This window comes from Cyanistes caeruleus, chromosome 9 (genome assembly GCF_971803275.1).
Source record: "Cyanistes caeruleus chromosome 9, bCyaCae1.hap1.1, whole genome shotgun sequence".
In the NCBI taxonomy this organism is placed as follows: domain Eukaryota; kingdom Metazoa; phylum Chordata; class Aves; order Passeriformes; family Paridae; genus Cyanistes; species Cyanistes caeruleus.
Genome location: NC_141709.1, coordinates 34,587,880 through 34,728,111, shown reverse-complemented (window position 1 = coordinate 34,728,111; position 140,232 = coordinate 34,587,880). Strand labels below are relative to the sequence as shown.

The following is a 140,232-nucleotide window of genomic DNA, read 5'->3' as shown; positions in this document are numbered from 1 at the left end:
TGTTATCTGTCCATTAATTGCCATTTAATCTCTGAACTTGTTGTGCCTTCTACAGCGCATTGTGTATTAATGGAATACAACACAGTTTCATTATACAGAATACAGACCTAATTCTGAATGGGTGTGTGGCTGTTTTCATGTGCTATGTATATGTTTAAACTTTATTTTCTGCTTTCAATACCAGCAAGTGGGCTAAAAGTAAAATAAAAATTAAAAAAAAAAAAAAAATTCATGAATAGTTTTGAGCAGCTCACAGATCATAAATAATCCCTCCAAGAAACTATTGAAGAACGATGACATTTCAGTCCAAAATTGTATTCTGCTAATTTGAAGAAATAGCAACTCATGGTGGTGAATTAGTTTTGCCAGGATGCATCTTTTCTTAAACAGTGCATAACAGAATATACCTCAGTGAAAACAAGTTAACCTTGTTGAGTTAACCCCAGTTTTAACTGGAGCTTGACTATGCAGTGGTACTATATAATGGCTTCGAAGGCATAGCCCTATTCAGCAATTGGTGGGAGTCATGTGCTGGTGGGAGAGCAGAGGATATATGTCCCAAACTTGGGGATACAATGAGATGTAGAAGCAGGACTAGTGTTGAAGCAGGACACATAGAGGAGGGACAGCCTTGTTAGCCCAAGCACCCTTGATTGTTAATACTGCCATGCTGCTCACAAGACAGAGCTCCCATTGTGCTGCATTGCCATGTGGAAGGTCAGTGGGGGTTCAGACACTTCTTTGTGGGGTCTCTTGCACATCACAGAAGCATAGAATAGCCTGACTTGGAAGGGACCTTAAAGCTCATCTCATTCCAACCCTTGTTCCATGGCCAGGGACACATTCCATTAGACCAGGTTGCCCTGTTCAACCTGGCCTTGAGCACTTCCAGGGATGGGGCAGCCACAGCTGCTCTGGACAACCTGTGCCAGGGCCTCACCACCCTCACAACCATTTCCAATATCCGATCTAAACCTACTCTCTATTAGTGGGAAGCCATTCCCCATTGTCCTATCATTCCAGGCCCTTGTAAATGGCCTCTCCATATTTTTTGTAGGCTCCCTTCAGGTACTGGAAAGCTACAGTTAGGACACCCCTGAAGCTTTCTCTTCTCCAGGCTGAACAATCCCACTTCTCTCAGCCATTCCTCGTGGGAGAGGTGCTCCATCTCTCTGATTAACTTGGTGGACTTTCATAGTCCATAGAGGGGCATATGCACCATTTCTTCCAGGAGTAATGCATAACCCTGGCTAGCTGGCTTTGAAGTCTTGTTTCAAAAGGGCAGGTCTATTGCCATATTATCTTCACTAGAGCTATCTGATAATTTTCGGACATAGTGAAGACTAACAGCACATTTTGCTGTCTTCAAAACCCAAGTCTTTAAATCAAGAGATCTTGGGATCTTCAGTTTCCAGTAAATTCAGACTTAAGTAATGGCTACCACAAGGCTCCAAGTTCTGGTAGATGTGGGACTGACAGACTGATCCTTATTTATATCAAGGGGGATCTTGTCAGTGTCATTAGTAGATGATATTATATTCTGCTTTCTGGACAACTGCTTCTGGTTTCAAACCATAAAAAGCTTCTGATTGATTTTGGTGCCACCTTCTGATCAACAACAATTAGGCAGCTTTTACAGTGAAGCATTTGCTGATAGTGAGTTTGCATGCAGTGCATACACAGGATGTAGGTGGCACAGAGACTATGGTGTTTTTTGCAGGGTTATTTTACAAACCTCACCCTCTCGAGGCAGGACTACAGATACATGGATTGTTTCAGCTTAAAATCTTGCTGCGGAGAATAGCTTGTCAAAATTAGCATTATTTAGAACGAATACTTGTGGTTTCATAGATGTGAAACATTCAAGGTCTACTTGGATTTTTTTTTTTGTCTTGAGTTTGCAATATGGATGTTCACAGTAACTGAATTTAAATATCAGTCTATGCTACAAATTTTGAAATGGTAGGATGTATAAGCACCTACATTTATGATGATGATTATCTTATATCCATTTCCATAGGAACAAGACCATTTTGTTTTACTTCAATATTCTGAAATGTGCCAGCCCCGTAGTGTTAATAAACCTACAGTGCCCTACAACACAGGTGAGTGTAAATGTGGAGGTAAAATATTTTCCCTGCATCTTAGTCAAGGTGCTTAAAAATGAGATGTGTATTTGTTTAGATTTAAAAATTGTTGTTCATGTCCTTCAAAATACAGCACGACTGTTTTATAAATGACATGTAGCACACACTCTCTGTAGCATGTGGTGGTCAGAAAAATGAAATGGAAATGCACAAGATCATGTATTTTGTGTAAGAGTAGACAAAAAAACGTCTGCTGACTTGAATACAGCAATTTGTTACTTATGAATTCATCACAGGCAACTATCCAGTAATATTCAGTGCATGCAGAAAATATTGATTTATATCTAAGGTTTTCAAAGCTAGACATGTTCAAGGTACTTCATATCGCCAGTGACAGGAGTATCTGGGTGTGCTTAGACCCTATGGCTCTTTCAAAAGTGAAGATTGTGAAAGCTTGTTCTTGCCTTATGCCACAATTTGTACTCTGTTTGTTGTGCTGTGACTCCTCATGAAGTTGTGAAATAAACCAAATCACTGCATTTGTGTGGGTTAAGATTAATCTCCTGATCTTTCTTACAGGACCATTTTCCTGACCATAAAACTTGAAAATCTCTAACAAGAAAGAGCAAGAACCCTCTTAACACTGGCTAGTTGCTGTCAGAAATAAAACATGCTCCATCAGCTGCAAATCTGCTTCAGGAATCCACATCTGTCCACATGCAGACACTGACACTGTTACCCTGCTGACTTTAGACTCTTTTACTAGAACAGTTCAGTCTGTCAGAAATACGAGGTCATTGTGTGGGATTTGACTGGTGCTGTGGTCAAGTTGGCAATGGCCATGAATCAAATAGGGTGAAGTACTTGTTGAAGGAGAGTTTTTGGAAGCAGAGCAGTTACTTTGTTCATTTTCAAATAATGCAACAACTCCAAAACTAAGAATGCTGTTTTTGATGCTGTTTGTTACTGCAGATGGGTAAATTACTGGTCTTTTTGGAAATTGCTGAAGAAATTTTTTTTTGATCATTCCTCTTTTGAACAGCAAACAGTGTCTTCATTCCTGACCTATACATCTAAATGTCCATACATACAAATATACATAGCAGGCGAAAAAAACCCCAAGAACTAACATGAGAAGATCTTCAGTTCTTGAATAAGACTGGATTGGAAAGCTGTTATTACAGCCCATGGGATCCATAGACAGCACATTTCACTGCCAGTTTCATAGATGGCAAACAGTTTATAGCAAAGTATGTACTTGTTAGTCACCTGTTGCCCCAGCAAGGACAGAACTCTTCTTTCTTTGTTCCTTGGCCTGTTGGTAGTCTGTAGGACTAAAATGCTCATCTAGAAGGACACTCTTGCAGCATCTGCCCGGTTCTAAGGATTACTACAAGACCTCTTCCCAAAATTCTTTTAATTTAATTACTTACAACGGAATGCCTTTTACATGAAAGACGTTTTTTTGTGGATGATGTCTGTCTCATACTTGGACAGCAGAGTTTTGCAAAGGGTGTTTGGATAGCACAGCTTTGGAAACAAACTGCCTTCTAGAAAAGGTTGAAACTTGCTGTTAAGATGGAATTCAAACCACCTCACAGTCTTAACACTGAGGACTCAGAATGTCTGTCCACTTGTGTGATTCCAGGAACAAGCAGAACCTTCAGAATCTGTTTATCAGGGCAACCACTTATCTAAATCACAGCTTCTCAGTGGATGCATTTAATAAACCCCAGTCCTCACCTGTTTTCTCCCATTAATCCAGTTTATAATGGCTGTACTTTGAGTCATGTGAACTTCATTCTTGACATGAGCATCCCCATTCTTTGGAACTAGGGGAGATCCATTCTTAGTCCATACTCAAAACTCACTTTTGAGTGATTTACGCCTAACTTGGCAATATTTGTACAGATGTAATTGGCTGAAGAGGTTGTGTAGAAGGGTGGAACAGCATTCCCTGAGACTTTTGATTTTAGTGAGGCTTTCTTTAAATAAAGTTCTCCTTCTACACATAATAGAAAGAAATTGCATGTGTCCTGTGAAAGTAGCTGTCACACCACCTTGCTCATATATACTGCTGCTGATAGATGTAGATGAGGAGCACCTGACAGGTTTTTTGCTTGCTGTCCAAAAAAATAAATAATACCCTTTTCAACAGACTGGAAGCTCTTCTTACCTATCAGAATGTGTAGAACCTAAGAAGATACAGAGAGGGGCTTGATATACCAGATACGAGGAGAACACACTTTGAAAGTGTTTTCTATCAAAGAATTCTCTATTCATTTAGGGAATCTGAAGGACAACGTGTCCTTTCTAAAACCTGCAGTAAACATTACTGAAGGCAGTGGCATTTTTCTTGCTTTTTCATTGCACCCACTTTCCTTACCCTTCTCTACCCAGAGTGTATCTTTACTTACGTTTTTCTTTTCTTTCAGCTTTGTGTCTCAAAGTGCCCAGACAGGTTTGCAACCTACATTGATGTTCAGGCTTCCTACAGATATAGACCAGATCAGTGGAATTACTTCAGGCAGTTCTGCAAACCTGGTTTTAACAATCCTCGCAAGGTGTGTATGTATCTATAGATGATAAAGTACGTTTGTTCTTCAAGCAGTATGTAATATGCATCAAAGATTTTGAGCTGCATCAAAGATTTGATTTACTCTGATTTCAGCATATAAGATGTCCCATTTATGTGATTTGACAGTTGTTTAATCCAGGCTGAAGGTCTTGAATGCACACTAAATCCCCCACTCTTGAAATGATTGCTGTTTGCTTAAAGGACTACCTGCAGCTACCCATGTAGGTGCAATACTGTGGCAAGCAGTATCCTTTAGTACTTAGGTACCCCACAGCAGTAGAGTGGAGTGTCTCAAACCAGTTCTTAAGGGTCCTAAGTCATCTATAGCTGCTTGAAAAGTTAGCTAAGAAAATTAATCTATCCTTCATGTAACTGAATTTGTACTCAAATGTACTGCATTACTTCTCCCATCTTTAAAACATCTTGCAATTTAGCTATATTAATTGGAATAAATTCTTACTTTTCTTTAAGAGGAAGGGGAGGCAAGGAACAATTGCCTAGTCAGTTCTGGTTTAGATACTGATCCAAAGGTCTTTTCTTTTATGTCACTAGAAAAGAAAAGAGTAGTCTTTTCCCAAGTCATGATGTCAGCTTGGATTCTCACTTAGATATGTATCTTGCAGCTCCACTAATGAAATTTGGGAAGGAGGCTACAAAGCCCAGTTTGGGGCATTCCCTCAGAATGGGTGAGAAACAAACAACACTAGTTACACTGCTATGTATTCAGCGTTCCTATTTTTCCCCTTTTTAGTCCGTTGCTCAAGTCCTACGTGATGAAGATTGTCCTTCGATGATCATTCCAAGCAGGCCTTGTGAGTGGTTCTACTTCTTATACACATCTTAGCAGATTTGTGAGTGTTCATATTAAAGAACAACTACAGCCTGAAATGTGTTTTGAGGCAATATCACTAGGAGCTTTCTGTTACGTGACATTGACATCCATTCAGTTTTAAAGTATAAATCAATTAAATTTGAAAATATAAATATTTATTAATATTTTTTCTAACAGTCATCTGGGAACATTTAGCATGTGATCAAGTCATGCTGAATTCTTTCTTGCTCTAGAATCATCAGTGATAGCAAAAGCTCTTTAACTCAAGTCGTGCCTTCCAAAACAAGAGCAAGCAACACCATTGGCATAAAGAAAATGCTGTGAATGTTGGAAGGATCATATGGCCAGCTGTTGAAGTTCAAATGATACTTCAGCCCAGTTACAATGCAGCTTTCTTTTCAGTGCAATGATGGCTACACAGGGCATACAGAGGAATTAAGGGGCAAAAAATGTCACTATGGTCAACAAGTGTTTCTGAGTAGATAACCACTGATTTCAGAGCTTGTCTCAGCTGCATAAATGTCGAACTGACCAAGAATCTTATGGAAATAAGAAATTGCTGTTTATTTTTGCCATACTTTAAAGTAAGGATCATGTAAACCAGGAACATGTCATTAAAATATAGATTAAATTTTCAAAACATAGTATGAATTTGTATTAAAACTGAAGTACTGACTCAAAAGACATGAAATAATTTACAAAGAAGCTCTTATATTCTTTTAGACTACATCAAGGGGCAAAGATTGCACAGGGAGGAAAAGATACATTAAGATTTGTTCCTTAATCATTTAGTCAGAATGATTGCTGGGGGAGATGCACCAGACTGAATACTGAGCCCTGGCATTGGTATTTGTTGGAATCTGGTAAGGAAAGAACTGAATGGTTATATGAAGTACAGCTCTGAAGGAGGACTTAGCTGCTCTTCTCCTTGGAATGAAACCAAGGATGGTTTGCAGTGAAGAACAGGGCAGTGTAAATGAGTATGCAAACATCTTTTCTCTCTTCTTTGTAATCTCATCTTCCCTCTCTCTAGCCAGTTGTTTCCGTCTTTTTTTCCATTGCTTCATCTCCAAGAATATCTAGTGGTAGTGGCTGATACTGGAACTCATCTGGCATATAAGGAAACTGACACTTGCTGTTATATATTGTTTTGGGGGCTAATATGATTCATGACCAGTCAAGTTGAATCTGTTCCTGGGGGCTGGTCTGATTATTACCTTCAAATGGCGTATTTGAGAAGCTGCAGTTTTTTTAATCTGCCCAGATACTGACAGAGAGTAAGTTCCACATTTATTACAAATTCTTAAACTCCTATGTATAGTACTGTTTTTACTTGGTAGGACCTAGAATCTCCAGTTGAAATCTATGATCCCACCCTGCCTGAGCATAGATAAAAAGCCCCAGAGCATAGAAATCATAATCTTGAATGTAATGGCTCTTCCAAGATTTGTCAAAGTCAACATATTATTAGATAATCAGTTGAAAAACAATTGACTGTGAATCTGAAATTATTTAAATATATTACAAAACACACATGATAAAAGCGGAGCTTGACATGAAATGTAATATGCAGGCTTTGTTTTGATATTTTGAATAGTTCTGAAGAGATGCTTCCCAGATTTCTCCACGAAGAATGGTGTGTTGACCGTGGCAAATCAGACTACATTCAAAGATGGAAGAGGGAAAACAAGAAATGTAACTGATCTCAGGGAAGCTGCAAAGTAGGTTTTACATTTCTTCAGTGTTTGTTGGATTCTGAGATTGTGCAATAATTTAGTAATGGAAAAAAAAATCAGACTCCGTCATAGCAAATGACTGAGGGTACCCAAGCAAGACTTGGTATTAAATAGTCTCTCTGTGCCTGAGAATTTCCAAAGTTACATTAAGGAAATCCAGCACTGTTCTGTGCAGAAAGGAGCAAAAAGTACTAAAACGAAAAGTTTTAGTCCAATGGTATCAGTCATTTTTTGAAATCATTCTTGTTTTTCCTAGCAAAAATAAGTTTTGTGAGGAAAGTTAAATGAGGTTCAAAATGCAGTCCTCATGCTGCAGGACTCAGGCCAGCCAGTAATGGCCTTGGCTATCCTGTTCTGTGATGACCTTTCTGCTACCATGGACTGGCCTAGTACTTTGGGTATGTCACCTCATCAGAGTGCTCCTGCTTCTGGTAAAAAGTAATGCATTGGGCTGTTCTTCAGAAAACAGTTATATGGGCAAGCATTCTGCAGGATAGAAAAACAGTTCCATGAAGTTGTTCCATTGACTAGTTTCTTGGTTCTGTGCTATTTGCAGTTCTAGAGTCACAGCTGTTTGTGTCCTGGTACATTGCAAATATTGATGCTATACACTTGTCTTGTGACATAATAAGCAATTCTGACAATAAAGCCTTTTTAATAAATTATTTTTCAGGACTTGTAGAGACATTCTTACACAGTTTTTTTCTTTGCTGTGATTGATGTTTGCTTGGTGACAGAACTGGGGCTGAAAAATTGTAATATACTCTTATCACTGCCAAAGATATTTCAAATTCTTTCACTGATCCTGCTTGTTGTTTAAATAAATTCTCACTTTCTACCTAAGGCAATCTTTTCTTTGATTTTTGTTTTCTCAGTGGCATCAATAATGTCCTGGATGCAAGATCAGTTGGAATGAAAATTTTTGAAGACTATGCCATTTCTTGGTATTGGATTTTAATGTAAGGGTTTTTGTTGGTATTTTAGCATTTCCAAACTCATTCTGGAGTGTGCAGGGTATAGAAAAATAGATCATGTATGCATTTAGTCCAAATCCTACTTTAAAACTCAAGGAGCAACTGTAATTTCCATTCATCACACGTGATAATAAGATTGTTATGGTTCTGTGTGTGAAGTAAGGATAGTACAGCATACATACATGGAGTGTCAGTTGATCTGGAATAGCTTTTTAATGTTCTGCCAGACAGAAAATCAAGAGGTGCAGTGTTCTGTTGCAGCACCCATGCGTGTGGCAACTCCAAAACTGAAAAATCTTAATTAAGTGACTTTCAAGCCAGTTGCAGTTGCCAAGTGTCGCTAGCATATATATAAAACAGATAGTTTCAAAATTCATGCAAGCAATATACAGTTACATCCATTATAATATTCAATTTCAACATAAATGCATAAATCCAATGCAGCAGGCAAAGCAACATCAAGAATAAAAATTATTGAGGAGTATTAACTTTATCTTGCAATTAATATTAGTTAATCACCAATTAATTAAAATGCAGCACTGAAACAAGAGAAGAAGCTACTTTGCTAAAGCAAATATGTCAGTATTTGTGAATTCCTAGCCCATTGATATTGGTTCTGATGGACCAGTGTGTTGATCTATTTAATCAAGAACAGAACTTGTCACCAGGTGAGAACCTATAACATGCACATGTTAAGCATACATTAGTCAATCCTGAATGCAAATCCATAACAATTAATACATACTTTAGATAATAATATGGTGATTTAGTCAGTTCAGAAACATGAGTTGTCAACTTTTAAAGGTCAGTCACTGGTGGAAAGACAGCTTTCTCATAGTTTGATTCTCAGCTCACAATATTTGGTAGCAGGAAACTAACATATATTCAGCAAGCTTGGGTTTCTCTATCTCTTAATGAAATCAGGCTAATGGTACAGATTCTTTCAAAGGAGATATGACTCAACACACTGGACAGAGACAGACCATTTTTTTGAACAGAAATTCTAAATCTTGAAACAGGTTTCCACATTTTGAATGTGGTATTTTTACTTTTTTTTTGTAAGGAAGTGTTGCCACTTTAAGGTAGTTTGATAGGTAATTTTCTTTACACTTTTCACCCAGTGCTAGCATAGATCAAATGCATACATCAAATGTTGGGTGATGACAGTGCAAGGGAGGCTGGATTAAAATTTAAATACAGAACCGCTGTAATCTTTTTAGCATACCCCAAAAGAACACTGCTTCAAGGCTCAATTTAAGGGAACTACTCCGTTGAAAACAGTTGCTACTATGTACTCAGTTTTGGTGTTACTAGGACTCATATATACTAAAGATAACTTTAGATAAGGGTAATTTACTGCTTTCATGATTGAACTCCAAAACGACAACTTTTCTTGAGGAATACATTCTGAATTTCAGTAAATCATTCAGAAAGCGAAAGTATATCAAGCTTGGAAGCCTTTAAAGGGGTAGGACTTAAGGCAAGCTTAGAAAGGTTTAACTAAATAAGCTGATGTGCTATTTTATGATCAGGCTACCCCATTTTTTAGCTTTGCTTATTGGCTAAATAAGCTGGGAACATTCAGAAGAAAAATTACTGAACACAGGTAAGAAGGGGGTTTAAATTTTTTTGAGTCTGTACTAATAAAAAATTCAGATGTAACACTTAATAAAAATGAGACATTAAATGTTCTTTGAAGCACCTGAGCTGGATATTTGTTTTATGGGATTAATATTCATATTGCTTTCTTCATAATTGTTTAGAAAGCTTTGTGGAGGAAAAAAGCCTTTTGCAATAACTTTCTCCTTTTGGACTTGCTTTCTAGGAGTGAAATGAAAATATTCTATGTAGCAGCAGCAGCAGGAGTAGTAGTATATTATTATTATTATTATTATTATTATTATTATTATTATTATTATTATTATTATTATTATTATTATCTTGATGAAGAGAAGGCACTGTAGACATCTTTCCTAGGCCCTGCATAGTAAGGCTTTTAACAGTTTCTTTCTATGCATCATAGTGCCGTGATCATTTCCTCTTCTGATTAGTAGAAGTGGTGATGAGTAGAAATTATGTCCTCCTAACCTCCTGATGTCTTTCCTCCTAAAATTAATTATTTTTTTTTCCTAGGAAGCTCCTAAAATGTTGTTTACTAACATTGTTTCTTTGCAAGCAGGGGTTTTCTGTGGAGGACATAAACCAGCAACTTCCCCACATATAGGTATTCCTCCAATTTAACTTTCTGTAGTGTAGATTCGACTGTGGCCTGAAAAAGGCAGTGAGTTTTTCAGCTGGTGTAAGTGACAAAAAAGGCATTATATTAATCCCATTCAACCAGCCTGAGAACACAGTGCACATAAACATTTCAGGCTCTGCCCTGTGAGATCATCATATATAAGCTCTTTGTAATCGCAGATAATGGCCATGAGAATGTATTTCATAAAAAAGATTTTGAAATACATTTTCACAAATCATGCTATTATGAGAGATGAAGTGACCGTCATTTGGAGTAGCAGGAATGCAAGTGAATAGATTCTCACACTCATTTTTCCTGTGTTTCTGTTTCTTGACTTTCTAGTGGGCTGTTCATTGCAATGATGCTGAGTCTGCTCTTCCTTGTGTTGTTGAGGTTCACAGCTGGGGTTCTCTTCTGGATTTTCATCTTTGGTGTGATTGGTATTATAGGTTATGGTAGGTGTAATTTTCTAGCCTCTGAGACTATTTTTTCTTACTGCTTAAATCTGGGGAAAGAAAATCAGTAGTTACTTCAATTAAATGGTACAGTTGGGTGAATTAGTGCTTAGTTTTTGACACAATTAAGTGAGAAGGACATAAATGCAGAAAAATGTAGTAAGAATTCAGCTGTGCTGATACTTAGCAGCTGATGTAGCAACCTGCATTACTTGTGCACAGTATGCTTAGTCTGTAATCACTTGTACTGGTATTTCTTTCCCATATATGTGATATCATAATTGGCTAGTCTCATAGTGATGCATTCTTGGGATTTGCTTACCTGACAGGCTTATACAAAAGCAAAACATTTGGCTTGTAAGATTTTTTTGAAATTTGTCTTTGCCCTCTTCAGACATGTTCCTGTTATATTGATTGTTTTTTAAAAGGCATCTGGCATTGTTACTGGGAGTATGATCATCTTAAAGGAATACCTGGATCTGACCTCACTGTTTATGATATTGGATTCCAGACAGACTTCAAAGTGTACCTGCAACTGAGGCAAACATGGTTAGCCTTTAGTAAGTGCCCTTTAAATTTGGTATCTGTTAATAGATATTCAGGAAAATCAGTCAATGTCTTGATACACTTTCTGCCTTGTTAAATCTCCTCCTCTACACATTGCTCAGAGAAGCAAGCAGAATTGCTTTTCTCTGTATTGTGTAAAAATGTGCTTTTTTCAAGGACACTAGTATATTTGTAAGGGGAGATAATGCAATCACACTAGTGATAAGAGTGAAAAAATCTTTTGTTATTAGCATTCTGCTTCCTGTGTGTTCAGTCTTCATCATGGGGAAAGCAGAAGGTGATAATTAAGTTCATCATGATGAAGTTGCATATGGAAGGGTACTTTTCTCTATCAGATATTTTTTTCTCCCTCTTTGAGAGCCCCAGAAATTAGATTAATAAGTCACATTAATAACTATACTTTTTTGTGTCTTAGAATCATAAAATATTCTGAGTTGGAAGGGGCTCATCAGGATTGTAAAGTCCAGCTCCTGGCCCTGCACAGGACACTCTAGCAATCCCACCCTGTGCCTGAGAGTATTGTCCAAATGTTCCTTGAGCTCTGACAGCCTTGGGCCCATGACCACAGTCCTGGGGGAGCTGTTCAGTGCCCGACTCTGGGGGGAAGAACTTTTTCCTGGTCTCCCACCTAAATCCCCCTGACCCAGCTCTAGCTGTTCCCTTGAGTCCTGTCATTGGACATGAGAATGAAGAGATCACTACCTGCCCTTCTACTTGCCCTTGTGAGGATATTGAAGACCACAATGAGGTCTCCTTCAGTTTACACTTATGCCACTGAATTTTCTTGGAGTCTGATCTAAGGCTCTGGAACAAACCATATTAAATAAAATCCTCCTGGAACCTGCAGCATACACGTTCCTCCCCAAGAAAGCGGGGGCAGAAGAGAGAAGAAGTAACTGTGAAACACTACTTGCACTCCTGTTCCTGCTCTATTAGAAGACACACAGACTCTAACTGATGATGGATGGGTCATAGCCAAAAGCACTGCCTCTCCCTATTGGTAGCTAAATTAATAGAGCAATACCTTACTGCTTAAATCTCCTTTTTCTTCTTTGTGTCTTAATTTACTTCCATGTTGGATCACTGAGTTTATGAAGCATCTTCTACATATATTTTTGAGGCAGAACTTTTTAGTATGCTCTCCCTAGAGAATATTAGGACTTTATTATGCTTTATTATCAACTCTTCAAGCTTTTCTCCTGCCTGATTCTTAGCAGCCCATGTATAGTTTATCTAGAGTTTAGTGTCCCTTCCACAAGAATAAATTGAGGTACTCAGGAGTTAAATTGCTTTCCCAAAATCACCCAGCAATGTAGATAGTTACATGTCCTTGAAGAAAATAGTCAGAGTCCTAGTCGAGGACTTACCATGTACTGATATTACTTGCCTTTTTCACAATATTTCAGACAAATCTATTAATCTAACAGAGCCAAATTGGAATTAGACCAACTTTAAAGAAACCTGTTTATATATTCCTTCATGGGAAAATGGCATTGAAATGTATTTAACAAAAACTTCGTTCTGAACAAGTTCCATGGGTCTGAGCACCACAGCAGTCACTTGCCACCTGCAGTTCTGCTGCCGGGGGTAATACTTGGGATTGTAGTTCAACATCATCTGTGACTATTTGGTCTGATATGTCTTAACTGAGGGACCTAAAGTCAAATCTCATCTTCCTCTGCAAACCTTTGTATAAGTTTTGGGATACTTAAGGGTACTGTCCCTACTGTCTTCCTCTCCCTCCACAGAACTTCTTGGTTTCAGCTGGAGGGCACAGGTCCTGCTGCATACAGCAACCTGCCCCTGCTGGGCTGGTTGAAGTATTGTCTAACAATCTGAAGCACCAAAAATAAGTGGGTATGTCTCAGAGTCAGAGGATGTGTGCTTCAGGCATTAAAGGCTCAGTCCGCTCTAGGTGAAGTTCACAGAATTTTCTTATTTTCTACTGTAGAAGTAGGTTTTGAACCAACATAAATAGAAATCAGACAGAAGCAGACTCTACTGAAATCAGAGTTATGATTCAAATGTGGCTTATAACTAAGAGTTCTCAGCTCTCTAATATTAGAGCATGATTCCAGCAACACAACTGGAAGGTGAAAGTAATTTGTCCAGAATGGTCCTATCTTAGTCTCTTATTTTTATTTTTTTTAAACTCAAATTTGGTGAAAGGAGCTCATGCCAGGTTAATGTTCAAACAAACTTATTGATTTTAGTACATCTACATCTTAGAACAATGTAGATCAGAAAAATGCACTCTCCATGAAAAACTTGACTCCTATTATTAAACTCCTGTTTATTATTATCTAAACACTACAAATGAGCAACAGTATAGTATGAACAAATGCTTCTATTACGAGAAAAATTCTGTTTGTGGAAAGTAGAATTTGTAAAGGATGAACTGTATCTAAGGCTGGATACTGCACTCACATTGAAGTAAATTTTTATCTTTCTCTGAGAATTATGTGTTCCGTTTTTCTGTTAAAAGTACAAATATCAGGGTCATACACATTCTGACTAACTCTCTGCATACATAATTTTTTTTACAGTGGGACTTAGAAACCTGTGAAATGGGATTGAAATTTGGCAGGTGCAGTTGGAGAAAGAACTGCTCAAGCAGAGAATTTACAGGGTTCAGGAACAATATTCAAACTACGAGGAAAAAATTACAGAGGCAGCATATTGGTTTGGTTCTTGATAAATTTAACTTCTTTATCTTTATTTGCTTTTTTACAGTGATAATACTTTGTGGTGTTGAGGTCATTATCATACTGATGCTGATCTTCCTAAGAAATAGGATCCGGATTGCTATTGCACTGTTGAAGGAAGGTAGTAGGTATGTTTGTTTGATTTTAATGTATGTTATACATAATATATGTTTTATATAGATAGAGATATGGATATGTTGAATGGTATTAAATGATCTCTAGAGTACACTCTTCCTGAACTCTATCTTGCGCTAGCAAGGGCAGCAAATTGGGGTTTAAAATGCAACACTGCATTTGTTGAGCCAAACAGATTCAACAAGGAGTTCAGGGGAGGCATTCAAGGAATGCCAGTTACCTTTTAATGAGATTGTGCTTAATAGAGCTTTCTCTTTTAAAGTAAGGTATTTCTTATCTCTCCACCTTTTGCCTTAAGAATACATGCACTATTGATGTTACCACATATCCTTAGAGCAAAGAAGGTGTCTCAGCAGAAAAGCTAAGTATGGTATGCTGTTCGTAGGAGTCTGGGACCTAGAAGTGCCAGCTTTGCTCTGTCATTGGATTGTCCCTGGAGTTGTATACTAGTGGTAGAGGATTGGTGTTGTTTTGGCTGTGGCTTCTATTTAGGAAAGACTAGGAGTTTCCTCTGGCTCCAATCAAACTTCTGTGTGGACAGGCATAAATAAAAAAGGAGACTTCTGTGACCAGACATTTTAAGAGGGTGCAGTCTAAGATATTTCTTTTTAGCTCTGAGTAAAGAAGAAAGCAGAGCAGGATATGAGGGTTTAGGGCCTAAGAGACCCCTTCACTGTGTGTTTCCTGAAATCTGCATAGGCTTTGTTAACAGTGGTTCCTAGTTTACGCAGTGCAAACACTTAGTGTTTTTGTTGGTGGCTTATTTTTTTCTTTGGGGTGGGGGGGTAGGGGGTGTTGTTTGTTTGTTTGTTTTTGTTTTATTGTGGTTTTTTTATGGGAATATTACAAAGAATAAATGGACTTTAAACTGACTGACTTAAAACATCTGGCTTCATTTCAAAATAGGTTTCATTCCAAATAGGTTTCATTCCAAATAGGCTATGGTCTCATAGGCCCTGAATGCAAGGCTGTGTTCTCAGAGCACATAGAGTTAGCTCTGAGTTCATCTATATGCACTTGCTTGTGGTTTTCTGCTATCTCTGTTGCCACTGTGGTTCCTGGGAATTGGGATTTGGGATTTCATGGGATTAAGAAATGTCATGGGATTAAGAAATATAGAAGTTCTGCATTTAGCCAGGTATCTGTTTCCTGTCTTATGCTACTGTACAATTAGAGCATAGCAATTAATTTAGGCACCACTAAATTATACTCTTAAATTCTTGTTCATTAAAATCCAGGAACACTTTTAACATTCTTCAGAACCTTTGTTCACAACCTTGACAGGTAGAAGGTTTTTAGAAAGTTCATAAACTTCTTGCTGATGAGTAATAACATTCTATAGTTTTCCAGCAGCATGGAAGGGTCACTTGAAGGTGAAATTTTTTCTCTCCTGCATAATGGATGAGATGAAACAGTGTATGTAATTACTGTAAACTTAACAGGCCATGTCCTGTATTTAGAAAGATAAAAAGTAAGACGCTGATGATTGGAAATCACATTATGTTTTTCAATAGCTTTTAGCTACATTTTGAAAAATATTACAGTTGTAATGCCAATAATTTACTTGAAATCCATAGTTAGAAACAACAGTTGTTAATCAGTGTTTTGGAATAACAGCCAATGGTCTTAATGGTAACTAAGAGGCCATTAGCTGTACACAGCTAATTTGTTGTGATTGTTTCTCAGACAGCATAAGGCTCTGTCCTCCTGTGTGACTTGTAATGGACTCTTTTGTCTCTAGACTCAGACAATTGATGTTTTGCTTATAACTTCTGGATTGCACATAACAGTTTCCTTGCATTCGCCCCAGCATTTACTACTTTACCTTTAAAAATGGAGTAAAGTTTTCTCCTTTTGCATTTTGGAAACTACATCCTATTACACAAATAGCATCAGAAGTGCCCTATGTCACAGGAGAAATACTATCGGAAATAGTACTAGACAAAAAGGCATGTGATAAGGAGAGCCAACCCATAACAGCCTGCAGTGAACAAAGCACATGCTTTCTGAATTCACATCCAGTGAGATACCCAGCTGGCAGTGTTCACTTCTGGGACAGCAGCAGGTCTACCAAGAGGGCTGGTATCAACTCCCATTTACAGAGAACAAGCCCCTGGCAGGGTAGGAACTAGGATGCTCGAGTTCCTACTCACTAGTCACATTCTAGCCACAGGAATTAGCAGTAGAATATCAGTCTACGTATGCCTTGATATTAAAAGAACCTCTCTAAGCTGTCAGCAGGAAAAGGTAATTATTCGTTTTGCCTTCCAGTAGTAATAGGTGAGCGCCACTTAGTTACAGCATGTGCAAGGAAGGTCACATAGTCGCAGGAAGGTGTCAGTCTGTCCTGGCATTGCAAAGACAAGTTGATTGTCTCTGCCTCTGAATAGCTAGCACTTAATGCAGGAAAGTTGCTGAGAAGAGAGTTGTCAAATACAAAATAGAACAAGATAGTTTCAGATCTGTAAGAGTGAAGGAAGAACTCAGGATGAGCAGAGTGAGATAAGGACATAAAGGGTAATAATGCCTGCAAAGTTAGCAAGAAAATGTCATGGAAATCAGGTAATGGCTTAGAAAGAGATGGATCTCTGAAGCAGTCATGAAGAAGGAGAAAGTAGAAGACAGGCTGGAACATGGCAATTTGATAAAGTTCACTGTAGTACCATTGATAAAAGTGGAATGGTAGAAATGACAAAGTCAAGGTTTGAAGAAATAAGAAAAAAATTCCTGCAGTATTCTGATATCCTAGTACTAGATTATGCTATGAGTGTCAACAAGGTTCTCAAGGTAAAATTGCTTAGAAGAGAACTGATAAAAAGCTTGTTTCTGGAATTGTATCTTATTGATTTTTTTTTTTTTTATAGGGCAATTGGCTATATAATGTCTACACTGTTCTACCCAATCGTCACCTTCTTACTCATTGCAATTTGTATTTCCTACTGGGCTGTGACGGCTGTGTATCCTTCTGTCTGTGTACCTATCTGAAGCAAGTCTTCTGGTCTGCAAGACTAGATGATTTTCTGCTATTTCACATTAATTAAAACAATATTAATAGGGTTGTTTGGTCACTTAGCACTTACACCTCTGATGCAGTCTTCCATACTGCACATCGACATGTGATCTACAGACTGATTTTATTTGAATTAAAAAAAACTGAACTAAAATTCAGGCCAAGGCAGGGGGATCATACAAAGCCTGTGTGCTGCATAAGGTTGACTCTAGGGGGTGAAAAGGGCTCTCAGAGAAGAGTGAATTTGGTCTTTGATGTGCTATGCGCTCCATAGGCCTGCTGTTAATGGTTTCTTAGTTAACTGGAGGTAGAGTGGGTTGTGTGTGTTTTGTTCAGAAAAACATGAGAAAAAAGTGAGAGAATATACAGTGCACGATCTTCTCTGAATTGCCTGACAGCAACCACTGTTTGTTCCTGAACAGCAAGCATTTGGTAAGGACTAAAAAAAAGGGAAAACTGCTATTTAAAATCCAGCTGTTTTTTCATAGGCAAAGAGGGTCAGTTGCTGCTTTTCAGGGCAGTGTTAATTCATCCTTATGCTCTGTATTTAATTTTGCAAAGTACAAGAACTACTGCATAGTCTGCCTTGTCAAAGATAGATGTGGAGGAGAGATGGGGACAATTTTCAAGGTTATGCCCCCTGCCTGTTCTGCTCAGGGGCTATTACAGCTCCAGGTATGAGTCTGCCTTATTTCTCTAGGTAATGAGAGTACTTGGTCTTGTCTGTCAGATCTTCAGATATGTCTCTTCAGATCAAAAGCAGGTTTTCTGTTATCTACGCAAGTTTTTTAGGGCTAGTAGTTACCCACTGCAGAATCCTAAGTTGCACAAAAACCACAGTTTTGTGATTCCTTCTTAAAATATTTCATTCAGTTTTCTGGCCACATCAGGAGAACCTGTGTACAAAGTAATGGCTAATCAAACACTGTGCAAGTATGCAAACCTGACCTGTGACCCGGAGGTAAGTGTGAAAAATATTTACCTATAGTGAGAGCTATACTAATTGCATTTTTTAATCACTGTTAAATGCACTTCTGGTAAAAATGTGCATGTTTTAAGTAATGAGACCTCATGTTAAACCTGATAATATTACCTAATATTCAGGTAACACTTTCTTATTTTTCAGACATAAACTAGTTTTTCTGCTAAACTGTTCTGTAAATGTGAACATTCTAATTTACAGGGTGAGAAAGGAAGAGAAAAAAAAAATATTGGGAAGATGTTCTTGAATTTGTGAGGAGTCTTTTTTTTGGTTTTCCAAAGGCAGTGGTAAATTTTGAAAGCTGCACCTCAGACTTGCTCAGGGACTAGCCATGATTTGAAGCTGAAGCTTAGCCACTTCTGCCACAATAATTATATTTATAAAGCTCCAGAAATATTTGTATTTTTTTTTAAATTTTGTCCTCAGACAAATTTTTTTTACTTGGCTATGGGTTTGAATTTAAGGATTCTTTAAAAAATAGAAATATTTATCAAATGTTATGCACCAGGGGAAAAGTAACCCTATGCACCAGCACAGACTGCAGGTGACCTGCTGGAGGGCAGCTCTTTGGAGAAGGACCTGGGAATCCTGGTGGGGATGACAAGCTGTCCCTGAGCCAGCAGTTTGTTCTGGCAGTCAAGAGGTGCTTCAGGAAGAGCATCTCTGCTCTTCTGAAGTGTGTGTCCAGCTCTGGATCCTCAGCACAGCAGGGACAGGAGCTCCTGAGCTGAGGAAGGGCCTGGAGCATCTCTGTGCCCAGGAGAGGCTGAGGGAGCTGGGGCTGCTCAGCCTGGAGAGGCGCCCCAGCTGAGAGGGGCTTCAGCCCTGGCTGTGCCTGGCTGTCCCTGGCTGTCCCTGGCTGTCCCTGGATGTCCCTCAGCCCTGGCTGTCCCTCTGTCCCTGGCTGTCCCTGGCTGTCCCTGGCTGTCCCTGTCTGCAGGGAGAGAGCAGAGCATGAACCAGGCTCTGCTCTGGGGGCCAGCAATGGGACAAGAGGCAATGAGCAGAAACCGATGCATTAAGTTTCATTGTATTGCAGTGGTGATGCACAAGCTGCTGATGTCTGAACACTACAAAAGAAAGGAATTAGAATTCATCTGGTTTCATTTCATGTCCAAACCAAGCAAATACGTGAAATAAACACTAGAAATAGGGAAAAGTAATTCAGTATAAAGATGACTCCTTTTTATAATAGTCTGATATACATAAGCTGTGACCACATCCACAGTTTGTATTACATTGTATAGCTCAGTTTTTCATTTAAACCATGGTGATTTTACCTGAACATCCAATTTGGCCTCTAGTTTTCAAGTATTTTTTTTTTCCTTAATTGAGCAGATTTTCTTTAATGAAGCATTTATATATCTTAAAAGTAGATTCCTGAAATTTAAATTCCATTTATTCGAGTTTCAGGGATGTGGTTAACAACCCTGTTTGCCAATACCTAGTTTAAACTTAAGTCTTTGCATGAGACTGAATAAGTCCTTGATATGAATCCTTAAATATGTAAACAGGTTGCGTAGTGTTGCAGTTTTGAATGAGCTAATGAAATATCAGGCAGAGTTACATTGTTTGTATTAACCTGCTAAATATCAGGGGCTATGTATATAGAATTCATTGCTTATGATTGTGTTATTTTTTCTTTCTGTTTAGACTTTTAACACAACCAATGTGACTAAATTGTGCCCAGGTGCTCAGTGTACTTTCGCTTTTTATGGAGGAGAAGGCCTGTACCATAAGTACATCTTCATCTTCCAGTTAGCCAATGCCTTTGTCTTTCTCTGGCTGGTGAACTTTGCAATTGCACTGGGTCAGTGTACCCTTGCTGGTGCCTTTGCCTCTTATTACTGGGCCTATCGAAAGCCAGCTGATATTCCACTGTGGCCACTCTTCTCTTCATTTGGACGAGCAATACGGTAAGTCTGGAAGGGAGCCTTGTCATGCGTCTGACAAGTGCTCTTTTTACAACTAAAGAAGCCAGTCTTAGAATATATAAGAAAATTATTAGTCAGCATTATAGTTTAATATTGGTGGCAGCTAAGTCCCCCTCAGCTGCCTGCTTGCTCCCCCATAGTGGGATGGAGGAGAGAATCTGAAGGGTAAAAATATGAAAACACATGGGCTGAGATGAAGGCAGTTTAATAGGTAAAAGAAAGCTGCATGCACAAGCAAAACAAGGAATTCATTCCCCATTTTCCACAGGCAGGCATGTGTTCAGCCATCCCCAGTACAGCACAGAATTTTCATGAATAGCAGTGTCTTGGAAAGACAAGCTCCAAAATTCCAAATGCTCCCCTCTTACCCCTCCTTCCACCAGCTGATACTGCTGAGCACGACACAGTATGGCATGAGGTATCCCTGGGATCATTTGACGTCAGCTATCCTGGCCATGTCCCCTCCCAGCTCTTCAGGTACCCCCAACCTGCTTACCAGTGCAGCGGGGTGAGGAGCGGAGCAGTCCATGGTGCTGTGCAAATGTTGCTCAACAGTGGCTAAAGCATGGGTGCATTATCATTACTATCCTGGACAAAAACCCAAAACATAGCACAGCACAAGCTACTATAAAAAAAACCACAGTCCATCCAGCCAGCACAATTGGGAAGATGTAGTTATTGGGGGAAGGCTGGATCCTGTAGCCTTACAGTACCAAGGCTGCTGCAGCTCCCTGCCCCTAGGTCCAACCAATTGTAATGCTGAGCAGGTACTCTTAGTAGACACACACATGAAATACATGTGTACAACAGATGTGTACACAGATTGAGAGACAGACACAGGACTCACAAACAGCACCAGCACCAATGGCTTCATCCTGTTCCTCTGGTGGATCAGGATGAAGGTCCATTAGTTTTGTGTAATTCCCACTAATGGACCTTCCTTCACTTCTGATTTTATTTGTATATACATACACATATGCATACTTATATCCATGTACATGGGCACACATGTGATGTAACAGTCGAATATTTTGTTTTTAGATACCATACAGGTTCACTGGCATTTGGAGCCTTAATTCTTGCGATTGTCCAACTTATTAGAGTAATACTGGAGTACCTGGATCACAAACTGAAAGGTGAGATTTATGAATCTGCCATAAGTTGTTAAGACCTTCCTTGCTAAATTACTTCTTTACTCTCCCAAGCTTCTTTTTTAGCAAGGAAAAGAGACTAATTCAACATTATCCATTGTAGTTTATTTTGAAGCCAGTAAATTTGTGTTCATTTACTCAAACTGAGTCTATGATCTTGGGAACCTAATGCAAAGTTTAGATGGGATATGAGTCTGGTCTGATTGAAAGCTAGTGAGTTAAATTTGGTTGAGAGAGAGAGTCCATACCTAGAAATAAAGAAATGTCACAATTTAAGATCTTCTGAAGACTGCTCATGAGTTCTCTGTATGATGTATTCTCTCCTGCTCTTTTCAGGTACTCAGAACTCCTTCACTAGATTCCTACTCTGCTGCCTCAAGTGCTGTTTCTGGTGTTTGGAAAAATTCTTAAAATTTATAAACAGAAATGCCTACATCATGGTATGTGCTGTATCTGCATATGGTCTTCCCTATCTAGGACACTGAAATATCCTAGATGCTAGTAGTTGATCAGAAGGCAGCAATACTTGAATCTGCTGAATAAATAATGTGATTTATGGGAGTTTTCAGTACATGCATGTGGTTCTACCATGAAAAAATAAGATTTTTTTTTTTTCTTCTCATTTGAGCCTCCTTTTTTTCTTGCCTTTTTCCATCACTCTAACTCCCAAAATAATTGGGAAGGGATGGAATAACTGGTTAACTGCCCCTGTAATTCAGTCATTGATATCCTGGTTTCAACAGAAAAATTAACTTATTTCATATTGAATGTTGATGACATTTCTCTTTGGAGGCAGTATTTGAATAAGGAGGTCAGAAGGGATGTGATAATTGTATTTCCACCTGGAAGTTAAAAGCACAAATTCTACTAGCAGCAGCATCAGCCATATTGCTCTCAAATAAGCCTTCTTAGCTTCCAGATACAAGAAGTTTGAAATCTTCACATAAATTAATATACACAGATTTCAGCCTAGGATGTTCTGGCTTGAAGCAGTTTCAGTGATTGAGTGGTACATTCACAGACTTCTTGTCTCAAAGGAGGTGGCTGTAGTGGTCCATTACAACCTGTGTTGATGTTTCAAATTATTGCCATCTTGAAGAAGAAGCATTTTGACAATCTTTTTTACATTTCATAAAATGTCTGAGCTGAGAGCTGTTCTAGTATATCTTACCGTGCTGGACACTATTCCAGGAAGATGTGGATTTGTCCCTGAATAACTTTAGCTACCTTACTTTATGCCAATTTCTTCTTCAGGGAATGCAACATCAGGTCCAAGGAGATAGATAACTGCAGGGGTCAGCTCACTTCAGCTCTACAAGTGCCTGTTCTTTTCCACTGACTATAAATCTAGTGTAGGTAACTAGCAAAGGGAGAATCCCTCAACAAGTACCTTTTTTGCTCTGCTTCGCAAACCAAGTACTGGGTCTACTGCCTGTGAGATCACAAGAGGTGGCATGCTCATTGCTAGGTGATTTGAAGGGGAAGGATGGATAATATTCTGTCGCAGCCTGATGGGAGGTGTTGAGAAATAGCAGGTGACAGAGGGAACTGATTTCTTTCCATCTGAGTTTCAAGGCCACATATTAGGGAGAGCTATGCATTACATGCAGATAGATCCTGGCATACGAGACGCTATCCTAATTATTTAAAATACTTAACAGCTACTATTATTTTGCAGATTGCCATATATGGTAAAAACTTCTGCACCTCAGCAAAGGAAGCATTCTTTTTGCTCATGCGGAATGTGGTGAGGTAAGGGACTATCTCCCTGTCCTTGGAAATGTTTGGAGTTCTGCTGTTGTACTCTGGGCACACTTCTTTCCTCTCCCATATCTCTTCCATATACTGAGTGCTGCTTCTGTCCTCAGACATGGCCCTCACTTCTTGCACTCAGTGTGTAACAGCAGGCTGGCCAGTACAGTAACCTATGCAGAGTTGATGTAATCTTATGGTTTTGTTGTGATTGGTTCTTTAAATTCCAAAATATCCAGTATATTGTAATAATGCCTCCAAGAAACAAGTGGAGGCCCTGAGAGGAGATCTGCAGATACATGGGAATGGGATGCTCATCATCTGCCATATATTTGTTTTTTGAACTTGGTGTGAGAATGGAAAAGCAGAAAAACTTAAGTCTTCAGATTCATTCAGAAATCTTATGAGGTGTCAGAGAGTGGAAGAAGACAGAATAATTTAATTTCAAAAAGATTGTCTTTAACATAACCTGATCTCCTCTGATGCCTGGAAATTTCCTGGCCCTTTTTTTCACTACCAAGTGTGTTGCCAAACTCCCCATTCTCATCAGTACTTCCCTCCATTGCTCCTGGCTCCTCCTTTGCTATTGTAAGATCAAAAAATCATGGGAGAATAACTTAGGAGCAAGCCATATTGATGTAATATCACACAATCTAATTACCAAGCAAGAGACACAGTAAAGCTGGTTAGGTGGTTTAAAGCATTAAGTGAAGGATTGGGAGGAGGAGAGAAATGGACGGGAAGGCTGAAAGAGGAAAGTGGAAATTATGCTTCTGAAAGAAGAGGAAAGAACTGGAGTTGGGAGATGAAATATCTTCACTGTGTTACCCTGCACTGATATCAGGACAGTGATGTCCATAGTGAGTAAAGGCTGTGCAACAGAGAGGAGAAGCTACCTTTATTTCCTTACAGAATATCATCTCTCTGCTCTTTATGATTTTGCTCTAAATCAGTAAGAACAGTTAAAAGCTAGACATATAATTCTGTTGTTTCAAATAAAGGTATTTTTATCTTGTGTATTTTGCTAAATCTGAATTCTGACAGGTTAATGATGATTTGTCTCTTTAGTAGTTCTTAACATTTATTTTTCACAGTAGTTAGGACTATATATACTATATCCATAATGGTAATATGGCCCTCAATGCTGTCAAGAGGTTGTCGATACAAAGTTCATTTTTCAGCCCATTATTTATCTGCAGTTTCTGATTCTACAGGCTGGCAGGACATTGAGCAGAAACTCCCTTCTGTGCTTCAATGAGAGCTGCAGATTTACTGTCAGCTTTTCTGTCTGTCGTCTTTCATCTGTGATTATCTTCCTGCTTTGAAGTCTCCTGCCTTCCATGTTGTACCATGATATCTTAAAATAGTAGATTTGGCATGTTATGGGATCATGAAAGATGGCCAGATAAGACCAAGTTGAAAGGAGGCCTACCAGCAATCTACATAAATGTTGCTTTTTGTTTTGATGTGTACTTCCCCTATTCTGGCTTGGCTTATCTGTTCCCCTAGAAGTAAGCCTGAAATAAAAATATTTTGAAGTTTTGGGTTGGCTGATTTTTTTTTTATACCAACTTGAGGAATAAACAGTCTTCATGTCAATCCTGTAGCAGCATTGCCACATTAAGGCCTTATTCAGCAAAGGCTCAGTGTTTTTTTGCCTCCTGAGATTAGGCTGTAGCAGCACCCATCTCAGCACTGCCTGTCTGTGGTGTTGTGTTGTCAGGTTGTAAAACCAGGAGAAGACAGCTTCTGGTCATATTTTGCAGTTATCCATAGATTTAAGGAGAAAGAATACAAATGTCTGGTTTGTGATGATTATGTATCATTTGTCCTTGGCTAAACAGGGTTGCAGTTCTGGACAAAGTTACAGACTTCCTTCTATTTCTGGGGAAAATCCTTGTTGCTGGTGGTGTGGGTAAGCCAGTTGTTTGTTTGTTTCTTTTTCTAAATTGTGTGCTCTATTTTCTGGTGCCCACAAGCACGCCTGCCATGTTCATATATGCTTAGTTAGCAGCTGGAGGTTCTCATTGGTCTGAGTATTCGGAAATCTCTTTCTGTGTTTCTAGGGTTTGCTAGATTGAACTAAAACCTTTTTTCTTTATTTTCTCCCTTTCTCCCACTTGCCCAGCACCTAGTTTGCCTTGGCAGCATCTTTTCTATAATTGCTTTTACAGCTTTTGCATGTGTGGCTTGTGCAAGGACTCCTGCAGCCATGCATCATAGTTGAATCAAACAAAATTCACATCCAATAAGTCAGCCACAGTCAGTTCTCCTTTTGTAAGAACTGAACAAAATTGAAAATGAGATTCACCTGTTAACAGACAACTGCCTACAAGCTGTGAAGGTACAGGTCTGCAGGAATGGACCTGAAGCTCTGCTGTGTTCAAGCTCATTACAGCTATAAGCTATAGTAAAATAAATAGAATATTTCTAGCATCCTTATAGGGTTTTCTTTGTTATCAGTAAATATCAAGGAGATTATTCATGGTTTGCTGTGACAAAAAAGTGTTTTTCTATTTTTTAAAGGAAGCACTTTCAGAAATACAAGTTGTCAGTATTTTGTCATCACTGTAGAATTACATTATTTATTTATTTTGCTGCTAAATTCAGTAGTCTTTCTGGGCCCATTAATATCTTTATGGTAATTTATTCATTTACATGTCTCTTCTGTTTGATGATTAGTATTGAAGAATGTATTGTTTACAGACTTTTATTGAAACCAGCCTTGGATCTGTTGTCTGTCTTATCCATTCTTTAGATCATGGGAAATCAGAGCTAGCATGGGAATCACTAATTGCCTGTGCTTCTTGCAGGTGTTCTTGCATTCTTTTTCTTCACACAGAGAATACCAGTCTTTGCACAGGAAGTGCCAATGCTAAATTACTACTGGGTACCATTGTTGGTAAGGCAACCATTTAATCTCCTGAATGCTTGGGGCATTGAGGAACTCGGAGTACTCAGAGCATGGTCTAGGAACAGCTTCTTTGGTCAGCATCCCAGCGTATCCCATCATAGTATCCACTCAAGTGAGGACTGAGCTGCTGTACTCCAGTCCTCGGGATCCTTCAGGCAGAAGTGGCACTGCAGTGACTCTGAGCCTTCAGAAAAATTAGGTTTTACATCTCAGACTTCCCAGACAGCAAGACACTGATGACACAGTATGTCTTCTAATGGAAAGGACTTGTAATGCATCTCTTTCTCCTTTTGTTGCCCCCTCCCCTTAAGCTTCAGAACATCTCTAGGCTGAGTGGTTCTTGAAGGATTTCAAAATACTCTTGACATATATTCTCCTCAGAAGTTGAAATAGTTCCAGTTTGGAACTATTTCAAGCTGGGAAACTAGAAGCTACTACTATGTTAGAATGCAGTATCTTGAACCTGTGATCCCTGTCCACAGCAGTAGTAAATACTGGTAGAAATACAGAGGTGACATTAAATTCTTCTAAATTTGATTAGCAGACTAGCCTTCTGACTTACATTAATACTACCACAGTGGTGCCAAAAGAAATTTGGGGGTTTATTGTGGTTTGTTTTTTGTAGACAGTCATCATTGGCTCCTACCTAGTTGCACACGGGTTCTTCAGCGTCTATGCAATGTGTGTCGACACACTTTTCCTCTGCTTTTGTAAGTACTACGTTTTCTTTCAGTAATACCTGCAAGTCATGGAAAGAGGAGTTGAAAATCACCTTATCCATTCTTACAGAATCTGGTGACATACTAGCAAACTGTATGAAAAATTAGCAGCTTCTTCTTTTCATATTGTCTCTGTGGTATAGTCTTCCGTGCTTTAGTATTCAAATTTAATTACTTTAAGAAGTGTAAGGTAGCTTTATGTTTTATGGAAATATCTGGCTTTTGTTTTTCAGCTGTTCTTAATTTCTTAATGTTCTTAATTTTCAACTGTCCTTAAATTTCATTAAGTTTGCTTCTTGGTGCTTTGTGAAGAGCTCTGTACAGTATTGATTTGCTTAAGTATTTTGACAACGGCAAATATATTATTTGGTATATAGATGGTACTTGCTTTTCAGTTTCATAATCCTGAACAAAGTATTATGCTGAATTACCTCAAAGATTCTATAAAATACCACTTGAAACTATCCCTTGGACTCCAAATGGCAAAAAATCATGGGCCTTGTCGAAGGGACTACTGTTCAGGCTGTACAGTCAGAGAATACTAAAATCACAAAAGAAATCTGTTGTTCTTAATTTAGAATGTGATTATAAGAAGCAGGCATCCTTATCATGTAGTACCTTCCATGTGCTGTATTTTTCTATAATGAAAGCTATTCTGGTAGGTCCAAGTAGAAGTTAGTTACATGGTAATGATTTTTCTTGCAATTTGCAATTTATTTGACGGTACTAAGGGAAATAGTCATAGGCTTTCATAAATACGCACTATAGGTTACTGAAGTGAGGTAAACATGGTAATACTGATTCTTTAAACACTCACTTTTATCTTGCTTCCCTAGAAACTAAGGTTAGCAGGGATTCTGAAAAACTGGGTTGCCAAAGAATCACAATAACAAGATCAGTTAGAAAACTCAAAATTACTATCTAGTTCAGAACTACATCCTATTTATCTCGTGTTATGCTTATGGTTCACACCATAAGAAAGTAAGCAAACGTGAACACAAGCAGACATAACACTAATAACAGTCAAAGAAATAAGCTAAGCCACAAATAAATTTCTGAATTATTACTGTTACATATTTATTTATTTATTTTGTTATTTAGAATGGACTATAGCACATTTGTTGGTGCACTCAAAACCAAATATATTTTCCTTTTAGTTTATTCCAGAGACACATGGTATATATTGCCATGGAGATACATTAAGATTTGCCTCCTCTAGCTTCTTTGGCCACTTCTTACAGCTCAGGCTCTCATCTTGGCTCTGGAGGTCCAGCTGTCTGCCTCTGCAGGGTTGCAGTTTCAGTGACACTCACTCACGACTGCCCATTGGCATGTAACTGTTCATTGGTCTGTCACTGCTGCATGGCACCAACTGAGCTGAACCCTGACTAGTGATTTAGTCATCACCTTCCATAGGAAAAAAACTAATGTCTGCCTTGTTGTTTTAAATTCATATTCTGTTCTGCCTCCCATTAAGAAAAGAACAATAGATCAGATAGAATATTATTACTTCACGGCAACAGGTTTTCAAGTGAACTTTATCTTAGGCAGTGAAAAATGGTCCAGTTTTAGAAAGTGCTTAACTCCATGGCTCTCTTCGTGACATATTTTCTAGCAAGAGGCTTCCAAAATGCCAGGGTTCAGTGAAGGAATGAGAATTCCTGAAAATTTCCACCTATACTGCCAAACCAAAGATCTGGACAATAAAATGGATGTATTGCTATCATTAAAAAATGGCAAGATGTTTGTGTCTCTCCTTCATGTAAAACCTCTTTTGGTCTAAGAAAATAGAAATTTTATAATGTCTTTCGCCAGCTTAATAATAAAGCTAAATCACCTTGATTTTCTTTTAATGTTGGGTGTTTTGCTCCCTCCTTTTTTCAGTTCTGTTTGTGTGTCTGTGTGTGTGATTGTTTCCTTTTCTGACTGGTTTTGCTGTGTAAATTCAGGTGAAGACCTGGAAAGGAATGATGGATCTACAGCAAAACCCTACTTCATGTCAGCTAGCCTCCACCGAATTCTAGGAAAGAAGAAGCTAAGCCCTAAGAAGGCAGTGGGATAATGAACACTAAATCTCAACATCAAAAAGTGTCACTTTTAAGCAAAACATGTATAAAGTAGGCAAAAGTAAAAACTGTAAATGATGCTTCTGGTTAATGGGTGATTCTTTTCTCCTTTTGGGAAAAAAAAAAAGCAACATTGGTAACATTTAACTAGTTTAAATGCTTAAACTAACAGCTGTGAAAACAAGGCCACATTTTAGTTTATAGAGTGCCTATGAAAAGGAAAATGTAAATTTGAAACTTTTATAAGTGTATAATGATGTTTTAATAACTTTTGTAATACAAGTTGCTACGTTAGATGACAGCAGTTTTGATAATGTTTCTTCTTATAAGTGTATATTTGTAAAAGAATATCAGGCAATTTTTTGAAAGCACTAAGTATAACCTAATTAGCCATAAAAAAAAGATAGTTTGAGACTCTAGTTAACGAGGAGATGGTACTAAATTTGTAAATATGGTGCTATGATTGTATTTTTTTGTACAAGCTGGTTCACAGCTATTTAAACTGTGATTATACATGCATTAATGATTCCCTACACTGAAAAACGTAGTGATATTTTAATCACATCCACAACTGCATCTTTTAAGACATGATGGTACCCTGCAGGTCCCAAAGAAGGTAGTCAGAAAAGACTTTAGTTGATACTACTTAACGTGAAGTTTTCTGGGAGTTGTGCTTAAAAGATGATATAACTGAGAGAAGGTCCCACTGCAGCTGAAGTGATTTGTGGTTCACACAAATGAGGTTTCATCTGGTACAAGATGGTGAATGTATAATTTTTAGCTGATGTCTAAGAGAGATGCACATGTGTTAATATTCCCCTATCATTGACAAGTCTCTGATTGCGTTCTGTGTTATAAGGAAGTTGAACTTCACTGAAATGAAACTAAATGCACTCTTTTTTTTCGTTGAAAGAAAGTCTTTACTCTGTGTGTGTGCACAGGGAGTTTCATTGTCTCTGCCTAGCTTAGAAGGGCTCCTACCAAGCCATTGGAATGACTGTGCAGGTGCAGAAGGTCAGGGCTGTGCTTCCTGCATGTCTCTGTGCTCCCAGGGGCTCACACAGTGAGGTACTAGGACATTGAACTCAAGTCTTCTCATGATACAGGATGAATTATTCAACTACTGGGAGTACTGAGATGCTCTTAAAGATTTAGTTTGCTTTTTGATTGTTAAATTTGCCCAGTTACTAGTACTAAAAGTCATTAATACACCTGTTGGTAGAAAGCACGTTAACGTTCAGCGTCTTTTATGACCCTCCCAGTAGTGGATATCCTATAGTCACTGCCATTAAGTAACAGCTCTGCTGATGGAAAAGGTCTTAACACTGGAGAGTTTCTCAGGTCTGTTACTGCCAAGACTGAGCTAAAAGTATTTTAATTTATTAGTCCCCTTGGGGGAGCCAAGGTCCCAGCCATACTGAGGCCAGCCCCTAGTTTTCATGGATTCCAGCATACTGAAGAAGTTATTCCAGTACTGTCCACTTTTCAGGAGTGGCGTGTGCCATACATTTGCCAGTTCTGTGACAGGAGTTCAGCATCTGGAAATATGTTCCTAACCCTAGAAGTCCATTGGTGTCACAAAAAGAAATGCAAATTCTTTTCCAGATGATTTGAAGGCAAGTTTCTAGGGAAAATTTACTGACCATCCACAGCCCAGTGGGATTTTGCTCTTTAATTTACAGCTCTGTTTGTGGTAACTGTGATCACTGCAAAGGCAGTAACACTCTCCTTCATGCCATGGGTCTGGGGTCATGTTGATACACAAGTGACCACCATCCACATGCTTGCAGTCATAGGCATGGCAAGATCTTGAAATTCAGTGTCCTGAGGTGCAGGTGGGAGTGTCCTTGTAAGCTTTCTCTGTGGTCCAATGGGTGCTGGAGCCCTTTTCCCTGAAGCAAAAATGGGGGGTTCAGTTTTGGACTCAAATAATGTAAAATAAAGGCATATGGTTTCAAATGTTGCTATTGATTATAGGCACCTTTAGATTTTGGTAACTGCTCCTGAGATACCCTAGAGTAAACTTGACTTTCAGAAAGGACTGAGAGTCCCACCTTTTGGAAAAAAAGGACTCCTGAGGGATGAAGTTTTTCATCATCATCATCATCATCATCATCATCATCATCATCATCATCATTCATTTCTCATTATGTGCATGGCATGGATTACACAACCCCCTATGATTCTAATATTTTCTGAGAATTTAGTCGGTAACTTTTGGGGGTATGTGTAACCATTCTGTGATTAAAGAAGCTGTTGGTCTCACTACAATCCATGTTGTAAACCATTTTTTTGTTTTGTTTCAATACTACTGATTAATTTTCAGCTAAAGAAACTGCATTACATAATCTATATTTCTACTGGACTTGAGTGTCTTACTGGGAGCTCAACTGAAAAAGCATATTTCTGATTATAGCTTGCTTTTTTATCATATGAATGTAACCACAGCGTTTAGTAGGAATAAAACATTATAGAAATAGTATACAGTTATTTGATTAGAAAACTTTTGTAACAAACCTATGCATTTACTAAAGGAATTTCTAAAAGTGAAAGTTTTAAATTGTATTATTATTTATATATGGTAAAAAATATATATGTATAAATTTGCTCCTCTCACTATTTTGTGAAAGTATTTAGAATGTACTGATCATCATTTCTGAGGAGAAAATTTGAAAGCCATTTTCTTATGATATAATTACGAGAACTGTGAAAATACAAAGCAATACCATGTAGATATTGTAATAAATAAGTAATTCAGTAAGTAAGTAGTAATTATTTAATATTAAAATTGGCTTTTTAAAAATAAATTCTTAATAATTACTAAGTCAAAATTAATGGAAATCTTTACTTGGGAAAGATTCACCTAACTTGTTTCAAGACTATCTTATTATAATGGTTCCTAGTTAATCCTGTGGGCCAGAGTCTGCAGATGTGCACCACAGAGGAGTACTAATATTGACACTTATGGATTTGGACTTTTACTTTATTGCTTGGTTTAGTATAAAATTCAAAATTCCATTTTTACGTTAGAGAGTGGAACACGGTAAAATATGCCATGTGCTTTGCTGAGCCCCCTGGAGCTGGTGACACAGTGGCCACAGTGCCACCAGCTGCGCTGGTTCTGTGCACGTGGTGCTGATGGACACAGGGCGTGGGGGCCCCAGAACCCGCAGGCTCCCCAGCACGAGTCAGGGTTATGCCAGGCACCTTCTCCTTGGGAGGAGCTGTGGAAAAGCAGGTGGAAAAGGAAGAAAGACCCTTTTACATAAGTAGAAATAAAGAACATTCTCAAGATCACAAACAAGCAGAATGTAGAAACCAAGACAGTAGAAAACACCTGCTTTCACATCCATGAAATCACGTTTGTTTAGTTTGGTTTGGATTCATTGTATCTCCTTAGACATATTACCGAATGGCTTCCATTTACATGTTTTATACCAAAGTTTTAATGTCAAGCCTTCAAATTTTGTAAAAAAAAAACCCCAGAAAACCCAGAAAAATTTTAAAAAAACCAAACCAACAACAACAAAAAAAACCACCACCAACAACAAAAAAACCACAAAAAACCCCCATGGAAACAAAACAGAAACAAGAAGACAGGATCATTTCTTCTGCTGAGGGCTTTTTTTCCCAAACAGTATTCAGCAGATGATTCTTGGGTGATCCAAGGATACTGAATATTCAAAATTATAGTATTTAATGAAATATTTTACAATTGCATGTTCTGCTTTAGAATGGGAAAAATATTTTGGTGGATGCAATGTCAGGCTGATTCTGGAATAGTCAGTAGGTGTTTTTCCACAAATGGGCTGTCAGAGAAGTGATTATGGAGAATAAACTGACAGTTTTTGGGTAACCCAGAATGTCTCTCTTTGGCCAGTTGCTCAGCCTGCACAGCTGTGTCCTTGCAGACCAAGTGCCTTACTGGCTGTTACTTTACCTAGCTTACATTTTGAAATTCATTTATACCGTGTAGACTACAAAACAGAGAAGGTTAGAACGGAAAACCAACACTTTATTTCAAACTGACTAACAAAAAATGAACTGTAGTGAGGATGTCAGATGTGTTTGCACTGTGTGATGCAGCACCCATCATTTCCCTGTTGCTGTTGTCAGATTATGAAAGTTGATTTTGTGGTCCAGGAGAAAACATGACAATAGTGTTGCAAATAAATGAAAACAATGCAAGACTGTTCCATTTTTATACAGTAGATTTTTAAAATAGCTTTAATTTGTGATACAGTGGACTTCTGAGTAGGGCCTATTCTGCTTTCTGTTTACAATGGTCATGCATGTTGTACCTGTGTAACTGTGGGTAGAACTGGGCTCTTGCTACTTACAACAGAAGGAATAAAGCTAAAAATTACATCTGTATTACTGTAATACATCTATTTGTGTGTTCATAAGCATAAAGTTCCTTCTCATTTCAAGACTGATAATTTCCTATTCTGAAACCATTTTATAAATTGTTCTTAACTTTTTAAACTTTTGATACAGGCAATGATTTTTGGGGTAATATGTAATTTGTACTGCACTGTAAACAGTTAGAAAATGAGTGTTTCTTCATGTTCAAGTAACACTAGTGCTACTAATATTAAAATTGTCTCTTACTCTATGCTACAAAATGTCCACATGCATTTGTCCCAAACAGAGTTTTCAAACCATAAAAATGGCTCTTTGAGGTTTAAGAAATGAAAGGTAGGTTAGTGTTTCATTAATATGATTCTTAAGATTGTATTGTTTTGCCAAAACCAATTTAACATGAGCACGATGATTTGAGCTCTAAACCCTGTTGCTTCTGCTATGCAGAAATAGAATCCTATTGTTTAAATATCTTTGATAACAGAAGTGCTTAATTTTGTTGTTACTTCACCGTTTTCCAGTTCCTGGGGATTGTTCTAATAAAGATTTCAATATAAGCCGGAGTGCGTGTGCACCGCGCCGGGCTGTACGCGGGGCTGTGGGAGCGGGGTGCGAGGCGTGAGGCGCAGTTTGGTGCTGAGGGCGCGCGTGGCGACCGCTGCCGCGTACGAGTGGAGCAGAGGAGGCGCCTGGAGAGGCCACTGCCGCTGCTCCTGTTCGGAGGGGAATTCTGGGGTTTATTTATAAAGGATGGAGGATTGTTTTTACATTTTTTCATTTCAATTTAAATTTTTTGAACCATGTAATAATAAACCATACTGTTTCTTGTCTGAACCTGAATTGAGATCTTATATAAAGTAAGCTATTTGGCTGAAATGATACCAGAGAACTCAGCCGAAATCTTCTTTGGAGTTTAGGAGGCTCAGTCTTATCTTCCCCTGTCTTTGTGATAAGCGAAGAAAACTTTATTGTACGCCATGAGTTGGCGGAGCATCACAGGCAGATGACCTGTGGCAGATGACTCCCCATCTGGCCTGTTGCATACGTTTTTCTGGAGGACAGGAAAGGAAAAGGCCACCACCAAACCCTGTGCAAAAGCTTTTCAGGGATGAGGATGGATTTCAGCAGAGTTAGCAGGGAAACAATTATTTGGAGTCGGGACAAAGAAAGAATTTGGACTCAAGGTTATGGGTATGCCTTGTAAGTCCGTATGTGGGGAGTCTTGTCTGAAGTTGCTTCTGACATTCAGCATTCCCTGCAATGAGATCTTAAATTAGCAAAGCAAGCTGGTATGGCTGTGTGTTTGGGATTCAGTGGCTGAATAGCAAATGGTGCAGACACAGAATCTGTGTGCACCTAATTGCAGCATATATCATTTAAGCGAAAATGAGTGTATATGAGGCTTATACCATAGGTTGCTATTTTTTGGCAAGAGTTAAATGCTATCAGTGTTGGTGGGTAGACTGGTTGGTTTGTGCTGTCCAGTCACTGACCGAGAGTAGCAGTAATTGTTCAGCCCAGGTCTGTGCCACAAGGGGTGGTAGGCAGCTGGAAAAGAGAACTTGTGAGAATTTTGTCGATTTGATCCCTGTATGGGCTCTTTACCTGAGAGTTGAACTCAATGCTCCTTGAAAATCCCTTCCAACTCAGAACGTTCTGTGATTCTGTGAAAGCAAATGCTTATGGAGAAGAGAATGACAGCCTAGGAGGTTTAGATGTGGGCCAGATCAGTCCAAACTAGACAGTGAAAGATGAACAAGCAGAAGTGATCTTCAGAGGAATATTGGTGTTCCCTGAGCCCAGGTTAGCAGCTAGACTGACATAGGCCATGCCACATGGGAAGAGGTACATTACAGCTGCTTGGAAGAGATAAAAGACACTACTGTGCTATGGTAGATCTCCATGAAAGCATATTTACTTTTGTTTCCCTTTTATTTGTTCTGGGTTTTTTTTCTTTTTAACATTTAATCAGATGCAAATTTGGCAAACAAAACCTGCATGCTTTTTGTTCTGTAAAGCATTGCTGTAAAACTCAATTTTGACCATGCCAGAAAGTAATAATAGCAGTAAAGCATTGTGTAGGTTAAAGAACATTGAATAAAAGTGATCATGTATATCCTTGCAGAATCTAACGTAGTGTACCCAGAAACTGAAAGGTACAATTGTAATACAAAATTTATTTTAAGGGGATTCTGGAGGATAGAGGACCTTTACTGTGTCTCATATGTATTATTCTGATTAAAATCTGGAAGTTTTTATTTTTTAAGCTAACATCAGTATCTCCTGTTAATACAAGCAGCCTGTTGGAGCTGACTGCAGCTATTAGTTACGTTGTCCTCCTTCAGAAAATGTCAGGTTTACTAACAAAATTGCTTTCTTGCCTTTTATAAAATTTGTTTCCAGACTGATGGGTTTCTTACCTCACATGGTTTTCTTGCTATTCATATTACTTTTAAATCTAATGTTGGCTGTGTGCCATAGAAACTAATCCACATCTAGGTTAATTCAAAGCATACCTGGGGATTTTTCTCATGTACCAGCAGTCAGCTCTCCAGTCTCTTCTAGGGATCCTACTTTGGCACAGTTTGTTCTTTTTGGTTAGCCAAGAGGAATGTCATACTGTTCAAGTCCCTCAGGCAGCCCTGGAATGTGGACCAGTGACCCATGTCACCACTTGATGGAATGAAGCATAGCTACTTGGTTTCAGTCAGTAGGTTTGTTTTGGGAAGCACCTATGTTGTGAGCACCCTCTTCATGGAGGTGCCCTCTCCAGCACTGGTGCCAGCTGCTCAGGGAGAGAGGAAAAGGGGCTGCCTCCCTCTGCTCTGGCACCACAAGTTGTCATTGTGCTGAAGTGGTGTGCCCTGACTGAACTTTCTGCTAAAGAAGGAAATGGTGATGTTACTGACCTGCTACGTCAAACAGACCTTGGTCATAAATACGGGAAGAAAATATTCCTGGTTTTGTCTCAGCCAGCATCTGATGTGTACCATCTTTGCAGTTTGACTTTGCAGATGAATGTTGCTTTTGGTGCATTTTCTGCAAAAACCTGGCCCTTTTTTTGCAAATCCACACATCTGCAGATGGCTTGGAGAAGGAAAGGATTGTTTTGTATGGAGCTTCATAATGTAGTTTCTGGTTGCCATCATTTTCAACACATCTGACCAACTTAAGTTCCTGTGTTGAATCAACTTTCATTTAATTAAGTCCCAGGTTCTCATTTCTGTTGGTTTGGCTGGGCTCTGTGAGCTATGAGTTTTAATTTTAGTATCTGAAAAATACTAAGTTTGGAAAAGAATCAAAGTCCTCCGAAGGAGAAGGGTCTATATTTATTTTGCTTCAAATGATAATGTCAAAAGGGTTTTGTAGTTTTTATTTTACTTTATGATTGTTTTAGTTTACAAAGTTCCACTTTCTTACAGAAATACTGACAATTTTAACAGTCATGACATTGGTATGTTTAAACTCACAAGTGGGTTGTTTTTTTGAGAACACTAACAATAGTCAAAAACAGACTAACAAATCATAGTATAACAGTCAGCTGTAGTGGTTCTGGGTCACCAGAGCTTAAAAAATTTGTTGTTAAACTCTTTGTGAGTTTTATGTTAGTGGCTCTTGTATTGCAGTGACAACTCTTCCTGAACTGATGATGTGATAAACCTTCACTGGCATATTTCAGTATATCAATGGAGCATGTCTGCACATCCCAGCCCACTACCCAGTCACCTGTACAAATTCCTCCAGAGACACTGAAGATCAAAGTGCATGTTGAAAGGTAACATTTTTATGCATTTAACTATGAACAACATAGATACATACTTCTTTGGTCTTAAAATCTTATTTTGGCTAACTATCTGTATCCCTATTATAGGAATGCTAGTATTTCTGCTGTTTCTGAAAGTAGTAAAAAAAAAGTGGCTGCTAGTGATTCCTGCATTCAGCATATTACAGCTTACATAGTATTTAAATGATACTTTTATGATTAATTTCCTTGGCTCACCTGCTAACTTACATTAAACAAAATCAAATGCTTCCCATGTGATTTTTTTTTTTTAATGGAGTAGCTATCTTTAAAATGCAATGGCCTAATTTTAAAATAAGAAAACGTGTAATTTTTTTATATACAAGTATACTGTTGTCCTAAGTTTCCCCTGTTTTGGTAATAACCTTTGTTTTTGGGAAGCTTGGAGCAGGAGACATCTTTCTCCCATGAGATTAACTTGGGAAATAATATTGGTGCAGTTAGTGATGGCAGTTGTCATACCATTCCAGGAAGGGGATTGGTTTCTGTTGCATTATGGCATAGTTTTAAAGAAAACTCTCTGTCAGCCCAACACCATCTTCTGATGGCTCTGGCACTGTCAAAGGAAGACTCAAAGACCAGATTCTCTGCTTCAGTCCCCTATTTTAAATGCAGTCTGCATTTTCCCAGCCCCACCTGTAAATATCTGCTCGTGCAGTCAATCATAGCAAAAGATGAATGTTCATGCTTCCATTTTCATAGGGAAATAGGAAAATTGCTCCCCATGTACTTTAATCCTGTTCTGACTTTGGAACTGCACCGAAAGAGGCATTTCATAAATAAGCTTAAACTTGTTTTTGTTTAAGGCAACTTGAAGCTACTCAGTTCTTCAAATAAGAGAGAAGTTTTCCTTAAAGGGGCTCAGTGCAAGCCAAATTGCATTTTAAATTAGCAATTTATGTTAACATCTAAATTAACATTACTTAGTATTTAACTGGTAAAACTTCAACATATCAGAGAAATGAACGAAAACTAGTTTGTCTCCTGCTGTACATGCACTGTGGTAGCATGCAGATATATGAAACTAACTTAGGTACGGAAAATGGCATCTGGAATTCTACCCAGGGAATTTAACTTAAAATAAATTAACTCAAATAAGATGTAAGGTCAGTCAAGTTTCACTGCAGCCCCCATCTTGAGTGTTTTGTGAAAAAAAGAGAAAAAAGGGCAGGATAATAAAAGCCTTGACAAACCACTGTGCCAGTGCAAGGAAATTGCTTTGGATACTCTGATTAGCTCAGACATCTATAAGCAGCATTTAAAACAGAGCCAGCATTAAACTTACAGAACTTTATTAATTCAGAGCTTGCCATCAAAGTTCTGCTCACAAAAGTCATCAACAGAGAACACTACCTTTTCTAAACTGAAATGGTCTGACCAGCACCATTAAGGAATTTCACAGAATATTTTCTCCTCATAAAAACATTATCAGCTGTAGCAAGAACAATTTACCGAGTTCTAACCCTCACCGCTAGTTGGGAGAGAAAAGAAAAGGGATAGGGACACACACACCCTTCTGAGGCAGGGTTTCCTTCTGATGCAAATAAAGTTCAAATGAGCAAGGGAATCTAACCATCTTAAATCATTGAAGGAAACTAGTCTTTGAAGACAAAAATTAGCTGAGTTTATAGTAACCTTTGTGCATCCAATTGGTGTATCAAAACATGCTCTACTAGCAAGTCTTAGAACAACAACAGCTCTAAACACAGTAGACTGTGGTACATTTGACTGAATTCCAGTCATTGTTCATATGCAGTTTGATATTGGTCAGTTAAAATGCCAAACTAGATTTTAGTTTTAAAAAGCAGACTTTTTAGGTATTGCCTCTTATTTATCATCCTACCTAACGAAATCACAAGATAAAAGCACAGAAAAAAATGAAAGCTGAAGTAAGGAAGATCCAAAATGTTAAAGCAGATGTGACTTCAGGTTCTTCCCACTTGCCAAGTCCTGTCCTTCACATCCCCAGTTTCCCTTCTCCTAGGTGTGCACCCTCAGGAGCAGCATTGCTTTGCATGTACTCACTTGTATAGCACATATCTGGAGTGTTTCAAGACCCGTCTAAGTCCATTAAATGATTTTTACTACCAATGGAAACAGGTGTGAGCCCTCCTGAAAGATTTCAGTGTAATACTCCTCAGTGTACAAGGGACCATCTCTTAAAACTGAAGATTCAAGTTAAGCACTTGAAATGAGCACAGTTCAGCCATAAACAAACATTTTTGCTTGACATGCTACAGCAGAAACTTTATTCAGGTCTTTTTGAAAATATTTGCAACCAAAATTAATTTTTGTAAATTCACAGAAATAAGCTTTAACATATAGGCTGTATACAACTCAAATACAGGTAATACTTTCAGCAATAACTTACAGATACAAACTAATGATAAACTACAATTTCACAAAGAATTGTAAACATTTTGCACAATTGTCAGTCCTTTCTTTTAGGCAAAGTGCTCTTTTGATGACAAATAAATTAACACACACATAACTAGAGCAGACTACTTCCAGACAATACAAAAAGATGTTTAATAAGGCTTGTAAACAACATAATAGTTACTTATGCAGAATCCATAAAAGTGTCTTGCAGGTTAAATAGATGTACATACCTGGACAAAAATTATCTTGAAATGCTTTGGGTGTTAAATAAAAAGTTCACATTAATATCTTTCCAATTATATTTTCAATACACTATGACCTTAAGGTTACATCTTTAATAGTTTAGATCCCTGATGAAAAGGAATTAGGTGTGACTTAGTGGCAGTTGTGTCATTGAATGGGGTAGCAAAGGCTGAAGTCCAAGAGCTGTAGGTGAATGAGCTACAAAAACAGAAATATTTGCCAGTCAACTTCATTGAAAATAGCAAAAGATTGTAAGTCAGTAAATTCCACTGGGTAATGACAGTTCACTGTCCCAAACCTGCAGCATGTTCTGTTTTTCCTAACCCAGCATTTGCACTTCCACCCACAGCCTACCTTAACACCACTTCTCTGGAGGAAAACAAGCACAGGCCACACATGCAACTCAGCCTGGTTCTCCCAAAACCTTCACAGTCCCTCCTAACCACAAATAGGAGCCAAATTTGTTGACTTGCTGGGTCAGAAGACAAACAAATACTGAAGTACTTTGGACCACCCGGCTCTCCCCTCCAGCCCACTGTATGTTACTGTGAGGGAAGCTGAAGCTCTCTGAGAATTTGCTGGATTGAGCATACTCACAGTCCATGAGATAAAAGCAAGGGAGCAGGTGACAGTTTTATTAAAATTATGTGTTACTAAAATATGTGAGGTAGATGTTTAAGTAAGTATTTAATTTCTTATTCTTGTTTTAATAGTCTAGAAGAAGCACAGATAGATTTCAGCCGTACTATTGCAGTGAAGGGCTAACTGCTTTCTTAATGAGGTGTAGATAGCAAGTACAGTATTGATATATCATCAGGTTTCTTTAATCAGAACTTGGTAAACTGTTCTTGCTACAGCTGATAATATTTTTGTGAGGAGAAAAATAGCAAAGCTGTTATACCTACCATCCATGTAGCTGTGCAGAGCAGTTAGCATAGTCCCATCCTGGGGTACATAGGCAGAGTATGCCATTTCTTCTAACATGGGTGGAGACAACCTGGAGGGCTGAACTGCTGTGACAGGAGCAGTAGACGAATGATTAGGACTAACATGTTTCTTATGACGTGCTCTGCAATTCTGAAACCACACCTGAAAAGGAGGGAAACGTACATCACATGGATAGAACACATTCAATACTACCACAACAACAACCTTAGAGCTTATCTTGAGTTTACATAGCTATTTGGGCCTTTGACACAATGCTGACAAGTCCAAACGGAGAAATATCCATTCTAAACCTACAAGTGGGGTCAGGTCAGGAATGTGTCTTCAGTACCAAGCAGCCCACCAAGGACAGGGACAGCCACAGTGAGGGGCTGGGCATCTCCCAGAGGTGGTGTCCCCCCAGGCCAAGCAACATCACCTGCAGCCCACCTCAGCACAGCCCAGACACAGGGTTCTCCCTGCCTGGAGCTACTGACAGCAAAGCATACTTTTCATGATACCCACTTGCCTTTTCACATGGAAAAGCACACAAGATTTCTTTTTGTTTAAGAATTATTGCAGACAGATACCTCATTTCTATAGAAACACTCTGTCAATCTTCCAGACTATAATGAGCCAAGGCAACTCAAAATTTATTTTTATTTATATTAACATATAAATATATCATTTGTATTACATTTTAAAATCACATTTACATATAAAAATGCATCCATATGTGTGCTGAGAGACATCTTCAAGAAAAGATTCCAAGTTTTTGTTTTAATTTTGGTTGGCATGGGTATATATTTTAACTCTGCTTTCTAGAATAAATGCCTATATATTCACTTGCCCCTTATGTCATATCACAACATGCTTTCCAAAAGAGTGAAGGTCTTAAAAAACAGACTACTACAGTCAGAAATACATACTTGGCCAATTTCTGTGCTATTTATGCTGAGAAGTTTCTTCCTAGAAAACTTAATCCTCTACGCAAAGTGCAAGAGGGTATACAGCAAGTTTTCCAAATCATGATGCTTGTTCTAGACCTATTCCTGACTAAATGTGTTGTCTGAAGTTAAAACAGATTAAGATCTTTTTCCATGTTAGAATAAGCTCAGAGAAAATTGTGACTGAGCATTTCCAATGGATGAGTACCAGACTGCGAGTCAAGTAAGTTCTTGCTGTTACCTGTATAACACGCCTGCTCAAGCCCGTTCTTTCTGCCAGTTTCTGAAGTGTTTGTGCATCTGGATTGTTGTCCTGAGCAAACTGTGCTTGCATAACCTGAAAAGGTAAGATACGAGATTGCAGGAGCGTTTGTGTTGAAAGCCACATTTGACAGTCTTCTCAGACTATGGTACTACTCCTTGCCTGTGTTCAGGAAATCAGGGTTTTTTTGTGATCACTAGTCCCTAGAAAGTACCAAATAAATTTAAAATAAATAAATAAAATTTACATTTTAACAAATTAATAAATTATTAAATTATATTTTATTAAATATATAATATGAATATAATGTTAGAAACATAGTATATATTACTGAATTATCTATTTAAATTATTATTAAAATATAATTTATTTAATAAAAATAAATAAAAATTTTACAAAAAAAAATCTCAGACAGCCAAAGTACAAGTCCTAGTTGTGACATTTTCCAGAACTAAAAGAAATGCATTCTGATTGGCAGTAAAAACTGGAAGAGGTCCTCTGTAAAATTTCATTAGAAGAACTGTAGGAGAAAATTCACTGCAAAGCAACTCAAATATGCCAAATAAACACCTATAGCAGCAGACCGCAGCATAAAAATAAGACATGAGCCATGATCCACCACTCTGAACTAGTCAATCGCTATCTGCACCCAATGTTATGTGGAGTAATTGACCTTCTTTTCATCTCCATGGAAGGTGCTGAAAGACTCTGTTGCCTTTGTCTTTCACCACCCCAAGAAACAGAGGCTCCACCTTGGCTGACCTGACCTTTTTGATGGTTTGGTTACAAGTCAGCACTTGTCTTAAGGATAAAAATTACACTCTTTTTGAGCAAGTAAGGGTTAATTTGGCCTGCATCCTGAGGACTTCCACTGGCTTTAAGGATTTTCCCTGTTTATGAAAGTAGTGCTTTGTGGATTTCTGCAGGGTATGCTCAACAATTTCAAAGCATTATTTCCTTTTTTTTGGATTTTTGACTCATCAAACTTTGCCTGGCTTCATCTTTGAAGATTCAGACTACTACTTTCCACATTCAGAAACTATTTACTTGCGTAATTTTTCATAGAATCACAGACTGGTTTGGGTTGAAAGGGACCTTAAAAGCTTATCTTGTTCCAACCCTATGCCATGGGCAGGGACAGCTCCCACTGTCCCAGGCTGCTCCAAACCCATCCAGCCTGGCCTTGGGCACTGCCAGGGATCCAGGGGCAGCCCCAGCTGCTCTGGGCACCTGTGCCAGGGCCTCGGCAGCTTCAAAGGGAAGAATGTCTTCCCAATGTCACATCTCTCCCTGCCCTCTGTCAGTGGAAAGCCATTCACCCTTGCCCTGTCACTCCAGGCCCTTGTCCAAACTTGCCTCTCCAGCTCTCTTAGAGCCCCTTTAGGTCCTGGAAGGTGCTACAGAACAAAACAATCAAAAAAGCATGGACATTCGTTTGTACAAGTACTTTGTGTGGTAATTACGTGCTGCCTCTCTGACGGTGTACTTATCCCTACAATGTTTCTCTTGTTGGAAGTAAAGTCTTATATGGGCAGCCTGGAGGATAGGTACTGAGGTGCAACAAGCAGATAGGAAATATCAGTAAATAAAAAGATGCTGCAAGACCTCAAACATGGGCTAAAGTATGTCACAATCTACTTTAAAATGTTACAATCTAAATAGAAAAAAAAAAATAAAATTATGTGGACGTTTCAATGACAGCATCTGGGAAGAAGCCCTGAATACAGTTCCCATCCTAATGCCTGATCCTATCTCCCTTTCAGCTTCTTCTGGGGAAAAGTTCCCTTTTGCTGAAGCTCAAGCTCAATGTCCAGAGCCCTTGCCCTGTGCAGCTGGTTGGATTATTTCTTACATGATTGTTTTGTGTTAATACCACCTCCAGTCATGACAATAATAGGAACCCAAGCTTTAAACAACCCTATGTCCTTTTTTTTACATAGCACTGCTTTAACACCTCACATGTTATTACACCTCAAGATGAGTTTCTCAACTGCTTTCATTATGAATAAGAGGACAGACCAGCAAAACAGAACTCACTCTGTGACCAGAAATTCAAACACCTGTTAAACTGAAGGCAAGGATGTACAGCCAGGATTAAGCAGAAAGTCACAGCTTCCTCCTCACTAGAGGTTAAAACTTATAAATCTTGTCTCACTATCCCCTTTCATTGGAAACTGGCCTATCTTAGTCTTAGTGTTTTTCCCTAGAAAGCTAATTTAAGTGAAGTGGCTATCTAGAATTTGAAATAGCTCTGGACTGTCTCAGGAGTTAACTCTTGTCAAGGCAATAAAAAGACAAGAAGTCTGGAAAGCAGAGGAGATGCAGGCATTACAACTTCCAACCTATTAATGTCTTGAAGTCACATACAGTACCCATCTTTGGTACAACTTTCCACATTACATAATCTAAAAACTATTTTGTCTTTATTATGCCTGGTGATGTAAATGGTTGATTAAATAGATTTCATCAAGCAATCAGAATAGAACCATGTTTGTTTTTTTTTCTCCACTCTTCAGAATTACGATCTGCCCCCAGGGAAATAAAGAGCTTGAAGAGTTTCATGTTAAACTTCCAGAAACATGCTGTGTCTTGATAGTTTATTAAATAGTTTAAAAGTATTCAAGCTCTTCTTTCCCCCTGTATGCATGAAACCTCCTATCAGTTCAGTGCCCACGTCTGGAATAAACCCGAGTTACACAAGTTTTTAGCGCTGTCTCTACCTGGAGTTGATCAGCTGTGAAGCTGGTCCGAGCTCTTTTTGCTGGTTTTGGATGATTAACATCTTGTTCTGTTAGTAATGCTCCTTCCACACTAATTCCATTACCTGAAACATTAAAAAGAAAACAATACTGCCTTCTAAACATTCATCTTGATGTTTTAAAGTCAGACTGTTCTACAACAATAACCAACAGCAGCTGGTCAACTGCATATTCAACTGCAACTGAATTTCAGCATAAAAAAAACATTCTATTCAAAGTTAAATTGATCTAGCACCATAACACATTATGCCCTAAGCAACTTCCTTGCAAGTGAGGGAAGAAATAAATCTAACATGATATTTTATCAACGGGGTATGCTGTTACTTTCTTTTCCTTAGGATACAACACAAGTTCTACAGACTGAAAAAAAACCCCCACAAAACAAAACAACAAAAACAAACCAAACAAAACCCCCAAATGTGAAATAACTTACCATTTTTTTGGTTCAAGAACCTGTGCTGCCAGTCTTAGTAAAACCAGTCAATTATCTCTCTGTATGGAAAATGAAGTAAACCCCAAGAATTTAATTAAATCTGAACCACAAACATAGTTCTTAGGACAAGCAGTGTGTTACCATTTTCAACTTCTCTTTTCAGATTGTCCAGCATGCAGTCGTAATGTACTCTGCAAAGGACTTTCTCCTCAACCAAGGCGAACTCCTCTCCAGTTGAGAGCTGTCTCTTGCAGGAGAAGCACGCGAAGCACGCCAGGTGATACACGTTGCCCTTAGCCCGCCGGACCCAGTCGGTGGAGTGGATGTGCCTCCCGCAGCGGGAGCAGCGAGTGCCGTACCGCCTGCAATGAGAAGGGCAATGGGGACCTAGAGACACCGCCTCGGCCAAAGCCGGGTTCCCGCAGGGTTAGAGGAGACGGGGTTGCACAGCGGAAACCCACGCTATGGCTGCGTTGGCATCGCAAAAAAAAAAATTAAAAAAAAAAGAAATCAGCAAATTTCTATATGATAGCTTGAGGCAAGACATTACTAAAGTACAGAGGTTAGTACTTTCAGAAGGCAAAGAGCAAAACGGGCATCTTAACTGCTACACGAATTCATAGCTCATCATCCTTTTGTAAAGAAAATTACTCTTAAAAGCCGCAAGATGGAAACAGCAGACTGTTCGAAGTTCTTCCAATTTTTCAAATGTATTTGATATTACCCTAGTGGTAGTCTAAGCTAATATTTAGTTACATTACCCCTTTACTAAACTTCCAGCATCTTCAGGAGAAGGGGGTAAACCTGTACTTTTACAGTTATTTCCTCTATTCGCATCACACTATGATTTTTAAATAAACTAAAAAATTTGCACTTACATTATAACATTGGAAAATTTCTCTTTGAAGAGGAAACTAGCCACCAAATTATGCTGATTATTTAGATCAGAATTTGAACATCTTTGCCAACCAAATTTTTTTTCAAGCCACACAAAATTTAGTTTTTTCAGAAGATTACAGCACTCAGCTTGCCCCCTCCCACTTTGTGTCAAACTTGACTTGCTGGATGTGGTCTATTCACTGCACAGCTGAGAATCCCAGAAGTAGTTTGGTCTAGCAACCAAACTAGAGAAGTACTAGCAATCACATCAAAATTAACAGCAACCATTTTTTGCTGCTTTCTGGATCAAACACTTTGCATCCTGAATACTACATCGCCAACACAAATAATATTCTTTCGTGCAAGATTAGCCTATAATTTCGAAAGAATCACATTCTAAATCAAACTGATCACAGAAAGGTATGAGTGATGAAAGATTCTTTTAAATATCATGGGATTTATTCTGGGTTGATTTTGCAGCTCCTTGTGATGCCTTAAGCTGGACGCCAGTGAAACACTACTCCAAACAGATAATCTCAATTTTACATTGCATTCTCAGCCAGCATTACCCAAAGATGATTCTTTGCACATACAATGGCTTTACAACCATACAACATACAACCATAAGGCAGGGACTCTGACTTTTTTCCCTCTTGGTGCATACACAAGTAAGTGTATGGTATAAATACAGCAGCTATGCATGACAGGGGAAGGGCAGAAGGGAGACTTAGCAGGTCTCATTACACAGATTTAGGGTCCCCCCAAATCCCTCCTCAAGAAAAGTCAGAGTTTAAACTGCTGAAAATAAACCTAACGAGTGAAAAAGAAAGAGCCTCTAGTGAATTTCAGATGTGGCTGAAGTGAAAAGTAACAAGCAAGTATAACAAGTTATCTGATAAATTATATTCCTGGATGATATACCTGAAATAATCAAGTTTGCAGAAGATATCTTTGTCTTTGATGTAGCAGCTGGTGTGCCTTCCCAGGGACGTTCTGCAAACGCTACATGAGAGGCAGCGCACATGCCAGCAGAGGTCATTTACCTGCCAAAACCCAACAGAAAAATACCCCTCAATACTTTTACTACCAATATTGCATTTTATATTTTACGAGCCCTGATTTTTCCAGAAATGGTCAAAAGTTTTAAGCATCATAATTCACAGAAAAATTATCTTGAATGCAGAACATTTTCCTTATAGAACTGCATGCATATTGAAGGTTAACTAATTTGATTCAGGTCTTCAGAATAAGCTTTCATGGGTTTGTAATTAAAAGCAGTAGAAGAGGAAGAAACAGATACAAGTTCTATGCAGATATTCTGTGCCCAGTTTGGTTCCCATAGCATTAGAGTAAGAGAGCAAATTTTGGCCTTATGTGACCTTGGCAAGACAACTAACTTACACACATCTCTTTCCTAGTCTGCATAAATTCCTGCCTAACATAAAGCAAACGTTACAAAGTTATTTCAAATTTTAAAACGTGAATATTGAAGGTGAAAAAAAAAATAAGTCTGTCAAATAGAAACCCACCATGAACCGCTCCTCCATTTGCTACGTTCCTGTTGAAGCAAAATTGGTGAATGGTATCCGAGTTTCAAAACAGCATCAGGTGTTTTAATAGCAAATTCAATATTTCTTTAATATGTCCATAGCAAAACTAAACATACTCATTGAATGCAGTAGAAATCAGCATTTTGAAAACTCACATATAATTTTGGGGCATATAAAATAAATAAAATGAAAGCAATTATTTTAATTTCTGCTTTCCTATCAAAAGAACTCCTCATAGACATTGTGTATCACCTCAATAAATCATTTGACAACCCAAGACTCCCAATGACCACAAAAATGAAGTAATAACCCTCTGGATAATCCCATACTGTACAGGAGGAATTCTGATAACCAAACAATGATTAAATTTAGAATTTTTTTTTCCCCACTGAGCAAATTTCTCATCTCATACCAAACAGTCCATATATTACCTAAGAGAAAGCTGCTTTGAGGCAATTCAGGATATGCCTTTCATCAGAGTATGACCAGACAAACCCCAGAGAACGTAAAGCATGGACTTCTACACTCATGCTGGGGTCACTTGTTTCAGTCATTCTCCAGGCTGTAATATTGCAGTTTGCCCAATGCTTTTCTAACCCTTATCCTTGTTGGCAGCCACCTTCCTATACTGACAAGTAACACCACAATATATGAAACTGTTGATGATAACAGTTGATAGCTGTCACTAAACTTGCCCTCCTCCCAACCATCTCTTAGAAAGGCTGCAGAGCAGAGGGGCAGCTCTGAGCCAGACTGAGCCTGCCCCGCAACCAGTCCTGCCGTGCCAGGGCTCCCTGGGCCTCCCCAGGTCCGCAGCAAGCTCCGGCACGCAGCTCTGCACAACGTGAGCTGACATCCCAGCCACTCAGAGCCCACTGTGTGATCTTCAGAGATCAACGCACTTCCAAAGAGCGGGACACCAGCAGCTTCCCTAGTTGTCCCATTTGATGTCATTTGTCGGTGTTCCTCCTTGTCAATTGATGGGGCTGAATGTGGAAGGTGTGCTGCTGCTGGACAAGAGCATGCCAGCATCGATTCTTCTCTGCCTACACAAGAAGCAGTAACAGCTAACTTAAACTCAAGGCTAAATAATTTATAAATATTTTGCTCCAAGTTCCGTTATCCTGGTGTTTCAGACAGGAGACAGCAGTGATCAGTAAACTATAAATGAGCTGCCAAAACACCACGGGAGTTCACAGAACCAAAACGGACTTCAAGTCAGTTCTGTTCTTTGTTCACCCTCCCATTCTGTGCCAGCCCAGGCTACTGCAAGGGGGATGGGGTCACCCGAACCAGGGATGTGTGGCCGTTCCTGCAACAACCCCATTTTAACTGAACACTAGCTCCCTCAGACATTTTCCTTGGACCTCCACACCTCAACAAGGCCTAAGTGGATGGTTTAATAACGCCACAGATATGCTTCCAGAGGTGCCACCCACTATCCCTTTGCAAGCATACAGTAACTTCGTTTAAAGCTGATGGAATCAACCGACCTCTGCCATGATAGCTACTCTCACTTTTGAAAGGAAAACCGGCAAAAATCTGACCCAGAGTGATTTTAACGGCTATAATACAAAAGACAAAAACTCCCCCCTTGTCGTCTCCCCTGCAGTAACACTTCTTGTTTAAAGCCACTGAGTCTTGTTTGTTAGTTTTTAAATTATTTTACTCGGTCCTGATTGCAAAGACAAGAAAACTGCCCTGCACACAACTCAATATTCCTTCAAATATATTAGTTGGCTACCTTTTGCAGGAATAACTTATTTCCACATTCTTCGATAGACACTTTTGGCTTTGAGACTCACGACATTCTCCCAAAGCTATTTCAGAATAACGCGGGTCGCGCCGCCGTCACTGACCAAGAGCGCGCGGCAGCCACGGCGGTCGGGACCGCCCGTTCCCGTTCCCTTCCCCGCTTCTCCCAGCGGCTCAGGAACACTCAGCCCAGCACAAGTAGCGCCACCCGAAACACCGACAGCATCTAGAGTTCCCTCTCTGGCCCGAACACGGCGAACACGCTGGGATTCTGCACTCCCGTGTCCGCGGCAGCTCCTCGCCGTCCGGGAAGGGGAGGGTTGTACCCTCGGATCCCACCGGGCCCCGTTTCCCGAGGCTCTCCGGGCACTGCCGGCGGCCCGGGTAGACTCTCCCTCAGTGGGCCGCCTTCCGGCCTCAGCGGTGGGAAAAGTCGCCAGACGAAGGGGTCTCCCGGTCGGGCGCCCTTACCTTGAGCAGGTACTTGTCCACAATCTCCAGGCCGCAGCTACTGCACACGCACTTGCCGGGGGCGCAGCCCGAGCCTGAGGCCATGGACCGCGGCGATGAGGAGGGTGACAGGGCAGCGGAGGAAGAGCAGGAGTCCTCGTCAGCCGCTGCGGGGCTGGCCTGCGGGAGCGCGGGGAGACCGCGATCAGCGCCCGGCCACGCCCAGGAACCCCGCGCCGACCCGCTCTGGCCCACCGGTACCTGCGGACCCCGCCGGGACCCGCGGACCCCGCGGCCGCCGCCAGGGTCCCGGGGGGAGCGCCACCGCGGCCGCCAGACCCGCCGAGCTGCGCCAGGGCCTGAGCCGAGCCGCCCCCAGCCCGCGCACCTTCTCCGCCGAGCCGCCGAGCGCGGGCAGGTCCTTGTCCTCCAGCCTGCAGACGAACATCGGGTCACTCTTCCAATACATGGCCCTATCCTACCACATACCAGCCCCCGGCGGGCGGCGAGCCGGCTCCGGGGACCCCGCGCCGGTCTCTGCTCTCAGCGCCTGCAAGAAAAAAGTTTTGTTTTCAAGTGGGTGGACCTGCCCCGCTGGCCTCACCTCCTGCACAGAACCCGCCTTCCAGCGCGGCGGGGCCGTTATCTCCATTAGCGAGCCCGTGCGGTTTTAGTGAGGGGAGGAGGCACAGAACACCCCCCCCCACACACATCATCAACAACAACAAAAAAACAGCAAAGCACCCCCCTCCCGCCCCCGAGAGAGCCCCCTCACTTGTCTTTATCTTCTGCCGCAGCTTCCCCCCACCAGCCCTGTCTAAGCACGCGTTCCTGTTACATCTCCCTATGAGCGAAGGAAACAAACACGAAGGAAAGCTAAAGTCCGTGTGACGGGAGCGATTTTCCCACACTCCTGAATCCTAAAGCCCAAGCGAATCCCGTAGCTCATACACCACCCCCCTCTCTCTCCTTCACCTCCGAAATCCCGTAATAAAACCTTTCTCATTTAGCTAAAAGAGAAGGACCTGAGCTGCAGAAGCGTTCCTCCTGCTCTGAGCGCCCACAGGTGCTGCTGATTAACCCTGGTGGCACCGCGAACACAGGGTGCGGAGGATGGCTGGCCCTCACTACCTGCAGAACCAGCCTTCGTCTCTTCGCGTAAAGGCTGTGGGTTACGGGCAGCCCTTCTCCACGATCACAAATCTTGTCGGCAGAGTTCCCTCACACACTGGCGGTGCTCTCGAGACATTAGAGGAGAATAAAACAGTAGCTTGTCCTTCGCAGGTGAGGTAAATGACCGGATATCTGCTTCTAGGCACACGTTTAACCAGCCAGCTGCTTTTAATTAAACTTGCCGTTTAGTTTCCATCTTTCCACTCACCTCTGTGGTTCAGCCTCGCCTCACCATGGATGCAGGACGTGTTGTTGAGCCTCGGTAAAGAGATCTGACAGAATTGTCCCTAAGTTTATAAACATGCTAGATTTGATAAAAGGGAATTCTGCGTTTGAAGAGATATGTGAAAGGAGAAACCCCCTATTGTTCTCTCTCTAAAAAAGATGGTCGTTGTTTCAAATTCCGGGACCCGATCTTGCGGAACCGTAACTCGGCTGCGCTGAACATCGGTAAGCCGGGACGTCCCGTCAATTACTCGTTTGTCCAGCGGTTTTAACCGATCTAACCGTGGACCGAATCTCGCTGACATCCAGTCTCGATGACCCTAACACCGCTGCCTCAGCGAGGCAAGCGGAGCTTTGGGGTTTGTGATGGCCGTGACGTGGCTCGGCGCAGCGAGACCGACGCCCGGCCCGGAGCCCCGAGCGGCGACAAGGAACACGGACAACACCGGCCCCTAAGGAGCCCCGGCCCAGCTCCGGCCAACACCTATGCTGGCCCGGAGCCGGCTTTCTGGCGTCTCCCCCGAGGGTCCGGCGTGCGCTTGCTCAACTTCCGACCCAAATGTGGCCCCCGACCCGGCCCGAGCACCCGCCCCGCAGGCGACGGGCTGCGGCCCCACAGAGGGTCCGGTAAGGGCACCTCGCCGCCGCGCTCTGGGGCCCCCCCGCAGCAGGATTCCCCCTTGGGCTCCGCTCCCGGGCCGCAGCGGTGAAGGTCCGGGCGGCCCCGCGGGTCGCGGCGGGGCGGAGAGGAGCGTTCGGCTCGGACAGGACCAGCGCGGATCCTGCCAAGCCCCCATCCTGCCCCCCCCACCGCGGATCTCCCCATCCGTGACTGACAGAGACACGACAGAACTACTGTCGTCTGTCGCGGCTAACACGACAGAAAATGAGCACCTGGCGGGGGGCTCCAAGGGATGCGTTGCGGCGGGGCCGGGCCACAGTGACGAGAGCCCGTGGTGAGCCCGGGCGCGGCGGGTCGGGCACGGCCGGGAGCAGCGTCGTGGCTGCTGATCGTCGGTGCTTTTCCTGCGCCTTCAACGAGATAATTAATGAGGTTGGTGCACGCTCCGAGGAGGGCTGTGGGTTAGATTTCTATGAAATAATCCTCTTCCTATGCGCCTTTTCTCTCTGAAAATACAGCGGTAGGAATCAGCAAAATCAGTCTGTGCGTGATTTCCCGCGGAGATCGTGAGATTACGGGCAGCGGTAATTCACACTGCGCTGTTGGAGGAAACGCAGCGCTCGGGAGATCCCCATGTTTCGTACCGTGTCGGGAGCCTGGCTCCGCCAGGAGACGAACGGACGCGGCTGCACCGGCCGCCCCGGTCTCTCCGCCCGCCCGAGCCTTCGGAGCAGCCCCGCGCCGCGAGGCTCCCGGCGGAGGCGGGGCGGGGGACGCGCTGCGGGGTGCGGCGCTTGGCGGGGTTCGCCCAGGGCCTCTCCGATGGCTGCGCGGAGCCGCAGGCTGGGTCGGCCGTCCCGGGGCGCGGGAGGTTCGGGGACTCAGGAGGAAAACGCGCCGTGAGAACAGTCCTTCAGCAGATCCGGATTATTGTTATGCCCGGAGGGGCTTCGCGACAGGTGAGCTGTTTTGCCGAGGTAATTGGAGAGAGGCGTTATTTCCGAGAAGCGGTCAGAAACGCGATAATGTGTACACGGTGGACGTGGAAAGTGTATGGGCTTGGTTATCCAGGATACACCTTGCCCCATGCGCCTTTATCACCCATCTCTCCGAAGTCCAGTCTAAACTTCATCGCTTAAATTACACGTCCTCGATATTTTAGTGCATATTCCCTGCATCGTTTTCTGAGGACATGGAAACAGGCAGACACGCAGGCTCTAGAGAATTCCCGACTCTTGCGCACTCTGCTCTCCCACTGCCGTCTCTGTGCACATCGGAAGGATGTGTCCCCTTTTGGGGCGCCGAGTAGGACCCCGCGGCGGGTCATCGCGGTCTCGGCAGAGACGGGAGGGACGGGGAACCTGCCGAGGGGAGGGCAGTGTGGCCCTGGCCTGATTCTGCTGAGGCTGAGAGAGGAGAACAGCAAGGGACTCCGGCGGGACCCTCCGACGGGGACTGTGGTTCTGATTCCTCTCTTTCTCAAGAATTATACCAGGATGTATGTAGATGGGAACGCTGACCAGTTGCACATAGGAGAGACCTCTTAAATATTTGACGATACGATACAGCACGAAAAAAATACTGAACGCGGAGAATTAGGGCTGTTTTAACGAGAGGGTGCTGGCATACGGACTCCTTCATCAGAGACTGCACCGTGCTGCAAGGACATGCGGCTGGGTGCTTCTCTCTGGAGTCTTCTTCAGCGACACCGGTTCTGCCGTTAAAACAAGTTCTGTAGGGAATTAATACCGCCACTGTGATCAGCTTACGAAAAACGTGGCACCGAGACCAGGGCCGCGGTGAACTGGGCGCCCACCCCCAGCCGGAGCCGCTGAGCACGGCGCTGTCGGTGCCCGAGCGGAGCATCCCAGCGCCCGCCCGGCGGGTCCCTCCGCGCTGCCGGCGGGACGGGCGTGTCGCATGCCTGGGGGATCGCGGGGACCCGCCGTCCCCTCAGCGGAGCGCCACCCCATCTCCCCCCAGCAGCTGCTGGCAGGAGAGCTCGAAGAGGCGCGACGGCTCAGAGACACCCGTGCGGGATTAGGTTCACTTCCCCGGAAGCTCCCCTCTCTTGTCTCAACCATCTCTTTGCATTACTTGCGTGTTTGTACCCTACAAGTATCCAGAGGCTTTTCATCTGTAGATCGCCGTGTCTTGGGCTGTGGAGCCTCTGTGGGCTGTGGAAGAAAGAACCGAGCCAGCGCCCTCAGGCTTGCTCTCTGTGAGTTCGCACCCCACTGATTCCAGCCAGCGATAAAAGATGCAGGGTTTGGACAAGCCCTGAATAATTGACTCTGGGCTGAATTAACGGGAAGGAAACGAACCCAGTCTCTTACCGATGACTCCTTTTCCAAATCAATGCAATGTACTTTCCTTGGGTCAGACTGTCTGTCTCTGCTTGGCTGGTCTAGGATCTTTGAGGACTGTAGGCACGTAGATTTTGTTCATGGCTCTTCCAGTGCAGAGCTCTGTGTTAGTTGTAAGTGACAAGATCAGTCAAAGGGAAAAAATTCCTGTTTCCGAGCCGGATTCCCGAGTCTATGATTCCCCCACCAAGACCAAGAATTTGATACAATTTGCTTTTCTTTTTTTATTATTTTTATTTTTTCCTTTTCTGCCTTTTTTTTTTTTTTTTTTTTTTTTTTTTCCCTTTCGAGATCGGGCTGAGGTGGGAAGGCAGATGGCAAGAAGGGAAGAGGGGAGTCAGTGAGATGTAACCCTGCATGTTTTTAGAGTGCTGTCCCTTGCGCTGTGAGAAGTGTAATTTTGACATCACAGTGCAGAACTTCTTCATTTATTTCAACTTATGGTCGCTGTAGTCTGAACATGCTATCTGGATGAAAGCCGTGCCTGTCCAAATCAAGCGTTGCACCTCTGCGTTCCTGAAACCTCTGTGAACACTTGATGGAGAAGTTGACTTTTTGAGCATCTGTGCTAATTGTGTCACGCTGTTACTCGGTTAAGGAAAGTGCTGGGGACAGAGGAAATTAGAGCAGCGATCAGATTATGTAAAAGAGCATTTTGCCCTTAACGTAATAGAAGGCAAAGCCAAGCTGGAAGCCATAGTGGGTTGTTTATGAACACATAGACACAACGTTGTAAGGATGTCCTGCTTTCGGTGAGCATGGTAACTTCTTGCTGGAGGGCCCGAAAGATATCGTGTCTGCCTGCCTGATTCCTTTCGCTTCTGTTCGTGCAATGAATAATCGCTCTCTGGCAGGAGACCCGGGCTGTCAGGCGGGATAGCCTGTGCGGGGGAGGCGGGGGCCGGGAGGCTTGGAAGGTTTTCGGCTCCTTCGGCCGTCGTCAGTGAGGACAGGGCACAGTCGGAAGCCCCTCCCTGGACGGGCTTTGGGAAACACCCGAGGGGGGCGGCAGTAGGAGAGTTCCCCTAGGAGTGATCTTTGCCCCCCGCAGTCTGTCCAGCTGCTCCGAAGCCCCTTCACCGGAGCCGCGCCCGGCTGGTGCCAGGACGGCCGTGGGGCCGGCTGCCCGTCCCGCAGATTGCTCTGCAGGACCCCGCGCAGCCCGGGGAAAGGGGGAGGTTGCGACCCGCGCAGGTATTGTGGAAACCCTGTACTCTCCCAGCTGCCCCGTGGAACCCTTCCCGGTGGGTCCGGGCTCGCTCCCGGGACCCGCCGCAGTTGCGGGAGCGGCTCCAGCGGCGCCTGGGCTGTGCCGGCCAGAGCGGGCGGGCAGCCCCGAGCCCGGGCGGCCGAAGCGGGCCGCACTCTGCTCCTGGCCGCACGGAGCCTGCTCCTTGCTCTCCCCTGGATTTGGCAAAGGCGGGCGGCAGCCGGGCAGCGCCGCAGGCTGCAGATCTCCCGGAGAAGGCTCCCTTGGGCTCCTTCTGGGTGTCAGCCCCCGCCCGGGGGGCACGGGCAGCCGCCCTTGGGAGGTGCCACAGCTCCCTTCCCCACGGAACGGCAAATACTTTTCAGAGAAAAATCAGAGTTTCAGGGCAGATTCATCTTTCAAATTCTTCCCCAGCCAATTTGTGACTGCGTGTTTATCCAGTGTTAACTGTGTGTATTAAAGCGAAAATATCTGTTAAAGATCGAGCACATTTGGGACCAGCGAGCTAGAGATGTTTTTTTAGTAAGCAGGAAAATTGGGAAGGGAGCTCATGAAAGAAAGGTGATTCATTCATACCAGGTCTGAAAAACACAGAGAAGCCTCCAAAAAACGAGATCCTGGTTTTCTGCCCGCAGGGTACAATTGAAGAAATGTTTGCATGTGTCTACAAGTAAATCAAGATTTACAGTTTTGTAACTGGTGTTTACAAAGTGCTACTGTAATGCTCCAAAATAAAATAAATTTCTTTGGAAAGTGCAGAGGCTGCAGGTTTCAAGTAGCAAGAAGTGCAATGTTCTAAGAAGAAGTGAGAAATCTTATTCTTCTTGGTGCTTATAATTTTTAAACTGATATTGTAACATTAACTCTTGACTGACACAGAACTGAGTGGGGAAATTTTAGCTGGTGCCAGAGTGATGTTGATCTGGAAGAGAATGAAGTGCTTGAACAGTGTATGTTTTTTTGCTCAGACATCTTTTATTGCATTTAGTGCATGAAAGCAGTCCAGTGCTTTTGGGCAGGTGACAAAATGGGGGAAATGTCATATTAATACAACTCCTTTTGTCCACCTGTTTGGTTTGAGCTGTTTTCTGAGTTTAACTAACCTGTCCACACAGGAAAAGACACTGGTAGGGATTTAAAATCTATCTTTGATCTCTGAGCACCTGGTGGATGTAGGAAAAATCATTGTTCTGTGGTACCTTGGTTATAATTATGGAAATCTGGATCCAGTCCTAGTCCTGCTGCAATAGTCAGTAGTGCCCCTGCTATCATGTCTTCGCTTTTGAAGGACAGCAAGGATAAGTTTCACCATATGTAAAAAACCAAAACAAAACAAAAACCTGAAGAGGCTGATTATTTAAGCAGCTTGTTAACAACACAGTCTTGTGCACACCCACTGTTCTACACAAAACTACTCATCCATTTTTGAGGCCCAGGAGATGCTGTGTTCTCATTATGCACTCTGAATACTCTTTATACTCCACAACAAAAGTCAAAAGAAAATTAACTTTTTTACTGGTCATCTAAGAAAAGCTTCTGCTTGTTGCTTCAGCTTGAGATTGCAGAAGGACAAGAGAGTGACAGAAGGAACCACTAATTTTAAAAGCAAATATATGCTTTAATATGTACAAGGAAACACTCAAAGATGAGTCAGCTCTGGCTGATTACCTGAAAAAAGATTTATATACAACAGCATTTCATTGTTTAATGTTTTGCTGTTCCTTGGTACTAATCTGAATGTTGGTGAATGTTGAGCAGGAGAAAAGTTATTTCATCAGCTCTCAGGGAAAGATTTGATGGATTAGAATTCAGTGAAACACTGACTTACCATCAGGGTTATATAGACTGTAATATTGCGATTCTACTGCACTATTATAAATATCCAAACACTTAGATCCCCTTCAATCAGCCCCTGGTGACACTGAGAGGTAGATTTACAAAACAAAGAATGCAATGGGCCTGTGCTCAGCATTTTGTGGCTCAGTGTCACAAAAATGAAGCCCTTGCACTGCCATACTCCCGTCCACTGAAAGTCTCCCAGTGTGTGGAGTCCAGTCAGACTGGAGCCCAGAATTTTGGCAAGCAGAAAGACAACTCTGTGAATGCCTGCTGGCTTTGTGCTTGTCACAGCAGCAGCTGTGAGGTCATCAGGGTCTGTCTGGTTTTGCCTCCTAGGTGGCTGCAAGCAGAGTGGGAGACAGGGCCCCTCTCTTGCCGTTTTTTCCTGGTTATATTTTGCAATGTATTTTCCTATATTTCTACTGTTACTGTGGAAATCTGCACTTTCTAGTGAGACAAAGTCATAGAGAGCTCAGAAATGGAAATTATATTTATCCTGTTTTCGCTGCAGTTCATACCAGTGTTTTGGGGGATTTTCATACTGGTGTTTCATTGTTCCCCATGTTCCCATGATGCTCCTTTATGTCTGAATGTTGTTATAAAATGGGATATGCATGATCCCATAGCAAGTATTTCAGACAGCTAAATCTCTGCAGGGGTACAAGAGGAGAACATATGGATTCTATTCAATGCTAGAGGCTATGAATGTGCTATTCAGCTATGATATGTGTGACTAGATGATATATACAAGAAGAATGGAGTCTGACCAGACAGCTATTACATCTAAAGACCAAAGAAGGTGTTGTTATAGTGAAGGACTCCTTCCCATACTAAAAGAACAGTGAATGTAGGTTAAGAATGTTGATTGGTAGAGCAGAGAAATGCAAATGTCAAATGTGCAGTGCCCATCTAACCACAAATACATCTCCTGGAGCAGACAGAGGCACTAGTTAGGACTCATCCCTACAGAAAGAGGGTAGCTGGTGTGGTCTATGAGGACGTTTCTTGAGGGGGCACAGTTCACTGATATGCTTGCCAAACTGACAGATGAGGTACCTTCCTCATTGTTTGCTGCCCTGGGAATAGCCAAGAGCTCTCTCTGCAAAGTTTAATTTAGGCTGTTTTTTTTGCCTTGTGGAGAATTTGTGGTTAGTGCCGGTTGTATCTTTGGTGCATTCCAGGGGAACAACACTTTCTCCCTGGTGCTCAGACTGCCTGAAAATCAACACCTATATTGATTCTCTTTCTTGAACTTCCCATTTGTGCTGTACACAGCTGCAAGCTCTGGCTCTCATCAGGCTTTAGGAGCAGCCCAACAGTGCAGGGTCACATTTGCCGTCTTCAGGGGAGAGGTTTGTCCAGTAGGGAAGAAGTCTGGGCACCACTTGGAGAAAAATGAAATGAGAAGGGGGATCCACAAACTGCATCAAGGTGGTGGGAGAGCAGCTGGACCATCCAACAAATCATCTGCTTCATGTTATATTTGTTTTGTGCTTTGTGGTAGGGTTACCAACTTCTGCGCCAGGAGATACCTCATGAGTGTCAATGGGCATTGGTGGGACGTGTACATCTGTGGGCAGGTAGTGTCTCTGCGTGTGCATAGGTGGGCTAATTTAGAACACCCAAAAAGGGTCAATAACTCTTGGACCTCTACTTGTCACATGCACATGATATGGTATGTGGGATGGGAAGAAATGTGAGGCTCTGTCTTTGGTGCTGTCAGGTTGCCAGCAGCTCACATTGCACTGGGGGTGTGCACACCTTTCCTGTGTTTCTGCTGGTGCTGCAGCCCTGGCCCTGTCACACAGGCAGAACCTGTGTGAGCACAGCCAGCAGCCCTTGCTGTGGCAGTGCTGGGCACTGTGCCCCAGCCCCGCTGCTCTGCTCATGTCACGCTCACATCTGTCGGGTGTCAGCTGAGTGAGTGCTTTGACCCTCACACGGGGTCTGTGCGCAGTGTGTCTGAACGGTACCTGGGTGTGTGCAATGACTTAGCTAGAGACATAAGTCTGGGTTCTATCTGGGTGCTTAAAAAAGAACAAAGCAGGATGCCTGGGGGTGAGGTGCATGCAGAAATGTCAGTACAGAACATGAGGGAGGTATCAGTGCAAGTCAACAAACCGTTTCTGTCTTTCTCTATTTTAGCAAGTGTCAGACCTTCCCCATCCTCAGGCTAATTTGGAGTATGTCTGTATATTGTACACTGTAGTGATATTGTCTGTATAACACTGTAGTTAAAGCTTCCTTGCACTAGTTATTCCAAGTAGCAGATTCTGTGTAATCATGTTTGTACAGTCCTGAAATTGTTAAGCAACTTTTTAGCCAGAAATCATAAGAAGCAGCTGAAGTATTTATCTTGGAGTCAGTGGAGATTGTGCACTTTACACACTTCTCAGCTCATAACAAATGAAAAGCTTTGTTTTGGCTTGGTTTGATCTAGATGTGGAAATTTTTGATCAGGATTTAAAGAGAGGACTTAATATTACTTAATTGTGTTTTGTGTACTTCTTATTTAACACTGTGAGCAAAATAAATCAGAATGGGATTAATTCATTTTAATTTGTTGCTGTTGCTAATTATATAATTAAGACCTCAAATACAGAAACACTTTTATTTGAGTAGAAAAAAAAAGTTTTAAAATAGGTATGTAGGAGAAATGGAATTTATTTTCAGGGTCAGTCTTAATAAAACATATTACATATATTCCTGGATCCTGCTTTCTCTGAAGTTCATATCACTAAAGATTTCTGCTTGGTGCAGCTGAAGCATCCCTTCTTTCTAGCTCTGCTGTCTTTTAGGGTTTGTAGGAACTCTGTTTTTACTATAAGAGAAAATTAAGAACCAAGTATGTTTTCACCAGTTTGATTTGGCAAATGAATTTACTTTTACCCGCTGTGTATAAGCACTAGTTGCATTTTGATATCAAGAGTAGTTCCGATAGGGCAGCCCGCTCTCCAAGTGCATCTTTGTGGTTTCATTGGCCACAACATCTCTCATTTTCTCACAGGGGATGAGGCAAGAGATTCCTTCTGCCTCACTTTGAGGGAACAGTTAAACACCTTCTGGCAACAAGAAGTTCAAAATTTTGAGGCTCAGTTGAGATCATCTGCTCCTACAAAATGTGTTCCTCAGGGTTTATGTCAGTCTTTATCCAGGTGCACATCATGGTGTGCCAGGACGCTCTTTCCAGTTTGGTCCAGCAGAGAGAACAGCTCTCACCTCCTTCAGGGTCACCTGAGGAACTGTCCTCCTATGCTGAGTGCCCATGGGTCACATTGGTGCAGGATTTGTCTCCTTACAACACTCTTTCTCTTGTTTTAGGTGTGAGGTAATGTCTGGGCAAAAGCATGCCATGGATCTAATGCAAAAGACTTTAAAGTCCATGGTCAGGAATGGAGAAGGAAACAGAATTCGAACAGCCCAGTGCGTAAGAAGTGATGGTTTAAATATATTCTGCACTACATATATACGCCTCCTTCTATTTAAGTTCCCAAATAAAACCAGTTATTTTAGGAAAGCATTGGAAGAATGATGGATGCAGTTAGGGGTGTAATATCTTCCTCTGCAAATGGGATACTGGAGGAAATGTAACATTCTGTAAAAGTGACATATTGTTTCCCTAAATTGTTTCACTTGTGACATGCTGATTTTTAAAGTACTTGTCTATCAGAATTTTTTTGACTGGTGCTGGTGTAAAGTCACAATTATTTTTTTTGTGAGATGAAGCCGAAGCTCTCTAACCAGTTAACTGAATTTTGCCTGTGTCAAGTCCCATTTTTCTCAACAGGTGTGGAAAGCAGCTGTGTCGTGGAGGACTGGATGGGATGTCTGTGCCAATGCAGGAGAGGACTGTGACCAGGACACTGTCCCCAGGCATCTCTGCCTCGGCAGATGGCCAGGTCAGAGCTGCTTGCCAGCTGGGTTGCCTGCACTGCCACAGCCGAGACACACACTGAACAAATTTTACCAGATATTTTCAAAGTAATTGCTTCTGGAAGGATTATCAGATTAAGTGCCAGTCATTCTAGCTTTAGCTAATTTCATCTGTTACACTGTAAAAACATTTTCCTATTAAATTTCAGGGATCAGGCTGCCTTCTGAAATCAAGGGCATTTTTCTGTTCAGCTGAGTAGATAAGCTGTCCCACTGTGCGTCTCAGAAGAGAAGAAGCTTCACATTTTCTCAGATCTGAGAATGTGCAAAGCAACACCTCAAGGTCAGGTGTGGTCCAAAGTGTTGAACACCCAGTGTGTGCAGTTTATTGGGGTCAAAAGAGCTGGTGGTTGCAGGGCTGGCAGGGCTGCCCATGCGATGGCTGCTCACTCCAGCCCTGTGTCGTGGTGCCCCCTCCTGCCTGTGCCACAAGGGACTCCTCCAGACCTGAGGATGCACAAGGGATGGGAGAGCTAGGTGCTAAATCCTATGTACCTCAGGTGCCTTGCAAGGATAACAGTGCTTGTTTTTGGCAGATGATGCTGCCCTTCAGCAACTCAAGGCATTATCAGTCTTGATTCAAAGCCTTGGCAGCCTCTGGAACAAGCACTTAAAGCAATGCAGTGCCTTATTTATTTGCTTGCTTGATAGAAGAGTGCAAATGAATGACAGTTGTTCAAATACCTCCAAATTACTGGCTCTTGAGCATCAATCTGCCATCTCCCTTTGGTATTTTTGTTTTCCCTTGGGAGGCTGCATTTTGGGAGGAGGGATGAGTTTTGACTTCACCTGGACTTTAAGGCTGACATACGCTGTAAAGGGTGTTTGAAATCCCTGAGAGCTTTCCAACAATATGCCACAAGAGATGCTCTCCCACTCAGACAAACCCAGCCTATAGCCTTTCTTCCTGCAGAAAGAGACCCTCACAGCATTCCCCTCAGACCTTAATGAGTTTAGTCTGCAGGATTTCCTCTTCCGGTGACATTATCAGGAGAAATTACCCTTTACCATTACCTGTGGCCAATGAAGGCTGACAGGCCTCTCCCAGACTGTGTCTGTTGCCCCCAGGACAGGAAAGTATTGTCTGGACTTAACCCTTTGAAGTTTCTCTCACCTCCACCTTGCAGCTTGCAGTGGCAGGGCTGGGGTTCCCTGTCCCTTGTTCTTGGGGGCTGTGGGTGCTGCCATGGTTTTTACAGGTGCCTATGGGGGGGCTGCTCCTTAGGAGCCCAGGGGAGAGGCTGTAGGGAATTTTTGTGGTCATGTGACATCCAGGCACACAGGATTATAGCCAAACACCACTTTTTTCTTGAGTCTTTTCCTTTCCTTTGCATGGATATATCATCCATTACGACAATGTGGGAAGGGTGCACCTCAGGAGTGTTCAGGATCCTGATGGTTTCACTTTACACCCTTTGGCTATGTCCACAGCCAGGTGCTATCCAGCCTATGCTATGTGACTCAGAACAGTGTTGGTTTATATCCACTGTACCATTCTATATCTACCACAAAATTACTACACACAGAAATTCAGGCCTCTGTACTACTGGAGTAAGTGATGATCCTCTCTGCATGACCTGCAAGGGTATTCCGTGACTGCCAAACCCTTGACTAAAAACATCTACCTAGAAAAGGACAGGGAAACATTTTTGCGAGTTGTGTGAGGCTTTCCTCAATTCTTGTCTGATAATTTTGGGTAACAAAGGGTGATGTTCTGTGGTGTCAGCCTGGGAAGGATGAAGCAAGGCTCAAGAAAGCATTCATATTCTGTGCCTTGTGGCTTCAGTGCTGGGTTCACAAGACTCTGCAGGGAGGACTCCTGGGAAAAAGGCAGTGTTAGCTTGCTTGGAGGCTTCCTTCTTCCCAATCCTAACTTCACCCCGCTTTGCTGACCCTCTGAGGTGATACAGTCTGCAGGGAAGGATTTATTGTGGGTATTAGCAGCAGTAATTCTGTCTGGTGCTGCTTTCCCCTCTGGCCCAAATGCTGGATTGCTGGGGAGCTTTCCGTGCCCATGCCAGCTCAGTGCTGAGCTGCTCTGCAGGGAGGTAACCTGGCACAGCTCCACAACTCTTACCTGGACATGGAGGATGGAAGGGGGATTAGTGCTTCTTGTGGATCATTTTGGTTTGTGACTGCCTTCTTTCCTGGGGAACAGAGGGCCTTTCCTTCTCCTATGAGGCAGCAAGTGTTAAACCCTGCCTGGGGGCCCTGCTAAGGATTTGCATTTCTATCTCTGCTTCTGATTTCTCAGCTTTTCCAGGGCTCCATTAGCCCAATCACTAGTTTCACTGCTTGGAGAATTATTCTGTTTTTTTGTTAATGCCAGGCCTTTATGTAAAGCTTGAACTTGGTTTCTCAGTCAGTTTGGTAATTTTTATTTGGCCTCAAAAGTATTCCATGGCTGGAGGATATGCTCTATGTAAAACTCACAGCTTCATCTGGTAGTGATTTGTCATTTACCAGGCTTTGGGCTTGCTGCCAGCTCAGCTGTTGCCAAACAAAATGAAGACAAGGGAATAAAATGGTTATCAGAAACGGAATTAGAAATATTGCAAATGAAATTAGCTAAGAATAGCTTAAAACTAAGATGAGAACATATACAATCAATCACAAAAATCATGGGGACAGGCAGCAAGGGAGTTCAGGTTTCCCCTAGACTAGGGTCTTCTTTACACTGAAAATGTTTCTGTATTGTCCCTCGGTACATGGGATTTAAGGGACCACCAAGACTAAATTTCCTGTGAGCCTGGAAAAATGGACTTGTCTCTGTTTCATGTCCTTTGCCTGCAGAACAGTTGGAAGTCTGTTTTCAAATGGACTGCCTAAATCCATAGAAACTTGGAAAAAGTTTCAGTTTATGAAATTTTTGGGTTGAAGGACAGAACACAACAACGGAAAAATTCTGTGTTACATACATCAACTTCAAATGTTCATATTTAATTTGTATAAGGCTTTGTTGTTCCTTTACCCTACCGCTCCTGGGTTTTTGTTAGATGTGCACGTTTAGGCAGAAGTTGTAACTTGATGTTAGAAATCAGAGGCCAAAAGATAACGCTTATTCAACAAATACTTTATTCAAATAACAGGCACTTATAGGGCTTGTAAACTGTTTAAGACACAGTTCCACAGCTCTGGCAGCAGACAGTGGTGAAGAGAATTCTCCACAACTTTTAATATGCTAATTTAATTTTTCTTCTTAACTGTGTAAGATAAGTCAGTAAAATTTAATGGAGGCAGAAACAGAGGTGTAGGGAGATTAATGACTTGCCTGGGGTCCTATAGGATTTGGGTCTGCTAGCATGGTGTTACCCCAGCAGCATGTGGTACAGTGGGTACACACAGCTGGTGTGGTGTTAGCATGTTGTCATTAACTGGGCACCATCATGCAGAACTCTACAGGCAAGAAAGAGGTGCCCTGTGTGGAAGCAGTTGTGCCAAACATGGGTCACAAGGTTGGAGGGACAACCAGGGAGACAGCCTCATCTGGGCTGGGTTTGGGGACAAACATGCTGGGCCAGAAGTAGGTCCTGTTTATTCACCCTAGCAAGGCATTCACAGCTGAGTGATGAAGTCAGTTCTCAGTGAGAGCCACAGCTCTGCAATCCAACTGGCATGCAGGCTTCTTAAAGGTGTTTCACCTTTTGGTAGAAGGCAGCTGAACAAAGAAACAGCTGTTCTTGCAGACTTGCACTTGTCTAGGCTCCAACCCTGCTTGTGATGTCCCAGTTTTCTCAGTCCAGGCATCCTATATCCTAACAAACTGCAAGGACTAGATTTTCTCCATTTTATCCACTGCCCTTGCCACAGTTATCCTTCCCATGCTTACTGCTACTGCTTTCATCCTTTACTCACCCTTCCGAAGCCACTCTTCTTCTTCCTGCCTTTAATTTGTCTCCTGCTTTGAGATGCATATTGCCTGAGCTACTTTTCTCCTGCTGTGCTAAATTGGCCCTTGAGGAAGGCAATGCCTTCCATCATAACGTATCATTGCTGATTTTCCCTTATAGAGAGGAATGGCTGCTGTCGAGGGTGTCCTGGCCTTGATGATAGGTGGCTTGATGTCTGTTGTGGTTGTAGTCTTCAAATACATGAGCAGCAAAAATTTCCTTCTCTTATGGCCTTTTTATTCTTTCTTGAATGTGCACTGAGAATAAGGAACTTAAAATGAGCTGGCAGTGGCTGAATAGCAGCACAGTGGAATACATTGCTGTCTGGTTCAGAGGAGGCAGAATGCTGCTGCTCTTGATAGGAGATGTGCCTCTGCCTCCCGTGTGCCCCCACCCAGAGCCTCCACCAACATTTAGTATTTGTATGATTTTAATGGTGGTGAAAAAAGTGAGGGTCTATCTCCTTGATATAGTTGATGAAGCTATTAAATAGTGAGCTGAATGGAGAACTTTTTATTTCAACCTTTAAGTCTGATTTTCTTGGTAGTACAGTAAGCTGTGCCATGTACAAACCTAACTTCAGAAGTGTTAATGTGAGCTGATACCTGTAGGGACAGCGCACTCAAACAAATGCCTGTTTATTGTACCTGAACCACTGCTTAGCAAAGGACAGGATCCATTTAGAGAAGAAGATGGGTAAAGGAAGACAGCTATAATGCTAAATAGACATAGGAAAGCAATAATAATTTAGAAATTTATTTATACTACATATCTGTAGAACAGTGACATATATACATTTTGATATTTGGGAAATGTCGATTTCTTTTCCATGCTGTGTTCTAATAAAAGCATGGATCTAGTTTTTCTAACCATGAAGATACAGATGGTCACCACACTGATATCTCTTCTTCTACATGTTTTAGTCACCTGTTATCCTATTTCCAATTATTTGGTATCATTTGAATTAAACCACATCTGTAAACATGATACAGTTCTGGCAACTGTGAGCAATTTGGAAGATAGGTCGATTCCGAATTCTGAAAAGATTTTTGGTATGTCTTGATGCATTGTTTGAGGGTGTATAAGAAGTAAAAAAGGTAATATAGCTCATCCTGGTTTTTTCTACACTGGGGTCCATCATGATTGCTGTGGTTTAATCTTGGTAGCAGCCAAGCCCCCCACAGCCATTTGCTGAGAGTCTGAGGTGTTCTCAGTGTTCCCCCACCGGATCCCTCCCACAGGGGCTGGCTGGTCAGCAGCTTATGCCAGCTGTTAATGAATATGTGTGTTTGCCTCTTGTTTGGTTTATTGCTGAAATTTTGTGTAACTGTGGGTCACAGAGGTTCACACACAGCTGCTTTGTTGGAAAGATTGAGCAGTGCAGGTAGATAATGTGGTGGCTCCTGCCATCTTTGGAGACATTCAAACCTCATCTGCTTTCAGAGTGTCCTTGCTTTGAGTACAGGTCCCTAGATCATCTTCTAAGGTTCCTTCCAATCAAAATTATTAAATGATTTGTGGTAAGAGGAATTTACAGAAAAATCTGATTTACTCATTTATCATGTCTAGGTATTTCTTCAGCATATCTTTGTTTCCTACTGCACTTCTCTGAGAATACCCCATTTTTATTAACTCTCTGGACATATTTTTTTATCATTTAATGACATGTTTATTACTTATTCATGGTCTCCCCAGATTAGAGTCAAAATCCAGGCTAGGTGAGTGGCTATGAGTTCCACACCCAATCTGAAAATTGATACCCATTCATTTTCTTAATCTGAACCATGGGACCTATGTAATACTTTCATCCTCTCAAAACAAGTGACAATGCCATTTCTAAGCTTCTCTTAGTAGAATAGAGGTAATTTCCTTGAAAACAGGAAAGACAAAAATAAAATATTTACATTTCTGAACAAAATATCCATTCAAGCAGGTAATTGGTCTGAGAAGGATGGAGGGAATGCCCGTGAGACCACACCAGATAAGAACATCAGGGAAGGTGACAACCGTACGTCCGTCTCCAAACTGAGAAGATATAGTGTCATGTTCTTCACTGCACTGTAAGCAGTTAATAGAATAAGAACAAATTAAATGGGAATCCAGTAAGACTTGGAAGGCACATCCGTTTTTTTATGCTAACAAATAATCTTGCTGCTACTTTCACAGAGCCACAGAGAATGGCTGTGGTTGGAGACTGCCTGCTCTCATGGAGAAAATGTTCACTCTCACACAGGCTGAGGTCTGAGTATCTCCACAGCCTCTCTGGGCAGCCTACCCAGTGCCAAATATTCAACAAACCTTCTCACTTAAGATGCAAAAAGCAATCTTGATTTAAAACAAACACATAAATCTCCATTTTTTCTGGTTTCCTCATGCTGTTATTCCCACTGTGTAATCTGAGCATAAAGGAAAGACCGCTGCTGAACTTTTTGAAGCCTTCATTTAGCATCTGTATGAAAAACATTAAAAGAAATAATACGAACAAGTTGAATGTATATAAGAAGTCTTAGAAGATTGTATCACAGATAAGGAAAATGCTTAGAATTTTCTTTTTGTATGTGTAATGCCTTTGCAACCTACTCGCAGCATTGTTCCCTGCATGAGGGCCCCCTAATTATTTCATCATGCAGCAGGAAATTCTGGTAGGTTATATATAAACAGCCCGAGGCAGGGACCTCTTCATCAGTTAGAGCGTGACATCTGACATGTGTGCAGCCTGCTGCTTGCATGGCACCATCACCCCGGCAGCCCGAGCGAGGAGGAATGCGGGAGCAATTGGGAGCACGGGGATAACTGGAGGTGCCAAACTGTTCCTCTAATCCAAGGCTAAAACTTCATCTCTTCCCTTTCTGGCGGCCACATCCCACCTCTCTGCAGCAGCAGGCGTGGTGACAGTGCGCCAGCAGCCGTGACAAGGGCTGGGTTCCCAGCCCTGTGCCCAGGCTGGGTTCCCGGCCCTGTGCCCAGGGTGGCTCCCCCTGTGCCCAGGCTGGGTTCCCGGCCCTGTGCCCAGGGTGGCTCCCCCTGTGCCCAGGCTGGGTTCCCGGCCCTGTGCCCAGGGTGGTTCCCGGCCCTGTGCCCAGGGTGGTTCCCGGCCCTGTGCCCAGGCTGGGTTCCCGGCCCTGTGCCCAGGGTGGTTCCCGGCCCTGTGCCCAGGGTGGCTCCCCCTGTGCCCAGGCTGGGTTCCCGGCCCTGTGCCCAGGGTGGCTCCCCCTGTGCCCAGGGTGGTTCCCGGCCCTGTGCCCAGGCTGGGTTCCCGGCCCTGTGCCCAGGGTGGTTCCCGGCCCTGTGCCCAGGGTGGTTCCCGGCCCTGTGCCCAGGGTGGCTCCCCCTGTGCCCAGGCTGGGTTCCCGGCCCTGTGCCCAGGGTGGTTCCCGGCCCTGTGCCCAGGGTGGCTCCCCCTGTGCCCAGGGTGGTTCCCGGCCCTGTGCCCAGGGTGGTTCCCGGCCCTGTGCCCAGGGTGGCTCCCGGCCCTGTGCCCAGGCTGGTTCCCCCGGTGCCCAGGGTGGTTCCCGGCCCTGTGCCCAGGGTGGCTCCCCCTGTGCCCAGGCTGGTTCCCCCGGTGCCCAGGCTGGTTCCCGGCCCTGTGCCCAGGGTGGTTGCCCCTGTGCCCGGGCTGATGCTGATGCTGCCCCTGTCCCCGTGTGTCCCCAGGAGGAGCCGGGCTCTGCAGTGGCAGGGCCACCAACAGGCTGCACGTCTTGGCTTCAGCTCATGCAGCCCATGCTCGGAGCACCTCCTGGCACCGGGGGCATTCTCCGAGTGCCTCCTGGCACCTGCACACCCTGCAGAAGGGCACCAGCTCCCCGCTCTGCCTGGGGCAGCCCGAGATGCCATGTGAGGAGTGTCTGGAGGCTGGAGACAGTCAAACCCACAAAGTGATTGTGGTGGATTAGGGCTTTGTGTCAGACACAACGTGTGACTGCCTTCTTTTTTCTCATGGCAACTTTTTTGATGGTTCCCAACAAAAAGGCAGATTATTTTCTCTTCAATGGGTAGGTGGTGTTTCTACTTAGCCAGCAGTGTTTCCTTGGTACAGAAAATGGCTTCTTAGGGAAGATGTTGAAAGTAACAGGCTAAGAGGAGTTTGAGCAGTGTAGGGAAAGCACCCCCCACTCTGCCCTCCAGCATTCCTAACCTGAGATTCCTCCCTGCGATGATTGCCCAGGCCATGGTTGTCCAGAATAGCACTGCTTGCTCTAACACTTGGTGAGCTTGTCCCTTTCTTGCATGAAAGACATAGACTGGCTGAAAAGCAAGGGGAAATTCTCTGAAGGAATGTTTTAGGGAAGCTGCAGCTCCCTGTTATGATGTGAATTTTCCCCTCTCATGTATATTTCCCCTGTCTTCAAATATACAGCTCTGTTTCCTTGCAAATGTTATTGTTTGGACTACTGCTTTCTGCTCTCATGTGTCATGGCTGTTTTGAATCAAACAAGAAAGTTTTTTTTGTATATTTTTTTATTTTGGTTTTAACTTTAAGCCCAGTCCCAGAAAAACCTGTATTCAGCAGTTTTCTGAACTCTGTCCAAATCTGTTTACATAGGAAAATATTCTTTCCATTGCTGCATCTAAGGCCATGATAAATTCCACAAGTTTTAGGAAATTGAGGATAGTAGCGGTATTTGGAGGCAGACTTTTGATCTTAATACCAGACTACTGAGGCTTGAACTCTGCTGAATCTCCCACTACAAAATCTTCAAGTGTTTCATATCAGCCCTTTGTCAAATTTCAGTAAATCAGTAATGCTAAGGATTTCCTGAAAAGTCAGCTTATTTTTTTTTTTTTTTCTCTTTGGTAAGTGACCGAATCAAGTTGACTGTGTTTGCTGGAATCAGCTGTTTTTAAATCAAAATGTGTCACAGACTGGAATTGTTTCCTATTTTCTTCTGATATACTCTTTACATTAGTTACATTTGTAATCAGACAATTCCTTATTAACCCTTTTCTCTAATCTACCATTTCTTTACTGCATCCTCATAAACATCAGTATGCACCCATTCACTTTGAATTTGAAGACTAACATATAATATATTTTTGTACTTAGTAGAAGATTGAAATCTAGTCTCTGAAGTGGACTGTCTCCAAGCTCATTTATATTCTTAAAATTCTCAGATGATCCTGACCTTGTGTACTTGTGTTTACCTCTGACTTGGGTGATGCTTCTTATCATCCCTTTGTTTCAGGATTAATAAAATGAAATGTCTATCCTTAAGGGTAGACTTAAGTCTTTTAGTATTTCTGACATATGTAAGTACTGTTTTAAACTGTCTTTATAGGGGATTTGAATTTTCCAGATGTTTAGTGTGATTTGTTAAAAAACAGAGCTGAAATCTGGGTCCACATTTCCCATTTCCTGTGTGGGTGGAATTCAGGAGATGGCCAATGATAAAAACATTTTTCTTTGCTTGCTGTTTCTAGTTCTATCAGGTACCATTTGAAAAACATACATTTGGTCAGAGGTTTGTGTCTGCCTGGTACTTGAGAGACTTTCCATTAAAACAGAACAGGCTTTTGGGGGTCTTCAGGAGGAATCAGGGCTCTGGCTATAGGTAAGGAAAACCATGCAACTTCAGGTAAGGGAAATGCAGATCCAGGCTAGATGTGAACACAGCAGACTTTTTTTTTTTTTCCAGAAAGAGGGTGAGGCTGTTGCTGATGTGTGGTGCCACACTTTCTGATTCCAGTCTGGAAAGCCTCTATGGAAAGGTTCTTGGATGCATACTTGGCAACACTGATCTCCTTGAACCCAAGCACCCAGCAAATCTTGGACTGATTACTGCTGGAGTTCTTAGCATGCTGGGAGGATTTCAGGGCTGGCAGTTTGGCCACATGTTTTATACATGGGTATTTATTAGGACATGCTCTACTCTGAGGCTCTGCCTATTCTAGGTTCAGAGGACTTTTCTTCTCCACAAGGCAGCATGAAATTTTAATTAAATTTTACTAGTTCTTTCAAGTATATAAGCAATTAGCTATGTCCGAGGCCAAATTCTGAATAAACTGTCCTGGGTTTCTGTAAAAAAAAAAGGTATTCCCCTCAGATATTTGACTAGCAGGTATTGCTGCAGGTTGGTGACTCTCACAGTCAGCAGTGAAGTGGTCTTTCCTAAAGCAGAACCTTTTGTGTGATCAGGTTGGTGTCTGAATTGTGCTGTGTAAGTCTCTTGTATCAATGTGCTGCAAACGTGGATGTGTCAGGCTCAGGTGGCTTGGTGTCCTTGACTCTGTCTTAGTAGCATGTGGTTCTGCTTATGAAAAAAGAGAGAAACATATGGCTTAAATGAAGACTTGGGTGATGTAGCTCACATAGATGGTACGTTTTTGGGCAAGCATATGATGGAGTAAAAGGATGATTATTTATCACTCTGTCTCTTATCTTTAGGAACCTCTGAAATCCAGCAGCCTATGAAATCTATGACACCCAGTGGAGTGGGTGAAAATGAAATTTGGTGTCGTGGCATCTGGGCAGTCCTGGTTCTATCTCAGTCTGGTCTTGATGCTGCTAACCTATGCCTTTAAAAATCCTTCACTAATAAATGTTAAAATTTAATCATTAGTAATTATGTCACTACCTCCATCTATTGGAAATAGCTGAGACTTAAGATGCTGAAGATTTCTAAGTAATTTTGCCCTTCTGCACCAGATAGTATGAGCAACAAATACCTCCAGTTGCCTTAAAGATCTTTATGTTCTCTTAATATTTCTTCTCCATCTCTGCATCGAAGTCCTATATTTACTGCTACAGAGGAAATGAGAATTCTCTGTTCTTTACTAGACATTATGTGAAAGACATTACATGAAAGAGAATGATAGAGGAAGAAACTGTGTTCTTGTTTAAAAGGTCTAAAGATACATAAGTTGGAAGTAAATCCTAAAATAAAAGTCTTTGATATGGATGGAAATTTCATGAATGAATTTCTTTTCCTTTCCCCTTCCTCTTAATGAAGAACACAAGTAAAATTGCAGATTCAAACACTTGAGTACTGAGGCAGGCAGGGGGTTGATTAGAGTTCTTTAATTATAACTAATGACAGAAACAACATGGGCTCCTGTTTTGCCTGGATGGCATAGGAATTGAGCCACTCATACAAATACAGCATGTCTCCCCTTATTCTCTTTATGGCAGATGATACAAAACTGATTCAATAAACCAAACTGCTGTTTGAAGTTCTCAAGAACAAGACCCTCAGTCTGTGCCCCGCTCTGTTCACTGGGTTCCTGGTGAACATGAAAGGGCATTGACAGGAATGAAGCAGCAGGTACTGGAGATCACAGTTGTTCTGCTCTACTTGCTCTCATTTTGGCTGCAGTCAGTTATGGGGCTGAGATGGGCATCTTGCTTGGGGCTCCAGTTACTGTGACTTGGGCACTGTGGTTCTTCCATATGTTGTACTGTTAAATTCCTCTGACTGGATTGGAAATGATGCTGCTCTGGAGCTATGCTGAGAATCCCAGTGTGCATTTCAGTATTTACTCATACTTCAGTCTGTGTGGAATCTCCTAGGAAGGACAGGATAGGAAAAATGGCTTTTTGGTTAAATATAGTCAGAATAAGATACTTAGGAATGCATTTATTGCCCTGCACCTGCCCCAGTAAGCTCCCACCAAGCTTCATTCAGTTAGCAGAGCTGTAAGTCCCTCCAGTGCAGCGCTGCGTGGAGCAGGGAGCCAGGCACTGCCTGCTTCCCCAGGGCAGGGACCGTGCTCTGCTAAGGCTCTCCCTGGGCCTCAGTGTCAGCGGGACAGCTTCTAAATCAGGGCATGCACCACTGATCCTGGTTAAAAACTGATCTTCTATCCTGTTTGTTTTGCCTACTAGGGAGCAGATTCACTAAAACAGGCACCTTATGTCCTGAAGCAAAATTTCAGTGTTGAGGGAAACAGAAATGATAAATATTTTTGTTAAGTATATTTCTCTGTCAATATTTATACAGCCCGAGTCCCGGGGTAACTGTGGGTGAAATTACAGAGGGGAAAAAGAATCCTCCAGTTTCTACCTGACTGCAAGGGAAGCAGCCTTTATTTATTATATTTATAATTTATTAATAATTAATTTCTATAATTTCCAGCCTGCGTGCAGCTGTATCAAAGGGAAGCGCAGGATGGGTGAGTGCAGGTGAGGAGCAGCGTGCAGGTCCTGGGAGCTGTGCTGTGGGAGCTGTTCCTGCCTGCTGTGAGGGGTTTGCTGGGGCAGAGCCCACCCTGGCTCTCAGCGCTGGCCCAGCACCCTGCGGCATGGGGCAGTGCCAGAGCAGGGCTGGGACCCTTGCTCTGTGTGCCCTTGGCTGTGCTGGCCCAGGGGCACCCCATGGGCAGCCCGCTGGCTCGGCTGGCCCTGCCAGCGGTTCCTGGCCTTCTCCCCAGGTGATCCTGGGGCTGCTGCCCCTGCGGGACATACGGCATCCAGCTGCAGAGAGGTGCAGAAGAGCTGCCCATTTATTCCACTAAACACTGTGGGAATGGCGAGATGGAGTAACAGGGTGGAAGCACAGAAACAATCTGGCATGCAGATCGCAATGACTCCTCTCTTTTTAAATTTTGTATTTCCCCAGGGAATCGCATGTTTATTAAAATGGAAACATTTATTGTCTCACACTTCCTTTAGGCTAATCCCAGAATTTGTTAGAAAAATCCTTTCTTGTAGAGCATACATTATAAATCTGTTTTGTTTAAATAGGGTTCTCAGTAGAACTTTGTGAATGTCAACATTTAAGCTTAGCATTTGTGGGTCTATATGAATAACATGCCTTAGCTCAAAATGAGAGTATCCATGCACACATGCTGTGTACTTCCTTAAAGCTCAGGAGAAAATGCGTATGTGCAATGTATGTGGTTAAGTGTGACTGTGGAAATGTGGCCTGATAGCTGGCCAAAGCTGACATCCTCTAACAAACCGCAGTTACCTTAGTGGTCTCCTTTACTGTGATTAGAGAGTAGATTTAATGCATTAAAACAAATAGTAAGGCAGTTCAGGTAGAGGAGATACTGACAAGGGAAAGAGCTACTGAATTTTAGAAGAGTCTGAATCTTGAAAGAAGCTTAGAACATGAAATGTGCCTTTAATTTAATTCTTCAGTCTCTTTCACATCAAGAAAATACAGAATCTGCTCACTCATTATAGTCAGTGTTTAAGCTCCATACCCTTCCTGGGTGATTTAGCTAATAAGGGCTGTGAAATGACTCTTTTAGTCAGTGAAATAATTGTTTTTTTAAAGGCTCCTGATTTGATTATCAAGATGGGATGAATTGCATTTCTGCTTCAGTGGTCAGAGGAATTTCAGAGGTATGTATCTTCATTAAAAATTATGTGTTTAACACCTTTCTATCAAAGAGATATGTTTATTTACAATTTATATTTATAATTTTTATTTACTTCTATTACCTTTATAATTTTTTTTATATTAGACCAGTCTATCAAATAAACTGGTGTGCTTTTGGGTCCTCCTGCCATATAAAATATCACATCAATGACTCTGGGGATGTGACACATTTCACTCCTGATGCAACCCATACAATTTGAATAAATGATGCATCGGATACATCTGGTCCAAAATATTTCAGTTTGCTGCCAATGAAACAATGCATTTCTCCAGTGCTTTCACCAGCAGCATCTTCTTCCATTTCCATATTATGATTAGACAGGGCTCCTGTCTGCAACAAACCAGAATATTTCCATAATAGGGGAACTTTGTAAGTAGAGATAAGACTGGCAGAAAATCTCTGCTAAACACTGAATAGATCCCAACCCTGCTCACAGGTCCCATAAATAATAAATATATAAATTAATATATAATATATAATATATAATATATATAATATATAATATATAATATATAATATATAATATATAATATATAATATATAATATATAATGTCTAATGTTATTATTATTAATAATAATAATAATAGTAATAGTAATAATAGTAATAGTAATTACAAAATAGTAATAGTAAAATCTTCAGGGACCTTGAGGGTTTTGCACTGGTGTGATTTGGCCAGCACAGGTGTTGCAATGCCTGCTGGTGGGAAGTATAATCTCGAGCAGGGGACCCTCCTGTTCATCCACTCCTTATATTCTCTCCTGGAGTCTGGCCTTGAGGTCAGTATTTTCCAGTGGTGGGGAGAGCAGGCTGCAGAAGCCTGGGAGCAGCACGCAGGGGCTGTGGGATGATGTGTAGCAGAGTCCCTTCTCCTGGGAGTGAGTGTGCCTGTGCTCAAGGGGACAGGCTGCACACAAATGGCCTGGCCACAATGGCTCACGTGTACAGGGTTAGGCTGAGCTGAAACAATTTTGAGAAAGGATGGTACAAGGGCTTTAGTGAGGTAGTGCCAAGTATCCAGCAGTCACTCAGGGATGGATTTGGAAGTGAAGAGAGATCAAAATTTTTTGGGGAGAGAAATTTGTTTCTTCCATTTTTTCCTCTGTTGAAGTGCAAGTCTGCACAGGGACAGTCACAGTTAAGTTCTGGGGACATTACCACTAAGTATAAAATTATTTCTCAAATGACTGAAAAATGCAATGCCTTCTCCTTGCATATTTCAAAGAGAATCACAAAGCTATTGAAGAAAAATGCTCAAAAACAATAAAAAGATTGTCACTTTTGTAATTTCCTCCTCCCTGGGGACTGTGAACAGCATCTGGGTAGCTATGGGTCCCTGCTCCGGCTGCCAGCTCTTCCCAGGAGCATAGCCTTGAGCAGTACAGTTACAGAATTCTCCAAAACCAGATGGTGACATTGGAGCCGAAATTACTCACAACTGAAACGCTTTAGTCCTAAATTCCTCCCTGATGTTGCTCCATCAAAGCCAATTACTTTGGCCTCCTCAGCCAGCATCCTTCTGAACTTTGCCAAACCTTTTAGACTTGTTCCTGTTGCTTGCAAATGGTTTTAGAGCAGTCCTCTTCCCATCCCACAGACAGCATGGTCAGTGGGCAAAGGCATGTTACTAGCAAAAGACCTGTCCCCTGCCTATGGGTTTGCACTTGACCTGAAGCAATTATGTATGATGTATTAACAGTGGGTCTAATAAAGCTGGAAGGTTTTTAGAATTTGTTATTTATTGCTTGCATCAAATTCTGCCAGCTGTTATAAATGCTCTCTTCTCCAGAGAATGTAAAATAATACAAAGTAGAAATGAATAATCTCATTCATTGGAGACCACAAACACTTGGCAACTAAGCTGCTGCTCAGTTTAAGAAGCAGCTCAGCAGACAAAAGCTTGACAAGGTCCCTTCTTTCCTGGTCACAAGTTCAGATCCAGAGCAGGTAGATAACCCCCAGCTGCTCTGTGATGGAGCTGCCCAAGGTAAGCCAAGGGCTGCTGGAGAATGCACCACCAGCCTCCCCTGCTGCTATGCTGGTCTTCAGCCACAAAGGTGAGGTCATGGGTTGGAAAGTAAGTGAGCTGAGAAAATAATGGGGAGGATGAGACATGTCAGAGTACGGCTGGAAACTCTCCCTGCCAGTGTCACACTTTGAGTTTATTATTTCCTTGTAGATGCTTTGGTACATACCAGTTTCCCATGGACAGTGTGCTGTGTGCAGTGTTGTCTTACAGGCAGAGGCAGGAACACAGAAACTGTTTCCCCTCACCTTTCTTGCTTCCCAACCTGACATAACTAGAGTGAATTTCCTGGAGTTACTCCAGTTAAAAAATGGAGAAATGGGGGAGTGTTTGCTTAACACAGTTCTTCAGAAATGATGTTTCCTGTGGCTTATGTCATCTCACAGTGCCACATGGATCATGGCACAATGCTGTAGCACTGCATTGGTTGGGAATGTTTCCAACACTGCAGTGCTAAAGCCATGGTGAAGGGGAAGAGAACATAATTGTCTGGACTCTCAGTTTGTTTTTGGCCAGGCATTTATGGAATGGGAGTATTTGTCTTTGAGCCAAATGCTTCTTTCCATAGGATTCAGTTTGATTGTACTTACAATTTAAGGGGCTTCAGTTCCCTGCCAGGCATTTCAGGTGCTTTTTCCCTCTGTTCCAGGAAGGTATATAAACACACAGCATCAGTGAAGAAATAAATAGTGGACCAAAAGGTTTTGTCAAGGAATCATCCTTCCGTTGAGATAGCCAGAGTTCATGGAGGGGGGTCTAGTCACTGCTGACCATGGTGCTCCTCATGCTGATCTGTAATGCAATGCTGCATTTTCCTTGTGGAGCGGGGGAACTCTGTTATATCTGGTAATGATGTTATTCTTACTGCATTTGTGTGTTGCACTGCTGTATGGACCTTGGAAACATACAGCCAGCCATCTGATCCAGCCTTTTCTTGACTCTATGTATTCACTTACTCATCAGCTCTGAGGCATATTGACTTAATTCCCTCTGTTTTCTAATGCTGTGTGTGGTTTAATCACATCCCCAGGAAGAAGTGTAATTATTAAACCACAGGAAAGTTAATGACTGGTATTTGCTCTTCAGCGTAACCCATTTCGGTGTCTGGGGTTTGGCATGTCATCCAATGGGAAAACCAGCTTTGAGACATAATCCTCAAAGCACACATGATTTAACAGTGATTTATGCATCTTTTATTTTACACATCTCAGTTTTAACAATAGCTTTGCTGGTTATTTCAGAAAACTGTGTTTTCTTGATCAAGATCATTGTGCTAAAAATTCTTCCTTGAAATTATACAATTTTTTATTTGGGAGATGGGTACTACACCATATGCAAACTATATTTTACATGACATTTGCAGACTTGTGAAATGTTGCCTACAATACTTGTCCTTACACAAATGCGTATTTCAGGGTTTTTTGTTAAATCAAGAGCTCCTAATATACTTTGCTTATTATATATAAATTTTCTAGGGAACTGGCTAACAAACGCTGAACATCTTCTTTACTGAAAGGATTTCCTGGTAGTCTCTCCATAGCAGTTGTATATAAGTAGCTCTTTGTATGTCTTATGAATTCTGTTTGACTCATGATCCACTAAACTATAGCAAATTTTATACTGGTCAGAAGGAAGGGAATAGAACCCATCAGAAAACAGCATTTCTGCATTTGGTTGGTACTTGATTTAGGAAATTATGATCTGAAATAAAATTTCTGCTTTTTTGTCTATAAGGTTCATGAAAAGATAATAATAATAATAATAATAATAATAATAATAATAATAATAATAATAATAATAATAATAATAATAATAGTATCTTAGAAACAGGGCTAGTTTAATCATCTTTGTTAGTCTCCAGACAAATTTTGCAATACAAACAAGAAATCTGTTAGCCCTGGGCAGTTGAGGAGTCAGCATTCTCAGAGGAATTTAAAAGCCATATGGATGTGGTATTTGGGGCCATGTATTAGTGGCCTTGGCAGTGCTAGGAAATGCTTGGACTCAGTGGTCTTGGAGGGCTTTTCCAAACCAAATTATTCTGTGATTATCTGCTGTCTGCATCCCTTGCTGTCTGCACATGCCTGCCCCTGGCCTTGCTCTGTTACCCAGGCATCCCTAAATCAGACACCAGAGAGACTTTATTAGGGAATTGCTAGTTTGGTCTAGGGGTGAAAGAGACTGATGCAGGGACTGTGCTTTGTTTATCATGTTTCAAGTCCTAAGGTGGGGTAGGATACCAGTGCTAGATAGTTCAGGAAATAATTGTGTGATACTAGGGAAAATAAAATACCATGGAATAGAGTGCTGCTTTGTGTGAGCAAAGGTAACAGAACTGCAATGAGTAAACTTGAAATAACCATGTCTATTTTAATAAACTGGTCAATAGCTCTGGAAATGGAGGGCTAGCAATATTTTCTGGAGTGGAGATGACCATGGTTTGCTTTGTGTTTCACAGAGATGAATAAATCAGAATTGAGTATTACTCAATTGCACTTTGATAGTTTTGCTTCCCAAACATTTGTGAGACTTCAAGTCTTACCATGCAGGAAATTTACTTTTCCCCCTTTTCAAATGTATAGTCTGAGCTTTATTTGGGGCTGCTCTTAAAAACTACAAAAACCATAAAGGGTTGGTTCTGGTTTTATGCACAAACTCAACACTAGTGGTGTTTTGCTACATTCACTTTCAAGACTGTTTCTGATTTTACAGATTTCAGTTCAAGAATGTCAGAACTCCTAATTTAAACTGGCCTTGCGGTAAAAAACAGACTTTTGTTTAGGTATTTACAGACATTTACACATTAAAGTGGATATCAAGGCCTTCCACAGCACTGCAGCCCACTCCACCTGGGTCTAAGGACTGTATGTGGTCTGGACCTGGGGAAGCAAGCTTTGGGATAGAAATTCATCATCCCTCATCCCAAATACCTTGGCTACCTCCTCAACTCGGCAGCTTAGTGAAGGCAGGAGACATGTCTCCATCACCAGCAAAATCTCCTGGCTCTGTAGGTACAGGTGAGTTATGCCAGTGAAGGTGACCCTCCTTTCTGCATACCCCCTTTGGTGGGCTGATAGAGGTGGCACACGGGGGAGCTGGCTGCCTGCTGCCATAGCTGTGTGGCTATGCAGAATCTTAACTGGAGAAAATCAAATGATTTCTCAATGAAAATGTCCATGATATGAGAATTGTTTTCATGTTTCAAGATGAAATCTAGGAAAGTGCTTTTGTTTTTGTGCAAGTAGAGGTCAAAAAGAAGAATGTCACTAGGGAGAAGAGAGGCAGTTGTTCACTTAGAAAGTTTGAAACTTGCTTTTGAAGCAAGAGAACATATTGCTATTTTTTTCCCCCACTCTATAAATAACTCTTGGCAGGCAGAAACAACCTTGATTGCATGAGATGAAGTAGAGCAACCAGCAGGCTCTACAGCAGAATAAATGGCACAGTGCCAAGAGCTTCATCAAATGAATAATAGCTTCCACTTGACAATCAGTAAAGTGCCTCTTCTCCTGTGGATTTAGTTTTTAATGATGATTAGAGAGGATGGGCCCCTAAAATTTCTCTGGTAGAAATGACCTCCTATTAATTTCTGTTACTTGAAATGCTGAATTCAAAGCTATTTTACAGCTGCAAAACCAAAGGCATTGACATAAAGGAACTATTATCTTTGTAATTGTAGCAACAAGTACTAAATTCACCATTGATTAAGACAGACTTTTAAACTTTATGATTCTTCTGTTGTCGATGTCCCTTACATAATGTTCTGGGCTACCCAGATTGCTGTCCTTTGGAAGTAAAATGTTTAACGCATGAATGCTTATCTTGTGTATTAGGAACCCTTTCTATAGTACTGCCTTTGTTTAATTTAATTCCTTCACGTGTTTTTTTCTGACATTTGGTACTGATGGTTGTGGGAAGCCAAGGGCACGTTTCAGTAAGTGGAGTGTGGGAGATCCCTTCCCAGGTGTGTGGTCAGGGTGGGAGGAGTGCTTTGGCAGTGGGGTGCCTCAAAATGGGAACAGATAAGTAAATCCCAGTCATCACCTTCCCTGTGAACAGAGATTTTCTCTGCTTTGTTGAGTTTAATTGCCTTGAAAACTGAGACCTGCAACACATATCCCGTGCAACTTTCACTTTTTGTTTTGTTTAAAATAAAACTGTAGGAAGAAACTTTGGAGAATGCTGTTAGACCCTCCATGGAATTATTTTAGCGGAAAAGCTAAAAGGGAAAGGCTGATTAGGAGTTAGTTCTTGATTAAAATGTAGAAGCAAATTGTAGTCTCCTCAAGGCTTCTGTCCTTGGGTAGTTTTTGCTGCTGGTGGCTCAGGACAACACGCACCACACAGTGTTTAATCACTCGGCGCAAGTTTACGGAGGTATGAATTACTTTGTGTGATCAGCTCTGTGATGACGGTCTCAGAGGTGCCTGTCTCCTCTCTAGCGAGCTCCGAAAGACAGCAAAAGGCTGCGCTGATGGAGCCTCTTTCAGCCCTGCCGGGGGCTCTCCGCGGCCGCGGGCCCTGCAGGGGCCGCCTCGGGACAGAGAGGCTCCCCCTGGCCTCAGGAGCCCGGCTGAGCCCGGCTGGCCCCGGCTAGGCCCGGCTGGTCCCGGCTAGGCCCGGGCGGCCCCGGCTGGCCCGGCTGGCCCCGGCTGGCTCCGGCAGGCCCCGGCTAGGCCCGGCTGGTCCGGTCGGCCCCGGCTGGCCCCGGCTAGGCCCGGCTGGCCCCGGCTAAACCCGGCTGGCCCCGGCAGGCCCCGGCTAGGCCCGGCCGGCCCCGGCTGGCCCCGCGCGCTCGCCGCGCGAAGGAGAGAAGGGATAGAGCAAGGCAAGAAAGGAGACACTGTTCATTAATGATCGTTGGCATATGGCTGTGAGTGAGCAAAATGAGTACTTGGGGTAAGTAAAATAAGCTCCTAAATGAATTTTAGAGCCAAAGGTGGTTTCAGAGGGCTGCCACGCTGTGATGGAGCATCAGCAGAGGGTGAGTAGGGAACGCTGTAATGAGAAATACTCATCAGAGCCGGTCCTCGGACCTGTTACTCATGGGGCTGCAGCTGCCTCAGTGTGTTGGACTTTACTCCCTGCAAAGTGAGCCCTCTGCATCGCCCTGAAGCCTGCTGAGAGGAAGCTCTGGCATCTATGGATAGTATTTAGAGGGATGCTGCAGGGAAAAAATGAGAAAAGACTCAAGACCACGATGCAAGATTACTGCATTTACTATTAAGATGTGAGGAAGAGCTGAAAATACAAAAATTAAGGGATCCAGTTGTAACTGTAATTGCTTAGAGTATTTTGTTCTGAATTTCTTTTTATGCTTTTCTTTCATATTATATTTTTGAAATTTGTGAAAAAATAATCAGTTTTTCATAATAAAAGACTGACTTTGATTAAAAACTTGGTGCTGTTAATTTAGGCTTTTGAAATTGGATTTTCAATTGGATATTGAAATTTTCAGTTTCTCATAACTGACCTTTTTCCCTACATACAAAATTACTGTTGATGAATCAGCACATTTTTTTATATAAATGTTTCTCTAAAAACACTTGGCAGGCAATATAGGTATAGAGAGCATGTGTGCAGAGATAGAAATTTATTTCTGGACCTGGTGTGTGTGCTGTGGGAGTTGGGATTTTCTTCAGTTTTCCATGAGTGAAAATTATTTTGCAAATCTTTTCTGTAGATACTTCTTTTGGCTTCTTTAGTGTGTTGTGTTGTATTTTGTTTTTTTGCCATGTCAACAAAAACCGAAATGAGCGCTTTGAAGTGAGACTTTTGTGTGTGCAGGTTGGGATGCTGGGTGCTGTGCCCCTGGCTTAACGCTGGCAGAGAAGGTGCTCAGTGCATGTTCCCAGCTGCTGTGGAATTACACAGTGCCTTGGTGGAACGCTGGCTGGAGAGCAGAGCCAGAGGAGAGAGAGGTGCTGGTGCTCCCTCAAGGGGAGTCTAAGGGGGATTCTGGCCCTTGCTGGTTTTCCTCCTTTTCCTTGCTGGGATCTGCAGTAAACACTTGCACAATCATGCTGTATGGTTATTGGCAGAAGTTGGCTTTCATTTAGCAAGGAGTGCCCTATCACTTAATCTGGGGTTCTCACAAATGATGTGTGATCAGCTAACAGTGTTTAAACTACTTTCCTCTGCCATCAGATGTGTACTTCAGGGAATTTTCACTGAAACTATTGGAGCTCTTTTCAAGGTTTGGAGAATACAGTAGAATATCCAATGCTGACAGCAATTAATGGCTTTTGTGAGATGCCACAACACTTAAAAAATCATCTCCTGCTTTAAATTCAGGGGACTGTGGGTCTATTTGGGCCACTGTTGTTAGTGAGCACTTCTGTGATAGTGACCTGTGTGTGACCAAGGCAACACTGAGCCAGGAATGTAAATCTGGCTTGTGGTTTAGGGATTGGAGAGTCAGAGGGGTGTCCAGAACATCAGGTTACACTGTGAGGATTCATTTTCTACCCTGGCAGAGGCTGTGCACCATACCCTGTAGACCTTCAAAGTTCATACTCAAACTACATGGTGGTAAGAAGGGTTCTTTTGCAAAGTCCCTCCTACTGACAAATGCCCTTTGCACAGTCACACAGCTTCAAGAAAATCCAGCAACTTATTTAGCAATTGATGACCCATTTGTCCTTCCTTTTTGCACCTTCCTTCATCACAGGAAAACATCCCAATGTTTACTCTGGGGTTTCAGTGTAAATGCTGGCAGTATGGGCACCCTTTGTAAGGCTGTGGCAGTCCAATATTTGTGTTTTAATGTAAATTTAAATATATCTGGACTATTTCACAGGCACCAGCATTGTCTATGGAGCTCTAAGTTGTTGCACATCTGTGAAAACAAAATAAGGTACTGGGTAATACCTTACCAGGGATGTTGCCAGGACATTGAGTCAAATTCAATTCACATATGTTAAAAGTTTGAGTGTATTGTTTCAAATTAATGAGTATAGCTTTGACTCAAGACAAAAACAAGAGCTGAAACCAGGTAAATATGGCTTTGAACCACACAAGAATTTGCCTTGTGATTTTTTTTTTTTTTTGATCTTCAGGTTCAACTGAATAACATAATCAAAATACTTCATAAGAATGGTAAGCTTTAAAGTATTTTATTCCAGTAGTGTGGCTTGGTCATTTTGTGGCAGCCTGTAATCAGAAAGTAGTAAAAATAATTTAGGAATAAAAATGGGTTTAGAATAAAAATTATTTCGAAACCAACCCCTTGAGAAATTCTTGTGATTTTATCTTGTAAAAACTAATTGGACTCCTTTGGAAAGCTTTGTCACAGAAATGTATTTTGTAGGTAATCAAGTTTTAGAGAGAAGTAAGAATTTTCTATATGAAATGTAACCCTTCTATATATCTTCATATTTTTATAATCATTAAAAACAGCTATAATTGTTTTTTTTTCTGGAAGATTCTTCCCCATTTCAGCCTCCATTTTCTATCTACATGAAAGAAAAAAAAAATTGGCCAAGTGTTTCAAGGACTTGTTAAGCCTTGAAGCCTTCTGAAATCTACACATGCAAGACAAAGGAAGTAAGCCTGAAGCATCCCACAACGATCCTCTGCCTCAGCTGGGAACAGAGATGCTCACAGTCTTGTCCTGCTGTAAGCTGTGAGCTGTTTCCTGTGCTGCAAAACATATAAGAACATATAAGAATAACCTGTTGTTAACAGAATAAGTCCTGAGATTCATTCTTGTCTTAGCTACAGTTGATTTTCCCATCATGGAGCAGATTCTTCTCACATAGATGGCCATGGTCCTCTTTTATCAGCTGGAGATCAGACCATAGAAATTTCAGAAAATCTGGGTGGAAGTGGAATCAAATCTATTGCTTTATTGTTTTGGGTTTAGTGTATTTTGTGGAGGTTTTATACGTCTGAGCTATATTTAGCAACCAAAGTGAGAGTCTTTTTCCTCAGGGAATGAAATATTTGTTAACAGATCACAAGAAAATGCTTCAGCACAGCCTCTGAGACTCTAAAAGACTGCTTGATAACTTCTGATGCCTAACACTTTCTTATTCTTAATAGGCAGATTTTTAGCTTTGCAATAGGCACAAGACTTTGAAATTAATAGAAATTCCACTAAGTAAAAATTGACTTTTGGGCAGCTCTTGAGGGGAGGGAGGGGGATTCTAATGTGCCTACAGTCCAGTGCCCACTTTTGCCTGGGAATTAGCCAGGAATCATAACAGAAAAGAAAGCCAAGTAATTTATGCAATGCCTCTCCGTCACTGTGCCAGAGGTATTTCTGATGTGAACTAGAACCCTGGAGCACCGCCTTTGTGTATGAGGTGGATGTGCCCTAAATTCACAGTGTCTTCTCCCCGAGTGGCCAGAGGCAAATCCTGCCCTCCAGTACTGCACAGGTGACGAAGATTTGGCTCCATCGGCTAAATGACAGCAAAACCTTGGTTCACTTCCAAAGGCTTTTAGTGGTGATGCAGAATCTTTTACAAGACTGACTAGGAATCTTGGCTTCTCCAATGTGGTGTCCCTGAAAAAGTGCCTAAAAAACCGCATAGACCCCATTGAAGATGGAGTTTAATCCTTTCTGCTCCCAAGTGATTACTTCTTGCTAGAGGAAAATTGGCTGAAATATTCTAATAGTTTCCTGAAATCAGTATGAATTTGGCTTGAACTGGTAAACTGCAGAGCTATAATATCTAAGAACTGTGATGGAACAATAGCTATTCCAGTATTCCCAAGGAGCATGGGTAAAAAAATGAACATGTTCAGGGCTCTGCTTTGTTCATATGGGAGTAGTAATGGATGTGCATTGTGAAATTTAAGATCAGAACTTGTTGCCCTTACTCTTGCTGTGGTAATCAAAATTATTATATTTTCCCAGTATCATCATACTGATCATCCAAAATGCAAAGGCAGAACATGATGCAGTTCAGTGACTCACACCAAAGAAAACAATGCTTAATTATCTTTAATAAAAGCTGCATTTTTCAAGAAACTTAAGTCCCAGAACAGCCACGTTGAGGCAATCTGGTATTTATCAGTGAACACAGCCCCTTCATGGGACGTGTAAGTGCTTGCTACAACATATGGGGAAGAACTGATGGATCTGTGAGTGTCCACAGCAGTGTGGGGGTTTGTCTCTGGAGGGTGCCCAGCCCTGGCCCACCCCAGTGCTGTAGGTCCCTAGCTTATTGTTTTTCTTTGCCCATATTTCATTATGTATGTCAGTGAGAGGACAGGAACGAGCCGTTAGAAACCCTCACTCACCCCAAAAAGCTGCAACCACTCAAAGACCAAATTTATGCTAATTATTTGATAAGCAATTGGATGGCAGAGGTACATTTCAGGAAAAAAATTGCATATCCAGAACCAGCAGGGCTGTAACGAGCTGAATTCTGCTGGTTGTGTCTGTGACGTGCAAGCACCTCTGTGAAAGGCTGACTGTTACTGTAGCCAGTTCTGTGGCTGCTCAGACCACGCTCAGAACCTGCTGCTCAGTTGCATCTTTGATTGTTTTGGTAGCTGCAATACTTTACCTCTTTCTGCTACAGATGAAGCTGATTGTCTCCTTCTCACAATACAAAGCCAGCCCTCTTGCTCCTGGAACTGCCTTTTGCCCCTCCGTGTGTGACACCATCATGATGGTCTGTAATGAGCTGCCTGAGTGAAAAATATAGTAAAAACATGTTTTTTTCCAAATAACAGAGAAGAAACTTGAATCACAGAATTGTAGAATTGTTAAGGCTGGAAAAAACCTCTAAAATCATCAAGTCCAACCATCAACCCAGCATCAACGTCCTGTTCACCACCAAACCATGTCCTTGAGTAATACAGCCACATGCTTTTTGAGCACTTACAGGAATGGTGATTCCACCACTGCCCTGGACAGCTGTGCCAGGGCTTTACAACCTTCCATTAAGATTTTTTTCCTAATATCTTATCTAAACCTCATGTGGTGCAACTTGAGGTCATCTCCTCTCATCCTGTCAGTGGTTCTTGCAAGTTAGGTTCACTGGGAATAATATGGTCCCAATCTTCAAGCAGTAGGTGGTCCTTGCCCCTGAGCACTTTTGAGCTCCACTCAAGGCTTCCGGGCTGATGTTGTTTGTGATAAAAGCACAGTAAAGTGCTGAAGTGACACTTGTGGTGCTGCCCCTGAAGGACCCTGGGGTGGATTTTGGTGCCGAGTTGTTTTGGCAGTGGCACATAACCTTGCTAACCCAGAGGGTGGCCAGGTGATGGGATGAGAGCAGACAGCTTGAAGCAAGGGAGGGAAGAGCAAAACCACATTGTTTCCCAAACCACTAAAATGATTCTCCTTGCTTTGGCACTGATTGCTCAGCTTCTCTCTTTGCTTCCATGTGACTTCAGTATGTGTTTAAGCACATGTTTGATTCCTGTCCTGGATTTGGAACCACTGAAAACAGATAAAGTGTCTTGTATAAGGGTATGCAAGCTAAAAGGATGGTTGGCACAGCAACAGCTGAAAAATTTCCCCTGTGCAAGAAGCTAGAGTACCCTGAGCAGAGGAATGCTTGTCCCACCTTGCCTATCTGTCTGATGACTGCTGGGAAGCCCAGCCAGCATCTGGATCCTCTCGGCCACTCAAAGGTGGTCAGCCCTTACTCAAAGCTGGGTAACTGGGTACAGACATCTTATTTTTTGGTCACTTTGCTCATCACTACGTTGTACTTATGAAATCTCCAAGTGGACCAATATTAGCCTTCACTCAGGAATTTTTTGTGTAATTGTTCCTGCCTCTTAAGTCGTGTTTGATCATGCTTTTTTCTCCAGCCACAGACACATCCAGTGCAGCCTACACAGGTTGTCAAGACCTCTGCAAACTGACACGTTTGCATGACTTTTGAACATATTGTCATGGGTACTTTGGTCTTGGCCCAACAACATGCGTAGAATCATTGAATATCCTGAGTTGAAACAGACCCATGAGAACCCTTGAGTCCAACTGTTGATTCCACACAGAGCAACTGGAAAGTTAAACTGTATGTCTGAGAGCTTTGTCCAAAGAGTTCTAAAGTACTGGCAGGTTTCCTGCTAACTAATGAAGTTGTTATTTTTTGTTACTATAAGTACAAGTATGCAGTGTTCTGCGCTGGTACATAGGCAACTATGTTATAGGTAAGATTCTACTATTCAGGATTATATAACCTAATTCCTGAGTTCGAGAACCATTAGAAATAATTAGTAGTGATGAAGATGACTCTTTTGTTCAGCTGTTAACTTTTAACACTGAAGAGCAAATAGAGTCTTGACAGTCAAAATGCTGAGTAAGTTGAATTTTACAAGAGATGCCATGATGAGCAATGCTACTGTGACCTTGCTATTTATTGGGCTGGATTTGTAATACCACAGTGTTTTGAAAAAAATCATTTCCATATGAGCACTGGCGTGAGATTTTCCTTTCTGAACATACCTTCCTCAGCTTGTCATGGTTTTCACTGCCATGGAGCTGTGAGCAGGAACCTATCTGTTTTCAATTGGTTGCCAGAACATTCACATACTTAGACTGTGCAGTTAAAACTGATTTATATAGTGGATATGAAGTTGCAGTTACAAACTTTTATTGAATAATCATCATTGGTAAAGAAAAAGCTGAGATATGCTGCAGAGAGATGAAATACCTCTGAACCCATGGGCTTTCATCTGAGTGGTGAAGTACAGAGCCATCTGCTATCATCCCAAGGGTTGAGAAGGGCCTGGAATGTTCCATCATCAGTCTGCTAGGAGATCTCAATTTGATACTGAGTACTATGGTGTATGTGGTAATGGATGTTGGAAGGAAAATCCCAAATAAGGTCAAACCTCCCTTTGCTTTTCTTGCCATAGTCCTGCCTCAGAGGGAGTTCTGCTGACACTAACCATGATACCACGCTGGGCATGAGGGCAGTCCATGCTGAACAATGTGTGGTTGCAGCCAGGTGACTTTAAGCACCCAAAGCCTCTGCTGTTCTGTTGGTTCTTGCTGGATGGCACATGCCTTTGGGCATGGATTGGGCGCAGAGAGCGCACTTGTGCTTGGCAAAGAATCCAAAGACTCTGGACATGAAAATTCAGTCCCCTGCTGTGGCATGACATCTGTGTGCCCTTAGGTAAATTGCTCAGTCCCTTGGTATGCCTCCATTCATTTTCTGCAGAGTGGCTCACAACTGCATTTCTTAGGGGTTTTATAAAGGAAAATATACCCGAGATGGAGGTGCAGTTTCTACCTGAGCCTTGCAACCACACCAGTCCTCCCTGGGGTCCTTGAGCGTTTTGCTTCTGCCAGTCGTGGTGGGAATCCATGGTCCCCCAGAGCAGAGGAAAGGTTTAGATTAACACTGTGTATTCCTTATACTCACATTCACCTGTCAGCCTTGCTCAGTCTTCCAGCATGATTAAGTCATCCAGGAATGAGTTGAAAGGGTTGGCTTTGTAATTAAAATGGGAACACATGGCTTAGTTTCCTTTTACCTGTTGCAGAATGTGGAGCATGGGGCACGTAAGACATGAAGCCAGGTTCCAAGAGGAACTGAGTAATCATCTTGGCAATACTGCTTGGGGCTCACTGGCTGCTTTTGATGCAGCTATAGGGTTACCAGAGGATTGCTCACGTCCCTGTGACTGTTGGAATACTGGGATTTTGATGACATTTCCTTTCACTGTCTGTATCTCTTCTATTCATTTGTAACAGGTCATAAGTTTTTAATTAGGTTAAAGGAGTCCTAGTCATGTTGTTCCCTCAGATTCTTTCTCAGGGAATCAAAACTGAAAAGAGCAGAGTCTTGACAGAATTTTGGCTCTTGTCTTTGGCTGGTATTGAGTCAAAATGTGGTGTGAAAAGTGTAAGCTTACACAGTTTCCATCTGCAGTGAGTAATAAAGGATTGCAGTATTTGGTTTGAGTATCAGTTGCCTTTGCAGCTCAAACCCAGCATTTGTGTGTCTGTCTGGGGGCTTCTCTGGGCTGGGTTCTGCACACAGACGCACAGGTCTGTGTGCAGGGGCACCCACGGGGCTCCATCACACCGCTGCCACCAGGGACACACACCACAGGCTGAGCCACCCTCAAACAAGACCGAAACTCAGCCTGCCTCAAAGACCCCCTTGACAAGTTTCAGTGGCTGATGTTTGCAGAGCAGCTGCCTGAGGCTCTGCTCTAGATGCACCTTCACAGACCACTGGGCAGTGCAAGAGAAAGGTGTGAGACAAAGGTGTTTGTTACTGTGAGTTATCAGCAGGTACTTGTTACTGTCAGACAAAAGATCTATAAGGTTTGGAAAAGAAATATTTGTTTGTGAAATTTCCTCTGTTGGTATTGCCCTTAATCCTTTTTCTGACCTAGGTCCAGGGCTGGTAGCAGCTGGTGCCAGGAGGTCCTAGGTCCCCAGGCCTCCTCACCAGCTGTGCTGCAGGGGTGGGTTCTCTGGTTGTCTTGCAGCTGGAGAAGGATGTTAAACTCCCTGGGATACCCTGGGCCCGAGCTGGGTGACACCACTGTCACCTTGTCTGTGGCTGACACTGAGGTAGTAGGAACAAGGGCTTGTGCTCTGAAACAAATAGAACAGAAATTATTTGTCTGAGCACTTTTCACCCAGCTCTAATTTTAATATTTTAAGCTTGTATTAAAATACAAACTGATGAACAGTCTTCTGGAGTGCCTCATCCATAGCTGTGAAGAAGATCCACATCTTTTCCACAGAGAGGTAGTGTTGTTGTGCCTGTCATTTTAGATTTGAATTCCGGTCTTTTAAAATGCCGTATGATTTGTGTGCTACTTTAATTTTCTATTCTCTGCATACATAATAGTAATGATAATTCCAAATAATTATTATGATAGTAGTATGAAGAACTGATGGGTACTATCAGCTGTAGGAAGAATCAGAGGCATGTCTGATATGAACCTCACTGAAAATAACATGATTTTATGTGATAACCAAATAAAACTGGGGACTTGGGATTCAGCTACATAAGCAGGAACCTGTGTTCAATTTCTTGTGATTTTTAATTTTCATTAAAAATGAAATATTTTTGGACATTGTCTCATTTTACATTTTATATTTGCTTTGTAAAATAAATGTATTTACATGAAAAATAATTTCATAATTTTATTTTCACCCTTGATACTTGTTTTTTACTATTGAACTCTGCAGGAGATCAGTTTTTCACTTGGGTGTTCCTCCAGGCCCAGACTGTGCTGCCAGTGAAGGGAAGAGTCCCAGGAGGTGTCTGAATCAGACTGGGGACTGCTCAGTGTCTATTTTACATTCACTTCAAACCTCAAGGGCAGTGGAGTTTTTTTGTTTTGTTACTGTTTTCTCCCCATGAGGGCTGAGCATCAGTTCACTGTGGCAGGTGTCCTGCCTATCCCTGTGTCTCGTGCTGCTGCTCCAAGCACAGGAGAAATGGTGTGGGGTTGGGAGTGATGCTTCCAGCCCTGGGGAGCTCCCAGCCTCTCCCTCACCCTTTTTTTTTTTTTTTAATGTGGAATAGTTACTCTTCCCAGGATCACAGCACTGTGCCACTGATTTCCTTGACATAATTTCTACCCAAGGTTAATGATATTGCATCTTTTTTGTTGAAAACTACTAAAAGCATTCCCAGAGTGCACAGGGACTTGAATATCTGAATTACAATGTCAGGAGCCTTGGCTGTTTCACTTCTGTGGCGTGAACTGCTGTTACCAGAACCCAAATTACTCCTTTGCCTCTGCTTCTGCTCAGATCTCTCTTGTGCTGCCTTCCTTGAAAACCAATTTGCTTGTCCTTTCCATGTTTCCTTAGAGATGTTTCTGAAGCTACAAAAACTGTGACAAAATCAAGAGATGCTCACACAACTGCTTCAGTTATTAATTAAAGTCCAGTAAGTCAACTGAAGATAGTGAAGACAGAGAATTGCAGTCATCAGGCTGGTTTTCTTTCTTTCCAACCATTAGTTTCTGTCAATACTTGGCACTGAGACCCCTTTACTATGCAGTGGTAGAGCTGCCTGGCATGATTTGGGCACAGCCAGGCTGTTTGCTCCTCTTTAGCTCAGTTTTGGACACAGGTTTCATATCTCCATGTGCCACTTTGATTGATTTAGCTTTACTCTCTGCCTCTTGATTTTTAAAAAAGTTTTCACCTTATCACTTCTGACCACAGAAAACACATGTTAGAAATTGTGCATGACTGAAAGCTCAAGCTCAGTCCAAAGATATTTTCTTGGAAAGGGGCTGAGGAAGCAGTGTTTGCCATGTGCTCTGATCAACCAATGTGGATCCTCATCAGTCAGTGGTAGATGATAACTCCAGAACCAGGGGGCTGAAACCTTCATCTTCTTTCCCAGAATACTTAAATTCAATGGCAGTGGACAACTGGATAGTGTGGAATTCCCAGGATCTCTCAATGCCTGTGCTATAAAAGCCCCTAATTAGATTAAAATGGCAGGAGGGATGAAGGAAGATGTGCAGGGAATCAGGCTGCATGAGTCTGCTATTGACAGACTTACTTGAAAGGGCTGTGCTGTTTGCCTTCAGTGAATTATAACCTCAGCTGAGGGATTTATAGAGATATATACAAACATGTCTGGCACTTTAGGCTGTTTGAAATTTCTATCCTGAATTTTTAATTAATTCCAGTTCTAAAATAGTGCGAGCCATTTCTCTACCCCTCTGAATAGTCTTGATATGAAGTAGTAGTACATCCTATCCCTAAACAACTCTGAATGAATACTGTTTTCTATTTGATTTTGCAGATGTTGGAGAGCTCCACAATGATAACCCTTGCAGACCCTTGAAAATTGACCAAAGTGGGAAAAGATTGGTGTCTGCTTATGTTTTAACTTCCTGTGGACCAGTCAGCTTTTTGGGATCAGTAACCGCTGTTCATCTGATATTCTGAACTGTCTTGTTGAGTCACTTTTCCTCTCTGATTTTGCGTTGCTAGTTCTTTTATTAAGCTCATGTTAACTCCAGTTGGCATTGCTTGCCACTACTTGTCATGTCAGAAGTTTATTTATCTCCCCACAGAAGTATGTTGTGACAGATTGATCATCAAAGAGCTCATTGTTTTCACCTGTTCTTGTCTTGACACTTCTCTGGCTGTTTGGGAACCTGTTTTCCGCCTGAGATTGTGGATGCTACCAGAAGAGTTGGGGTATTTGAAGTGGAGTGCCAACAGTCTCAAGGTTGCCAGCTCTGGGCAGTGCCAAAGTCAAGCTTTCAGATAAATGGGAAATGTGCTCAGTTACACACATTAATATTAGCTGTATACACACATATTTATTAGCTGTTTTCAGATATTATTTATCAAAACTAGCAGTGATCAATACATTCAGTGGTACAAAATATAGGCCTAAACTCTATTCGTGTTTAAGACTGGATGAAAACGGCTCAAGGACAAACCAAGAGAGGACCACTAGCCTGACCATCTGGTGGGCTGGAGGTGATGCTCTGGTTCATGTTGCAGGCACAACTTTAAATCCTACAGTTTCACTCAACTTGTTTAAACCATGGAAAACTGATAAAAACTAGATAACATATAATACCTTTCATAGAGTGGTTTTGGAGTGACACTTTTTTTCTTCCCTCCTCTGGGCTGGATTGATGCAAATAGAATCCTCTCTGATGGGCACCTTCCTGGGCATCTCCTTTGGGAGCAGAAAGCTGTCTAGGGATCTGTTCTGTGTTCCACACTGCTCCCTTATGCTGCCTTATGCAGAATATGAATGTTTTCTTGCAGCCAGACCCATGAAACAAAGATGGGAGGTTTTCCCTGAGGTCAGAGGTCCTGCCTTGTCCTTACCTGGGGTCGTGTCCAGTGCAGCATGTCAGCAGTGTGCTGTGTTATGAAGTTTGTTCTCTGTGCCAGCTACCTAATTTTGTGATGTGAGTCATCCCACCAGAAGCCGACCCCAAATGACCAAGAGTTCATTGCATTCTGTCAGGAATAAAGTTTGGGCAGGATACAGGATTTTTTTGGCTTCAGCAGATGAGGTGAGCCCCTGGTGAAAAGAATTTGAAATTTCAAGTGGAAATACGTGGAAGGAGGGAAGAATGTACAAATAATGCCAAGAAACAGACCAACTTCTCTGGCACAAAATATGAAGAAGACTTTCCAGCTGGTGGTGGGGGACCCAAAACAAATGTGGTGATCAGAAATGAAGACACTGAGTTATCTTTTTATTCCTGTTAGTATAAGTAATTTTCAAGTAAGATGATAATATAAAATATGTTGTGAAATCCCTTTTGGGTGACAAGAGCAAGAACAAAAAGCAGATTCTGTGTTTGTTGGAGACATACATCCATGTTTCACTGGTGAAAACAAACAGAGCAGGCAGTGCATTGAAGTGGGGCTGTAGTTGTGTACAATGAGCTCATCTGGGTCCAGGTGCAGCCATCAAGGAGACATTAGATACTGTGAAGTTCTTGAACTTCAGATGCTGGTATTTCTAGAAAGTGAGTTATGTAATGGAAGTGTAAGTACCAGGAAAGAAAGGGAGCTGCTTTTCATAGCTTGGGAAGTCATGTGCATTCTCAATATAAATACAATTAACCATTTCATACCTTTGCAGACCAGGAAAAGGTTTGATGATGTAGAAACTGTGACATTCGCCCTCTTTACTCTGTTGAAACTTGAAATGGTGACAGCATTGCCTATAGTTTTGCCAAAAACTAGACGTGAACTGTCTTCTGCCTGCAAAACAGCCCTCACACCTCCTGCCCCAAACTGGGGGCTGTTCCCAGCTGCTCTTTGCAGACTCAGCTTGGTGATTTCCCTGCCTTCACACCCCTGGGCTCTTTCCTAGAACCAGCCTAGAAGGGTGTCCAGCCCATGACATGTCAGAGGGGAGCTGTGGCTGCCATCCTGCCCAGGATGGAGGGGTCCTGGCCAGGACCCAGGGGGCTGTGCCTGGGCAGGACTGGCCACTGCAGGGGCTGGGAGCAGCAGATTCCCACCAGCTGTTGGGTGTCTGTGTGTGCACCCAGTGTAAGAAAAGCTGATGGTTTTGTGTTCATGGATGTGTTGAGAACTGGACTTGGGTGAGGAAATTGCTTTAGGCTAAGCAAAACATTAAATTAATATTAGTAAGGAAGACAGGCCTCTGAATGCATTCCAAATTTTTTTTTTTTCTACATCGGAGAGCAGGAATTTGTGGTTTTTTCACTCTTTTCCTCCTTTTAAAAAAGATTTTTAAGCAATCTTTCAAGTTGGTAAAGAAAAAAGACAGTGAATGGTCCCCTTTGTAATTTTTTTTAAGTGGGGGGGCATCAATGTAGTTTAACACATTAGGGAGGGAATTAAATAAGAGTTGGTTAGCAAAACTTTAGGCCAAGCTCTACTGTCTGCAGATGTTTATACCACGTATAAACATCTGCAGTGGTTAGATACCAAATATCTTCATTTTCTAAAGGCTGTTTTACACTTGTTTCTCAGTTTCTAGTACTAGAGACAACTCCTCACGGATATTTTCTAAAATACTTGCATTTTGGCCTTCACTGGCATATTTAGATCCTGAAATGTATTGATCGTACCTTTGTGCAGGACTAGAAGTAAATTACCCTGGGTCAAGTTCTGTTTATACAGTGGACTGCTCTTGCAGAATTACCTCCTTGACTTAATAACTTCCTTTTGGATGACATTTCTGCCAGAAAGAAGACAAATTGGCTAAGGTCAGCGTGCAGATCAGCTCAGCATGTCGGAGGAAATTGCAGCAGATCATCTAAATTGTGATGGGTGTGCTGGGCAGCGTGGCTTGGCCGTGCCGGCACCGAGGGGCACGGCCCCCACAGCCAGCGGCTCTCCAGCAGGGTCGTGCTGCAGCATGGCCAATTCCAGCCATTCTGGAGTCGAAGGAATTCAGCTGGAGCAGTGACTGTAATTCAGATCAGCACAGGGATCCCTTTGGATCTACACTGAGTGTGCGGCAGCCTTTCAGACTGCTTGTGTTAAACGCAGCGTTACCCGGCTGTACCCAAAGGGCTCATGGGTCTCTGCAGATGTCACACACTGAGATCCTCCTGCATGTTCCTCTCACTCATTCCTGCAACCTTCTTTGAAATTGTTGTCTTACACGTAGCTGGGAGCCGAAATCTTGCAGGTGAGCCTGTTCTCATCATCCACAACGGCAGGGGGGAGGATGCTGAATTTGCTTCCTGATGAGTGACATTGAGGCACAGGACTGAAGGATCGGATGCAGATCCCATGATCCCATTCCTGATGAGTACCTTGGTGCTGCTCTTTGTAGATCTGTATGTTATAATAGAACACATTATGTTAAATAGAACGCGTTATGTTATACGGAACATAATGTGTATTTGTTATATATTTAACATTATTTATTTTACTTATACGTGTGAAGCCAAACAAATTTGAGTTGTGGAGGAACAGTTCTGCTGAAGTCAGTGGCTTTATACTGTATGAAATTGGTGTAAGAGAGCAGTGGAAGCTGCAGGCACTAGTCAAAGTGGCACCAAAACCTTTGCAGAGCCCCTCGGCCCCCTGCCCATCTCACAACATGCCCTGTTTCCTGCAGCACTGTGGGCCACGCTTGCAGTGCTGTTACTGCACCTCAGCCCCCTCCAAAGTGCACCCCCATAGCCCATGCACAGAGTGGAAAAGCCAACAGCCAAACTGAAAAATGTTTAAAATTGTGGCATTATATTTTCCCTTTACAAATTCTTATAAGTCTTCTGTGTTCTACAACAGAAGAAATATAAAAGGCTCATTTTAATTAAGCTCTTTATCCTTTGAAGTTATTTTTGAATTTTTTTTTTTGCATTGGTGATGTAATTTATGTAAATAATCATCTATCTATGAAAGGAGTGTGTCTGTCAAAAGCTGAAATAAAAAACATCCGTCATTTTGAAGCGATTAACATTCTCCAGATGTTTAAATCATCAGATTTCAGGAGTTTTCCTTTGTTGTGATAATGATATAGTATCCAGAACAAGAATGTTTACTTTTTTGTAGGGGTCAAACATAGATTTTTCACAATCCTATTAAAGCAAGCAGTTTATTGTAATTGTATGTGCAGATGAAAGCATATGCAGTTATTATTATTTCCCTTAATTGTAAACTGCTGCTGGTAATTTTACTGTAAAGCTGAAACAAAAGGAACATACTTGAAAGGACCACCACTGCCCACTTATGTAATCAATTTATAGATGTCAAGTTTGTACCAAGATGGTTATCCCTCTCCCTCGAAGCCCCAGTGACAGGCTACCACCCTGCAGCGCAGTCTCTGCTTTGGGGGGGCTGCCAGGGAGGACAGGAGATGTAGCTGATAATGTTAAGTGACAGCTCTGAACCACTGCACTCCAAACATGCTCAGCTTCAGGCTGCAGGGAGGAAGTGAGACACACATTCCTTCCTGCTGCCGGACCTCGTGGCTGACCAAGAGAATTTTGCCTGTCCTGCGCCGGCCAGCCCACTCTGGTGACTGGAACCACAGCAACTAGATGTAAGGAAAAGGAGGGCTATAATCTTGGAGAAAGGATATGTGTGAAAAATAGACCTTTTGCTTTTGCTCCCATAGTCCTTGCACAGCAACACCCTTAAATTCATAAAGCTGGCCAACGCACAAGATGTGTGGATGTGACAAGTCACTCTACTGACAAACTTCTCAGAGCTGACAAAATACAACTGGAATGATCTCTGAGTGGACTGATGGGTAACAGCAACTGGCCAACCTTTTCCAGCATTTGTTTTTAACAGAACCTCTCCTGAAATACAAATTTAGGGAAAAAAAAAAAAAAAAGAAGAAGAAAAAAATCCCTGGAAAACTACTAGATAGTTTTTCCAGACAAATAACCACAACATCTACCCCAAGATTTCAACTGGCCTGAAACTTTAACTAAGCATTGTTCAAAATATAACTTTTTTTTTCAGTTGATGGAAGGTTCTTGTCAGATGAGCAGATACACCCTGGGGGAATGTTGCCAAGACAGGGACAAGATGGCCCTGTGACCGTTGCTGCTCTCTGTCCCCAGTTTCCCCTCAGGGGTGGTTTTGGCACCCATCCCCTCTCTGGCTCCAAATGGGCTGTTCTTAGAAAGAGACACAACCAGTTGGAGAAATTTCTTCTGTGTCCTACCTAAATGAATTGGTGATCATGAGATGTTAGTGATGCACGAGACCCTCCAAAATGATATTTTGAAAAACATGTCTGAGGAGCAGGTGAGTTACAGACATGCACTAAATTCCTGATCTGCTGCATTTGCATTTTCTAGCACCAGGAAATATTAGTTCTGTTATTTTTCCACTGCCTGTTTTCTCACACAGTCAACAGCACTAACCTTTTAATGCAGCATCACATCACACTACATCACATCACATCAAATGATATATGTTACATCAATTTACAAGGCATTACATGGCATGACGTGGCCCCCGTGTTCCCATGGCCTATCACACCACTGTAGTTGGGGATTTGGTGCATTTCCATTCACCATGGTTGTAGGGATGTGCCAGTGGCCCATGGAAGTGTGTTTTACTGTGTTGGCTGACATAGGGTTCCTGCCTGCAAAAGGACTATGAGGCAAAACTCAGCTATTTAGCAGTAGCAATTAAAGGAATGAGGCTGATGCCTGTGGCTTCCTGCAGATGTGCTGTGTTCCTGAGCCCAAAGTGCTGGCTCTGTGTTCTGTGGCTGGACTGGAGCAGGGTGGCCCTAGTGTGGCTCTGCTGCCTTTTCTGCACAGGCTTCCCTGGCTGCCACCAGGTATGGGCTGGGGGCCAGGTGAACCCTGGGGTCTGCCAGGCACCAGCCCCCTCAGCTGTGCTTCACACCTCTAGAGATAGCTTGGGATGAGCTCCAAAGTACAATATGCTAGTAAAACATAATTTCTGGAAATTAATGGTAGAAATACAAATTCTTGGCTAAACTCTGAGTTTCAGGAAAACCAAAGTCAGCTCCAGCACTCAAACACTCATCAGTGCTTCTGGCTTACTTTAGTCCTTGAGCAAATTACTTCAATCCTATTTTTCATGTAACTGCAGATCTGATATGTACATGGAGCCAGATGACAACCAGCCAGCTTCAGCTGCCTTCTTTCAACTTCCTACTTGGAATTAAAGTTTCACACAATATTTTCACAGACAGCCATTCGCCCCCCACCAAAAAAAAAAAGAAAAAAGAAAAAAAAAAGGAAAAAAAACCACCCCAAAAAAGCCATGAGGAAGGCAATGGGAGGATAAAAGAATAAAAGACAAGCACAAAATGTAGTTCACTTAAAATATCTCTGCTTGATGGAGGCTAAAAGGTGGCAGCTGTGCCAAAGTAGTGGACCCTAAATCACTGAGCAAAAACGAGCAGGGAGAGACTGATTGCTCCCAGTACTGTGGTGAATGTGTGCTCTCAGCCACAAATCAAGCAAGCTTAAAAAAAAAAAAAAAAACAACCCAGAAAAAAAAAGACTCAATCAAGGCAATAATGGCCTCCACTTCACAATCAGACAAGTGCTTCTACTTCAGAAATCCTACCATTTATGGCTGATTGCTAACCCTGGCCTCATTTCTAATCTAAAGGGCGAGTAATAATTTGGAAAAGGAATTATAACAACTTCCCAACCATTTGGTAAATCGTCATTACTTTAAAGGGGTGTTGGGGAGCTGTTGCTGTTTGTCAGATATTTTTTTCCTGCTACTACTCTCCTACTTCCACCACCCCTTTTCTCATTTATCTCTTACTGGAAGGGAAGTGATGTACTGTGGAAATATAAGAAAGAAAAGTCTGGAGGGATCTCTGACTGTGGGACTCTGACGTGTAGAAGTTTACATGAAGCACAGAGAGGTGAAATGGCTCTTGCCTTTCCTCCTGTATGGTACCCAGAGATTTGTGCAGGGATCAGGGGTGCACTGAGCATTATCCCCAGCCCAGGGGCTCCTGCGTGAGTTCCCCAGAGTGGGAAACCTTCTGCATTAGGAACCTCCCAAAGGAAAGGATGAGGACCACCCATGCAGGTGGATGGGTGATGCTGGGGTGCTGGTGCAGCAGGAGCTTGCTGCCCACCTGACCCCTCAATGGAGCCTCCCTGGCCCTTGGTCTCCTCTGGTCAGGGGCCATCCAGTTGGATGGAGCTGATGCTCTGCTGTCCCAATCCTGCCTGGACTGGCTGGAGTAGGCAGAAAGACATTAACCATTTAACTCATAGGTTATCCTGATGGGAAGGAACCCATTCCAGGTCTGGAACCCTAATACCTGAGTTGCATTTACTGCATTTGTTTCCTGGTTCACGCAGGGAGAACTGCATCTGTAAATATTTCAGTATTTTATAATAAATTAAGAATTTATTATTCAGTGAGTATTTTTTCCAACATCTTCTGCAAGTCTGCTGTGATTTTCATATGTACATCAGAGTTGATCTTAGAAGTTATTCCAACCAAAGCAGTTCTGTGATTATAGGGTTTTCTAGGGAGAAAACATCAAAACAGAGGACTTGGACAATATTCCTTCTGGCCATCACCTGTGAGGGCCACAGCTGCCCTGGACAGAACTAGGGTCTTTGCATGGTGCTGTTGTTCTCAATGGTGGAATGTTTAAAAGCAGATAAAACTCAATGCAGAAAAAAAAGCACCAGGGGAGACCTGTGCTGGGGAAGACCTGTGCACAGCTTCACCTGTGTTATCTATTCAAATCCTGTGGAAATCATGATGGTGTTTTGATAATAGCAGACATTTGTGATCAAAATACCTCTTATTTCAATGATTCAAGGACAAAATGGGATGCCATTGTCTCCTTGGATGAATGTAAGATGTTTTATGAAAGGTACGATCAGTGTGTTTGGAGAATGACAAAATTTCCTTCCTATCTTGAGAGGTAACTGCAGCACCGGCTGTGCAGCACTGAATCCCTTACTCCTGGTTTGTGCTGTGAAGGGATCTGTGTCACAATTATTTATGTCTGTGTTTTAAATATGATTTGAAAAGAGACTGATTCAAAAAATTTCAATGACCCAGTGAAATCTGAACTACTCATAGAAAGACAAGAAGTATAATGCTTCAATCAAAATAGCAACTTGGAATGTGTTTTATTAAACAGAGTTCATTTAATATTACCCCAGAGTGTTGTGGATGTGGAAACACATTCTTGAATTGGAACTTTCATATCTAGGTAATAGGAATGAAGGGAAAATGGTCATCTTTAATATTGCACATTTTGGGACAAATTCGGATCCCATATAGAACTACCCACAGCATTCCTGTATGTGTTCCAAAACTGGTGTGTCCTACAAGGTGAATATGTTACAGGAAAAACAAGTAGACCCTGCCCAGAGCTCTAAGTAAAATCCTGGTAGATTTAACTTTCCCATCTCTCTGCAGTATTTTCAATGTGTTTCCATTGAGAGAAAACAAAACAAGGCTCAGGCTAAGTGCAATTGAAGAAAATTCTGAAATAAAGCACCAAGAAACAACAGAAAAAAAAGTGGATTATATGCATAAATTCTGGGTGCATTTCCCATGTAAATATTCCTTGATTTTTGCTAGCAATGTTATGCAAAAATATTTAGATGAGCAGATTATAAAAGAGCAGTGCTGCCCGTGTAACTTGAATAGCGAATCTATCGGGGATGAGCAGTTGGAAAGTGATGGGACCATTTATATATCCATTAGCGGAGAATTGCTGATCATCCCAAGGAAAACAGGTTTTCCTTGCCAGCTGTTCGGTATTTCGGGCATTTCAGTGGCTCCTGTTATCAACCGCAGCCCGCCTCAAGTGCTGATTTCTCCCCACACGGATGCCGGGCGAGCTCCCCGCTCCCGGAGCACAAACCAGGAGTAAGGAGTAAGGGATTCAGGAGCGGGACCGGCGGCTGCGAGGGCTCAGCGCTCCTGGGTTCCGCCGCTCGGTGCCCTCGCTGGGCCTCGGCCCCGCGCCGGATCCCGCTCGGTCCCGCCGCCAGGCGCCCACCGGGGCATGGAGCCAAGGAGGGACCGGCGGACCGCGGCAGGCGCGGAGAGCTACGCTCCCTGTGTGGTGTTAAAATACGATAAAACTGAACTTATTAGGTCCTTATTTCGAAAAACGAAAAATCCAGTTCTGTTAGCACGGAGCGATCTCCGGTGCCTGTGTGAATTCTCACCCGCCGATAGCGCGGATAGCGCGGGCACCTTCCACCTCTGCCCGAAACCCCGAGACAGAGCGAGGCGGCACCTGCGCACCGAGGGAATGTGCCGAGCATCGGATTCTGCCCGTGCAGCATCGCAGACACCGGGCTGTGAGAGACGGGACAGAGCCGGGTGTGAGGGATGGAACCAGAGCCGGGTGTGAGGGGTGGGACAGAGCCGGGCTGTGAGGGACGGGACAGAGCCGGGCTGTGAGGGACGGGACAGAGCCGGGTGTGAGGGGTGGGACAGAGCCGGGTGTGAGGGACGGGACAGAGCCGGGTGTGAGGGATGGAACCAGAGCCGGGTGTGAGGGGTGGGACAGAGCCGGGTGTGAGGGACGGGACAGAGCCGGGTGTGAGGGACGGGACAGAGCCGGGCTGTGAGGGACGGGACAGAGCCGGGTGTGAGGGACGGGACAGAGCCGGGTGTGAGGGACGGGACAGAGCCGGGTGTGAGGGACGGAACCAGAGCCGGGTGTGAGGGACGGGACAGAGCCGGGTGTGAGGGGTGGGACAGAGCCGGGTGTGAGGGACGGGACAGAGCCGGGTGTGAGGGACGGGACAGAGCCGGGTGTGAGGGATGGAACCAGAGCCGGGTGTGAGGGATGGAACCAGAGCCGGGTGTGAGGGATGGAACCAGAGCCGGGCTGTGAGGGACGGGACAGAGCCGGGTGTGAGGGGTGGGACAGAGCCGGGCTGTGAGGGACGGGACAGAGCCGGGCTGTGAGGGACGGGACAGAGCCGGGTGTGAGGGACGGGACAGAGCCGGGTGTGAGGGATGGAACCAGAGCCGGGTGTGAGGGACGGGACAGAGCCGGGTGTGAGGGACGGGACAGAGTGGGTGTCCTCTGCCAGCTGGACCAAGCACCCAACAACTGGGCTGTGACCTGTCAGAATTAATCTGCAAAAATCACAATTACAACTGTAAAACCTGATTTAGAGAAAAATATTTCTCTTTTCTCGGGGTCCTGCATAAAATGAAAACAAGCTTTTTACCTCTAGTATAAAACTGACTAAAATAGCATATTTGCTCAGGTACCATAAACAAACTGCATCCAGAAAGCAGAGTAAGATCTTTCATGTAACCTATATATGGAATTTGAGTGTTAATCTCCGATTTAAGAAAAAAAAAAAAAGCTGATAATTTTCTGACCTTGATCCCTGGTAGCTGCCTGCTGTCACACCACTGCCAGCACAGCATGTTTGACAGCAATTCTTACTGCTTCTTTTTTTATCTCCTGGTGTGAAGAAATGAAGTGAGCAGCTCAGGAAATGTGAACATTTATATTATTTTTTAAAGACACAAATTACTTTTCAAAGGTTCTCTCACGAAACACCCAGCATGTTCCCCTGGGGTAGTTTCAACTATGGGTAGATCAGAAGTGAAACATTTCCCATAGTATCCCACTACGTAAAATTGAATTGACAAGATAGTGCAAAGTTACTGTGTATTTTCAGTAGCCAAAAGTACTGAAGAGCTGCTAAGTCTCCAGTGCCTGATACATTTAATAAATTCAAAAAACTTGAGACTGATTAAATTAAATTGAGATTTGGTTCAATTCAAGTGAAGCTCTGGAAGGACTGGAGGCTGAGAGCTGCAAAGCTGCCCTGGTCTGGAGAGGTTTAACCCCATGTGAAAACATTTCACTACACTCTGCAGCTGTTACAGCCGTGCTCTTGTAAACCAATTTAAGTACCTGAATTTCAGAGAAAGCTGTTTCAAGCAAACACTTGTGCTCCTGACATCTGTGATTTGCATGTACAGGATTATTCCAGTGAACTGGTCAAGTGACTTTGTGCCCAAGAGCATGGATGTGCCGGGGAGCACAACTGGCTCAGAACCTGCAGCACAACCAGCTGGGAATGCTGTGGCACTGATTTGAGTAGTTTCTTGGTGTGCATGTGAAATGCTATGGGGTGAGAAATGACAATTCCTGGAGTGAATGAACCCATCTGCCTCCCTTGAAACAACTGAGTGCACAGGGAGTGAAACTGTAATTTTGAAAAATTTAACACAGTGACAGCAAATATAAAAATACCTTTTAGATTAAGTGACTAAGCACGCTTACAAATGGTAAAGATTTGACAGTTTTAGTCCTGTTGCTAACCAGTGAATTTCTCTTCAGCCATAACCCCCAGAATCCCATTTTCAGGGGTGCTCTTCCCAATGGCTGCCTGTGCTCTGCACATTCACAGCCCAAAAGAATCCCATACAGCAGATGGAAATAAAACACAGCCTGACAAAAATAACCTCAAAATGAGCTGGTGGAATGTGGATGAGCATGGGGCGCAAGGGGTGGAAATCCCCTGGTGTAAGGGCAGTGGTGCATGGAGGAAGCTGTTGCTGGTCCCAGAATGATGTCAGGGTGGTGACACCACCTCAGCATCACCCTCTGCAACCTTGGATGGGGTGTAAAAAAAATCAGAAAAACCTTGCAAAAACTGTTTTACTGTTACAGTGAAGTAACATTTTCCTGATCCTTCTGTTTATTTTTCTTGTTGTAGGGTCTCACTGAGCTTTTGTAAGAGGTCCCCAAGAGTCTTCAACCATTGGAGATGATTGGAATAAATTATTTAACAAAATGCCAACAGGGTAACATTTTTGTGTTAAGATGCCAGAAAGTCTTCCTGAATTTTTTATTGTCTTTCAGAGGAATGTGGGATCATACCACACATCAGTTTCTGACAAACTCTATTTTGCAGAATGTAAATACTGTATGCTGTTACACAAGGTGAGGGTTTGGGCTGTTACAGTGTTTGTAGGCACGGCTTGTGGTCGCTGCTGCTGTTGTCAGTCCTTCAAGCCATGTCCAACAGATCAGTGCCAGACATTTTAAGAAATGGCATGCAGAGGAGGGTTCAGACTATTCTGAACAAACTCTCTAAAATCCACAAGCAACAACTACCTCCTCCTCTGTGTGCAAGATGTATCCCCCAGGTGGTGAAGAGGGATCTACAGGAATAGTGGGACTCCCAGCAGTGGGGATGGCAACAGGGGCTCCCCCAGGCCTTGCTAAGGCAGCAGGCTGGGAAGGACCCTCGGCATGGAGGCAGAAGTTGCTTTCATTGGTGGAAGCCCTGGGGTTTCAGTTCAGCCCAGACAGGCAGTTGAGTCTCAGAGTGGAGAGGAAGATCTGTGGAAAATGATGGTCTGACACAAGCCCATATCCCAACAATGCTGCAGTAATGTCTGTAGCAGAAGCCACTTCCCCACACCTGAGGAGCTGCTGTGCTTTGCCCCACTGTGGGACCCTTGGCTGCTCCCACCACCTGCCTGCTGCCCCATGGGCTGGGGTACTCCAATTCTGTTCACACAGCTTCTGGGCAGCAGCTCTGTACCGTTAGAAATTATGCCCCTGGATTGAGTCATACTTCAACCAGTCCACCCAAATGCACATGAGGCCCACTCTGAGACCAGAGCACACAGTGCTACTTTGGAAGGTTTCTGTGGAATTTCCACCTCATGTGTTGGCTGTCTCACAAGTGGATGGTCATTGTCCCTAGCACCTCTTCCCCCCTCGAAGGAGAAACCTGGCTCTGCAAAACCCAGGCGGTTGGAAGTGAATGCTGCCACAGAGAACATGGCAGAAGGCTGCAGCAAATCCATTATTTCTGAGATAACTGATGGAGTAGCACTTTGTTAATTCAACAGTACACTTAAAAAACTCTCAAAACTTCCTGTGGCTTTGTTCTCTTGTGTCCTGTAGCTACACCTGCTCACCATTCTGTTAATTACCTTTTTTCTTGTCAATGTTCATGAAAGTACTGCTACTTGGAGCACAGAAATATATAAATCTCTTAAAATTACCATTAGAATAGTTTTTCAGTTTGCCATTTGCTTTCAAATGTCAGTCTATATCATGATTTCATCAAACAGATCAAGACTGCTTTCAGTATCATCCTGGGGTTCCAGCTCTCTGCTGGGATTGGCCTGTTCCTGAGCAGTCCGTCTCTTTCTTCTGTGCACGTACACAGAGTGGCTCTTCTCTGGCGCCTCGGGAAACAAGGTGTCTGCAGGGACAGCAGCTTCCAGAGCCAGCTCCAAGCCTTTGTGGAATCTAGACAGAAACAATCCTGCTGTTACCATCTTTATAGATTTTCTCAGGATCTGCAAATTGCTCTGAGAAACTAATTCATTCAGAATGTAGTCAAAACATTCAAGGGGAGAAAAGCAGTCACTAATGTTTTGTTTAACACTGAAGAAAAATCAGATGTCATGAACAGAACTGGTGTATTCTTACAAACCTGTCAATCCTCCTTAGGTTTTCTTCCATTTTCTGATTGGCTACATGTACCAGAAATTCAATATATTCTTCGGAGACCATCAATCTCCCTTTGTGGCTCAATGGAACTTCCAAGCAGTGAGTGCTCCGCACAGCCTGAAAACACACACATTATTTACCTGGAATAAAGTTTTTTAGTTTACGAAACTTAAATTTAAATATTTTAGGGATATTTAAATAATGTAGGGAGTTCATTATAGTAAAAAATCTGTTTATCCAATTTAAGTACCTGAATTTCAGAGGAAGCTGCTTATTATTTAATTACTTAGGTTGCTGTCACCTAAAGCAGCAAGCTATTTCTTTGCTATAGCATGCCCTGTGACAGCTCTTAAGCATCAGTCAGGTCTTGGCTCATACAAAAATTAAGGTTAACATAACAATATGACTTTGTTACATCCCTTACAGTAGCAGAGTCCTTACCATTGTAATTTTTCCTCCTCTGCCAACTGTAATACCAGAATTCCTGAACCCAGAGTCAATTGCCACTGAATGCTGCAGAAAAAATAAATGCTTAAACAGGTCTTGTCCACTTGCATAGCAAAAATATTTGTACATTGCATTGCAACCTATCCATAATCTCGGTTTAGCAAAAAAAGTATTCACATAATCTACCCAGATTTATTCAAAAATAGTTACATTTAAATACTTTTTAAGACCAAACCCACAAATGGTGGGTGGTTTCCAGAGGCCCACAGTGGATACTGATTGTCTGAATCAATGAATGCAGAAGGCATGTAATGTCTCTCTAGGCCCTGAACTATTTTATCCCAAGGAGCTGGAACCTCACACAGTCGTGCCACCCGTTTACAGCAGCTGCACTCGACGTGAGCTCCTCAGCTCCTCCGCACTAATGACAAAACAGGCACGGCACTCATTGCCCTCCACAGTCATGCTGAAAAGCACAAGGCAAAGGCATTGCTCAATGCATTAAAATTGGAGCCAAATGGCCCGGCTGGTAGCAAAGTACCACCTAAAATCCATCCCTTTCAGACAGTGAGAGCAGCCCAGGCTCCTCAGGTAGTGTTTCATGTGGCAGTCTTCTTCAGTTCAAAGGCTGAATAGCAGGTGAGTAATTTTTCTTTCTAAGTACAGTAAAACCCTCACCAAGTTTAAAGCTGTGTTTTTCATCAGCTTACTTTACTACCCTAATTATTATGCGCACTTGAGACTGTTTCTAAGTGCAACTGCCTACCCAGGAGCCAATACTTTTATTTATATATAGGCAAGAATATAACATATTATATGTAACAGTAATATAATATGTATATATACTTTATATACAGGCAGGAATGTAACAGAACAACAATGCCACATTGTACATGATGTGGTTTTACCAGCAGCCGTGCATCCTGCAGCTCCCGACACAGCACGTGAAGAACAAATGGTTCAAACTTGAACACGACATCACCAGTGGCTTTCTCTAGTGCTGTCATCTGGAAAACACACCAAAATATTTGTATCAAAATCAGAGTATTTCCTCTTGTAAGAGTTAAGAACACCCTACTGGGGTTGTTTTCTGATAGAAATTTTAGCAAGCTTTGCTTTACTGGAACAAATACCAATGAAAACAAGTATTCTGGAGGAGACTTTTGTGCATGTATGAAAATGTATATGTATGGTAAAGCGAACTACGAATTGAATGAGAAAATGTTCATCTTGCAGCTGCTTCTTTTGTGGGACAAAGCAAAATATGCAAAGAGTAGATTATTTTGAAAGCATACTGAAACTGAAAAACCCTGCACTGTGGATGCTTTTAACTTCAGAGACTTTAATGATACTAAATTAACAATGTAGTGTAAGAGATTCCCTTTTACATTACTTTCAGGTGTCTGTCTGCTAGCATAGCAAGCCATGCTCAGGAGTTTTTTTAACTCAAGATGCCTTAAATATGACTCCAGACAATAAAAAATTATGTAGTTTTCTAGAATATCAGCTGCATTTATAATTTTGCAGAGAACTTGATATTGAGTTTAAAAGCATTCTCTTAAAACAGGTCTGAAAAATTTATTAAGCAACACCTCTAAGGAAAAGTGAATTTTTTGAGTATCAATTCATCTCTGTAGCAAGAATAAAATTCCTTTGACACGATGTGTTTTCCATGACACCAGGAGCATTACCATGAATAAATATAAAGTCTGTATCACACTGTGCCCTTACCACATCGCTTTTGACACACGGATCATGCGTTACCAAGAGCCACGTGCAGTTCTTCTTCTGGATCCCCGTGCCATCCGTGTCCTAGTGACGGACAGACACCGTTAAACTGGTTCTGCAGCTCGGTGAGTTCCATCCGGTGCTGCTACAAGAACGGTCCTTGGAAATAAAGAAGCATCCCCCCGACGCCAGAGCCCGTTCACACCGCGACCGACCTGTGCTCGTCCGTGTGCTCGGCCCGGCCGAGCCCCGGCAGCAGCGGGTTGGTACCCCAGCAACCGACTGAAAAACTGGGGCACAGCCGATGAAGCACCGGGAACAGCGGCAGCTCCAGGACCTCAGCCCCGTGCCAGCAAAACCCGCAGGAGGGGCGGGATCCCCCATCCCGGTATCCCGGCACCCGGGCAGCGCACCCCGGGTCCCGGACCCACCGTCACGATGACCCTCCCGTCGCACGAGCTCGCGGTGCAGAAGCGCTCGCGCGCGTTCAGGAGCCGCACGAGCTCCGCGGCTCGAGCGTCCAGCGCGCGCTTCCGGCTGGGGTCGGGCCGCGCGAGCCGCTCCGCCTTGCGCCGCGCGAACGCCGCCATCGCGGCGGGACGGCGGCCCACGAGGAACAAAATTCCGCGCGCGGCCGGGCGGGGCGAGTGGCGGCACAGCCCCGCCCGGGCCCTTCCCCGCCTTCCACCGCGGGGCAGCGGCGCTCCGCAGGGAGGCGGAGACGGTGTGGGCGGGGCTCTCCGGCTCTCCTCCGGCGGGACGGGGCGGCGGCGGCTTTGCGCTACCCGTGCCGGGCTCTACAGCCACGGCGGACACGGCTGGGCCTCAGGCGGCAACCGCTACGGAGCAGCTCGAAGGGGCGGGGCCTGATCTCCAAGAGCTCTTCCGGGACACGGCCTGACTACGAAGCGACTCAGGGGGCGGGGCCTGGCGGGCCCGGTTTGTTTGTGGGCGGGGCCTGGCGGGCCCGGTGTGTTGATGGGCGGGGCCTGACGTGCCCGGTGTGTTTGTGGGCGGGGCCTGACGTGCCCGGTGTGTTTGTGGGCGGGGCCTGGCGGGCCCGGTGTGTTGGTGGGCGGGGCTTGGCGGGTTCGGTGTGTTGGTGGCAGGGCCTGGCGGTGAGAGCGTGTCACGGAACACGGAACACGCGTTCTGTTTAGGCCCGTCGTGTCGGGGCCGCATGGTGCCGGTCCCTGTCCCGGTCCCGGTCCCGAGCCCTCTTACCCGGCGGTAGCCCCACTGGCCACGGGACGCAGGCTGTGTTTCCCGTCCTCCTCGTGCCCGGGACCCCGGAGGCTGCTCCGGGTGGGGGGGCCCAGAGAAGCTCGCGCCCTTCCCTCGCCCCCGCTCCCTCCCCTCCCGCTGGTTCGGGTCATTGTCACCGGATGGATCCGCTCCTCGGCCCCGCGCTGTGTGCCGAGCTCCAGCCGGGTCCGCAGGGCGTCTCCTGCTGGCTCAGGCTCCCCTGACCCCAGCAGGTACCAGGGTTCTCGCTGTTTCTTTTTCCAGATCCTCTGGTCGCCATGGCAGCCACCAGGAGTGTGATGAGAGCAGTCCGAGTGTTTGAATTTGGTGGCCCTGAAGTGCTTAAACTCCAGTCGGACGTGTTAGTTCCTGTTCCCAAAGAAAACCAGGTATATGTGAGCTCTGTGAAGGGAAATACTGATGAATGTTAACAAGCGCCTGCAGGACAGAATGAGGGATACAACCCAGAACCTTACACCTAGAGTACGTATGTTTTGATTAGTGTGTTCATACTCCTTGAGTTATCATGCTTAGGAAATGTGGGCTCTTTACTTTGTGGTGGGCTGTATATGATGGGCTTCATATTCCACATCAAGGTTTTCCTGAAATTAGCTTCAGTTTGACACTGGGTTGTCACAGAGGCTGTTTGAGAATTCAGTAAAAATGCTACAATGCTGTGCTATGAATTCAAGGCCTAAATCTTTTTAGTTATTACTTAAGAAGTATCTTTTCTTTTAGGTGTTAATTAAAGTCCATGCCTGTGGGGTAAATCCTGTTGAGACATACATTCGTTCTGGGACTTACGCCAGGAAACCGGCTTTGCCCTACACTCCTGGCTCGGATGTGGCTGGGGTGATTGAAAGCGTTGGGGAACAAGTGACTGCATTCAAGGTATTTACACACTGGGGTAGAATTTGCTATTGTTTAAGGGGCCCTCTTTGGCTGATTGCTCTGCTACTGTATCTGGTTTTGTTGTTTATAATAATGTAATCTATTCAAGGGGGGAATCCCCTTCACTGATAGAAGCACACAGTGGAATCCCATGGCAAACCAATCTGCTGGTGGGACTGTGAGGAATGCTGTGCCCTCCTGAAGTTCAGAGGTCTCAGAAGAGTAGTGATATCTGGTGTACAAAAGTTGGGCTACAAAAGTTTGGACCTATTTTTCTGGCATTGCAGAAAAAGTTGAGATTGGATGCTTCTTTCTGGGGGTAGTAATTTCAGGCAAAACTGATTTTTTTCTGTAAAATATTTGAGAAATTTAAATTGCTTACTTATAAAGCTCCATAAATTATGTTACTTTTTACTAAATGTTCAAATACTGTATTGCTCCTGTTTAGTAATTTTACTTGGATTTCTCAGTGGGAAAATCTTGGGACAGGAGAAGGCAAATACCAATTTGCTAAAAGGTATCTATGATATTAATTTAGTTTTTTAATTGGTTCTCCCATTTAAATCATCAGACATTTGGTCCCAAACATAAAAATTGTAGGTAAAGTTGGGCTGGAATTTCCTGATTTAGAATTTATGTAACAATTTTGGGAGACCTGAGAGATTGGGTTATCAAGAGAGAAGAATCATTTTTGTTCATATTTTCTTATCAGCAGTTTGCTGTATCTGCTATGTGTGACTTTTTGCTTCCTCTGACAATTCTGATGCTCTTGGCTTGAATGAGAGATATTGAGAGGATACATATTTCCACATTTAAATAATTTAGAAATGTTTTTTTTTGTGTTTGTAAGAGCTTTTGAGGTTATGCATTTGAAATCTGTGGATGGAATTCCTGACTTTAGTCCAAGTTCATTAAGGTTTATATTAATGAGGCAGTAGGTTTGTGTGTTACACTGCAGGCTGAGGTTATAATTATGATACTTAGATTTAAGTATAAGAAATTATATGATTTGTGTTGCATTGATGGTATGTATCAGCATTGATAAACATTTCTTTGGCAAATATGACTGGTTATTTTTGATAGGAGAGCTGTTAACAATAGCCTAAACCTCTGGAAAAAGCAAGAGAAATTATTGATTTCTCTGTGTTCTCTCCCTCCATTCCAGAAAGGTGACAGGGTTTTCACCCTTGAAACACTTTCTGGAGGATATGCAGAGTATGCAGTTGCTGCAGCCAACAGAGTCTTTCCTTTGCCAGACAAACTGGACTTCAAGCAGGGAGCAGCGATTGGAGTGCCCTATTTCACTGCCTACCGGGCCCTTTTCCAGAAGTAAGGCACCAATCCATGTTTGTGCACTTTGATATTTACAATACCAAAGTTCAATTTTCACTGTCCTATAAAATGGGGGGGTTGATGAGTAGAAAATGTTTAAAAACGTTTCACTGACAGATTTGTCAGGTAATTGTGACCTAGAAGCTTGTGACTGTGTTTTATTGTTAAGTCTTTTTTCTTGAGAAAGCCTGCCTGGAAAGGCTTCATGGAATAAAACCTGTGACTCCCTTTCAGTACTCACTGGTATTTTGGCTGGGGAAGGAAAAGAGCAATAATTCTAATTTCCTCAGTAAGCAGACAGGTGTTGGGGAGCAGCACCACTGCTTGCCTGTGACAGGCCAAAATCCTGATCTGAGGCTCCATACCAGGCTCTCACTGGCTGCTGGCTGCATGTTGCTTCAAGTCATCAATCACAGGGTTTATTTGGCCTCCTTGTTCTCCCAAAAAGGCTTATGATATCTGTTTAGCTATAACTTAGAATGTAGTTGGAGCATAAACTGGAAACAATGTTGTGTGAGCAATGAGATTTGATGTCAGTATCTGCAACCCCATACTCAGTCAGTATGTGCTGCAGTCACAGAGCCAGTATTTCTTGTGTTCTTCATTTAGAGGCTGTGCCAAAGCAGGGGAAAGTGTGCTGGTTCATGGTGCTAGTGGGGGGGTAAGTATTCCAAGGAGGCAAGTGTAGAGAACACTGCTCTCTCTCCTTGCATCTGCTTCTTCCTGGGATATCAGTTATGGTCATATTTGTATCAATAGATTGGCAGATTAGATTTTTATTTCAGATACTCTAGGATACACATTCTTAGAACAAACCCTGTTATTCCCCATAACTGTAAGACTGCATAAGTACTGGTGTGAGATCCCCAGTCAGAGGGTCACACATGGAACAGGATTTTGCTGCAGGTGGTAGCTGGTCTGGAAGTTATAGCACTGCTAGCAGAAAGCTCTAATTTTCCAATAGGTACAAACAGTTCTCAGTCCTCTTGGAATAAGTGCAGGGCGGTGCAGGGTGACTGTGCATTTCTGGGATGTTTTTACCCATGAGCCAACAGCTGGCTGCCCAAGGAAAGGTACTGGAGTATATAAACCTGTGACTGAATACTACATGAAATTGCATTTCTAGTTTTCTTTGGGTTTTTGTGACAAATGTACTTTACAATGACACAGCATTCTAGTTTGTCTCCCACACCCTGCACTTACTCGGTTTCTGGTGATGCACCAAACAGCTGCTGTGAACAGGCCAAGTTTCCGTAAATATTTGTTAGACAACAAAAAGATCAATTAATATCTTATTGTGAGATACTAGAATGGCAGTTATTTAGCATCATGACTCTTTTTTTAAAATTTTCATAAACTAAATGTACTGCTTCTATTTTTACTGGAGTGCAAAGCTGGTAGGAGATGGTGAGAATTTACTTTCTAAAGAAGTAGTGTTAACAAAATTTGTGCCTGCATTTTCTTTGCAATGTATAATGCTGGTGTTAATAACAGGTGATTCTCTGAAGAGAAGAATTCCTTTGGATTTGTATTAGAAATATATAGCCCAGCTTTGACAGATACTCAGCATTCTACATCGATGTATGTCAAATGCTGATAGCTATTAAAAAACATCAAAAAATATATGGAAATATATTTTCTTTTTTAAAGAGTATTTGTCTGTCTTTAAGATCCAAATTATTGGATCCACATTACCAGACTAGGTTTTTAAATGGAGAAGTTCCAAATTGCTGGTAGAATATTTAAAATATAAAATTCTAAGAAAGAGGTAAAATAATTTTCTCTTTTGGTGTTTTTCTCCCCTCAGGTGGGACTAGCAGCATGTCAGATTGCCAGAGCTTGTGGTTTGAAGGTTTTAGGTACAGCAGGAACTGAGGAGGGCATGAATATGATCCTGAGAAACGGTGCTCACCAAGCCTTTAATCATAGAGACCCGAATTACACTGAGAGAATTAAGGTAATTATTGTCTGGACTCAAGAATGCAGGCCGTGTTGTTCTTAACAAAATGTGAACAGTTGTTTGCAGAAGACTTTAAAGTACATTTATGTAGGAGCAACAGTGTACTGCCTTTTTCATTTCTACACAAGGGAAAACCTTCTCAGGCTGGAAGAGCCAAGCTTTCCTCACAGGCAGTGGCATTTAGAACTTGTTACATTCAGCAAATTCCAGTGTGGGATCACATCATAAATTACCACGGTGAAATGTGCTACATTTCAGCTAATTAGCTGTCAGCTGCACAAAGTACAAAGGCTGTACTGAAAATTTAAACAATAAGGTGTAGAATGGATACTTTCTGTAGTGTTTAAAATAAATGATGGTACTCAAGCACTAAAATAACATCCTGTGTCCTCTGCAGGCGTGCACAGGGCCAGGGGGAATCGATATAATCATAGAAATGCTCTCGAATGTCAACCTGGATGCTGACTTGCAGCTGCTGTCCCGCGCAGGGAGGGTAATGGTGCGTGTTTGTTCCTGGGCCAGGAGGGTGGCAGGGTTTGTGTCCCTGGCAGGGGGGTGATGATGGCTGCTTGTGTCACTGATTTTGTGCATTCAGCATCACACTGAACAGCTCTGACTTGATGCTTTGGACTTCTTTGGGCAGGTTGTGGGCTGCAGAGGACGCATTGAGATAAACCCAAGAGATACAATGAGCAAGGAGTCCAGCATAATTGGAGTGAGTCTGTTTCTTGCAACTGAGGTAAGAAACATTTCTATTTTAAAGTATGCTTTATTGGCTTGTTCCAGCACCTCTCTATTTACAGTTAAAATTATTTGTAGGAATGAAAGAACAATTACACTGTAACAAACTTATTAGTTAATTCCTTTATGTTTTGATTCAATCTCAGAACATCATAAAATATTTTCAAGTTGTGGAATTTGCTTTAATTCTTGCATATATTGTAAATACTACTCTAAAATGCATTGACCTTGTCATAAACACTATGTTTGTTACATGCAGGAGGAAAGGCATGAGTGTGCCACAGCAGTCCTTGATGGCATAGAAGCTGGCTGGCTGAAACCTGTTGTGGGCTTGGAATATCCCCTGGAGAAAGTAGCCAAGGCTCATGAAGACATTATTTGTAGCAGTGGTGCCCGAGGAAAGATGGTGCTCCTTCTATAAAGGAGCACTTTTTTCCATCTATTTTGTAGCTGTTCTAACTGCACCTTTGCTTACATGGTTCACTGAATGTATGTTATAAACATACCTTTGATCATGTTTGACAGTAGCAGAAAATGTTCACTTAGATGAATTAGTTAACATTTTCTTTTTATAATGAGCAGAGTTGCATTTACTAGAAAGTAATTTTGGTAGCTTTTTTCATGGATGTGGGAATATTTAATTTTCTCTGCTGGTGTGCTTTGTGCTGCAGGGGATGGTAGGGTTTGGTATGGTCCATGTGAAGGCAAAGTAAGGCCACTGTAGGCAACATAGAATGAAGCTGCTTTTTACAGATACACAAAATTAAATAGTTTACTATGTGTGTTAATTAGAACTGTAAATTATTTTAGCCACAAAATTTACATTCAAATTTTGTCACATAATTTACTTGAAATAAAAGCTTTTGTTGAGAAAATAATTCACTTTCTAGCTCAAAAGCTGGGCAGAATCTCTCAAACATGAACTGTTTGGAGCAGAGGCAGTTCTACTTGCCTAAGGCTGAAGTGACAGAGTCCTGGCTCATCCACAGGGACCGTCACTCTGGAGCTGCATGCTGGGATTTACCTCTTTGGAACTGATGATCGTGGCCAAAGCAGCTGGTTCCTAGATGGTAAATGGCTGGTTGTGAAGATTTCAGTCCTTCCTGTGACCTTTATTAAAAGTCTCCTGGATCCCTGGCTGCATGGAGAGTGGAGGCTGAATGGCTTTTGTGACACAGAGTTCCTGTGAAATTCCTGAGCTGTGTCCACTGAAGTGGACAGCCTCAGCACTAGGGCTTTGTGTGCAGGTGTCATGTGGGGTCACTTTGCCATTACACTGGGGTAATTTCATTGTGTCTTGTTCTCATAAGCCTTAAATCCATTGTACAACCGATGATGTTGCCAGGAAAGATGATGGAATGTTTCTAAAGATAATGATTTCAATGTAGTGTTTCAGTGAGTGGTTTCAGAAAGCTGCTTGGGGAGAGAAGGACGAGGCCAGCTCAGCTGTGGGAAGGCAGGGACCATGTCTGCCAAGGTGCAGTGGGGTCCTTCCTCCTTCCAGGCTGTCCCAGGGGAATGAAGCTGGTTTCCTTGTTTGTAACACATCCTACAGGAACAGGGAGCTGTGTTTTTTAGCTGGAGATTTAAGTGATTCACATGGTGTCAGTGATGTGTGTAGGTGGTGTCTCAGCTGATTATCCAGGTGAAAGATGCTGACTGTTCCTGTTGTCTCAAGCAGAATGTGCCCTGAGCAGTGGTGCCCTGTTAGGAACCTGCTATTCCTCTTCACAACGCTGTTGGAGAAAGTAAAACATCTCTTAATATCAAAGTACTAAACAGAGGTTAAAAGTAATGGTTAACGATGGGTATGATTGTGGAGATTATGTGCATATAAAAGTATATACCTTTTCTCTATATTCTGTGTTCAAATATTAAATTAATTTTAATTCAGCCTTAATTTAGTAGGGGTCTATGACATGAGAGGCTGATGGTTTGCAGTGGCTTCTTTCTTGCTTAGTGCTGCCACAGCATCACGGATGATGTTTATAGGGGAAATTCAGTCTCACCGATTCTGTCCTCGCCGTTGGTGTCCCAAGGGCCGTGGTTGTAGTGGAGTTTGTCACCAGAAGGTGTCAGAGCAGCTCTGCATCACCACATTGTCGCTGCTCTCTGCCAGCTGACCCGGCAGAATGGCACAGCAGGACTGGGACTGACTTGTTTGGAATATCATATAACGTTTATTCTTCTGTGAATTTCCAATGTATTGTATAAATGTTTTTTGGTTTTTTTTTTTTAATTTTGGAAGAAGTGAATAGAACTAATGAGGTAGGAGTGAGGTGTGTCTGATTTGTGCAAGCCACCCAAGAGAATGTGTCATCCTGGAGAGTCGGTGGTTCGGCTCTCTTTTTGGGATATGCTGCCCCTTGGCAGTGCAGAAAAGGATGGAGGAAGAGGATGGGGGCCACAGACCAATGAATTTGGCAGGATAATTCTCTGTTTGTTGAGAATCATCTCCTGATTTGACTGGATGGGATTTTGGGAGCAGTGGTTCCCAGTCACAGCCTGCTTGGTGCTGCTCTGGCTGGTTGGAAGGGTTGAAGGGGCTCTTGTATTTGTGCTGACTTTGGCATCTGCATGAGAGATTCGGGGTTCAAAGGGAGGACTTGTGTACAATGCAAGGGTGTGGAAAGTACTGTTCTATGTGTTTCTAAAACAGAAAAGAGTGGATTGTTCTGGAAAGCAGCTGCTCTTGGTTAGTCTCATCATGCTCCAAATAAATGCTGCCACATTTTCTAATCATTAAAAGTGTAATTGCCTCTCTGTTGTCATTGCCCTGTGTCTGTTCCTGACTTCTTCCTGTGCTGCAGGATGATACAGTAAGTTAGTGTGAGACTTAAATTATGGAGTCGGGAAGATAAAATATCAAGAGGATATTGATATCCTTAATAATTGCTCCCTTTACATAAGGCAGATCAATGCTGAGTGTGGGTGGATCATGCCACAGAAAACTTGAGGATGGTGAAATCTAACATTTTGGAACAGATGCATTAGGAGGGAAGGTTGTCCCTTCTCGTCCTCACTGCAGGGATCGCTGCTCAGGTAAGTCACTCCGTGGCCCCTGGAAGTGTTAGCTTGTGAGTTTGTACTTCAGCTGGGGCTCACAAGAACTGCAGGAAGAAGGGAAAAACGAGCATGGAAGGGTGGTTGTATCTCCTTTGTATCAGTAAATCAGGTGTCCGTTTCCAATGCAATGGCAGCCCCGGCAGCTGGAGCCCTGTGCGCACTTCTGGGCCCCGGCTTCTGCGACTCTGGGGCGGCGGGGGGAGCGCCGGCCCCCTCCCGTCCCTCCCTCCCTCCCTCCCTCCCTCCCTCCCTCCCTCCCTCCCTCTTGTGTGTCCCTCCCGTCCCTCCCTCCCGTCCCTCCCGTCCCTCCCTCCCTCCCGTCCCTCCCTCCCTCCCTCCCTCCCTCCCTCCCTCCCTCCCTCCCTCCCTCTTGTGTGTCCCTCCCGTTCCTCCCGTCCCTCCCTCCCTCTTGTGTGTCCCTCGCTCCCTCTGTGTGTCCCTCCCGTCCCTCCCTCCCCTCCCTCCCTCCCCTCCCCTCCCCTCCCGTCCCTCCCGTCCCTCCCGTCCCTCCCGTCCCTCCCTCCCGTCCCTCCCGTCCCTCCCTCCCGTCCCTCCCGTCCCTCCCGTCCCTCCCGTCCCTCCCGTCCCTGCCGTCCCTGCCGCCGTCTCCTGGCGACGCCGGTGTCGCGGAGCCGCCGCCATGAGCGCCCCTCAGCCCCGGTGAGTGCGGCGGGGCCGCGCTCCGCTCCGTGTGGGCCTTTCGGCTCTGCGGGAACGGGCTCGGGGACCCTGCGGGGGGCTGGGGGACAGAGGGGGCTGCGGGGGCCGCACCTGCCCCGGGACACCCCGGGGAACCTGCCCGGCTCCCCGAGCTCTCCCGTTCGGGCGCGGCGGGTGATGCAGCGCGGGGAACGGGCCGCAGGGCCTTCCCTGGTTACCTGCCCTCGGAGCTGCGGGCTGTGAGCGCAGCACAGACTGCCCTGTGCTGATGTCACAGACGAAGAGTGAAGAGCAGAGAGTCTCTGCAGGTCTCTAGGACAAAATTTGGCACATCCTGGGTTGGTGGGCAATGCTCCGAGTAAGGAAGCAGTGGTAGAACTCGCTCCTGGGCCACACAAGAGATCAGTAGCAGAACAGTCCTTCGGGTCTCGGTGTCTCGTTGTGAGGCTTAAGGCTTCCTCTGGGGGAGGGGGGCAATGGCACACAGGTGCCAGGTAGAGCACAGGCACCGTCATCCCCTGTGACTCTGCCAATTCATAACCGAAGCCTTGGTCTCTCTCACATTGTTATTTGGTGACCGCCGATTTAATTGCACTGTGAAAAATTAACTGCAAAGGTTTAGAGAACCATAGGATGCCTGCTGTGTCTTTGTCTTGATATCCTTCCAAATGAGTGAGAGTGGTCTTAAAATTTACCATGGTACACAACTCTGGCTCTGAGTGTAGTGCTTTTTGGGTAGCTGCCAGCTGAGAACAAATACACTGTTAATAATAGTGTCAATGATCATAGCATCATAGATTTCTAAATAACCTCAAATATAAAATTACTGACCTGAGAGTGACATGTTGTCACTGGCTGCGATGCCAGAGAAACAAACATGACACTCATCTTGAGAAGAGCTTCAGACGTACTCCAGGAATCTACAGATCAGTCAGTTTAGGTTCTGTGCCAGGAAAATTGTCTGCTATTCTAATAAAACCCCAGCATTTTTAGAGAGAAGAATGACCAGGAAAAACAGGCAGAGAAAAAGGAGTCCCCTGAATACCCAGAGAAGGGATGTGACTGCTGTGACACACAAGCTGTATAGAGCTGTCTGAGGCTGGTGCTTTCCCTTTGCTGTGTTTTTTCCTAACGTGGATTTTATCATTTCTGCAATTCTCTGCAACCTGTTGCAGAGGTTTTAAAGGTGACCTTTGTGTGTAGTTCTTACATAGTTGAATCTTGAACAAAACTTCTCAGGCAAGAACTCTTATCCTTTAGCTGATGCCAAAGCAGACTAAATGGGACCATGGTTGCTTTGCTGGAGTGTTCCTGGCCGTCCTGGCCAGCGTGGTGCAGCCAGACCCCGGTGGGCCCGCTTGCATTCTTGCCAGTGATTTAATGGGTTTTGGTTCAGGACCAACACATTTCCTTATTTCCTCTTATACCTTTTTGAACTTTGAATTTTATTCAACATTTTTGAGGGCCAGCCTGTTCATAATTGAAACGAGGAAGTATATGTTCTGAGACTCTGGTGAAACAGAAGTTGCCACATCACTGTGTTCAGGTGGGAACTGCATTTTAACGAGTTATATGGTTCAGGATATCTTAGATGGAAGGAAGTGAATGAAAGGGAGCTGGATTGAGTTTCTCCTCTGCCTCAACATGCAGTTGCCAGATGATACCATAAATGAATACTCAGGAAAATTGGTGGAATCTGGTGGTTTCAAATGCAAACTCTGGATTAAAAAAGTAACACAGAACAGTTGCTATCATACCAGTGTTTAACCAGCAGGCATAAAAGGGTAACCTACATTGTTTGTTCAAGGTTGAATTTATTGTTGGCAGCTACCTTTGAGGTTATTGTGAAACCCTTCATAAAATTCCTGTAAACCCATGATCTCTTTAAATAATCTGTCCTTTCCTTGAATATGCTTTTGTGTGTGGCAGATCAGCCTAGCGATGGACATATAACTGAATTATCCATCTGAAAGGGATGTAATAGAGGCACAGTGCATTTAAATCTACAGCCAAAGAAAACAAAAGAGATCAGTCTCTTAGGAGAGCCCAGAGGTCAGGCTGAACATGTACCTGAGTGTGTAAACTGTACAAATGTGAAAAGATTTAGAATATTGAAAACTGCATCCTAGTGTCACTGACTTCTCTATTTGCCCTGTTTTTCAGAGGGTGAAATAAGATATGGTTGTTCTAAGAATAGTTTAAAAATGTAACTGCTAGTTATGGATGCTTCAGTTTTTGTGTTCAGCTTTCACATCTGAGATTCAGTTTTTTGAAGCTCTGATCTTTGGTGACTGTGATGATTGTAATGAGAACCTGGCACAAGCTGCCCAGAGAAGCTGTGGCTGCCCCATCCCTGGCAGTGTGTGAGGTCAGGCTGGATGGGGCTTGGAGCATCTTGAGATGGTGGAAGGTGTCCCTGCCACCAGCAGGGCCCCTGGCAGAGTGGCTGGGGAGCTGTGTCTGTGCAGCTGGAATCCAGCCCCAGGCACACCCCTGTCCTGCCCATGGTCAGGGTTTGTCACCCAGGAGCTGCTCTGGCAGCTGCTGCTGGAGGAGGCTGTCAGGGCTGGCCTCTTGCTCCCATTCCATGGTGGTGGCAGCGCTGGCCCACACTCAGCTCCTGGCCTTGGGTACAAGTCACTTGTTTCTGATAGGAATTTCCAGGAGGCCACAAGATACCACCTTTACACAATCTCATGGCATTTACCTGACCAAATCCAGGATGATTTACTAAGGCAGCATTTTGTGTAGCAAACAGTTGGGTAGCTCTGTTTAACTTAAACTGTAGCAATTTATTGGTCAAGGGGATTATAAACATCTCCATTTATTTTATTGCAGATTTCTTGCAACCTATAACAGTCTTACAGACAAACACCTAGTCGGATATTTCAGCAATGCCAGGATAAGACGACATCTTCAGAAGGCAGGACTGGTAAGACTGAAAAGTTTCCCTCCGTTCTACATTCAATTCAGAATGTTTTTATGCTTTATTTTCCATTTTTCCTTTTGCTTATTGGAGTTTCCCTCTTCAAAGTGTTTCAGTTTGCAAATATACAGCAAAAAAATATACAGCATCATATTGATTCACTCAGGGTTTTTTACACTGTGAAATGTAAGCATCTTTGACTTGTTTAAACAGCTTCAGTGTCATTTTTCAGAAGTGTTTAATGGAAAACTGAAGGATTTGGTAAAGGTGAATATGCTGAACATTTTGTTAAAAACACTGGTTAAAGGTGTGTTAAAGACTCCTGGGTGTGACTCTCTTTTGCACAGGCAGGTGCAGGAGGGAGGCAAGTGTTTAATCCTTTCCATCCCTTTGGGCAGTGGCCTGTGAAGAGTAAGGCTGAGCCCATGGTGATTAGAAATGTGGCTGCTGCTCCTTCCGTTTGGCTGGTGGAGCTCATGGGTTCAAAGATAATACAGTGCTGGAAGGTGAGCTCCAGCACCATGGCAGGGGCAGAGGTGGAAACTAACCAGGAGGAGGAAGTGATCTTCTGGGAAATTGCACTGTTTCAAAACATATTTAATTTCATCTTCTTCTTCTCAGTAACATTATATTTATGTATGGCAGATCTCAAGGAGTGGACGAATAATACCTGAGAAAGAATACCGTCTCAATGCCATGAGGAGGGATCACCAGAGAGATGTCCAGGAGTGCTTGGCTGATGCCATATTTCAGAAGGTCCTTGACATGGAGGTATGCCCTTGCTGGGGATGTGTGAGCCTTCTCAGGTGTTTCCTCGCTGACAGCCAGGGGCTGCTAACTTGTACTGGACTGATTTCCTTATGAGCCTCCCCTGGAAGGCTCCTTTCTGCTGGGAAAAAGGACAGTTTTGATGTTCTCCACATGAAACCTCCATGGGCCTCTCATTGTCAAACCATGCTATTGTGAGAGCAGGCACTGTCCTGGCTTCCTTATCAGATTATGAGATAATATTTACAGGGCTAATTTGCTTTAAAAAATCCTGATAAAAACAAACCAGTTTGAACATGTTTATATATCTTGCCTGAGTACAAAATTTGGGCATGTTTCTGTGGGATATCAGGAATGGAGTTCGTCCCAACAACTTTACCAGTGCTCAGTTGTTCCCTTGGCTGTGTGAATATATGCAGGTGAAATGCAAATAGAGTCAATCCACAGTAGTTTTATTACAGGGCTCAATAAGGGTAGTGGCCAGGGAGAAGGCATGGGACAAGCAGGACAGAACCAAGAGTTCTTGCACACATTGACATCTCATAATGCCCAGAAATGGGATTTCTCTTTCTTTTATATTGGTAGCGTCATCATCAGCTGGAGACAAAAAGGAGTCTTGAATGTTCTGTGAGGAAAGAGAGGATGCAGCCAATCAAGGTGAGGCCTGAGCACTGCTGGGTGTTGATGTGACCTGGCAGTTTTGTCTGTGTTGAGGAATAACCATGAGCCTGACCAGTGATTCATTGAGACAAGTGCTCTGTCTCTGACATGGAAAAGTACACAAAACAGGCAAGTAGAGGATGATCCTGTCCCAGTTACATCTCCTTTGTCCATTGTCCAGAAGTTCAGGAGCTTCCATTTATCCATTTAATTCCTTCTGAGTCTAGTTATTCTTCTACTTCTGCAGTGTTCTTGGTTGGGTGGTTTAATCATGAATTGCATGAAATGGTACCTCCTTGCATTTCTGCATAGTAATAAATGTATCTGGTGTCTGATATGTCTGTTCCATGCCCCACTGTTCTCAGTATGACAAAAGTTATTAAATGTTCTCTTTTTGCATGGCATCTGTGGTTTTACATACGTTCTTCATATTCTTTCTCAGTTTTCCAAGCTGAAGGTCCTCAGTCTGAATTTTTCTTACCTGAGCCATTCCAGGCTTCTCATTACTGTTGCTGGTTTTTTTACCTTTTCTCATTTTACTATTTCTGTTTTGAAATGGGGAACCATAACAGAATGAATAATTCAAGATACATTCTCCTCCCAGTAATTCTAGACCTCTGCTTTTGACTGCTGATGAGCACTGAGCTCACGTGTTTGGTTGTTTGCCTCTCCATAGGATTTGGTCAGCACTGGCATGTGAAAAATGAAAGAGGTTTTAGGAGTCTTCATATAGGTATCATGTAGGTTGAACTTGATTCTGTAGTTAGGATCATGGAAATCCCATAGAAGTCAATGGTTCTTCTCCCAATGCAATCACCTGAATTCATATAGGAAAAGTCATCTTCATTTTGGCAGAAGCATGCTCAGCATTTTATTTCTGTATTAGGAACTTGAATGCATTGAGAAGCCTTGAGAAGGTGGCTGCTTCATTGAGCAGCTGGTAAACATTGTCAGATCTGTTAAATTGTAAATAAATCACTTATAAGGTAGTCATGGGGTAAAGAGAGGAGATTTTCCTGAAAGACACTAATCACTATGGAATTTGAAAAGGTGTTGTTTACTAATGGAACTCCTGTGGTAGGAAGTGACCCCATGGAAACAGAGATCCTGGCATCCTATCAAGGGCTTGGATAATTTTGGAACCTAAACCAGAACAGCTTCCTTCAGTTAGACACCTGCAGATACCTGAGAGCTGCTACCTGAGAGCTGATCTGTGTGTGCTGTGCTGCCATGCTGGGATGCAGGAGCCTGGCTGGAGCCAGTGGTGTAATTTAATTCTCACCTCATCTATTCAGTTAATTGATCCGAGTGGCTCGTCTGAAAGGAGAAAGGCAGATGGCTGAGCAAGGGAGGGTGAGAGACAGAGCTGTCTGTTTCCAGTGGGGCAGCCATCCCAGCTTTGGGCTGATGAGAAGATGGGGAGAGACTGCAGTCACAGCAGGGAAGTGGCAGGTGCACTTAAAAAATAAAAGAAACCTTCTTTTTAAAAAAAAAAGAGATCTTCAAACAAACCAAGAATTGTGAGATACACAGAAACAGACATGAATTGAATCTGGCAGATCAGCAGCTGGAGAGAGCTGCAGGGAAACAAATCAGAGGTGGGGACAAGTCTTTTTGCTTGTCCCTCACATTCTCCCATGATTTCCTTTCCTTCCTTAACCAGCTGATTGTCACAGCTGTCCAGTGAAAGAGACATAAAGGGACAGACATCACTGGTTTTGGATTCAGTGCCTCAGAGACATAAATTCCTTTTGTTTCAGGTGGAGGAATTCAGAGCATCGCTGGAGAATGTCATCCGTGTGCACTGCCCACACCCACCGCTCACTCCCAGGAGCCAGCACCAGCTCGGTGCCTTGGTGGCTGCAGAGCGGCCTGGTCGCTCACAGTGGGTGAGTTTCATCATGGGCTGCCATGGAAGCACAGACAGCTGAAAGTGTGCACATGGAACCTTAGTACAGAGCATTTATTGCCTGGGTCATTCTGGATTAGGACCTCATCCTTGACCACTTGGGGCCGATCTCCTGTTTGCCAGGTTGTGTTAAAGAGGAATCTCCCAAAGCTGGTGTTGCAGGAATGACACATCAGAACCTAGAAAAAACCCCAAAAACTTCGCTCTCTGATAAATCTGCTTGTTGTAAAGCAGATTTAAAGCCCTGGAAATGGTAGGGGTCTTTTAGAAAACAAAGTTGAAGGTATGAAATCAGACTGGAGCTCATTTCAGAGGGCTGTGGTTTAGGAACTCTGGCTCTTGCTCTTTGTTAACAGCAAAGAAGAAATGTTAACATACTCTTGAAATATAATGGTACTAAAAGCCTAAAGTCAAAGGTCAAATATCTAGCTCAGTTTCAACCGGTTCTCTATATCAATAAGGGTAATTGGTGCAGATTGAAGAGAAACTTTTGAGTCCTGAATGACCTTCTCTTCTTATAGAGGACACCTGGACTTGGAGTTGATTGTGGTGGTGGACATTGTCCTCATCAGCACCGAACCAAGAAGCGTGCCTCCTCTAAGGTGGTGAGTGAACCTCAGTTAAACAGTGCTGTTAGGCATTAATTTTTTCACTTGGTATTCTGAAGGGTATACAAGGAAAACATGAAATAAACCAGTCAGAGAAAAAGCTGAATATTCAACAAGAATAGGTTGAATACGTTTTTGTTGTGCGTTCTCTCTGGGTCCATGTGCTGAAGTCCATAGCACACTGTTACAGTTTCTGTCAGTTCATTGTGTTTGCTCCAAGGCTGCATGGTGAAGAGACTGTAGCCAACCTTGTGTTTATAGCCAAGAATTGCTCTGGATGGTCAGTTAGAGGTGCCTAAAAGGGTCTGGCTCTTTGGTGGCAGACTAGAAAATGCCTTGTCCCGTAGGTATCTGAAATCACTCATCGCTTCCAGACATCTTCATCAGTGCTATTTTTTTTATTTTTCTTTTTGTGGTGCTGCTCTGCACTGGAAGCTGTACACTGAGATTTTGTCATTGTTTTTTCTCCTTTTGCAGAGTCCAGGAAATACGCAGCAGCCCCCTCTCCTCCAGCCCCTTCACGGCTGGACTGCAGCAGGGTCTGTACCAAAGGCTTCCAAACAGAAGTGCCATGCACATGAGCAGCAGTTTGCCCGTGGGGTGAGGCTGTACTTCATTCCAAAAATAACATCTTTTTAAGGGACAGTTTCATAATATTTTTTAAGTACTGTAGTTCCCAGAACTGTATACTACAGGGACCATTCCTTTCAAATGGCATAAACTTTTATTTAAACTGTCCTTTTTATTTTTCCCTCTATTTTCAAGGCACTGTCTTACTGATCTAATGCCCAGTTTTCACAGTGAGGAAAAATGTGGTGACTTATCTTTTATAGTATAAAATATCTCTGCTTACAAAATTTTCTCCCTCTCTGTAGATTTTCTCTTATGTAGAGAGAGAGGCAGCACCTGGTTAACTCCAGGAGCTTCAGAATATTTTAACTTGCAAGTCCTACAAGGTTTCATCTTCATCTACAGCTACAAAGTAGCAAAAAAATTTCTTTTTTTGGGTAATTCCTTATTCTAAATCACACTAGTGGGCTTGGAGAATGAGAGTCAAACATGGTCTTGATATATTCACAGTTACTTTCAAGTGATATTTGGACTTGTCTTCTGTTCTAGAAAAACATATGTAATTGGTCTTGTGATATGCATTCCATGGGGTGAGAGGGTATTGGAGTGTGATCTGCTACCACTGTCTGGCAGGCACTGTCAATAGCTCCCCTCTGATCTGTATTTGCTCTGGATTGCGATGGCCATGATCCTTTCTCCAAGAATTTTCTGGTTGGTCCTGTTCGTGTCTACTCAAATTACAGGTGATTTAACGGTTTATTTAGTGCTCACAACTGACAAAACAGCTAAATCAGCTGTAAGTTCTGAGAACATGATGCAGCACCCAGAGCCACAGAATGCAGCGTTTCCAGAACTTGTTCTCTAGTGATGTCTTACTCTTAAGGGCCGTGGTCCATTTCATTCTGCAAGAGGACTAAATCTCTATTCAGATGAGGAAGCAGCATTTTGAAGCACCCCTTGTAGAAGTGATGCCAAGTGCTGTTTCTGCTGGACAGCTGGCTGCTCTGGGGATGTGTGTTCCAGCTGCGAGGGAGCAGCGGTGCTGCAGGGCTCTGCAGGGTTCTGTCTGAGACGAGACATCGGTGCAGCCAGGGCTTGGTGTGCAGTGCTGTCTGTATCTCTGAGGGTGACATTTTCAAGCAATATGAATGTTGCCTTGCAAATTAAAAGAAAGGGGTTTAGCACAGAAGTATTTTAATAAGCAGAATTTCAGGCCCCGAGTTCAGGAGCTGTTTCAGAAGGGTGGATGTTGCTCAGTGTACCAAGGAGTCAGACCATGGCCAGTTCCGTATTCTCCCAGCTGTTTTTGCAAAAGCTGTGTCACTTGGTTAAAATGTTTTTCCAGGGGGAGAGGAGTGAGTTAAGTCTTCTGAATTCAGTGGAGTACATGAGTGGTGTGTCACCGTGTCAGCTCCCGCTCATCCACTCCTGTGTGGTGCCGGTGCCGCCGCCCCGCCTGCGCAGAGGGCACAGGCGCGTCCCTCCGCTCAGAATTGGGCTGCCCATGTGCAGACGGTTTCATCCCACCACTGCCTTCAATGAACAAATTTTAATCAAGGTAAGTAGTCTCTGTCCATGTGCAGGTGCGTTACATTCCTCACTGGTGTGTTTGCTGAATGCTGAAAGATGTGCAAACCTAGTTTGCATAAGGAAAATGTGTAACTATTAACATAAATAATTGCTATGCATGTCTCTGTAAACTAAAACATTTGGTGTTTTTCATCAGTTGGGGAGAAAAAAGGTGCTGAGCAACAACCTATAGCAACTGATATTGAAATCACTTCCACTTCAGTCAGTCTCTGGCACTAGAATCTCAGGGATTTGTGAAATGCCTTGAGTGTATGAACACTGCATCAGTTACACTGTCTCCAGTGAGTTTTAACTCCTGGAAATAAAGTTGTAGGAACCCAGGACTGGGAGGGATGATATGGGTCATTAAACCTGGTCCCTGCAATTTGGGGCTATTCAGTGCTTTGGGTTTTGAGTTGTAAATATGTCCCAGACCCTCTGCATGTGACAAACACTCCAATTTAATCAGCTCAGTGCTTGTTATAAAAGCCTGAAAGTCTCAAGTGTGAGAGATTTGAACTTTGTTTTCACCTCCTGTTGGAACTCGAAGCTAAAGGCATTTCTGTGCATTTTCTGCTGCAGAATACTAGAGGGTACCCCAAGTCCCCGTTATGCAGCAATGCCTTGGTCACCATGATCTACCTGGGAAAGAGCAGGAATGTGTCTCTCTGTGAATACATGGATGAAGTCAAAATCTTTCAGCAACACTGTGGAACAGAAAACATTTGTGTCTACAAAGGCGAGCTGTTTGAAGGAGGTAAGGATGGAGTCAGAGAGTTTGTATTAATTCTGACAGCATCACTTATTGGTAAAACTGCCCTGACATCAGAATGATTTCAACTCAGCTTTGTCAAGATCTATGCATCCAGGGATGTTTATACCATCTGTCTCTGCATTAAATCTGGATCTACTGTCCCATGATTGAAAGTGAGGTTAGAATTATTTTTGCAATGATGGTAGAAGAATTTAGAGAATTGATTTAACAAAATTCTTGTGGCTTAGGTGAATTTTCTGTAGAGATATCTGGTTAATAGAGCAGTTGTAGCAAAAAACTGTCCTTAGAAAGGGGTTATCTGTGTTGCTAAAATACATCAGTGAATGTTGCTTGTTATTCCAGAAGGAAAAGTACATAGTAGGAGCCCAGTTCCCATCTCTTTTTATGTGAGTGCAATTCCATCACACCAGTAAAAGATGAATTGTGTTCTGGGAAACTGGACACAGGAAATGGCTGGGAGGTTCTGGCCTCTGTCCTGCTGTAGCAGTGAGTGGCCAGACTGACAGTGGGACACTTGTCCTAGCTGTTCCACCTTAGGATTCTGGGGCTGGCAAGAGCCAGGGCTGTGTGTGTGGAGAGTTTAACCAACTGTTGAACAGACCTGGGAGCCCCAGTGCCTGCCCACGGAGGGCTGGGTGCTGTGGTGATGCAGCTGAGATACAGCAGCTGCAAGAGGCTGAAATGTAATATTTTCCTTTGAACCCTTTCTTCCTGTGACTGCAGATACCTTCCAGTTCACCTCCAAGAGGCACCTCGGATTCCCGTTCAGCCTCACCTGTTATCTCAACGGGCTGCAGGTTGACAGGCTGAGCTCTTGCTGTGAGTACAGATATCAGAGCCGTTCCCAGGTGCGAGCCAGGAGCGGCTACTTCAGGGTTCTCCACGTGGCAGGAGCACCTCCTTGCTACAGGTATGGAGAAAGTGCACTTTGCTCACAAGGACTTGGTTTTGAGAGTTTCTAACTTTCTGTCTCCACACAGCTGTGTTTGTCAGTGCTCCACGGAAGGTGCAGGGTGGGGGTCACTGTCAGGGTGTCACATCCAGGGGTGCCAGCGCAGCCCCCTGGCTCCTCAGCCCGCCCGTGCTGCGCTGGTGTTGGAGCACGGGGCAGTGGCTCTGGGTGGGGCACGTGTGCCACCTGTGAAATAAATACCGAGCATGCTGCTCAGTTACCTGTGCTTTCCACAGGCCTTTCTTTGTGATAATTGATTTTTAAACAGCTCTGACTCTGAAGTGAGATTCTGTTGTGATACCCCTGACTTCGTAAAAGGCAGCACTGAATATTTGCCATGGTTCAGAAACCAAATCTGTACAGAATGGTCTTGGGCAAAAGTCAGTGCTGTGACCAACAGCTGTGATTCTGCCAAGAGGCTTTAATTTTCATAAGATCTTTCTTTTCTGCAATTGTTAATTCAGGCCATGCAAGTAAACTTAGGGACATGTGGATAATTTAAAATCTTTTATGTTCATTTAATAAATAATTTTTAGAAGACCAGCAAGCAGTTGGAACAAGAGACTCTCCACAGAGGTGTGCTCTGTTCCTTCAGATAAGGACTGAATTCTAAGAAAAAAAATGCCTATTTATTGTACCATGGTTTTTGCTCCGGTCTAACAGTGAACATGATTTATGCAAATGCATGTTCAAAGGAGTGAAAAGCACCTGAATTCAGAATGGATGTATTTGCTATAGATTGTAGGAAATGCCCAAATCTCACCTTATGGTGATTTCTAGAAAGATTTGAAGTGAATTTTCTGAATTTAATATAGTATCCAAAAATTGGATGAATTCATTCCTAAGTTACTCCCTCTTTCTGTCCCCTTTTCCCTCTTACTCTCAGTGATATTTCTCTTTTTCTGCCAACCTTGTCTGATGTCTAAAACCCATCTCTATTAACCTGATTTTCCCATTAATGAATGCCCACTCTGGTGTCCAGTAAAAGTCCCAGTTGATTTTCCCTGGTGTGTCAGGGCTTTGGCTCACAGCAAGGTGATGCTGCCGTGGTTTCTGTGCCATGCTGTAAGCCTTGTTCTGAGAGCTTTCTGCTGGCCAAGCTCCAGCATTTCTGAACAGCTCCTGGCTGTAAGAGAGAGAACATATTCCATTTTATACAAGAGGAGTAGTCTCAACAACTCATTCAAAATGCTTTGTTTTCCATCTTTTTGAGTTTCTTTTAGGTAGGTACAGAACAGAGACAGAGAATTACTAACTTTCAATCTTCTACTTTCCCCACAGTTCCTGGACCCAGCAGATAGGTTCAGAAAGCCCCAGTCTCACCCACAAACCCTCAGTTATCACTACTGGGAGTTACAGCAGGATCTGGATCCAGAACATGTCAGAGCTTGTCTGCCTTGCTCAGTGGTTCTGTCTCCACAGCCAATGCTTCATGCAGCTTTAAATTAACAGGCACTTGTAATAATTTTGGTTCTGTTTGTATGCCTGTAAGTGTAGGCAGTGTTACTGTCCTTCAAGGAAGAGCTGTCTGTGGTAGGGGTGCTCTCAGAGATTTCAGGGTGCTTCTCCTTGTGAGTCATTGTGGCAGTGCAGGGGCAGATGGGTGCTTGGTTTCACTGCTAATAACAACAAGCTGAACTTACTATGTCTGCTGCCTTCCATTGTTCAAGGGAAGAAAAATGTGATACTTCTGAATTTGTGTTGTTTTACAGATGCATTCTTGCTATGGGTCTGGACAAAAAGCTATTCCCTCCCAAGAGGAAGACTAGGTACCAGGATGGGAAGCATGTGTGTTGCTGGGGAAGTGCTGTGCACAGTGAGCCATGTGTCAGCAGCATTGGGCAGAAAAGCAAAGACTCAATGTCAATGTCAGTCAGCACACGGGGTCGTGAAGCAAGCGTGGGAACTCTCGCAGAAACACTGCAGACTGGAGAGGAGTCCAGCGAAGAAGAAATGGAAAACCAGTCTTGTCAGGAGAGTGAAGATAGTCAGGATGACACCAGTATAAATGGTATAGTATTCCCAAACATGAACAGGGGATGAGAAATGGGAGAGGAGGATTCTGGAGAAAGTATGGGATTGTGGATCTCCAGCTTTGACTGGGGCATGAGAAATGTGGGATGTCTGTACCTGGGCAAGAACTAGAGGGGCTCCTTTCAGCCATGCAACAGGATGAGGTGTTTGCAAGTACCAAGAAAGTGAGTAAGGAGGAATGGTGAGGTAATGACACAGGTTCCCCAGAACAGCTGTGCCTCCCCCATCCCTGCAAGTGTTCAAGTCCAAGTTAAATGGGGCTTGGAGCAACCTGGGATAGTGGAAGGTGTACTCAGCTACGGAAGAGGCATCGAGCTCAGTCTCTGCCTTTACTTACTCCTTATCATAGTCTTCTTTAGAGGCAATCACATTTATAGAGAGATTTTAATTCCTACTTCCTATTCCTATTTTTGCTTTCACAGTTCGGCAGTGTTACTGCTCATCTCACACTTGTTAGTCCCTCCGGATGTGTGTTTGGGATTAATGAAGCCTTTTTCCTTCAGGAGGAACTGCCCTTCTGACAGTTACCTAAGGAGACCTCACTGCCAACACTGCAATTGGAATCTCAATTGATTTTTAATACAGAAAAATAAATCTCCTTATTCCCTTAGTTCTCATTGTCTTGGTAATTGTTTGTTTGCACAACTGGTTCTGCATCAGGAGCTCTTCATTTCTGTCCTTGGTGTTCTGTCACTTCAGTATGCTAAAAGCCTTGATGGAAGGGAAGGAGGGCAGCTGTAGGATCTGGGAAGTGAGGAATGATGGCCACGACGGCCAGCTGGAGGGGCAGCAGGGGCAGCTCACCTGCACGGTGCAGGTGCATTCCCTGCGTGCGCGGGGAGCCCGCGGCAGCGGGGCAGTGTCGGCATTCCGGATGGGAACTGCCAGCATCCCTGTGCTGCTGCTGGGATGTGCACACACAGCTTTGCTGGGGGGGAGTGTTCACCTGCAGAGCCAAGCAAAGTGCTGGGAGGGGCTGGGAGCTGGACCCGAGCATCCTTGTGTATCCCTTGCAGCTCAGCTCTCTCTGTGATCTCTCAGGTGTCACAGCTTGTCGGGCTAGAGCTGAAATCCAGAATGTGGAAATAAGGGTGGTAATTCTGTGCAGGCTGTGTTTGTACTGGGCTTTCCCCCGGGCCCTGGAGGAGCATGCTAGAGCAGTGTGATAACAGAGTGCCTCTGCAGTGCCCTTTGGCTGGAGTTCATTAAATTCATTGAGCTTGTGAGACACTTCTTTGCTATTTAGCCATGCCAATACACATTTATCGTACTTTGCACTACAATATATCACCCTTCTCCAGCTTTCTCAATTGCTTGTATTTCTTTTTTTCATCACAACCAATTTTTTCCCTGTAATAAGAGATTCTTACATTTATCTTACATTCTGAGTTTGCCCAGCTCTCAATTCTTCTGGTACTTTCCATGGCTGGTAATTTTGTTTCTTTTTGCTACAATGTATTCATCATACTTGCAGTTTGGCTCCATTTTTGCTACTCTATGAAGAACACAATGCTTTTTTATGATAATATGCTCTTACAGTTCCTGTCTGTGGTCTTAGATGCTCTCATGGCTTTAAAAAGACTGAGCAAATTCAAGGGCAAAAGGAGATTAATGATGTTAACTTCGATCTGCTTAAGAAGAACTTTTTTAATTGTGAATTCTGTTTCCTGTCTCACAGTACAATTCTTCTATTTTAGAATATGATGAAGATTTTGAAGCAGATGAAGAAATTAATGAAGAGGGACAGACTGGTGATCAAATGAATGGAATGTCAGAGTCATCCTCAGATGATAAAAACCGTAATTTAGATTATAGGAAAGAGAGTGAAACTTCATCCCAGAAGGCACTGCAGGCCTCTGACAGTGAGAAAAATGAAAGTGATGGATATTCTGACAACAAGGACTCTGAAGATGATCAACAAGGTTAGTTTTGTTCATAACAAGGCTTGGAGAAGCTGACCTGATGTATGTTTTACAGTTTATGTCCAGTATGGATGTTGAGTCTGCATAGGGAAACCTGAAATGGTAAAAATCTGCTGTTTTATCTGCCATTAATTCTGCACTGAAGGGCAGGCAGCCCCCTGGCAGTGAGAGCAAGGGTCATGTGTATGTTTTTTTAGAGGAGACAGTGAACTTCATCTTCATTTCAAGCTGAAGGGTTTACACATGGTCTTGGAGAACTTTCTAACATTCAGTGAGTTAACAGAAGGGCACTGAGGGATTGTTGCCATGGTTGAAGTCTTTTATCAAATGAAGCTGAAGAGTCTGTGCTAAACCCTGTCTGAGCCATATTTAGAGGTGCATTTGGAGGTGTATTTCTGTGTGATTGATAGAACTACTCTGGTTTAGTTCCATTATCAGAAAAAACCCTCCACATTAAATGGCTTTAATTTTAATACTTCATACAGCTGGGAAATGTTCTTCTATTTACACTTACTGGAATTTTGTCATAATATCCTCAGATGGTGTAATTCAGAGAATGCTGTTGGATAGGATTGTGTCCCTTTGTGAGTTCCCAATGAATGCAGAGGTTTAGTCACAAATACTAAATTAAAGTTTGCTGTTTTCAGAGAGGAGACCCGCAGACTCTCTCTCATCCATGAGCACTCAGTGCAGCACTGAGACTGACTCCCGTGCTGAAATGGTGACAGATGATGTGAATGGCAAAGAGGAATGGAATATCAAAAGTACATCTGATAGAGCAGCACATGCACACTATGGAAATGGGAATGGGGAGAAGAAACTGCTCAGAATGGAGGAAAATCAGGAGATTTCTGCATTGGAAGAGAAAGGAATAGATGAAGCAGAAAAGACAAAACCAGAAGATCTTACAGCAAGGGAAGATACTAGAATTTTTCATGAAAACATAATGGCAATGCAGCATCAAAATCCTGAGGTTAATGGGGAATTCAAACAGCCTGGGTCAGGAGATAGTAACCTGAATGAGGAGGAGAAGAAACACTCTCCAGTGCCTTGGGAAAGCAGGGTGTTGAAGATGGAGGACGGCAAGGAAGAGTCTCCTCGGTGTGAGGAAGGAGGTGGTGAGTACAGTCCCTCTGCACAGCCCTGCACACCTGCGCTGCTCTGAGCTCAATATCCACTCAGAACCTAACACTGGCTCAGTGTTTCTCTGCTAGTGTTTCAAGTGTGAGGATTTGTCCAAAAATGAATTTTAAACCATTTTAAAGCCGAAATGGCTGGATGGCTTCTACTCCCCTTCTGCTCTTTAATGGTTTCTCTTTCTTGCTTCCTATTTTCTGTGTGATAGTTTTTGAAGATTGCAAACTAGTACAGGAGGAAATAGAAAAAACAACTGGAAATGATCATCCTGTGAATTCTGACCCTGAACCTGGTGATTCATGTGCCAATGAGGAAGAAAAGAGTGCAGCAAATACAGAGTGTGATGCCAGTGGAGGTAAGATTGGCTGTCAGGCAGCGACAAGGATTAAATTACTCACCAGAAGTCTTTTAACAGAAGTGTTTTCCTTTTCCCTTTCCTTTGGCTATCAAAATCTCTTTGTGCTTTTTTTCTTTCCTAACTTGTAAAAAATCAGGTGGTGACTAGCTGGAATCTGTAGTCATGTATAATGAATCCTTTCTTGGCAGTTAAATGGCTGGTTCTAGGAGAAGAATCCAGGCCATTAAAAAACTGTGAGTCAGGAAAATAGCTGTGGAAAGCAGGAATGTAGTGAGGTTCCATGTGCTTCCAGGTAGTGTGCAGCCTCCTTGGGAAATAAGTTGGTTCCCAGGGGCAGGAATCAACTGTGTATTATTCCCTGGTGTAATTACAGAATCCACAGGAAGCTGAATGCTCTTTCTCCTTTGTGTACATATTTCACGTGAGCAATTTGTCAGCTATTTCTGACTTTCTGAGTGTTCCTGTTAAGTGTATAGATGTTGCAGGCACACATGAGCTCCCCACAGGCAGGGAAGGGAGCAGAGCAGGCAGGACAGGCATGACTGGCCTTGCATCAACTTTTTTACTTAAATTCTTTGTGCCAGATGCCAGAACAGCAGTACTAAGGACACAGTCAGAGCTCAGGGGTGTGATGAGAAGCAGCACAGCAAGGTCTCTTCAGGTGCCCAGGCTGATGTCCCTCATTGCAGGGCAGAAATGGCACCTTTAGCACTAACCCTGTAAAGCATGGAGCACTGGCATGGTGCTGAGTAAACCAATGTTTGATTATTCCCCAGCAGCAGCAGCTGGAGGTTTCTTGGCAGAAGGGAGGGGAAGCCTGGATGTGCAGGAGGCAGCAGGACAAGCGGTGCGAGCGGGGCAGGCGGCGGGGCAGGGACGAGCCCTGGAGCAGGACGGTGCTGCTGAGGAAGATGCTGGCAGAGGAGAGGCCGAAGGAAAAGCTGCACGGGCAGAGGATTCGCTGCCCCGGGCGGGCACGGGGGCTGCGCTGGAGGAATCTGCACCTGAGGAAGGCGCCGTGGCAGAAGAACATCCCAGCGGAAAGGGAGCAGGGGAGGTGGTGAAGTTGGGCACAGAGGTGTCACCTGGGGAGCAGAAGGTGCTGGTGGAGGGGATGGAGAGAGAGGTGGCACTGGGAGCAGCTGGGGGAGAGGGGCCAGCTGGGGCACTGCCAGGATGGGAGGCAGACAGAGCCGTGCCCCAGGGGCAGGAGGGGGCTGTGGGGATCACTGAGGAGGAGGAGGAGGCTGCAGATGAAGGCCTCAGAGGAGCAGTAGGGTTGCCAGCAGAGGAGGAGATGGGTGAGCCAGGGTGTGGGGCAGGGGAGTCCTTTGGGCAGGGAGGGTCTGCAGGGAAGGACACTGTGGTGGGTGCTGTGTCAGAGGAAGAGGAGGCTGTGGAGGATGCTGACGTGGCAGCAGATGGGATGGCCAGAGCTGTCGACCCTGAAGGAGAAGAGGCTATTACAGAAGACATTTCTGAAGGGGAAGAGGCTATGGGGAAGCCTGGGGCTCTCTGGGAAGCACTGGGGGATGTGGAAACAGGAGAAGCAATGCCTGGAGGGGAAGGGTTTGTAAAGCCAAGTGAGTTTTCCCAGCTGAAAGGATCAGGGGAAGAGTGGATGGAGGTGGGGAAAGCTGTCGCAGGAGCAGCAGCACTTGAGAGTGCTCAGGCATGGGAGGTGGGAGGGAACACTCTCCAGATAGAGGAGAACACGATGGAAAAGTCCTTGGAGGCTGAAAAGGGTCCTGTACTGCAAGTGGCACCTGGGTTCGGGGCACTGGGGGGTGTTTGGGGGGATCCTGTCACTAAAGGGCCGTCGCAGGTGGAGGAGACGCCGGCAGCACAGGAGGAGGGGGGTGCAGCAGGAGCACTTCGGGGTGGAAACAGCAAAGCAGAGGCAGAGAGAGCAGTGGAAGGAAAACCCGAAGGAGAGGTGGCGGTGGGAGGGTCTGCAGAGGCTGCCGGAGCGGGCTCGGGAGGTGAAGAGGTGGCCACAGGCGGAGCAGCAGGTTCAGAGGAGCCGGCAGCTCGGACAGAGGGGCGGCTGAGGTGTGGAGAAGGGAGAAGGAAGGGGAGCGCTCCCGGGCAGGCGCTGGGGGGAGAGCGGGGGCTGTGCGGGAGCCGGCCGGGGGAGCCAGGGCTGGTGGCCATCGCCGTGCTGGGCGGCCAGGCCGGGCTCGGAGCCCTGGCCGGGGGCCCGGCAGTGGCCGGGGCTGGCGGGGTGGGCACGGGGGCGGTGGCACAGGCGGGGGTGACAGGAGCAGAGCTGGGGGCACGGAGCGGGACAGGGGCACAGGAGGTGCCGGCCAAAGGAAGGGCGGCGGGCGGGGGGTCCCGCAGGGACGGGGAAGAGGGGGCCGAGGGAGCTGGGGCTGGTGGGCACCGAGCGGGGAGCCTGGGGGCAGCAGCAGCGGCCGAGGGAAGGGCGGCGATGGCGGCGGCAGCCGAGGCGGAGCGGGAGCCGGGCACAGCCCTGCTCGGGGCCCCGGGGCACGGAGAGGTGCCCGCAGCACGGTCCCTGCGGGAACAGCCGCCTGCAGAAACCTCCCCGAGCACCTCCGAGCTTGGGCACGGGCGGGCGGAACCCGGCGGGAGGAGAGGGTCCGCAGGAGGCGAGGGGCTGTGCCGGGGCAGCCAGCCACGGCTGCCAGCGACAGCGACAGGGACAGCGACGGGGACGGGGACAGGGACAGGGACAGGGACAGGGACAGGGACAGGGACAGGGACAGGGACGGGGACAGGGACAGGGACAGCGACAGGAACAGGGACAGGGACAGGGGCAGCGACAGGGACAGGGACAGCGACGGGGACGGGGACAGGGACGGGGACAGGGGCAGCGACAGGGACAGGGACAGCGACAGGGACAGGGACAGCGACAGGGACAGGGACAGGGACAGGAGCAGGAGCAGGAGCAGGGACGGGGACAGGGGCAGCGCGGGGCAGCGACGGGCGGCAGGAGGAGAGGATGGGGCGGGCAGCAGGGAAAGCCGGGGGGGAGCAGCCGAGGCCCTGCGGGAACACGAGGGACAGCGAGGTGGTGCAGGGTGTCTGTGGCGGGGCAGGCGGCGCGGCCGGAGCCGGGGAGCGGAGCACCGAGAGCCCCGGGGGAGGCAGCCCCGGTGTCCCGGCAGCCGCTGGCCCCGGGGACGGGAGCCGCGCTCCCCGGCAGGTGAGTCCCGTGTCTCCGGCGGCCCCGGGCTGATTCCTCGTCCCGTCCCTTGCCATCCCTTAAATGTCTGCTGATGGAGCTGAGTCAGGGGATGATCAATCCTTTTGAGTGGCGGCTTCTGCATTGTTTCCTGTTCCCAAAATCCCGTGCAAATAAATCCCTTCGCTGTGGCGCTAATTCTCCCAGCCCTTCCGCCCTCCCTCCCCTCGGGACGTGCAGAGCAGCTCCCCCTCCCCTGCATGTCGCAGTTCTGGTGGCCTTGGGTGGGCCCTGGGAGCATTCGGCTTCCCTGTTACTCCTTGGAGTAGTACCTCAGCAGTACCTCAGCAGTACCTCAGTAGTACCTCAGCAGTACCTCAGCAGTACCTCAGTAGTACCTCAGCAGTACCTCAGCAGTACCTCAGCAGTACCTCAGCAGCTCCGAGTTTAGCATGTTTTCTGTGATGTTTGGTCATTGTTTTGTAGGATGGCGCAAACCCAGACCCACTCATCATGTCTTCAGAACAGCCTCAAGATGGGGAAGAAACTCTGCTCTGAGCTTTTTCTGCAGCTCCTCAGTGCTGTGTCCATGCACTCAGCCGGCTGTGGCTTTGTGCTGGTTGGGATTTCGCTCCTCTATTTACTCTGAGTACCACAACCTGTCACGTTTCACGGGAGCAGCTCCTCAGCGTGCAGCAGACAAAGCTCGTGTTTGCCAGCCCAGGTAACAGCACTCCTTTGGAAGAATGAGGACAGAAATCACAAGGATTGTTCCAAAAAAAGCTGTTTGGCTTGTTTTTCTTCAAAACTAGAGAAATACTGGACTGACTGAACTTCCCCTCCTGCCCTAGGCACCACTTGCTCCTGCAGGCAGGCAGGGCTTTTATCCTGGAATCTTCCCCACCCCATGTCAGAGGAGGGGAGCTCCTGCACTGCACAGAGCCCCTGGGCCAGGGGGCGTGTGGGGGGCTTCCCTCTCCCTGGGGATCCAGCCTTGCTGCTGACCACACTTCAGGGCATTCTCAGCACGTGGAAATGTTGTTGAAAGTTGCCACATCAGAACAATTGTAATAAGTATTTGTAAATACACAGAGCCTGTCCTGCTTTTGGTGGAGTCCTGCAGGAGTGGTCCATGGAACTTGAGCTGAGGTTGCCAGGAGGGTGGTGAGTTTAGACCTGGTGCTAGCTGCCCGTCTCTGCAGCACCTCTGTGCTGCACCTCTAGCAACAAGGGGCCCCTAGGAGCCTTCTGGGCTGGGCATCTGGGGCTGGGTGTGCAGCAGCCTTTAGGCACTCTAAGTTTGGTGGGTGCAGCAGACTCAGCCCCACACAGTGGGGGACTCTAACTTCATTTTCAAGTAGGGAAAAGACACTGGAATGAGCAGGACTTTGAGTGGATTGGTGCTGTGAGTCATTTCAGATCACTATACATGGAACTGGAAATTCAAATGTGATCACAGGTACTGTGTGGTTGCTCCTGGAGACGTTCCTGTACTAGAGACGTTTGCATTTGTACATTCAGTCTGCAATATTCGTGCTACAAACTGTCTCAGAGGGTTGTGTTTTCTGTGTCCATACCCACACGTTCACTGAGGTCTATTAAATACTGTACCAGTCTGTGCAGCTCCTTCAATTTGTGCCAGTGGTTTAACTGTAGGAATAACCCCTGCCAATGCAGCAAGCCCTGAGCTTCAGTGTCTGTCCCTGCTCGCCAGGGCTGACTGATGTGCTGAGTGTTTGTGCCACTAAAGCTGCCTTGAGCAGGTACCCCTCTAAAGCTCCTGCCCAGGGCTGCAGGTGTGGCCACACCTGGGTGTGCAGACACACGGGTGGCAATGCCAGGGTTGCAGGTGAGCAAAGACAGAGAGGGATGCAGGGATTTGCCTTTGCAGAGATACCCTGGGAGCCCCTCCAGGGCTGCAGGAGACCCAGGGCATCAGAGAAGGCTTTGATGAACAGAGCAGTGTAACTGTAAGGAACTGGAATAGAGACAGTTCATTATTTGACATTCTTGAAGTATTTATAAGTGACTCTTATGTGTATGGTTGTAACAACTGGGGGAAAGAATCCTATGGTTAGGAACACATACATGGACTTCCAAAACATTAGTGTCCCTGTCATTTGAGCAGGCAGAAGTTTGGTAAGCAAAACCATGGAAATGGATAATTGTATAGGTTTGGAAAAGCTTCCCATGGTCCTTTCTCCTCTCCTATATGGTGCTAATTAGTAATTAACTTCAAAGTGAAAAGTAGGTTGCACTTTGGGAAAAACAAGATGTGCAGCAAAAAGAAAAAAAGACTAATTATTAAAGTGAGCATATGTGAGCAAAGCAAACTATCCAACAGAGTTGCCACTGGCAAAACTCATTCTTGGCTCATCAAGAAGGCTCTTTTAACTCCCTGAGGTGTCAGGTATTTTCTGTAGCCTGTCACTGCCTCCTGAGGGTTGTACCTCAGACATGTCTCACAAAGCTGGAACCTGGTGACATTGCACAGCTGCAGAGACGCATTTCATCAGTTCAAAACCATGCCAGCTGTGCAAAGCAGACAGAGGATGGGAAAGGTTTAAAGTGCAGCTCCTGGAGCGGGGCACCAAGCCCTGGCATTGCTGGCAGAGATGTGGAATGCTGACTCACAGACACCACCAAGGATGCTGGGTGTGGGCAGCGTGGGCAGCTCATCCATCTGTCTGAAACGAGGGCTGCAAGGTGACTTTCCTGGCTGGCGATTGCCTGAGTGGTTTTGGGGCTCAGCTGTACAAACCAGACATGACAGACCCCTCTGCCTACCCATTGGGACTGAGCCTCTGAGGCTGAGCCTTCTGTGCAGTGCCAGCTGTTCTGTCCTGTGCTGTCCTGTTCTGACCTTTTCTGTCCTGTTCTGACCTTTTCTGTCCTGTGCTGTCCTGTGCTGTCCTGTTCTGTCCTGTTCTGTCCTGTGCTGTCCTGTGCTGTCCTGTGCTGTCCTGTTCTGTCCTGTTCTGTCCTGTTCTGTCCTGTGCTGTCCTGTTCTGTCCTGTGCTGTCCTGGTTGTCCTGTTCTGTCCTGGCTGTCCTGTGCTGTCCTGGTTGTCCTGTGCCATCCCACGCCAGCACTCCTGTGCCATGCTGTGCCAGCACCCCTGTGCTGTGCCATACTGGGGAATTTTGGGACCTGCTGCAGGGATGCCAGGCTCACTTCTGGCTGCTGTCCAAACCCTTGTTTGCTTGGACACCAGATTGCTTTAATCTAGATCACCTATTGCCGATACGTTAAACAATTTAAAATATCACTGCATCAGCCAGGTACTGGCAGGTCTCCAAAGCAGGGTA

The 140,232-nt window shown here is 43.6% G+C and overlaps 6 protein-coding genes and 1 long non-coding RNA gene across 43 annotated transcripts in view; 5 read left to right on the top strand and 2 right to left on the bottom strand.

Moving 5' to 3' along the window:
- Window positions 1–28,915, top strand: part of SLC44A5 (solute carrier family 44 member 5) — a 63,621-nt gene extending 34,706 nt beyond the window's left edge. For 2 of the 4 annotated variants that reach the window (XM_023932222.2, XM_023932221.2), the window contains 18 exons: window positions 2,021–2,105; window positions 4,523–4,651; window positions 5,417–5,477; window positions 7,095–7,218; window positions 8,109–8,192; window positions 10,789–10,901; window positions 11,330–11,461; window positions 14,202–14,301; window positions 17,173–17,265; window positions 18,192–18,279; window positions 19,954–20,216; window positions 21,276–21,370; window positions 21,722–21,825; window positions 23,064–23,137; window positions 24,982–25,052; window positions 25,951–26,039; window positions 26,677–26,761; window positions 28,720–28,915. In XM_023932222.2, the coding sequence (XP_023787990.1) occupies window positions 2,021–2,105; window positions 4,523–4,651; window positions 5,417–5,477; window positions 7,095–7,218; window positions 8,109–8,192; window positions 10,789–10,901; window positions 11,330–11,461; window positions 14,202–14,301; window positions 17,173–17,265; window positions 18,192–18,279; window positions 19,954–20,216; window positions 21,276–21,370; window positions 21,722–21,825; window positions 23,064–23,137; window positions 24,982–25,052; window positions 25,951–26,039; window positions 26,677–26,761; window positions 28,720–28,832 (1,903 nt within the window). In that variant the 3' untranslated portion in view covers window positions 28,833–28,915. Of the gene's footprint in view, window positions 1–2,020; window positions 2,106–4,522; window positions 4,652–5,416; window positions 5,478–7,094; window positions 7,219–8,108; window positions 8,193–10,788; window positions 10,902–11,329; window positions 11,462–14,201; window positions 14,302–17,172; window positions 17,266–18,191; window positions 18,280–19,953; window positions 20,217–21,275; window positions 21,371–21,721; window positions 21,826–23,063; window positions 23,138–24,351; window positions 24,680–24,981; window positions 25,053–25,950; window positions 26,040–26,676; window positions 26,762–28,719 lie in introns of those variants that run through there. The other 2 variants (XM_086841976.1, XM_023932223.2) reach the window with 1 other exon arrangement.
- Window positions 28,916–35,714: 6,799 nt separating this feature from the next.
- On the bottom strand, window positions 35,715–51,315 carry LHX8 (LIM homeobox 8). 5 transcript variants are annotated; one of them, XM_086841981.1, is made up of 9 exons: window positions 50,357–50,560; window positions 49,970–50,131; window positions 49,603–49,761; window positions 46,748–46,869; window positions 45,089–45,309; window positions 44,476–44,579; window positions 41,735–41,830; window positions 40,528–40,711; window positions 35,715–35,840 (listed from the first exon to the last, which is right to left on the bottom strand). In XM_086841981.1, exons 2-9 carry the CDS (start codon window positions 50,048–50,050, stop codon window positions 35,797–35,799), a joined length of 1,011 nt encoding a protein of 336 aa, XP_086698107.1. In that variant the 5' UTR covers window positions 50,051–50,131; window positions 50,357–50,560; the 3' UTR covers window positions 35,715–35,796. The 5 variants fall into 5 exon arrangements, with proteins under 5 accessions (XP_086698107.1, XP_086698104.1, XP_086698105.1 ...); XM_086841978.1 differs by lacking the exons at window positions 35,715–35,840; window positions 50,357–50,560 and adding exons at window positions 39,220–39,820; window positions 50,607–51,315; XM_086841979.1 differs by lacking the exons at window positions 35,715–35,840; window positions 50,357–50,560 and adding exons at window positions 39,220–39,820; window positions 50,963–51,315.
- A 7,186-nt stretch (window positions 51,316–58,501) lies between these two features.
- On the top strand, window positions 58,502–71,744 carry LOC147651785 (uncharacterized). Of its 2 annotated transcripts, XM_086841975.1 has the most exons (5): window positions 58,502–58,596; window positions 60,338–60,439; window positions 60,804–60,915; window positions 66,773–66,899; window positions 70,261–71,744. In XM_086841975.1, the coding sequence occupies exons 1-4, from the start codon at window positions 58,562–58,564 to the stop codon at window positions 66,866–66,868; spliced, it is 345 nt and encodes a 114-aa protein (XP_086698101.1). In that variant the 5' UTR covers window positions 58,502–58,561; the 3' UTR covers window positions 66,869–66,899; window positions 70,261–71,744. The 2 variants fall into 2 exon arrangements, with proteins under 2 accessions (XP_086698101.1, XP_086698100.1); XM_086841974.1 differs by lacking the exon at window positions 70,261–71,744 and having other exon boundaries at window positions 66,773–67,300.
- An 8,800-nt stretch (window positions 71,745–80,544) lies between these two features.
- LOC111932931 (uncharacterized) lies at window positions 80,545–96,019 on the top strand. Of its 2 annotated transcripts, XR_002866426.2 has the most exons (4): window positions 80,902–81,087; window positions 83,247–83,286; window positions 91,902–93,141; window positions 94,798–96,019. It is a non-coding gene; the product is annotated as an uncharacterized LOC111932931 (long non-coding RNA). The 2 variants fall into 2 exon arrangements; XR_015273810.1 differs by lacking the exons at window positions 80,902–81,087; window positions 83,247–83,286; window positions 94,798–96,019 and adding exons at window positions 80,545–80,565; window positions 90,320–91,028 and having other exon boundaries at window positions 91,902–93,419.
- Window positions 96,020–103,852: 7,833 nt separating this feature from the next.
- Window positions 103,853–108,628, bottom strand: TYW3 (tRNA-yW synthesizing protein 3 homolog). Its single transcript, XM_023947351.2, has 6 exons — window positions 108,122–108,628; window positions 107,694–107,774; window positions 106,871–106,969; window positions 105,957–106,028; window positions 105,499–105,632; window positions 103,853–105,311 (listed from the first exon to the last, which is right to left on the bottom strand). The coding sequence occupies exons 1-6, from the start codon at window positions 108,278–108,280 to the stop codon at window positions 105,107–105,109; spliced, it is 750 nt and encodes a 249-aa protein (XP_023803119.2). The 5' UTR covers window positions 108,281–108,628; the 3' UTR covers window positions 103,853–105,106.
- CRYZ (crystallin zeta) lies at window positions 107,797–116,607 on the top strand. Of its 10 annotated transcripts, none has more exons than XM_086841967.1 (9): window positions 107,797–107,952; window positions 109,200–109,324; window positions 109,674–109,826; window positions 110,992–111,155; window positions 111,768–111,819; window positions 112,966–113,115; window positions 113,516–113,617; window positions 113,762–113,857; window positions 114,119–116,607. In XM_086841967.1, the coding sequence occupies exons 2-9, from the start codon at window positions 109,214–109,216 to the stop codon at window positions 114,278–114,280; spliced, it is 990 nt and encodes a 329-aa protein (XP_086698093.1). In that variant the 5' UTR covers window positions 107,797–107,952; window positions 109,200–109,213; the 3' UTR covers window positions 114,281–116,607. The 10 variants fall into 10 exon arrangements, with proteins under 10 accessions (XP_086698093.1, XP_086698091.1, XP_086698090.1 ...); XM_086841965.1 differs by lacking the exon at window positions 107,797–107,952 and adding an exon at window positions 108,423–108,629; XM_086841964.1 differs by lacking the exon at window positions 107,797–107,952 and adding an exon at window positions 108,475–108,722.
- Window positions 116,608–117,141: 534 nt separating this feature from the next.
- Window positions 117,142–138,556, top strand: ERICH3 (glutamate rich 3). 19 transcript variants are annotated; one of them, XR_015273806.1, is made up of 17 exons: window positions 117,143–117,585; window positions 120,424–120,517; window positions 121,157–121,282; window positions 121,865–121,936; window positions 123,700–123,828; window positions 124,370–124,453; window positions 124,934–125,056; window positions 126,372–126,584; window positions 127,178–127,352; window positions 128,094–128,280; window positions 130,035–130,333; window positions 132,054–132,278; window positions 132,926–133,396; window positions 133,624–133,770; window positions 134,553–134,830; window positions 137,411–137,648; window positions 138,017–138,556. XR_015273806.1 is itself a non-coding variant. In XM_086841943.1 (16 exons), the coding sequence occupies exons 1-16, from the start codon at window positions 117,566–117,568 to the stop codon at window positions 137,480–137,482; spliced, it is 2,718 nt and encodes a 905-aa protein (XP_086698069.1). In that variant the 5' UTR covers window positions 117,142–117,565; the 3' UTR covers window positions 137,483–138,556. The 19 variants fall into 19 exon arrangements, 15 of the variants coding, with proteins under 15 accessions (XP_086698069.1, XP_086698070.1, XP_086698068.1 ...); XR_015273805.1 differs by having other exon boundaries at window positions 134,550–134,830; XM_086841943.1 differs by having other exon boundaries at window positions 117,142–117,585; window positions 134,550–134,830; window positions 137,411–138,556.
- Window positions 138,557–140,232: the final 1,676 nt, after the last annotated feature.

Coding starts and splice junctions, on each gene's coding strand:
- LHX8 (XM_086841978.1), bottom strand. CDS start 50,050: ATGTATTGGAAGAGTGACCCGATGTTCGTCTGCAGGCTGGAGGACAAG. Junction 44,580..45,088: donor GAAAAGAGAAGTTGAAAATG/GTAACACACTGC, acceptor TTAATGTTTCAG/GTAATGGAATTAGTGTGGAA. Junction 40,712..41,734: donor TGAGCAGGCGTGTTATACAG/GTAACAGCAAGA, acceptor CCTCCTTTTCAG/GTGTGGTTTCAGAATTGCAG.
- LOC147651785 (XM_086841975.1), top strand. CDS start 58,562: ATGGGCATTGGTGGGACGTGTACATCTGTGGGCAG. Junction 60,440..60,803: donor AACAGAATTCGAACAGCCCA/GTGCGTAAGAAG, acceptor TTTTCTCAACAG/GTGTGGAAAGCAGCTGTGTC. Junction 60,916..66,772: donor CTGCCTCGGCAGATGGCCAG/GTCAGAGCTGCT, acceptor CCATTCAAGCAG/GTAATTGGTCTGAGAAGGAT.
- TYW3 (XM_023947351.2), bottom strand. CDS start 108,280: ATGGCGGCGTTCGCGCGGCGCAAGGCGGAGCGGCTCGCGCGGCCCGAC. Junction 107,775..108,121: donor ACGGGAGGGTCATCGTGACG/GTGGGTCCGGGA, acceptor GTCCGTCACTAG/GACACGGATGGCACGGGGAT. Junction 105,312..105,498: donor AACCTAAGGAGGATTGACAG/GTTTGTAAGAAT, acceptor GTTTCTGTCTAG/ATTCCACAAAGGCTTGGAGC.
- CRYZ (XM_086841967.1), top strand. CDS start 109,214: ATGGCAGCCACCAGGAGTGTGATGAGAGCAGTCCGAGTGTTTGAATTT. Junction 109,325..109,673: donor CTGTTCCCAAAGAAAACCAG/GTATATGTGAGC, acceptor CTTTTCTTTTAG/GTGTTAATTAAAGTCCATGC. Junction 111,820..112,965: donor TTCATGGTGCTAGTGGGGGG/GTAAGTATTCCA, acceptor TTCTCCCCTCAG/GTGGGACTAGCAGCATGTCA.
- ERICH3 (XM_086841941.1), top strand. CDS start 117,566: ATGAGCGCCCCTCAGCCCCG. Junction 128,281..130,034: donor GGAGCACCTCCTTGCTACAG/GTATGGAGAAAG, acceptor GTTGTTTTACAG/ATGCATTCTTGCTATGGGTC. Junction 132,279..132,925: donor CTCTGAAGATGATCAACAAG/GTTAGTTTTGTT, acceptor TGCTGTTTTCAG/AGAGGAGACCCGCAGACTCT.